General features: G+C 41.6%; 9 protein-coding genes across 12 annotated transcripts; 3 read left to right on the top strand and 6 right to left on the bottom strand.

Annotated features, from left to right (window-relative positions):
• Window positions 1-35,594: 35,594 nt before the first annotated feature.
• Window positions 35,595-38,355, bottom strand: LOC121179386 (guanylyl cyclase-activating protein 1). Its single transcript, XM_041034207.1, has 4 exons — window positions 38,059-38,355; window positions 36,719-36,868; window positions 36,320-36,410; window positions 35,595-36,011 (listed from the first exon to the last, which is right to left on the bottom strand). Exons 1-4 carry the CDS (start codon window positions 38,254-38,256, stop codon window positions 35,881-35,883), a joined length of 570 nt encoding a protein of 189 aa, XP_040890141.1. The 5' UTR covers window positions 38,257-38,355; the 3' UTR covers window positions 35,595-35,880.
• Window positions 38,356-42,421: 4,066 nt separating this feature from the next.
• Window positions 42,422-51,176, top strand: LOC121179115 (proline-rich extensin-like protein EPR1). Its single transcript, XM_041033758.1, has 5 exons — window positions 42,422-42,671; window positions 44,719-44,807; window positions 47,453-47,540; window positions 48,096-50,097; window positions 50,205-51,176. The coding sequence occupies exons 1-5, from the start codon at window positions 42,593-42,595 to the stop codon at window positions 50,296-50,298; spliced, it is 2,352 nt and encodes a 783-aa protein (XP_040889692.1). The 5' UTR covers window positions 42,422-42,592; the 3' UTR covers window positions 50,299-51,176.
• A 57-nt stretch (window positions 51,177-51,233) lies between these two features.
• On the bottom strand, window positions 51,234-55,231 carry wdr77 (WD repeat domain 77). Its single transcript, XM_041033759.1, has 10 exons — window positions 54,840-55,231; window positions 54,460-54,645; window positions 54,230-54,371; window positions 54,031-54,080; window positions 53,685-53,755; window positions 53,401-53,458; window positions 53,042-53,113; window positions 52,849-52,957; window positions 52,699-52,767; window positions 51,234-52,610 (listed from the first exon to the last, which is right to left on the bottom strand). The coding sequence occupies exons 1-10, from the start codon at window positions 54,946-54,948 to the stop codon at window positions 52,463-52,465; spliced, it is 1,014 nt and encodes a 337-aa protein (XP_040889693.1). The 5' UTR covers window positions 54,949-55,231; the 3' UTR covers window positions 51,234-52,462.
• Window positions 55,232-56,901: 1,670 nt separating this feature from the next.
• pbrm1 (polybromo 1) lies at window positions 56,902-68,918 on the top strand. 2 transcript variants are annotated; one of them, XM_041033738.1, is made up of 30 exons: window positions 56,902-56,993; window positions 58,241-58,290; window positions 58,521-58,618; window positions 58,728-58,875; window positions 58,969-59,118; window positions 59,697-59,813; window positions 59,900-59,968; window positions 60,070-60,168; window positions 60,247-60,332; window positions 60,428-60,513; window positions 60,630-60,846; window positions 61,626-61,767; window positions 61,946-62,040; window positions 62,143-62,422; window positions 62,585-62,690; window positions 62,769-63,408; window positions 63,535-63,746; window positions 63,868-64,053; window positions 64,165-64,322; window positions 64,421-64,672; window positions 64,763-64,908; window positions 65,089-65,246; window positions 65,375-65,558; window positions 65,876-66,077; window positions 66,180-66,381; window positions 66,496-66,564; window positions 67,196-67,354; window positions 67,742-67,794; window positions 68,057-68,270; window positions 68,511-68,918. In XM_041033738.1, exons 2-30 carry the CDS (start codon window positions 58,249-58,251, stop codon window positions 68,672-68,674), a joined length of 4,734 nt encoding a protein of 1,577 aa, XP_040889672.1. In that variant the 5' UTR covers window positions 56,902-56,993; window positions 58,241-58,248; the 3' UTR covers window positions 68,675-68,918. The 2 variants fall into 2 exon arrangements, with proteins under 2 accessions (XP_040889672.1, XP_040889673.1); XM_041033739.1 differs by lacking the exons at window positions 56,902-56,993; window positions 67,196-67,354 and having other exon boundaries at window positions 58,249-58,389.
• A 392-nt stretch (window positions 68,919-69,310) lies between these two features.
• cse1l (CSE1 chromosome segregation 1-like (yeast)) lies at window positions 69,311-78,664 on the top strand. The gene is made up of 25 exons (XM_041034950.1): window positions 69,311-69,398; window positions 70,213-70,305; window positions 70,462-70,604; window positions 70,913-71,014; window positions 71,113-71,258; window positions 71,372-71,462; window positions 71,621-71,728; window positions 72,293-72,385; window positions 72,490-72,657; window positions 72,751-72,880; window positions 73,027-73,092; window positions 73,250-73,452; window positions 73,555-73,639; window positions 74,037-74,098; window positions 74,204-74,340; window positions 74,626-74,729; window positions 74,863-74,960; window positions 75,064-75,214; window positions 75,313-75,521; window positions 75,696-75,793; window positions 75,903-75,988; window positions 76,173-76,254; window positions 76,976-77,122; window positions 77,573-77,804; window positions 77,968-78,664. The coding sequence occupies exons 2-25, from the start codon at window positions 70,221-70,223 to the stop codon at window positions 78,055-78,057; spliced, it is 2,916 nt and encodes a 971-aa protein (XP_040890884.1). The 5' UTR covers window positions 69,311-69,398; window positions 70,213-70,220; the 3' UTR covers window positions 78,058-78,664.
• Window positions 78,665-79,025: 361 nt separating this feature from the next.
• On the bottom strand, window positions 79,026-81,250 carry LOC121179427 (retinol dehydrogenase 10-B-like). The gene is made up of 5 exons (XM_041034273.1): window positions 80,801-81,250; window positions 79,747-79,845; window positions 79,466-79,611; window positions 79,246-79,377; window positions 79,026-79,146 (listed from the first exon to the last, which is right to left on the bottom strand). Exons 1-5 carry the CDS (start codon window positions 81,248-81,250, stop codon window positions 79,026-79,028), a joined length of 948 nt encoding a protein of 315 aa, XP_040890207.1.
• A 6,613-nt stretch (window positions 81,251-87,863) lies between these two features.
• On the bottom strand, window positions 87,864-119,212 carry LOC121179313 (potassium voltage-gated channel subfamily B member 1-like). Its single transcript, XM_041034093.1, has 2 exons — window positions 118,658-119,212; window positions 87,864-89,717 (listed from the first exon to the last, which is right to left on the bottom strand). The coding sequence occupies exons 1-2, from the start codon at window positions 119,210-119,212 to the stop codon at window positions 87,864-87,866; spliced, it is 2,409 nt and encodes an 802-aa protein (XP_040890027.1).
• Window positions 119,213-121,632: 2,420 nt separating this feature from the next.
• Window positions 121,633-128,598, bottom strand: LOC121179755 (prostacyclin synthase-like). Its single transcript, XM_041034775.1, has 10 exons — window positions 128,442-128,598; window positions 127,507-127,630; window positions 127,025-127,200; window positions 126,270-126,413; window positions 125,591-125,718; window positions 124,749-124,930; window positions 123,237-123,390; window positions 122,653-122,834; window positions 122,075-122,226; window positions 121,633-121,933 (listed from the first exon to the last, which is right to left on the bottom strand). The coding sequence occupies exons 1-10, from the start codon at window positions 128,507-128,509 to the stop codon at window positions 121,789-121,791; spliced, it is 1,455 nt and encodes a 484-aa protein (XP_040890709.1). The 5' UTR covers window positions 128,510-128,598; the 3' UTR covers window positions 121,633-121,788.
• A 1,048-nt stretch (window positions 128,599-129,646) lies between these two features.
• thumpd3 (THUMP domain containing 3) lies at window positions 129,647-137,649 on the bottom strand. Of its 3 annotated transcripts, none has more exons than XM_041034956.1 (10): window positions 137,616-137,649; window positions 136,865-137,202; window positions 136,664-136,741; window positions 135,625-136,053; window positions 135,084-135,214; window positions 133,254-133,323; window positions 132,473-132,588; window positions 132,258-132,362; window positions 131,852-131,975; window positions 129,647-130,196 (listed from the first exon to the last, which is right to left on the bottom strand). In XM_041034956.1, exons 2-10 carry the CDS (start codon window positions 137,102-137,104, stop codon window positions 130,005-130,007), a joined length of 1,485 nt encoding a protein of 494 aa, XP_040890890.1. In that variant the 5' UTR covers window positions 137,105-137,202; window positions 137,616-137,649; the 3' UTR covers window positions 129,647-130,004. The 3 variants fall into 3 exon arrangements, with proteins under 3 accessions (XP_040890890.1, XP_040890889.1, XP_040890888.1); XM_041034955.1 differs by having other exon boundaries at window positions 137,573-137,634; XM_041034954.1 differs by having other exon boundaries at window positions 137,592-137,634.
• Between the last annotated feature and the right edge of the window lie 4,423 nt (window positions 137,650-142,072).

Below are 142,072 nucleotides of genomic sequence, written 5' to 3'. Positions count from 1 at the left end.
TTTGCTAGTTCCATCCTCATGCCGTTTGTTATTTTCAATCTCATCCTCATGCCTTGTTATTTTCATCCTCATCCTTGTGCCGTTTATTTTCATTCTTATCCTCATGTCATGTTTATTATTCTCATCCTCATGCCCTCTTTATTAGTTCCATCCTCTTTCCCCGTTTGTTATTTTAATCCTCATCCTCATGCCCCTTTGCTAGTTCCATCCTCATGCCCCGTTTGCTACTTCCATCCACATTTTCATGCCCCGTTTGTTATTTTCATCCTCATCTTCTCTTTCTTAGTTCTATCCTCTAGCCCCGTTTATTATTTTCATTCTCATGCCCTATTTGCTAGTTCCATCCTCATCGTTTGTTATTTTCATCCTCATCCTCATGCCCTCTTTGTTATTTTGATCCTCATGACCCCTTAGTTATTTCCATTCTCATGCCCTCTTTACTAATTCCATCCTCATGCCATGTTTTTTTATTTTCATTCTCATGCCCTATTTGCTAGTTCCATCCTCATCGTTTGTTATTTTCATCCTCATCCTCATGCCCTCTTTGTTATTTTGATCCTCATGACCCCTTAGTTATTTCCATTCTCATGCCCTCTTTACTAATTCCATCCTCATGCCATGTTTTTTATTTTCATTCTCATGCCCTCTTTGCTAGTTCCATCCTCATGCCGTTTGTTATTTTCAACCTCATCTTCATGCCCTGTTTGTTATTTTCATCCTCATCCTTGTGCCGTTTGTTATTTTCATTCTTATCCTCATGTCATGTTTATTATTCTCATCCTCATGCCCTCTTTGTTAGTTCCATCCTCTTTCCCCGTTTGTTATTTTCATCCTCATCCTCATGCCCCGTTTGCTACTTCCATCCACATTCTCATGCCCCGTTTGTTATTTTCATCCTCATCCTCTTTCTTAGTTCTATCCTCTAGCCCCGTTTATTATTTTCATTCTCATGCCCTATTTACTAGTTCCATCCTCATCGTTTGTTATTTTCATCCTCATCCTCATGCCCTGTTTGTTATTTTCATCCTCATCTTCATGCCCCGTTTGTTATTTTCATCCTCATCTTCATGCCCCGTTTGTTATTTTCATCCTCATCTTCATACCCTGTTTATTTTCATCCCCATGCCCTCTTTGCTAGTTCCATCCTCATACACTGTTTGTTATTTTCATCTCCATGACCTATTTGCTAGTTCCATCCTCATGCCCCGTTTGTTATTTTCATCATCATGCCCCCATCTTTCTTAATGCTGTGCTATGCCATGACAGGTTTTCCTCTGGTTGTTGAACACGTCTAACATGACCACTTATTAGGCGTATCTACAAACACATCTATATATCTATAGCTATTTAAAACGGGGCTTTGTCTTTGCCTCTTGTAGCTGGTCTGTCTCTGTGTCTCTATGTGGGTCTGTCTGTCTTTTTGTGTCTGTCTCTATGTGAGTCTGTTTCTGTGTGCGTCTTTGACGTGTGAAGAAGACGAAGGCCGAGCTGGACTACAGTCACCTGAGTTCCCAGTGAGACAGGTGAGAATGGTATAGTCTGGTTCTGAGCTATAAATTAAAAACTAAACATGGTCCAAGCTTCAGTACCTCGGTCCTTCAGAGGACTCTCCAGCTCAGTAGCCGGGCCTTCGTCATAATGAGGAATTAGTCATTTAAAAAAAAAAAACACCTTGAAATACACAGTACAAGTTAGCTTGGTGATGCACACCTGTTAAAGGTGGACCTGCCATAACCCTGAGATCCCAGGCTTAAACCTGAAGTTAGCCGACTAATCACAGGTCCTGCCTTATGGTCCAGGCCTCAGGTCTGGATTCAGACTAATTGACTTTTCTCTTTGATTTAACAGAGAAACGGCTCCTCTGGTGAAGAAGGCAGGAGAAGGACAGAGACGCCGACTTGACCTCGTCCAGATTCACGTGGAACTTAAACTAATCCAGAGAGGTCAGTGACACCTGTCGGTCTGCTGAAGTAGCTACTAGTTAGCTTCAAAATGAGAGCTTTCAGGTAGAGTTGGGCGGTATCCAAGCTTTCACACCGTCAAACCTCCTCCACATTTTACCCCGGTATACATTATTACTGCGACCTGGGTGTCCGTTAAACTCTGCTGGTATTTTCTAACCCCGCCGGTCAGAATGTCAGGTGAAAATATTCCTTACAAATATACTTTGAATTTTTAGTCAAAGATATTACAAGTGTGGACGAGTCGGTTGCATTAAATAAATGATGTTTAATATTTAAGCCTTATCTCATATATAAGTGATTGCTTTTTTTTTTTTTTTTTAAACTGACTAACGTGGTGGAGTAGGTGCTCAGTAAAGAGAGAGTGTGTGAGTGAGAGAGTGAGATAAAATACCACACACACCCCCCATCATGAACTTCAGTCAGGACAAGACCAAACCTGAAAACACTGGGGGTTCCAGACTCGACTCACACTAACTCTGTTTTCTTCTTCTTTTTTTTCAGGTAGATCTACGAACTGTAAGTCTGCTTTTTCTTTAATATGTGGTTTGGATCTTCGCCGAACCGTCCCTGCTGTCAGCCACCGTGCCTCTGCCTCTTGTATTTTTTAATTTTGATCCTCATGCCCTCTCTGTTATTTCCATCCTCATGCCCCATTTCTTATTTTTATTCTCATGCCCTGTTTGTTATTTTCATCCTCATCCTCTCTTTTTTAGTTCTATCCTCTAGCCCCGTTTATTATTTTCATTCTCATGCCCTATTTGCTAGTTACATCCTCATGCCCCATTTCTTATTTTCATCCTCATCCTCATCCTTATGCCCCGTTTCTTATTTTCATCCTCATCTCTTTATTTCCATCCTCTTTCCCCGTTTGTTATTTTCATCCTCAACCTCATGCCCCGTTTGTTATTTTAATCCTCATCATCACTTTATTTCTATCCTCTTGCCCTGTTTGTTATTTTCATCCTCATGCCCTCTTTGCTAGTTCCATCCTCATGCACTGTTTGCTAATTCCATCCTCATTCCCCGTTAGCTAGTTCTATCCTCATGCCCCGTTTGTTATTTTCATCCTAATGCCCTGTTTGTTATTTTCATCCTCATCTCTTTATTTCCATCCTCTTGCCCCGTTTGTTATTTTCATCCTCAACCTCATGCCCTCTTTGTTATTTTAATCCTCATCATCTCTTTATTTCTATCCTCTTGCCCTGTTTGTTATTTTCATCCTCATGCCCTCTTTGCTAGTTCCATCCTCATGCACCGTTTGCTAATTCCATCCTCATTCCCCGTTAGCTAGTTCTATCCTCATGCCCAGTTTGTTATTTTCATCCTAATGCCCTGTTTGTTATTTTCATCCTCATCTCTTTATTTCCATCCTCTTGCCCCGTTTGTTATTTTCATCCTCAACCTCATGCCCTCTTTGTTATTTTAATCCTCATCATCTCTTTATTTCTATCCTCTTGCCCTGTTTATTATTTTCATCCTCATGCCCTCTTTGCTAGTTCTATCCTCATGCACCGTTTGCTAATTCTATCCTCATGCACCGTTTGCTAATTCTATCCTCATTCCCCGTTAGCTAGTTCTATCCTCACGCCCCGTTTGTTATTTTCATCCTAATGCCCTATTTGTTATTTTCATCCTCATCTCTTTATTTCCATCCTCTTGCCCCGTTTGTTATTTTCATCCTCAACCTCATGCCCTGTTTGTTATTTTAATCCTCATCATCTCTTTATTTCTATCCTCTTGTCCTGTTTGTTATTTTCATCCTCATGCCCTCTTTGCTAGTTCCATCCTCATGCACCGTTTGCTAATTCCATCCTCATTCCCCGTTAGCTAGTTCTATCCTCATGCCCCGTTTGTTATTTTCATCATCATGCCCCCATCTTTCTTAATGCTGTGCTATGCCATGACAGGTTTTCCTCTGATTGTTGAACATGTCCAACATGACCACTCATTATTCAGGCATATCTACAAACACATCTATATATCTATAGCTATTTAAAACAGGACTTTGTCTTTGCCTCTTGTAGTTTTTTTTTAATTTAACTGCTGTAATTTGTTGGTTGTTTCCAACCATCGCCCTGCATATTTCTCCATTTAACATGTCAGCCCGTTAGATCCGTCCGTTGTCCATTTTGATGATTTTCCCGCCAATTTAAATGCGATGTAGTCATTTTAATTTCTCCGTCCAAGACGTCGCCACCTGTCCGCTCGTCGTCATTTTATTTGTTATTCGTCCATTTTGATAATTTTCCCGCCAATTTACATCTGATGAAGACATTTTAATTTCTCCGTCCAAGACATCTCCACCTGTCCGCTCGTCGTCATTTTATTTATTGTTCGTCCATTTTGATGAATTTCCCGCCAATTTACATCTGATGAAGACATTTCTCCGTCCAAGATATCTCCACCTTTACATCTGATGAAGACATTTCTCCGACCAAGATGTCTCCACCTTTACATTTGATGAAGACATTTCTCTGTCCAAGATGTCTCCACCTGTCTGCTTGTCGTCCAGTTTGATGATTTTCCTGCTAATCTACAAAGTTATGTGCTGTCGCTGTTGGTGATGGGTTTTCTGTGGCCACTGTGTCATGAATATATTTCAGTTTCTCCAACATGGCCACCTCCGCATCACTGTGTATTGCGTTGGATGTCTCTTGTAGCTGGTCTGTCTCTATGTCTCTATGTGGGTCTGTCTTTTGTGTCTGTCTTTATGTGAGTCTGTCTGTGTGTGTGGGTCTTTAACGCATGAAGAAGACGAAGGCCGAGTCCTCCCTGATGAAGGCGACGCCACCCCCACCTCTGGACCATGTGATTGATCTCTGCGGATACTGACCAGTGTGTTTTGTCAGATACATCATCCACTTCAGCCAAATCTTTCTGTGCTCTGTTTTTATGCTAATTGATTTTCTTGTTTTGCAGACCCCCCAACACCAGACACGACAGTCAGAGACTCTAAGACCAGGTCGAAGGTTGTGAAGGGCAGAGACTTTTGTTGTCTAACTAATGACATCATACTCAGGTGATCCTTAGCTTTGATTGTCTTGGTGTAGTTTTCAGCCAGTCTCTGATGGACAGGGGTGGCGTGTCATGTATGGGCGTTGTGGCCCATTGTGGAATATATCTTATTGTGCTTTGTGGATGTGTAATTACAGGATGCACGAGCCAGATGGTGACAAAGGCTGCCGTAGGTTCTGAGGTTTCCTGTGCCACTGTAGAATTCAGCGTGGGGCGCTGTGACCCAGAGGAGCTGAGTCCCACTAACTACAGTCACCTGAGTTCCCAGTGAGACAGGTGAGAATGGTGTAGTCTGGTTCTGAGCTGTAAATTAAAAACTAAATATGGTCCAGGCTTCAGTGCCTCGGTCCAGCTCAGGAGCCGGGCCTCAGTCATAATGAGGATCACTCATTTAAAAAAAAACAACAAAAAAACAACAAACAACAACACACCTTGAAATACACAGTACAAGTTAGCTTGGTGATGCACACCTGTTAAAGGTGGACCGCCACCATAACCCTGAAAGCCCAGGCTTAAACCTGAAGTTAGCCGGCTAACCACAGATCCTGCCTTGTGGTCCAGGCCTCAGGTCAGTATTCAGACTAACTAACTTTTCTCTTTGATTTAACAGAGAAACAGCTCCTCTGGTGAAGAAGGCAGGAGAAGGACAGAGCTGCCGACTCGACCTCGTCCATATTCACGTGGAACTTAAACTAATCCAGAGAGGTCAGTGACACCTGTCGGTCTGCTGAAGTAGCTACTAGTTAGCATCAAAATGAGAGCTGTCAGGTAGAGTTGGGCAATATCCAAACTTTCACACTGTCAAACCTCCTCCACATTTTACCCCGGTATACATTATTACTGCGACCTGGGTTTCCGTTAAAATCTGTCATTATTTTCCAACCCCACCGGTCAGAATTTCAGGTGAAAGTATTCTTTACAAATACAGTAAAATACCCCCCCTATCATGAACTTCAGTCAGGACAAGACCAAACCTGAAGGCTCCAGACTCGACTCACACTAACTCTGTTTTCTTCTTTTTTTTTCAGGTAGATCTACGAACTGTAAGTCTGCTTTTTCTTTAATATGTGGTTTGGATGTTTGCCGAACCATCACTGCTGTCAGCCACCGTGCCTCTGCCTCTTGTATTTTTTATTTTTCTACTGTGCTTTGTTATTTTGATCCTCATGCCCTCTTTGTTATTTTGGTCCTCATGACCCCTTAGTTATTTCTATTCTCATGCCCTCTTTACTAGTTCCATCCTCATGCCGTTTGTTATTTTCATCCTCATGCTGTTTGTTATTTTCAACCTCATCCTCATGCCCTCTTTGTTAGTTCCATCCTCTTTCCCCGTTTGTTATTTTCATCCTCATCCTCATGCCCCCTTTGGTAGTTCCATCCTCATGCCCCGTTTGCTACTTCCATCCACATTCTCATGCCCCGTTTGTTATTTTCATCCTCATCCTCTCTTTCTTAGTTCTATCCTCTAGCCCCGTTTATTATTTTCATTCTCATGCCCTATTTGCTACTTCCATCCTCATGCCCCGTTTGTTATTTTCATCCTCATTCTCATGCCCTGTTTGTTATTTTCATCCTCATCTTCATGCCCCGTTTGTTATTTTCATCCTCATCTTCATGCCCTGTTTGTTATTTTCGTCCCCATGCCCTCTTTGCTAGTTCCATCCTTATACCCTGTTTGTTATTTTCATCCCCATGACCTGTTTGCTAGTTCCATCCTCATGCCCCGTTTGTTATTTTCATCATCATGCCCCCATCTTTCTTAATGCTGTGCTATGCCATGACAGGTTTTCCTCTGGTTGTTGAACACGTCTAACATGACCACTTATTATTCAGGCGTATCTACAAACACATCTATATATCTATAGCTATTTAAAACGGGGCTTTGTCTTTGCCTCTTGTAGTTGGTCTGTCTCTGTGTCTCTATGTGGGTCTGTCTGTCTTTTTGTGTCTGTCTCTATGTGAGTCTGTTTCTGTGTGCGTCTTTGACGTGTGAAGAAGACGAAGGCCGAGCTGGACCGAGTCCTCCCTGATGAAGGCGATGCCTCCCCCACCTCTGCACCATGTGATTGATCTCTGCGGATACTGACCAGTGTGTTCTGTCAGATACATCATCCACTTCAGCTAAATCTGTCTGTGCTCTGTATTTATGCTAATTGATTTTCTTGTTTTGCAGACCTCCCCAACATCAGACACAACAGTCAGAGACTGTAAGACCAGGTCGAAGGTTGTGAAGGGCAGAGACTTTTGTTGTCTAACTAATGACATCGTACTCAGGTGATCCTTAGCTTTGATTGTCTTGGTGTAGTTTTCAGCCAGTCTCCGATGGACAGGGGTGGCGTGTCATGTATGGACGTTGTGGCCCGTTGTGGAATATATCTTATTATGCTTTGTGGATGTATAATTACAGGATGTACGAGCCAGATGGTGCCAGGTGGTGACGAAGGCTGCCGTAGGTTCCGAGGTTTCCTGTGCCATTGTAGAATTCAGCGTGGGACGCTGTGACCCAGAGGAGCTGAGTCCCACTGACTACAGTCACCTGAGTTCCCAGTGAGACAGGTGAGAATGGTATAGTCTGGTTCTGAGCTATAAATTAAAAACTAAACATGGTCCAAGCTTCAGTGCCTCGGTCCTTCAGAGGACTCTCCAGCTCAGTAGCTGGGCCTTCGTCATAATGAGGAATCAGTCATTTAAAAAAAAACAAAAAAAAAACAACAACAACAACAACAACACACACACCTTGAAATACACAGTACAAGTTAGCTTGGTGATGCACACCTGTTAAAGGTGGACCGCTGCCATAACCCTGAGAGCCCAGGCTTAAACCTGAAGTTAGCCGACTAATCACAGGTCCTGCCTTATGGTCCAGGCCTCAGGTCTACATTCAGACTAATTGACTTTTCTCTTTGATTTAACAGAGAAACGGCTCCTCTGGTGAAGATGGCAGGAGAAGGACAGAGACGCCGACTTGACCTCGTCCAGATTCACGTGGAACTTAAACTAATCCAGAGAGGTCAGTGACACCTGTCGGTCTCCTGAAGTAGCTACTAGTTAGCTTCAAAATGAGAGCTTTCAGGTAGAGTTGGGCGGTATCCAAACTTTCACACCGTCAAACCTCCTCCACATTTTACCCCGGTATACATTATTACTGTGACCTGGGTGTCCGTTAAACTCTGCCGGTATTTTCTAACCCCGCCGGTCAGAATGTCAGGTGAAAATATTCCTTACAAATACAGTTTGAATTTTTAGTCAAAGATATTACAAGTGTGGACGAGTCGGTTGCATTAAATAAATGATGTTTAATATTTAAGCCTTATCTCCTATATAAGTGATTGCTTTTTTTTTTTTTTTTTTTTTTTTAAACTGACTAACATGGTGGAGTAGGTGCTCAGTAAAATGAGAGTGTGTGAGTGAGAGAGTGAGATAAAATACCACACACACCCCCCATCATGAACTTCAGTCAGGACAAGACCAAACCTGAACACTGGGGGTTCCAGACTCGACTCACACTAACTCTGTTTTCTTCTTCTTTTTTTTCAGGTAGATCTACGAACTGTAAGTCTGCTTTTTCTTTAATATGTGGTTTGGATCTTCGCCGAACCGTCCCTGCTGTCAGCCACCGTGCCTCTGCCTCTTGTATTTTTTTATTTTGATCCTCATGCCCTCTCTGTTATTTTGAACCTCATGCCCTCTCTGTTATTTCCATCCTCATGCCCCATTTCTTATTTTCATTCTCATGCCCCGTTTGTTATTTTCATTCTCATGTCCTGTTTGTTATTTTCATCCTCATTCTCATGCCCCGTTTGTTATTTTCATTCTCATCCTCTCTTTCTTAGTTCTATCCTCTAGCCCCGTTTATTATTTTCATTCTCATGCCCTATTTGCTAGTTCCATCCTCATGCCCCGTTTCCTAGTTCCATTCTCATGCCCCGTTTCTTATTTTCATCCTCATACCGTTTGTTATTTTCATCCTAATGCCCTGTTTGTTATTTTCATCCTCATCTCTTTATTTCCATCCTCTTGCCCCGTTTGTTATTTTCATCCTCAACTACATGCCCTGTTATTTTAATCATCATCATCTCTTTATTTCTATCCTCATACCCTGTTTGTTATTTTCATCCTCATGCCCTCTTTGCTAGTTCCATCCTCATGCACCGTTTGCTAATTCCATCCTCAATCCCCGTTAGCTAGTTCTATCCTCATGACCCGTTTGCTAGTTCCATCCTCATGCCCTGTTTGTTATTTTCATCCTCATCTCTTTATTTCCACCCTCTTGCCCCGTTTGTTATTTTCATCCTCAACCTCATGCCCTGTTTGTTATTTTAATCCTCATCATCTCTTTATTTCTATCCTCTTACCCTGTTTGTTATTTTCATCCTCATGCCCTCTTTGCTAGTTCCATCCTCATGCACCGTTTGCTAATTCCATCCTCATGCCCCGTTAGCTAGTTCTATCCTCATGCCCCGTTTGTTATTTTCATCCTCATGTCCTCTTTGCTAGTTCTATCCTTATGCCCTCTTTGCTAGTGCCATCCTCATGCCCCTTTTGCTAGTGCCATCTTCATGCCCTGTTTGTTATTTTCATCATCATGCCCCCATCTTTCTTAAAGCTGTGCTGTCCCAAGACAGGTTTTCCTCTGATTGTTGAACACGTCCAACATGACCATTCATTATTCAGGCATATCTACAAACACATCTATATATCTATAGCTATTTAAAACAGGGCTTTGTCTTTGCCTCTTGTAGTTTTTTTTAAATTTAACTGCTGTAATTTGTTGGTTGTTTCCAACCATCACCCTACATATTTCTCCATTTAACATGTCAGCCCGTTAGATCCGTCCGTTGTCCATTTTGATGATTTTCCTGCCAATTTAAATGCGATGTAGTCATTTTAATTTCTCCGTCCAAGACGTCGCCACCTGTCTGCTTGTCATCATTTCATTTATTGTTTGTCCATTTTGATGATTTTCCCGCCAATTTACATCTGATGAAGACATTTTAATTTCTCCGTCCAAGACATCTCCACCTGTCCGCTCGTCGTCATTTTATTTATTGTTCGTCCATTTTGATGAATTTCCAACCAATTTACATCTGATGAAGACATTTTAATTTCTCCGTCCAAGACATCTCCACCTTTCCGCTTGTCATTTTATTTATTGTTCATCCATTTTGATGAATTTCCCGCCAATTTACATCTGATGAAGACATTTCTCCGTCTAAGATATCTCCACCTTTACATCTGATGAAGACATTTCTCCGCCCAAGATGTCTCCACCTTTACATCTGATGAAGACATTTCTCCGTCCAAGATGTCTCCACCTGTCTGCTTGTCGTCCAGTTTGATGATTTTCCTGCCAATCTACAAAGTTATGTGCTGTCGCTGTTGGTGATGGGTTTTCTGTGGCCACTGTGTCATTAATGTATTTCAGTTTCTCCAACATGGTCACCTCCGCATCACTGTGTATTGCCTTGGATGTCTCTTGTAGCTGGTCTGTCTCTATGTCTCTATGTGGGTCTGTCTTTTGTGTCTGTCTCTATGTGAGTCTGTCTGTCTGCGTGTGTGGGTCTTTAACGTGTGAAGAAGACGAAGGCCGAGCTGGACCGAGTCCTCCCTGATGAAGGCGACGCCACCCCCACCTCTGCACCATGTGATTGATCTCTGCGGATACTGACCAGTGTGTTTTGTCAGATACATCATCCACTTCAGCCAAATCTGTCTGTGCTCTGTATTTATGCTAATTGATTTTCTTGTTTTGCAGACCCCCCAACACCAGACATGACAGTCAGAGACTCTAAGACCAGGTCGAAGGTTGTGAAGGGCAGAGACTTTTGTTGTCTAACTAATGACATCATACTCAGGTGATCCTTAGCTTTGATTGTCTTGGTGTAGTTTTCAGCCAGTCTCTGATGGACAGGGGTGGCGTGTCATGTATGGGCGTTGTGGCCCATTGTGGAATATTTCTTATTGTGATTTGTGGATGTGTAATTACAGGATGCACGAGCCAGATGGTGACGAAGGCTGCCGTAGGTTCTGAGGTTTCCTGTGCCACTGTAGAATTCAGCGTGGGACGCTGTGACCCAGAGGAGCTGAGTCCCACTGACTACAGTCACCTGAGTTCCCAGTGAGACAGGTGAGAATGGTGTAGTCTGGTTCTGAGCTGTAAATTAAAAACTAAATATGGTCCAGGCTTCAGTGCCTCGGTCCAGCTCAGGAGCCGGGCCTCAGTCATAATGAGGATCAGTCATAAAAAAAAAACAACAAAAAAAACAAACAAAACACACCTTGAAATACACAGTACAAGTTAGCTTGGTGATGCACACCTGTTAAAGGTGGACCGCCGCCATAACCCTGAGAGCCCAGGCTTAAACCTGAAGTTAGCTGGCTAACCACAGATCCTGCCTTGTGTTCCAGGCCTCAGGTCAGTATTCAGACTAACTGACTTTTCTCTTTGATTTAACAGAGAAACAGCTCCTCTGGTGAAGAAGGCAGGAGAAGGACAGAGATGCCGACTCGACCTCGTCCATATTCACGTGGAACTTAAACTAATCCAGAGAGGTCAGTGACACCTGTCGGTCTGCTGAAGTAGCTACTAGTTAGCATCAAAATGAGAGCTGTCAGGTAGAGTTGGGCAATATCCAAACTTTCACACTGTCAAACCTCCTCCACATTTTACCCCGGTATACATTATTACTGCGACCTGGGTTTCCGTTAAAATCTGTTGTTATTTTCCAACCCCACTGGTCAGAATGTCAGGTGAAAGTATTCTTTACAAATACAGTAAAATACCCCCCCCATCATGAACTTCAGTCAGGACAAGACCAAACCTGAAAACATCAGAGGCTCCAGACTCGACTCACACTAACTCTGTTTTCTTCTTCTTTTTTTTCAGGTAGATCTACGAACTGTAAGTCTGCTTTTTCTTTAATATGTGGTTTGGATGTTTGCCGAACCGTCACTGCTGTCAGCCACCTTTCCTCTGCCTCTTGTATTTTTTGTTTTGCTGCTGTGCTTTGTTATTTTGATCCTTATGCCCTCTTTGTTATTTTGATCCTCATGACCCCTTAGTTATTTCCATTCTCATGCCCTCTTTACTAGTTCCATCCTCATGCCATGTTTGTTATTTTCATCCTCATGCCCTCTTTGCTAGTTCCATCCTCATGCCGTTTATTATTTTCATTCTCATGCCCTATTTGCTAGTTCTATCCTCATGCCCCGTTTGTTATTTTCATCCACATTCTCATGCCCCGTTTGTTATTTTCATCCTCATCCTCTCTTTCTTAGTTCTATCCTCTAGCCCCGTTTATTATTTTCATTCTCATGCCCTATTTGCTAGTTCCATCTTCATGCCCCGTTTGTTATTTTCATCCTCATACTCATGCCCTGTTTGTTATTTTCATCCTCATCTTCATGCCCCGTTTGTTATTTTCATCCTCATCTTCATGCCCCGTTTGTTATTTTCATCCTCATCTTCATGCCCCGTTTGTTATTTTCATCCTCATCTTCATGCCCTCTTTGCTAGTTCCATCCTCATACCCTGTTTGTTATTTTCATCCCCATGACCTGTTTGCTAGTTCCATCCTCATGCCCCGTTTGTTATTTTCATCATCATGCCCCCATCTTTCTTAATGCTGTGCTATGCCATGACAGGTTTTCCTCTGGTTGTTGACCACGTCTAACATGACCACTTATTATTCAGGCGTATCTACAAACACATCTATATATCTATAGCTATTTAAAACGGGGCTTTGTCTTTGCCTCTTGTAGTTGGTCTGTCTCTGTGTCTCTATGTGGGTCTGTCTGTCTTTTTGTGTCTGTCTCTATGTGAGTCTTTCTGTGTGCGTCTTTGACGTGTGAAGAAGACGAAGGCCGAGCTGGACCGAGTCCTCCCTGATGAAGGCGATGCCTCCCCCACCTCTGCACCATGTGAATGATCTCTGCGGATACTGACCAGTGTGTTCTGTCAGATACATCATCCACTTCAGCTAAATCTGTCTGTTCTCTGTATTTATGCTAATTGATTTTCTTGTTTTGCAGACCTCCCCAACACCAGACACAACAGTCAGAGACTGTAAGACCAGGTCGAAGGTTGTGAAGGGCAGAGACTTTTGTTGTCTAACTAATGACATCGTACTCAGGTGATCCTTAGCTTTGATTGTCTTGGTATAGTTTTCAGCCAGTCTCCGATGGACAGGGGTGGCGTGTCATGTATGGGCGTTGTGGCCCGTTGTGTAATATATCTTATCGTGCTTTGTGGATGTATAATTACAGGATGTACGAGCCAGATTGTGCCAGGCGGTGACGAAGGCTGCCGTAGGTTCCGAGGTTTCCTGTGCCACTGTAGAATTCAGCGTGGGACGCTGTGACCCAGAGGAGCTGAGTCCCACTGACTACAGTCACCTGAGTTCCCAGTGAGACAGGTGAGAATGGTGTAGTCTGGTTCTGAGCTATAAATTAAAAACTAAACATGGTCCAAGCTTCAGTGCCTCGGTCCTTCAGAGGACTCTCCAGCTCAGTAGCCGGGCCTTCGTCATAATGAGGAATCAGTCATTTAAAAAAAAACAAACAAAAAAAAAAAAACACACACACCTTGAAATACACAGTACAAGTTAGCTTGGTGATGCACACCTGTTAAAGGTGGACCGCTGCCATAACCCTGAGAGCCCAGGCTTAAACCTGAAGTTAGCCGACTAATCACAGGTCCTGCCTTATGGTCCAGGCCTCAGGTCTACATTCAGACTAATTGACTTTTCTCTTTGATTTAACAGAGAAACGGCTCCTCTGGTGAAGAAGGCAGGAGAAGGACAGAGACGCCGACTTGACCTCGTCCAGATTCACGTGGAACTTAAACTAATCCAGAGAGGTCAGTGACACCTGTCGGTCTCCTGAAGTAGCTACTAGTTAGCTTCAAAATGAGAGCTTTCAGGTAGAGTTGGGCGGTATCCAAACTTTCACACCGTCAAACCTCCTCCACATTTTACCCCGGTATACATTATTACTGTGACCTGGGTGTCCGTTAAACTCTGCCGGTATTTTCTAACCCCGCCGGTCAGAATGTCAGGTGAAAATATTCCTTACAAATACAGTTTGAATTTTTAGTCAAAGATATTACAAGTGTGGACGAGTCGGTTGCATTAAATAAATGATGTTTAATATTTAAGCCTTATCTCCTATATAAGTGATTGCTTTTTTTTTTTTTTTTTTTTTTTTTTTAAACTGACTAACATGGTGGAGTAGGTGCTCAGTAAAATGAGAGTGTGTGAGTGAGAGAGTGAGATAAAATACCACACACACCCCCCATCATGAACTTCAGTCAGGACAAGACCAAACCTGAACACTGGGGGTTCCAGACTCGACTCACACTAACTCTGTTTTCTTCTTCTTTTTTTTCAGGTAGATCTACGAACTGTAAGTCTGCTTTTTCTTTAATATGTGGTTTGGATCTTCGCCGAACCGTCCCTGCTGTCAGCCACCGTGCCTCTGCCTCTTGTATTTTTTTATTTTGATCCTCATGCCCTCTCTGTTATTTTGAACCTCATGCCCTCTCTGTTATTTCCATCCTCATGCCCCATTTCTTATTTTCATTCTCATGCCCCGTTTGTTATTTTCATTCTCATGTCCTGTTTGTTATTTTCATCCTCATTCTCATGCCCCGTTTGTTATTTTCATTCTCATGCCCTATTTGCTAGTTCCATCCTCATGCCCCGTTTCCTAGTTCCATTCTCATGCCCCGTTTCTTATTTTCATCCTCATACCGTTTGTTATTTTCATCCTAATGCCCTGTTTGTTATTTTCATCCTCATCTCTTTATTTCCATCCTCTTGCCCCGTTTGTTATTTTCATCCTCAACTACATGCCCTGTTATTTTAATCATCATCATCTCTTTATTTCTATCCTCATACCCTGTTTGTTATTTTCATCCTCATGCCCTCTTTGCTAGTTCCATCCTCATGCACCGTTTGCTAATTCCATCCTCAATCCCCGTTAGCTAGTTCTATCCTCATGACCCGTTTGCTAGTTCCATCCTCATGCCCTGTTTGTTATTTTCATCCTCATCTCTTTATTTCCACCCTCTTGCCCCGTTTGTTATTTTCATCCTCAACCTCATGCCCTGTTTGTTATTTTAATCCTCATCATCTCTTTATTTCTATCCTCTTACCCTGTTTGTTATTTTCATCCTCATGCCCTCTTTGCTAGTTCCATCCTCATGCACCGTTTGCTAATTCCATCCTCATGCCCCGTTAGCTAGTTCTATCCTCATGCCCCGTTTGTTATTTTAATCCTCATGTCCTCTTTGCTAGTTCTATCCTTATGCCCTCTTTGCTAGTGCCATCCTCATGCCCCTTTTGCTAGTGCCATCTTCATGCCCTGTTTGTTATTTTCATCATCATGCCCCCATCTTTCTTAAAGCTGTGCTGTCCCAAGACAGGTTTTCCTCTGATTGTTGAACACGTCCAACATGACCATTCATTATTCAGGCATATCTACAAACACATCTATATATCTATAGCTATTTAAAACAGGGCTTTGTCTTTGCCTCTTGTAGTTTTTTTTAAAATTTAACTGCTGTAATTTGTTGGTTGTTTCCAACCATCACCCTACATATTTCTCCATTTAACATGTCAGCCCGTTAGATCCGTCCGTTGTCCATTTTGATGATTTTCCTGCCAATTTAAATGCGATGTAGTCATTTTAATTTCTCCGTCCAAGACGTCGCCACCTGTCTGCTTGTCATCATTTCATTTATTGTTTGTCCATTTTGATGATTTTCCCGCCAATTTACATCTGATGAAGACATTTTAATTTCTCCGTCCAAGACATCTCCACCTGTCCGCTCGTCGTCATTTTATTTATTGTTCGTCCATTTTGATGAATTTCCAACCAATTTACATCTGATGAAGACATTTTAATTTCTCCGTCCAAGACATCTCCACCTTTCCGCTTGTCATTTTATTTATTGTTCATCCATTTTGATGAATTTCCCGCCAATTTACATCTGATGAAGACATTTCTCCGTCTAAGATATCTCCACCTTTACATCTGATGAAGACATTTCTCCGCCCAAGATGTCTCCACCTTTACATCTGATGAAGACATTTCTCCGTCCAAGATGTCTCCACCTGTCTGCTTGTCGTCCAGTTTGATGATTTTCCTGCCAATCTACAAAGTTATGTGCTGTCGCTGTTGGTGATGGGTTTTCTGTGGCCACTGTGTCATTAATGTATTTCAGTTTCTCCAACATGGTCACCTCCGCATCACTGTGTATTGCCTTGGATGTCTCTTGTAGCTGGTCTGTCTCTATGTCTCTATGTGGGTCTGTCTTTTGTGTCTGTCTCTATGTGAGTCTGTCTGTCTGCGTGTGTGGGTCTTTAACGTGTGAAGAAGACGAAGGCCGAGCTGGACCGAGTCCTCCCTGATGAAGGCGACGCCACCCCCACCTCTGCACCATGTGATTGATCTCTGCGGATACTGACCAGTGTGTTTTGTCAGATACATCATCCACTTCAGCCAAATCTGTCTGTGCTCTGTATTTATGCTAATTGATTTTCTTGTTTTGCAGACCCCCCAACACCAGACATGACAGTCAGAGACTCTAAGACCAGGTCGAAGGTTGTGAAGGGCAGAGACTTTTGTTGTCTAACTAATGACATCATACTCAGGTGATCCTTAGCTTTGATTGTCTTGGTGTAGTTTTCAGCCAGTCTCTGATGGACAGGGGTGGCGTGTCATGTATGGGCGTTGTGGCCCATTGTGGAATATTTCTTATTGTGATTTGTGGATGTGTAATTACAGGATGCACGAGCCAGATGGTGACGAAGGCTGCCGTAGGTTCTGAGGTTTCCTGTGCCACTGTAGAATTCAGCGTGGGACGCTGTGACCCAGAGGAGCTGAGTCCCACTGACTACAGTCACCTGAGTTCCCAGTGAGACAGGTGAGAATGGTGTAGTCTGGTTCTGAGCTGTAAATTAAAAACTAAATATGGTCCAGGCTTCAGTGCCTCGGTCCAGCTCAGGAGCCGGGCCTCAGTCATAATGAGGATCAGTCATAAAAAAAAAACCAACAAAAAACAAACAAAACACACCTTGAAATACACAGTACAAGTTAGCTTGGTGATGCACACCTGTTAAAGGTGGACCGCCGCCATAACCCTGAGAGCCCAGGCTTAAACCTGAAGTTAGCTGGCTAACCACAGATCCTGCCTTGTGTTCCAGGCCTCAGGTCAGTATTCAGACTAACTGACTTTTCTCTTTGATTTAACAGAGAAACAGCTCCTCTGGTGAAGAAGGCAGGAGAAGAACAGAGATGCCGACTCGACCTCGTCCATATTCACGTGGAACTTAAACTAATCCAGAGAGGTCAGTGACACCTGTCGGTCTGCTGAAGTAGCTACTAGTTAGCATCAAAATGAGAGCTGTCAGGTAGAGTTGGGCAATATCCAAACTTTCACACTGTCAAACCTCCTCCACATTTTACCCCGGTATACATTATTACTGCGACCTGGGTTTCCGTTAAAATCTGTTGTTATTTTCCAACCCCACTGGTCAGAATGTCAGGTGAAAGTATTCTTTACAAATACAGTAAAATACCCCCCCCCATCATGAACTTCAGTCAGGACAAGACCAAACCTGAAAACATCAGAGGCTCCAGACTCGACTCACACTAACTCTGTTTTCTTCTTCTTTTTTTTCAGGTAGATCTACGAACTGTAAGTCTGCTTTTTCTTTAATATGTGGTTTGGATGTTTGCCGAACCGTCACTGCTGTCAGCCACCTTTCCTCTGCCTCTTGTATTTTTTGTTTTGCTGCTGTGCTTTGTTATTTTGATCCTTATGCCCTCTTTGTTATTTTGATCCTCATGACCCCTTAGTTATTTCCATTCTCATGCCCTCTTTACTAGTTCCATCCTCATGCCATGTTTGTTATTTTCATCCTCATGCCCTCTTTGCTAGTTCCATCCTCATGCCCTATTTGCTAGTTCTATCCTCATGCCCCGTTTGTTATTTTCATCCACATTCTCATGCCCCGTTTGTTATTTTCATCCTCATCCTCTCTTTCTTAGTTCTATCCTCTAGCCCCGTTTATTATTTTCATTCTCATGCCCTATTTGCTAGTTCCATCTTCATGCCCCGTTTGTTATTTTCATCCTCATACTCATGCCCTGTTTGTTATTTTCATCCTCATCTTCATGCCCCGTTTGTTATTTTCATCCTCATCTTCATGCCCCGTTTGTTATTTTCATCCTCATCTTCATGCCCCGTTTGTTATTTTCATCCTCATCTTCATGCCCTCTTTGCTAGTTCCATCCTCATACCCTGTTTGTTATTTTCATCCCCATGACCTGTTTGCTAGTTCCATCCTCATGCCCCGTTTGTTATTTTCATCATCATGCCCCCATCTTTCTTAATGCTGTGCTATGCCATGACAGGTTTTCCTCTGGTTGTTGACCACGTCTAACATGACCACTTATTATTCAGGCGTATCTACAAACACATCTATATATCTATAGCTATTTAAAACGGGGCTTTGTCTTTGCCTCTTGTAGTTGGTCTGTCTCTGTGTCTCTATGTGGGTCTGTCTGTCTTTTTGTGTCTGTCTCTATGTGAGTCTTTCTGTGTGCGTCTTTGACGTGTGAAGAAGACGAAGGCCGAGCTGGACCGAGTCCTCCCTGATGAAGGCGATGCCTCCCCCACCTCTGCACCATGTGAATGATCTCTGCGGATACTGACCAGTGTGTTCTGTCAGATACATCATCCACTTCAGATAAATCTGTTTGTTCTCTGTATTTATGCTAATTGATTTTCTTGTTTTGCAGACCTCCCCAACACCAGACACAACAGTCAGAGACTGTAAGACCAGGTCGAAGGTTGTGAAGGGCAGAGACTTTTGTTGTCTAACTAATGACATCGTACTCAGGTGATCCTTAGCTTTGATTGTCTTGGTATAGTTTTCAGCCAGTCTCCGATGGACAGGGGTGGCGTGTCATGTATGGGCGTTGTGGCCCGTTGTGTAATATATCTTATCGTGCTTTGTGGATGTATAATTACAGGATGTACGAGCCAGATTGTGCCAGGCGGTGACGAAGGCTGCCGTAGGTTCCGAGGTTTCCTGTGCCACTGTAGAATTCAGCGTGGGACGCTGTGACCCAGAGGAGCTGAGTCCCACTGACTACAGTCACCTGAGTTCCCAGTGAGACAGGTGAGAATGGTGTAGTCTGGTTCTGAGCTATAAATTAAAAACTAAACATGGTCCAAGCTTCAGTGCCTCGGTCCTTCAGAGGACTCTCCAGCTCAGTAGCCGGGCCTTCGTCATAATGAGGAATTAGTCATTAAAAAAACAAACAAACAAAAAAAAAAAACACCACCACCTTGAAATACACAGTACAAGTTAGCTTGGTGATGCACACCTGTTAAAGGTGGACCGCTGCCATAACCCTGAGAGCCCAGGCTTAAACCTGAAGTTAGCCGACTAATCACAGGTCCTGCCTTATGGTCCAGGCCTCAGGTCTACATTCAGACTAATTGACTTTTCTCTTTGATTTAACAGAGAAATGGCTCCTCTGGTGAAGAAGGCAGGAGAAGGACAGAGACGCCGACTCGACCTCGTCCAGATTCACGTGGAACTTAAACTAATCCAGAGAGGTCAGTGACACCTGTTGGTCTGCTGAAGTAGCTACTAGTTAGCTTCAAAATGAGAGCTTTCAGGTAGAGTTGGGGGGTATCCAAACTTTCACACCGTCGAACCTCCTCCACATTTTACCCCGGTATACATTATTACTGTGACCTGGGTGTCCGTTAAACTCTGCCAGTATTTTCTAACCCCACCGGTCAGAATGTCAGGTGAAAATATTCCTTACAAATACAGTTTGAATTTTTAGTCAAAGATATTACAAGTGTGGATGAGTCGGTTGCATTAAATAAATGATGTTTAATATTTAAGCCTTATCTCCTATATAAGTGATTGCTTTTTTTTTTTTTTTTTTTTTTAAACTGACTAACGTGGTGGAGTAGGTACTCAGTAAAGAGAGAGTGTGTGAGTGAGAGAGTGAGATAAAATACCATACACACCCCCCATCATGAACTTCAGTCAGGACAAGACCAAACCTGAAAACACTGGGGGTTCCAGACTCGACTCACACTAACTCTGTTTTCTTCTTCTTTTTTTTCAGGTAGATCTACGAACTGTAAGTCTGCTTTTTCTTTAATATGTGGTTTGGATCTTCGCCGAACCGTCCCTGCTGTCAGCCACCGTGCCTCTGCCTCTTGTATTTTTTTATTTTGATCCTCATGCCCTCTCTGTTATTTCCATCCTCATGCCCCATTTCTTATTTTCATTCTCATGCCCTGTTTGTTATTTTCATCCTCATTCTCATGCCCCGTTTGTTATTTTCATCCTCATCCTCTCTTTCTTAGTTCTATCCTCTAGCTCCGTTTATTATTTTTATTCTCATGCCCTATTTGCTAGTTCCATCCTCATGACCCGTTTCATATTTTCATCCTCATCCTCATGCCCCGTTTGCTAGTTCCATTCTCATGCCCCGTTTCTTATTTTCATCCTCATACCCTGTTTGTTGTTTTCATCCTGCCGTTTGTTATTTTCATCCTCATCATCTTTTTATTTCCATCCTCTTGCCCCGTTTGTTATTTTCATCCTCAACCTCATGCCCTGTTTGTTATTTTAATCCTCATCATCTCTTTATTTCTATCCTCTTGCCCTGTTTGTTATTTTCATCCTCATGCCCTCTTTGCTAGTTCCATCCTCATGCACCGTTTGCTAATTCCATCCTCATTCCCCGTTAGCTAGTTCTATCCTCATGCCCCGTTTGCTAGTTCCATCCTCATGCCCTGTTTGTTATTTTCATCCTCATGTCCTCTTTGCTAGTTCTATCCTCATGCCCTGTTTGTTATTTTCATCCTTATGCCCTCTTTGCTAGTTCCATCCTCATGCCCCTTTTGCTAGTGCCATCTTCATGCCCTGTTTGTTATTTTCATCATCATGCCCCCATCTTTCTTAAAGCTGTGCTGTCCCAAGACAGGTTTTCCTCTGATTGTTGAACACGTCCAACATGACCATTCATTATTCAGGCATATCTACAAACACATCTATATATCTATAGTTATTTAAAACGGGGCTTTGTCTTTGCCTCTTGTAGTTTTTTTAAATTTAACTGCTGTAATTTGTTGGTTGTTTCCAACCATCGCTCTACATATTTCTCCATTTAACATGTCAGCCCGTTAGATCCGTCCGTTGTCCATTTTGATGATTTTCCTGCCAATTTAAATGCGATGTAGTCATTTTAATTTCTCCGTCCAAGACGTCGCCACCTGTCTGCTCGTCATTTCATTTATTGTTCGTCCATTTTGATGATTTTCCCGTCAATTTACATCTGATGAAGACATTTTAATTTCTCCGTCCAAGACATCTCCACCTGTCCGCTCGTCGTCATTTTATTTATTGTTCGTCCATTTTGATGAATTTCCCGCCAATTTACATCTGATGAAGACATTTTAATTTCTCCGTCCAAGACATCTTCACCTGTCCGCTCGTCGTCATTTTATTTATTGTTCGTCCATTTTGATGAATTTCCTTCCAATTTACATCTGATGAAGACATTTCTCCATCCAAGATGTCTCCACCTTTACATCTGATGAAGACATTTCTCCGCCCAAGATGTCTCCACCTTTACATCTGATGAAGACATTTCTCCGCCCAAGATGTCTCCACCTTTACATCTGATGAAGACATTTCTTCGTCCAAGATGTCTCCATCTGTCTGCTCGTCATCCAGTTTGTTGATTTTCCTGCCAGTCTACAAAGTTATGTGCTGTCGCTGTTGGTGATGGGTTTTCTGTTGCCACCGTGTCATGACGATATTTCAGTTTCTCCAACATGGCCACCTCCGCATCACTGTGTATTGTGTTGGATGTCTCAGCTGGTCTGTCTCTATGTTTCTATGTGGGTCTGTCTTTTGTGTCTGTCTCTATGTGAGTCTGTCTGTCACTGTGTGGGTCTTAAACGTGTGAAGAAGACGAAGGCCGAGCTGGACCGAAGTCCTCCCTGATGAAGGCGACGCCACCCCCACCTCTGCACCATGTGATTGATCTCTGCGGATACTGACCAGTGTGTTCTGTCAGATGCATCATCCACTCCAGCCAAATCTGTCTGTGCTCTGTATTTGTGCTAATTGATTTTATTGTTTTGCAGACCCCCCAACACCAGACACGACAGTCAGAGACTCTAAGACCAGGTCGAAGTTTGTGAAGGGCAGAGACTTTTGTTGTCTAACTAATGACATCGTACTCAGGTGATCCTTAGCTTTGATTGTCTTGGTGTAGTTTTCAGCCAGTCTCCGATGGACGGGGGTGGCGTGTCATGTATGGGCGCTGTGGCCCGTTGTGAAATATATCCTATTGTGCTTTGTGGATGTATAATTGCAGGATGCACGAGCCAGATGGTACCAGGCGTTGACGAAGGCTGCCGTAGGTTCCGAGGTTTCCTGTGCCACTGTAGAATTCAGCGTGGGACGCTGTGACCCAGAGGAGCTGAGTCTCAGAGATGTGTAAAGAAGACGAAGGCTGAGCTGGACCGAGTCCTCCCTGATGAAGGCGACACCACCCTCACCTCTGCACCATGTGATCGATCTCTGCGGATACTGACCAGTGTGTTCTGTCAGATACATCATCCTCTTCAGCTAAATCTGTCTGTGATCTGTATTTATGCTAATTTAATCTCTTTTTCTGAGACAGATGTCCAACCTTAAGGAAGACTGGAACTTGGCCTCTGACCTGACCTGAGCTCACCAAACCCTGCACACTGCTCTGACGTCCAGACCTCACCTTTGAAAGTTCTGCTCTGCACATTAGTCAGAGTTTCTCAACAAGTCTGTATGCAGGGTTCTAGCTCAGGGTCTTCCTAGACTGGGAAGTATCAGCTGGTCTGTGTCTGTGTGGAGGACTAGTTGTCTGAGAGACCGTGACCTTGCCTGTAGTCTGTGAACAGTTTGAAGTGATATAAGAGACGATGCCAGAGATGTTGATGTGTCATGACAGAATCAGCAGCATTTGAAAATATCTCCCCAGAATCATTTTCAGGTTTCAATGAGCTCGGATTTCTGCAGACAACAGAGAATGAGGCCACACGAGTCGACTCACTTCATAAGAAGGCAAGGCTTTTATCCTTCCCCTTCTTCTCTGTGTGTGACGAAGTCTGTGCTGTAATCAGTCATCGTTAGTTCTGCTGCTGGCTCTGTCTTAATCAGGGACTTTTACAGGACCAGAGGCTGGGAGTGTTTCCAGGCAGTGGAACAGGTTCCTAGACAAGTAAGGAGAAACTTAGCAGTGTGAGTTTATTCTGCAGAGCTTGTGTGCCTCAGTCATGCAGTTTCCAAAACCAGACAAGGATCCCTCTGGCTTTGTGAATCAGCTGATTGTGGTGTGCTGCTGTCAGGATCCTACTCTGAGTTCATGTTTCTAGGATAGATTTAGTGTTGTAGAGCAAACTACAGGTGTTCCAGGTCTTTCTGATGCACAGATGCCTGCAGAAGATGAAGATAAAACACATTTGAGTAACGTTACCACTTTCATACTTGTGATCATGAGTCTTGATGCATTTCAGGGGCAGATCAGGCTTCAAGCTGTTTGCTTTGTTGATTGTTGAATTTGGATGCAGCTCCCTTTGCAGATGAGACAACAGCTGACGATGAAGGGTGATTGTTTTATTTTGTTAAGAGCAGCAGGTTCAAGCAGAGAGTGAAATGTAGGGGAGGCTCCAGAATCAGGGGCAGAGGAGGAACTGTGAGTCAGCAGCCATGTGATCTCTGGGCCAGTCACAGCAGGAAGTGGGTCTCAATGTCAGATCATCAAGGTTGGAAAGTTTCAGATAGTGGCAGACACAAACACCTGTTAGCTGATGTTGAGAGGTGTGTGTCTGTATGTGTGTGTGGTGTTGATGTTGTCCCACCATTCAACATGCAGTTCAGATGGACCATGAATCCACTTTGAATCTTGACAGAAGTTTGAGTTTTACAGGTTTACAGTTAAAACAACCTCCCTCTTTAACCGTGTCATTTACTGTGTAATGGACACACTGGACCATCAGTCCATCAGCAGCTGATGAGCCTGTCAGTCCCCCAGCTCCTTAGATCACTTATTCATCCAACTTAATCCTGTTTTTCAGCAGGATACTAAAATTGTTTTGTAGACCCCCCAACACCAGACACGACACTCAGGGACTCTAAGACCAGGTCAAAGTTTGTGAAGGGCAGAGACTTTTGGTGTCTAACTAATGACATCATACTCAGGTGATCTTGAGCTTAGATTGTCTTGGTGTAGTTTTCAGCCAGTCTCTGATGGATGGGGGTGGGGTGTCATGTATGGGCGTAGTGGCCCGTTGTGGACTACATCTCATTGTGCTTTGTGGATGAATAGTTGCAGGGTGCACGAGCCAGATGGTGCCAGGCATTGACGAAGGCTGCCGTAGGTTCCGAGGTTTCCTGTGCCACCGGCAAATTTAGCGTGGGACGCTGTGACCCAGAGGAGCTGAGTCCCAGAGACGTGTGAAGAAGACGAAGACTGAGCTGGACCGAGTCCTCCCTGATGAAGGCAACACCACCCCCACCTCTGCACCATGTGATTGATCTCTGCGGATACTGACCAGTGTGTTTTGTCAGATGCATCATCCACTTCAGCCAAATCTGTCTGTGCTCTGTATTTATGCTAATTGATTTTCTTGTTTTGCAGACCCCCCAACACCAGACACGACACTCAGGGACTCTAAGACCAGGTCAAAGTTTGTGAAGGGCAGAGACTTTTATTGTCTAACTAATGACATCGTACTCAGGTGATCCTTAGCTTTGATTGTCTTGGTGTAGTTTTCAGCCAGTCTCCGATGGACGGGGGTGGCGTGTCATGTATGGGCGTTGTGGCCCGTTGTGGAATATATCTTATTGTGCTTTGTGGATGTATAATTGCAGGATGCACGAGCCAGATGGTACCAGGCGTTGACGAAGGCTGCCGTAGGTTCCGAGGTTTCCTGTGCCACTGTAGAATTCAGCGTGGGACGCTGTGACCCAGAGGAGCTGAGTCTCAGAGATGTGTGAAGAAGACGAAGGCTGAGCTGGACCTAGTCCTCCCTGATGAAGGCGACACCACCCTCACCTCTGCACCATGTGATCGATCTCTGCGGATACTGGTGTGTTCTGTCAGATACATCATCCTCTTCAGCTAAATCTGTCTGTGATCTGTATTTATGCTAATTTAATCTCTTTTTCTGAGACAGATGTCCAACCTTAAGGAAGACTGGAACTTGGCCTCTGACTTGACCTGAGCTCACCAAACCCTGCACACTGCTCTGACGTCCAGACCTCACCTTTGAAAGTTCTGCTCTGCACATTAGTCAGAGTTTCTCAACACGTCTGTATGCAGGGTTCTAGCTCAGGGTCTTCCTAGACTGGGAAGTATCAGCTGGTCTGTGTCTGTGTGGAGGACTAGTTGTCTGAGAGACCGTGACCTTGCCTGTAGTCTGTGAACAGTTTGAAGTGATATAAGAGACGATGCCAGAGATGTTGATGTGTCATGATAGAATCAGCAGCATTTGAAAATGTCTCCCCAGAATCATTTTCAGGTTTCAATGAGCTCGGATTTCTGCAGACAACAGAGAATGAGGCCACACGAGTCGACTCACTTCATAAGAAGGCAAGGCTTTTCTCCTTCCCCTTCTTCTCTGTGTGTGACGAAGTCTGTGCTGTAATCAGTCATCGTTAGTTCTGCTGCTGGCTCTGTCTTAATCAGGGACTTTTACAGGACCAGAGGCTGAGAGTGTTTCCAGGCAGTGGAACAGGTTCCTAGACAAGTAAGGAGAAACTTAGCCCTGTGAGTTTATTCTGCAGAGCTTGTGTGCCTCAGTCATGCAGTTTCCAAAACCAGACAAGGATCCCTCTGGCTTTGTGAATCAGCTGATTGTGGTGTGCTGCTGTCAACATGCAGTTCAGATGGACCATGAATCCACTTTGAATCTTGACAGAAGTTCGAGTTTTACAGGTTTACAGTTAAAACAACCTCCCTCTTTAACCGTGTCATTTACTGTGTAATGGACACACTGGACCATCAGTCCATCAGCAGCTGATGAGCCTGTCAGTCCTCCAGCTCCTTAGATCACTTATTCATCCAACTTAATCCTGTTTTTCAGCAGGATACCAAAATTGTTTTGTAGACCCCCCAACACCAGACACGACACTCAGGGACTCTAAGACCAGGTCAAAGTTTGTGAAGGGCAGAGACTTTTGGTGTCTACTAATGACATCATACTCAGGTGATCTTGAGCTTAGATTGTCTCGGTGTAGTTTTCAGCCAGTCTCTGATGGATGGGGGTGGGGTGTCATGTATGGGCGTAGTGGCCCGTTGTGGACTACATCTCATTGTGCTTTGTGGATGAATAGTTGCAGGGTGCACGAGCCAGATGGTGCCAGGCGTTGACGAAGGCTGCCGTAGGTTCCGAGGTTTCCTGTGCCACCGGCAAATTTAGCGTGGGACGCTGTGACCCAGAGGAGCTGAGTCCCAGAGACGTGTGAAGAAGACGAAGACTGAGCTGGACCGAGTCCTCCCTGATGAAGGCGACACCACCCCCACCTCTGCACCATGTGATTGATCTCTGCGGATACTGGTGTGTTCTTTCTGATACATCATCCACTTCAGCTAAATCTGTCTGTGATCTGTATTTATGCTAATTGATTTTCTTTTTCTGAGATAGATGTCCAACCTTAAGGAAGACTGGAACTTGGCCTGTGATCTGACCTGAGCTCACCAAACCCTGCACACTGCTCTGACGTCCAGACCTCACCTTTGAAAGTTCTGCTCTGCACATTAGTCTGAGTTTCTCAACAAGTCTGTATGCAGGGCTCCAGCTGAGGGTCTTCCTGGACTGGGACGTCTCAGCTGGTCTGTCTGTGTGTGTGTGTGGGTGGGTGTGTGTGGGTGTGTGTGGGTGTGGGGCGGAGGGGAGATCTACAAACGGTGAGTAACTTTTAATTTTTTTTTACTTTTCAACCCCCCCCCTTTCCTCCTTACTTCCTTCTGTCTTTCCATGATCCATCCTTTCATGACATCACTGTCCATCTGAGACTGGTTTCAGACTGCTGTGGTTTTCAGCCCATGGGTAGTAGATTATGAATCTATGTAAAATCAGTTTTGGCTTCTGAGTATTTCCACATTTCTTTTGTTGAATGAAACCTTTTGGCTCCATGAGTCGATTGTTGATCTTTCATCTGATCTTCTGTCATCAGATGGAGGCATGTGGGCAGGTCTGATCCAGACTGATTGGGGATCCTCCAAACTGAGATCTGTGCTGCTGTTGAGATCATCACCATTGAAATTTTAAATAGACTTCCTGTTTACTGGGCTTCCTGTTTAATTTATCAGGATGTTGAGCTCTAGCTTGTCTCTCTGCCAAGTTTCATTCCAAGGGGCGAATCGAGTACAGCCTTTGAGCTGAAGTCGGTCCAGCAACGTCCAGTTTTGCGTGTCATATTTCTTCTTCCTCGTGTGTGTAGGGAGGCCTCCCAGCAGGGGACTTTTTCCCGCCCCTGCAAAGCGCTACGTCTCTAGGGTACGGTACCGTCAACCACTTCTGACACTCGCCGTGCTATCAACCGACACAGGAATTCTTACTGGGTGGTGGGGGGGGTTGTCCTCAGACCTGTTTAATCGTCGGTAGACCGTTCTGCGTTTTGGTTTTATGGATGGAGGAAGCCTGGCAGAAAGAGACAACTCAGATACCACAGATGAAGCTTGTGGAGACCCGTGTTGGGTGACTTTGATTAATTTGTCCTTATTGGTGATGAGAGCGGCAGCAGCGAGTCCATTGTACCAGATTGACACCATATTTTCCAGTTTTATTCTGAGGGATCAGTTACCAGCTGTTGCTGCATTTGAAATACAAACTGTGGGCTGAATCCCAGAGAAGGTCTTCAGGTTGAAGTAGAGACAAAGGACAGACTTAGAGCTCTTGATGCACTGACAGTACCTGTATTAGACATATTGATATTAATAATCAGTGACCAAAACTGGTTCTGTGCTTTTATAACATTCCATGAGATTTATTTCTTTGCAGAGTTGCTGTTTATCGTGTTTAATCTGATCACATGTTCTAAACAGTGTTTTCTAAACTGTCAAGTGGTCAGTGTCTGTTTCAGAGGCAGGAGGCAGCTGTACTGTTAAACCAGTGAAGGCTGGCATATATATATATATGGGTTTTTTTTTAAAGAAACATCATGTGTTAATCTGAGCTGTTACAACAATTTCAACAAGTCAAACCTAGAAACCGTGTGTAAGACAAAAGGAAAAACTTGTTCAGTCCTTGGACATAGTCTCTAAGACGGGGGGTGAGGGGGAGTAGTGTTAAGGGCTGAAGGAACAGACTGAGGAGGATGTTTCCGTGTACACAGTTGGCTTTATTAGCATTAAATTAGCTGCAGGGGCTAATGTGACCACAGAAGGGACAGAAGACATGAACATGTGACCTCTCCACCTCATGAGACATGTTCTTCCTTCTCATTGCTGCTCCCTAGTGCTCCGGTGAAGGAACAGCATCAGAGAGATGGATCAGGGTAACGAAAAACAGAAGAGGCCCTCTGCATCATCAGGGTTTCACTTTCCTGAACCTGATGAGTTCAGTACTGAAGTCCAGTCCTGAAGTCCAGTCCAGGACCCACAGACCACTTCTAGTGTTTGGTCCTTTTTAATTAAACCTTAAATTTTCATTTCATCATCTGTATCTAGGCCTAAGACACAAAACCTGCTGAGGTGAGTGTGATTTATGGTGAGTCTGAACTTCATTTTGGATGGTCAGATCACAAACACACACACACACACACACACACACACACACACACTGCTGGCAGATAGGAGGAGCCTGTGTCGTCTTTCTGAAATGATCTGATTCAGCTGTTTTGACATTGGCCAGGTGTGTGGAGGTGAGACAGGTGAGAGGTGTTTGGCCCAATGCAGCACCATTAGTGACTCCCCTTGTAGTGTTATTTTATGTTTTTAACCCCTCCCCCTCTCCCCTTTCCCTCCCCCTCTCTGTGGCAGCTGGATTTTCCAGCGTGGTCACTGTGAACACTTGTTTACTCAGTTGGTTTCTGATGTTGTTGGATAGCACGTCTCCAGGACTAGTTGTCTGAGAGACCGTGACCTTGCCTGTCGTCTGTGAACAGTTTGAAGTGATGTAGGAGACGATGCCAGAGATGTTGACATGTCCTGACAGAATCAGCAGCATTTGAAAATGTCTCCCCAGGATTATTTTCAGCTTTCAATGAGCTCGGACTTCTGAAGACAACAGAGAATGAGGCCACACGAGTCGACTCACTTCATAAGAAGGCAAGGCTTTTCTCCTTCCCCTTCTTCTCTGTGTGTGACGAAGTCTGTGCTGTAATCAGTCATCGTTAGTTCTGCTGCTGGCTCTGTCTTAATCAGGGACTTTTACAGGACCAGAGGCTGGGAGTGTTTCCAGGCAGTGGAACAGGTTCCTAGACAAGTAAGGAGAAACTTAGCCCTGTGAGTTTATTCTGCAGAGCTTGTGTGCCTCAGTCATGCAGTTTCCAAAACCAGACAAGGATCCCTCTGGCTTTGTGAATCAGCTGATTGTGGTGTGCTGCTGTCAGGATCCTACTCTGAGTTCATGTTTCTAGGATAGATTTAGTGTTGTAGAGCAAACTACAGATGTTCCAGGTCTTTCTGATGCACAGATGCCTGCAGAAGATGAAGGTAAAACACATTTGAGTAACGTTACCACTTTCAGACTTGTGATCATGAGTCTTGATGCATTTCAGGTGCAGATCAGGCTTCAAGCTATTTGCTTTGTTGTTTGTCGAATTTGGAAGCAGCTCCCTTTGCAGATGAGACAACAGCTGACGATGAAGGGTGATTGTTTTATTTTGTTAAGAGCAGCAGGTTCAAGCAGAGAGTGAAATGTAGGGGAGGCTCCAGAATCCAGGGGCAGAGGAGGAACGGTGAGTCAGCAGCCATGTGATCTCTGGGCCAGTCACAGCAGGAAGTGGGTCTCAATGTCAGATCATCAAGGTTGGAAAGTTTCAGAAAGTGGCAGACACAAACACCTGTTAGCTGATGTTGAGAGGTGTGTGTCTGTATGTGTGTGTGGTGTTGATGTTGTCCCACCATTCAACATGCAGTTCAGATGGACCATGAATCCACTTTGAATCTTGACATAAGTTTGAGTTTTACAGGTTTACAGTTAAAACAACCTCCCTCTTTAACCGTGTCATTTACTGTGTAATGGACACATTGGACCATCAGTCCATCAGCAGCTGATGAGTCTGTCAGTCCTCCAGCTCCTTAGATCACTTATTCATCCAACTTAATCCTGTTTTTCAGCAGGATACTAAAATTGTTTTGTAGACCCCCCAACACCAGACACGACACTCAGGGACTCTAAGACCAGGTCAAAGTTTGTGAAGGGCAGAGACTTTTGTTGTCTAACTAATGACATCATACTCAGGTGATCTTGAGCTTAGATTGTCTTGGTGTAGTTTTCAGCCAGTCTCTGATGGACAGGGGTGGGGTGTCATGTATGGGCATAGTGGCCCGTTGTGGACTACATCTCATTATGCTTTGTGGATGAATAGTTGCAGGGTGCACGAGCCAGATGGTGCCAGGCGTTGACGAAGGCTGCCGTAGGTTCCGAGGTTTCCTGTGCCACCGGAGAATTCAGCGTGGGACGCTGTGACCCAGAGGAGCTGAGTCCCAGAGACGTGTGAAGAAGACGAAGGCCGAGCTGGACCGAGTCCTCCCTGATGAAGGCGACGCCACCCCCACCTCTGCACCGCGTGATCGATCTCTGCGGATACTGGTGTGTTCTGTCAAATACATCATCCACTTCAGCTAAATCTGTCTGTGCTCTGTATTTATGCTAACTGTTTTTCTTTTTCTGAGACAGATGTCCAACCTTAAGGGAGACTGGAAAGTGGCCTGTGACCTGACCTGAGCTCACCAAACCCTGCACACTGCTCTGACATCCAGACCTCACCTTTGAAAGGACTTTTGAAATATGCACCACTGGAACAGGACATCTGTCTGAGGACAGCACAAACAAACTGGGACAATAGGATTTTAGATGTATTGCAGATTGTATATATTGTAACTGTATGTGATGCTGTGGGTATGCAGGCCACAGATTGTGTTAGGATTTTTTTTTTATTACTGAGAAATGTCAAGAAGTTGTGAATCTGTACTTTAAAAAAAATACACTTTTTCTGAAATAATAAATTGTTTCTGTTTTAAGATTTTGAGTTTTGATCTTTGGGTCTTGGACACAAATATGTCACCATGGAGTCAGAAAGTGGGAGGGATGTTTTCTAAACTGAACAAAGAACTGACCAAACCAGAAAACAGGCTAAGGAATTATTTTACAGGAATATTAAAAACAGGTATAACAGGTATTTTTCGTGATAGTCATCGTAGATTAAAACCCTTTAATCAAATGTGTATTAGTGTTAAGACGGCAGTGCTTTGCTGTCTAACCTGATTATTTCCTATACAAACTGTTTAGACTTTAAAGTGAAGGAAAGGCAGTTTCCAGGCTACTCAGCTGTTAAACTAAGGAGCCATCCACATGGAGACGAATATCTGCAAATGTTTTTTTATCATATGGACATTTCATCTGCACTGAACTGGCTTTTTGGGAGCCTGAAAACAAAACATTGAACGTTGAATTACAGGCCTGGCATATATACTGCAACGTTTTCAGTGGTGTCGTGTGGACACACATTTCTTGAGACGATGCTATGTTTACAGAAAACTTTTTTTTAAAAGAAATATGAATAGGTCGTTTTCGGTGTGGACAAGGCCTAAAAAAATGAACTGAACAAAACTCGTCAAAGCCACAACTTGAAAACTGGCTGTGATGAAGCAAGAAGTTGTCTTTATTTATTAAAAACATTAAATACAGAGTTTAAAAAAGTGAGTAAAACCTTTACACAAAAAACAAGAATTATAATACAATTCTTATAATTATTTTAATATTATTAAAATAATGCACTGCACACTCAAAGAACTAGTCCAGCACCAGAGAAGAACACTGAACATGGACTGATGGAGACCAGCAGGTGCTCCACAGATGAAAACCATGAGAAAGCAGCTGCCTGAGTACGGAAACGTCTCAGTGGACGAACTGGAGACGATGTTCAGCTTAAAAATGGAGCTCGGTGGTGACGCCAGCAGTAACGTCATCTTACTCCCCTTCTACTCCTTCATCATCCACGCTGGCTGGGGGCATCGTCATGGAAACAGGTAGGGTCCTTTCTGCAGGGTTAAGTAATAATTTCATGAATTATCAGAGAAATCCAGTCAGGTTTCCACTCCAGCCACAGTACAGAAACAGCTCTGGTCAGGGTCACAAATGACCTTCTGATGGCGGATTCTGGCTCTCCCTCCCTACTCATACTCCTCGACCGAACTGCGGCTTTTGACACAGTGGATCACTGCATTCTTCTTAACAGGCTCCACTGCATTGGACTATGTGGCACTGCCTTAGATTGGTTCAGATCTTATATTTCTGGGAGGACAGAATATGTCAGCCTGGGTGGTGCTAAGTCTCGGTCGCTTCCTGTTACCTGTGAAGTCCCTCAGGGGTCCGTCCTTGGGCCGATTCTATTTGTTTTATACATGCTTCCCCTCGGTCGTGTCATCAGCCGGCATGGAATCTCTTTCCATTGCTATGCTGATGACACACAGCTCTATATCAAGACTGACTCAACCCCTTCTGCTTCCCTACCATCTTCATCACTGCCATCACCACTGTCCACCCTTACCACCTGCCTGGAGGAGATAAAGGCATGGATGAGCCAAAATTTCCTCCAATTAAACAGCTCCAAAACTGAAGCCATACTTGTTGGCACCCCACATCAGGTCCAGTCATCCTCCATAAATACCATCACTTTTTCTGGACAGGACATTCCCCTCTCATCTGTAGTTACCAACCTTGGTGTAAGTCTGGACCCTCACTTAACATTTAATAATCACATTAAACATCTGTCTAAATCATCCTTCTTTCACCTTAAAAACATTGCTAAACTCTGCTCGTCTCTCACCCTTTCGGATACAGAAAAGCTTGTCCATTCCTTTGTCTCCTCCAGGCTTGACTACTTGCAGATAAAATCTGTCCTCTAAGCAGTTTCAGTTTTGTCCGTTGCCTCAGATTTGTTGAGTAAAGTTTAGTGACTTTGAATCTTTACCCCTCACCAGCAGCCAGCTGCTCAGAGACTCTCCAAGGCCTGCACATCTGTAGACACTTTGATTAGACTTGGAAAAATTGTGAATGGTCATGTGACCTGTTCCCTCAGACCCAATTAAGATGTGTTGTCTTTGTAGAAATCAGCTGTGAGGTAGGAGGCGGAGTTTGATGTTTTACAGCGCAGAGTGACGTTGTCTCGCTCTGTCACAGGGAGGACGGGACTCTCCAGGATCACTGGTTCAACTGAGGACAGATGGAAAAAAGGTTTTACATCGTTGTTTAGTCAGTTAATTCAACCTTGTACAACACTGAGAGTCTGAGGGACGGCCTCAGTAATAATATTTTATGGACTGAGTTCATCTCCAGTCCACTGAGAACAGCTGAAACAAACTATGAGAACCTGCCGGCTCTGAGGTGGAGAGCGCAGGTAGCTGTGCTAACGCTAATGCTAATATTCCTGGTGTACAGAGAGGTTCAGAGTGAGAACATACTGTTACCATGTTAAATGTACAAACCAAACACAGCAGAAGCCTCAAAATGATCAAGAGACATAAAAAGTAAAAATGTCTTTTTTTATTTGTTTTGTTTGCAGCAGTGTGAAAAACAGAACAGTCCATAAATGTGTGTGTGTGTCCTTTTTAACCAGGTTCCTGTCTGAAAGCACAACAGCATCTGCAGCTGACATGTCTGAGGTACTACCCGTCACTGAGGGGCGTCGCAGCGGTGATAGTGATGTTGACGACGTCGCTGCTGCGTCTGTGTTTAGATTCACACCAGTACACTCCACTGCTGGGCTTCTTGACCGTCTCCATGACACAGGAAGAGGAAGTCTGGTTGCCCCACCCTGACCCACACTGGGACAGCTCCAAACTGGGGACACATCACCTCGGTTTGTCATCGTTTACACATGTGGAAGGACATCTCTGTTACTGCTGCACTTTCTAAATTTCACTGTGATGTTTGGTTCTTTCAGTGGATTTTGGTGAAACCGTCACGTTAAAACACAGTTCAGGTTTCAACAGCACGGGGACGCACAAACATCAATCATGATGCAGCATCATTAAACTGGTTCTGGTTCTGTTCAGACTCACATGCTGCAGCCCAGCGTCTTGGCAAAGAATGAATAAAGTAGAAAACCTATATGCCAATCAAACCTAAATCACTGTCAGTAACACTGATCTGTACCAAGATCATGTTCAATCACAGATGTAGCATCAACAGAAAAACATGCACTGAGAACCCTTTACAGAGCAAACAGAGACTGACTACACTGACACATCTAATGTTTCCTCCTTTACTTTAGACTCTAAATCAAAGTTTGTGAAGTTTAGTTTTGACTAAAATCAGGAAAAAAGTCAAACTGATCTGATGTGTTTCTCTGTGAGTCCCATTGTACTATAATCTGTGCAGACATTACAACTAACATTCAGTATCTTCATCCACAGAAACTCCTCCACTGGCTCACAGAAGAGACAGAGACAAAAAGGTGAAGCTCCCATTTACCTGAACACTGAGACACTGATTCAGTTCCTCTCCTCAGAGCTGCTGAACTGTGCATGGTGTTTAAATCAACTGTCAAACAGCTTTATTTAGCAGACAAATCAGAGCCATAGTGGAGCCGCCTGTAGCAGTTAGTCTGAGGAGTCCTACAGCTCAGCAGCCTGAGGAACTCAGAGGGAAGAAAGAGAGGCAGGACTGCTGAGGAGAAAGAAGAGGAGGAGTTCAGCTGTTTACTGAAGATGCTTTGACCCCATTAGTAGTTTATAATGGGGTCAAAGGTCATTCTGGAGGGCAGTGACCCTTCAATATGAGAGACTCAAAAAAACCATTACAGACCTGGAGAAAGACGCTCACTAGAGAGATTATTATTTTAGCTGAGAGGGGAGAGAGAGTGAGATAGAGAGAGAGAGAGAGCACATTATGTTTACTCTAAGAGTTTCATTATATACGTGAATGTTGAGACTGTTATCATTAGTAGTAGTAACAGTAATAGTAGTATTACCTGCATTATATGCATCACATGTTCAGACTGTGATAGTTTGTAAAATCATCAGACAGATGAAAAAAGGCTCCAGCTTTGCTGCTATAAGGTGTTCAAATGCTTCAAGGTAACTCAGCCTTCCCATAAAATTGTTTTCACTTTGCAGAGAGATTCTTATTAAACCAATGTTTAGAAAAACCAACACACAATTTAACAAAGCAGCCCTTTGATAAAAAGTTATGTCCAATGGAGCCTCCACATTCAATCTATTCTTCTCCAGAAAGAAAATAATTCTTCATTATTCTTCAATAAAAACACTGTGGAGCTGAAGTATGAATTTGATCTTTTTGTCCCAACAACATAGATGCAAAGTAGATGTAATTTGTAGCACAGGCTTTGTTTTTCATTGCAAAACAAGCTCTCTGACTCTTAAAGGAATTAATGTAGACAAAGATCACTCCCATTGATACATTTTAGGGGCAACTATGATGAACAAATGTGGAAATAATCAGAGGAGGAAGGAAAAACCAAAACAATTCTGCTGGTGCTGTGCTTTGACATTGATCCAGTGGTCCATTTGTCCTAATGATGATTTGTGGATTATCCTGAACCCACATCTTCAGTCATTCAGTTGTTGCACAGTCACTTAAAAATGTGTATTTCCGAGTCTGTTTAAGTTGGAAATACTACATGTTGGCCCTCATCTCTCCTTGAATTTTCTGGACAATGTGCGTGAGGTCCAAACTCTCTGTTAGCATTTTCAGGAGCATTTCGTCATTCTGGACCCCCTCCATGAACTCTTCGTAGGACAGCTCACCTGGAAAACGGACAAATATACACACTGAACTCAAATCCTTCAGTGCTGCTTGTGGTAGAAATGCATATTTTGGTGAATGATTTTCTGCTGTACGTGATTTTCAACACATACAGCTATAGGCCTGTTATGCTGCAACAACAGAACAGATCTATGGCTTTACATGTTGAAGATGTGAGACAACTCTGGAATGAAATGTGCTCAGTTTTGAAAATCACATGTAAAGATAATGTTTCTGCTGTCTACATGTTAATATCACTGTGATTCTGTCACAGTGACAGTGATATTTTGACAGCGTTCAGAGGTCTTACCATCTCCATTGATGTCAATCTTGTCAAACACCATGTTGGCAAAGTCCTCTGCTGACATCTCATGAGGAATTCCATTGATTGCACGAATGGACTAAACACGACACAAAGAGAGAGCGGATCCTGTTAAGAACTTACAGGTGCACTGCACTCATAGTTACACTTTTCAACCAGCAGATGTCAGCTAAATCTCAGACATTTGTCTCTGCTTCTCCCAACACCACAGCTTGTCCCACACTCCTCTAAGCCTGAGATTTCCGCTGTGTTGTTTCTGTGCCTTGTATCACATTCAGACCCGAGTGGTCTTTGCAGGTTATCTCAGGACTACACGTGGGATTTTCTTAGGTCTGTCCCTAAGCTATACGTCAAAGCTTTACCAGTGACATGAGGGATCATGCGTACCTTAATAATCAGAAGCAGCTCCTCGCGGTCAATGCAGCCACTTCCATCCATGTCATACAGTTTGAAGTACCAACGGAGCTTCTGCTGCACTCCTCCTTTTAGTACCAGACTCAGAGCGGCCACATACTCCATGAAATCAATGAAACCATCCTAAAAAAAAAAAAAAAAAAAGTACTCGGTGAACATTGTCATCAGCAAATCAGCACAGGATTCAAAGTACATCACTGCCACACACAGTATAAGGCTTTTAATACCTGTTGTCCACACGTTTTAAAATTTCTTTAAATGTAATTTTTTTTACTATGTTGATATATAACTAAAAAAAAGATCCAATGGCACAGTTACAGACACTGAAATAAATACATAAATGTTTGAAACTCCATGTGATAGAGGAGGGAAATTCATCTCCAGTAACTGAGCACATGTATTCTACTAATTAGTTCACATGTATTCATAAAGAGCTTGCGCCTGGTTTGTTTAAGGTTGTAGGTTAGGTGGGTAAGTGGCGTCAGTGGGATAAACCGCCCTCTGTAATAGGCTAAGTTCCTCTCACATAGATTATTACTGGCAGAAACAACCCAAGCAGTTTTCTTCAAAACACAAGCAGACACTGATTCAACAGTACAAAGAGTTTTTAAAAGCTGAGCGAAACACGAACAAGTTTCTTTGCTCTCACAGTTCTGCTCATATAAGTTTGACTTAGTAAACAGACATGAAAGAACCAATTAGTGGTGGAAACCTAAAGTTGAAACAAACAAATAAACATACATACTTTTTGTTTTCAATTGCGGTTTTCTGATGAGAATGATTCATGTTTTTGGTAATAGCATTTTCAGTGTTATTGGTATATTGTGAGTATGATTTAGATTATTCATGTTAGAAGCATTTTCATAGGCAGTCTACTTGCAAATAAATCCGTTTCCTTTGAACTAAACCTTTTTGTCTTTTTCTGCGTGTGTGCCGTTCAGCATCAGTGAAAAGCAACTAATGATGAGCACACTTCAGATTCATCTTTACTGGTATAGTGGTATAGAAACATTAGAATAAATATATTGCCCGGGGTTTTCTCCAGGTATTCCGCTTTCCTCCCACAATCGCAAAAACATTTGCATTAGGTTAACTGGCTACTCTAAAGTGCCCCTAGATGTGAGTGTGTGTGTGAGTGGTTGTCCTGTCTTTGTGTGTCAGCCCTGCGATTGACTGGCAACCAGTCCAGGGTGTACCCAGCCTCTTGCCGATAGTCAGCTGGGATAGGCTCCAGCTCCCTGAGACCCTGACGGATCAAGCAGTATGGAAGAGGAATGAATACTGCCCTGTTAAAAGACTGCAAATCATCTTACGTCGTTCATATCAAACGTTGTAAACATAGTCTCGATGTAGGCGTTTGATGCCTCCGACAGATTCCTCAGGCCAAAGAATTTCTTGAACTCGTAGAAGGTGAGAAGTCCAGATGGGCACTCCGTCATGAATTTTCTGTACCACTGATGACTCTCACAAGCTTGTAGTTCCTCCACAGTCGAGTTGTTGCAGTTTCCCATGTCTGTTTTTCAAAATGTGAAAAAAACATAGCCAGAATGTACAGCATCCACCAAGCACTCGGGCATGGCAAGTATGCAGACTAAAAAGTGTTTTCAGCCAGCAGGATTCAGTGTGTGTGTGTGTGTGTGTGTGTGTGTGTGTGTGTGTGTGTGTGTGTGTGTGTGTGTGTGTGTGCGTGTGTGTGTGTGTGCGTGTGTGTGTGTAGCCAATCATCTCTCAGAGGTTGTAATCCACTTTGCTTGTCAGCGAAGACTGAACTAATTAAAGAGACCTAAGAGAGAGAGAGCAGAAATAAATCCTGGTTTACAGGATGACACCAGCAGACCAAAAACAACTGACTTTTATGAATCAAATATGAATTAATACTGAACATTTATCCAGTTTCTATGAAGGAATTAATGTGCTTCAAGTCTGCAACACAAAAGGCTTCATGTAATCATTTAATGTATTCACTAAATTTATCTACCTACTTTATCTGTATCTTTCTTTCTTTTGAGAAATTGTTGAATGTATTTCAAGGAACCCTTTAGATAAGATTGTGAAAGAATTATCTCTCCTCAGCACTTGTTTTGGCTGGGAGTGACCTGAAATAATCTTTATAGGAGGAGACTGAGCTTATGCAGCTCACTAAGGAAGTGTTTCTAAAAGTGAATGTATTTCAGTATTCCTCCCCCACGCCTCTGTTTTTTATGCTTTAGTTAAGTTGTATATGTGTAATCATAAACTGCCATTTTCAAAATGTATTTTAAAGTGCTTTATGTAACATTAAAAAAAAAAAAAAAAGTGCTGTCACTGTCTCGCAGATGACACGCGGGCCACCGCTGAAGTTTACAGCAATTCAGACAGCCCCAGAGTCTGGAAGTTCTTTAAACATTACTTACAACATTCAGTGAAACTGTAGTTGCTGTGTTACTGCATACATTAACATGAACTCAACTTCAACAGCAAGGGGTGGGTAGGTGGGTGGGTAGGTGGGTGGGTGAGGGGGGTCAGTGACATCTAGGGGAAAAACAGAGGTAAACAGAGGTACGTACATGTACTGTACTGCAGTTCTTTGAGCTTTAAAACATCTGACCATATTCATAAATCTTCTTTCCTTAGGCCTATGTGATTTCTCAGCTTACCCTAGTTTCACTGGAGGAATGGCAGTCACTGGGACTACTTTAGACCCTCTTAAAGCCCCTCCATCTGCTCTCAGACACACTGCAATGGGCTGCTAGTTTGCTGAAGTGGACAGGAACAGCAATGAACCTCCAGTGTGAATGTCCCCTGCTACTGAAAGAATTTGAGTTCATGGTCCTAAGAAAAATTTGATGTAAAAGTGACAGCGAAGGGTTGTTTCACCCCAAATTATTGAAACAGTTTATAAGTGTACAGATAAATATTGATGTTGGTAAAAATATAAAATAAATTATGTAACATGATCTTGCACTGATTGATTCATGCCCCCCCCCCCCCACACACACACACACACACACAACACAACACATACATAAACAAATGTAAATGACTCTAGCACAATGGAAGAAGGGAGACATTCCAGCAGGAACAGGACAGACCTCAGTGAGAACAGTTTCCACTGGAAATACCTTCTTCTGGCGAAAATGAAACTGCCTTCAGCTGCAGGTCTATACTGCAACAGCTGCTGTCTTAGTAACTGTACGCATTCCTCCACACAATAATTTTGGTTCAGATATCATCTCTAGTTTCATTTCCAATCACAACAAACTCATACCTCATCAGAATAGAGTGCAAAATATTTATGGTCTTTCGATCTCCATTTCCTTGTACGTCTGTAGATCTCAGGTGTGTTTGTGCTCATTTACAAGTTTTCTAATGCACAGCTATTTGCAGCTAAAATTACATGGGATCAAAGAGGAGGGAAGCAGAAGTTGATCAGAGAAAATGTTGTCTACTGGTGCCTGTGTTGACACAATCTGCCAATAAAAGACAATAGTGTTTGTCAGTGTTTATCTTCTGTGTAAAATGGCTTTATTTGTTTAAGTGCAACTAAAAGCCAGAAGAGAAGCATTTTCTTTTCCACTCGAAAACTGTCGTCAGTGTGCTTCTCCTCTCCAAATTTGCATATCTTATAATAAGTAACTAAATATTTTATCAAACATTAAAATGAATGAATGAGCCTAATGTGTGTTTCCTGAGAAGTAGACCTGAGCTGTATGTTCAGCATTGTAAGGCAGGCGAAGCACTGAAAAACTCTTGCCAGTACATTCTTCACATTTCAGCCAGCATCAGTTGGTATGATGAATTCCCACCAACAACAGAGGAACTGGATGGACCAGTCTGGTCTGTCTCCAGGACGACTGAGGTTTAGGTGCGACAGACTGACTTGACAGAAACACAGTGATTGTAGCCAACAGGGGAAAAAAAACAGACTGGCTTTCTGGACAGAGTTAATATTTAAAAAATGCTATTATGCAATTGAAAGCATGAGGACAAAACTGCTCCCACACAGATTCACTTCTTAATTACAAGCTACTTTTGAAAAAGAGAATATTAGAATATTCATAGAATGAATATTTGTCATCCTTCATTTAAAGAATCGAGGAACTAGATCAGTTGTCTTTATTAGATTATTACTGTATTTAGAGAGATTCATTGATCTGTACAAACCAGTGGTGGAGACTTCTGGTATTGGTATTAACTTTGTCTTGTAAAACACTGGGTGTCAGCAACAAACACCCACACTGCTAACCTCCAAAGCTCCGAGGCCACAAAGAACCAAATATCTTTGTTTAGCTCAGATCTGCAGTGGGTGAATGGTATTGGAGGGCCAGAGTCAGGGGTCAGCTCACCCAGTGCTTTAGAGGATTCTTGATCCTCTTTAGCCAAGGCTCTTCAACATCATCTTTAACAATTATCCTCCTGACATGGGTCACATGCTTCACCATCCTTAGGTAAATGTTACCATGGAATACCTAAGCCATGACACAGATTTCTAATAATGATTAAAAACTGGTTTCATAATTTTTTTTTTTTTTTTGTTTTAACCTTAATTAATATCTAACTGAGCAAATACCCAGAGGAATAAATAGCATAGCATGTTGAGGATTCAGACAAACACAAAAAGCAGAGAAGATATGTTTCCAGACCTCGCTGGATTACAGAGGCTCTTACTCATATTAGATTTTTGTTTTAAGATTATTTTGATTACTTTTAGATCCCTCTGTGGTTTGGCTCCATCATATGTATATATGTGTATTAGTGTATTTATAAAGCTCCACAGTCCAGTCTTAGGACAAAGACGGGTCATGCTTTTACTCTTGTACGTCCAACACTGTACGACACCACCCCTCACTGTCAGGTCAGCTGAGTCTGTTTGACCACTGAATATTTTTTTTACAGTATTTCACAATATTTTATGGGTACCCGTAAATCACCCATTGATGGAAGTTGTATTCAGATAATTTCAGTAAAGTAAAAGCAGCAAAACAACACTATAAAAATACTCAGTTACATGTAAAAGCCCTCAACTGAAGTTTTACTTAAACAAAGGTACATACAGTCTGTATTATCAGTAAAATATACTTAAAGTATCAAAGGTAAAATGCTTATGATGTTGTGGTTGGCTGAGGTGGAGTTTATTTTAACTGCTTTACATACATTTGCCTCTGAAATTTGGGGGAGTGCCTTTACTTATTTATGAACAGAATGACTGCTTTATTACACATTTATAACCATATAACCAAACTGGCCAGCTCATTTCCTTTCAACATCTTTCTTTCTTTTTTTAATTATCGATGTGCTGTTAAGTTAAACTGTGGGACCTGAATACGTTCATGGTGAGCATTAATCAAAATGGCCTGATGATCCCTCCGGGTGAAACTACTGTTACAGTCATACCTGCCAAGTCCGTAGACCACAGTGCTTTGAAGTGCAGCTGATGATGACAGACTCATCTCAGGGCGATCAAAGCTGAGCAGTGAAAGCAAACTGAGCAGCCAATGTCATTAAAGCGTGCAAATTAAAGACAAGAACAGCCCATTCAGGGCGCAGGTACACGCAGAGGATACTTGTCCTGGAATGTCACTGAAAAAGGAGAGCCGAGGCCTCACCTGTTGGGACTGGGAGTGTGTTTAAAAAAAAAAAAAACAGGGAGGCACAGTGAAAGGGTAGTAGGCGTGGTTAGCTCCATTTTCTCTGTCTATCCCAGCACCAAATCACAGGAATCAGGTTCACCTGGATCCCCGGCGGTGCACCTGTCGCGAAAGTAGTTCACCTGCGCTTTACCTCGGATTTTACTTGCTGATCAAAATGTCTCAATAGTCCCCGCTGATCCGTACAGTCTTATCTACACATCTAAACTAATCAATAGCCATGAAGAGGGGAACGATGTATTTTCTGGGTCGGAAGAACCAGTCTCTTTTCGACACCAATATCAAAATCAAGGACATGGGTGAGTACACTGCTTCCAGGGGCCCACACTGGACCCTATAATGGACAATAAGTATTTACACGAACCATTTGCTGAGGACTAACACGACCTTTGTACTCGGTGTTGACATTGACAAAAGTGTTAAAGCCCGTTTCCACGAAGCTGACATATGTAGACTTTTATACCTGATCACGTACGTGGTTCATAAAGGAAATCTAGGAAACGTTTCGTACTTTAAATGACACGTTCTTGTGAACAGGTATCAACGGGTGTCACCAAGGGAATATGATTCATCCATGTAAATCTGTTCTTTCTTTTCTTTCTTTTTTTCTTTCTTTTCGTTTTTCTTTTTTTAATTTTAACGTTCTGCTTAAATCTGGATGACCTTGCTTATCTGGCTTCATATTACTGACCTGTCTCTGTCTTCTGTAAACTGCTTTCACTTAATGTGGTTTTCTGTTATTTTCTTTAATTTAACAATGTTTTTAGTAAATAAGCGATTTAGGTTCAACAGGTAAGCCCCTCTTGAAACTCCAACCAAGAGGAAAAAGGGTGTAACTAAATATCTCTGAAGATCTAAGGACATTAGTTATTGGGAAACATCTGATTCCAGTTTATTTGTTTGATTGATTGTTAAAGTCCTGACCTGTTTACAGACATTTTGAGAAGCACTTTGAGAAGAACTCACTAGTAATGCGAACGAGGCCCATGAATTTACTCAACATTAACACTGAAGGATAACTTAAATGTAAAAGCCTTCAAGACCAGGAAAGGACAGCTGAACAGATATATTACACTATTGGTACCTCAGATCTACTCTCACATGTTGATATCAGTTTCCTGGTAAACTGCCCAACTCTACATGACATTTGTTCCATTTGAATGGCAAGAACAGGAAACAAGGGCAATTGCTATGCAAAGCCGCAACATGAGAGAGAACATTTGTCTATTTAAATCAGACGGATGCACAATAGGGAAACTAATAATTTGGTTAGACAGGTTTAATACCACGGCCAATTCTTTCTGTAGTCGTTCATACTGAGTGTTTGTCTTGGGATATCACACCATCATCATAAATTTAGTCTAAAGTGTGTGAACATCACAGGTACAACATGACTGTTATACTAACTGACTAAAAAACACTGTGAGGAAAAACACTTTGCTTTCCTTCCTTATTTACAGTGCCCTTTAGTTGCTCTTTCTTCAGCCCTGATGAAAAGTTTTGCCATAGAGGGCTGACAGAACGTGCAGACTAAGAGCCTCTCAGTGACAAATGTCTTTCATCAGTCACTTATTGAACAAACAACATGAGTGACACTGGAATGACCAGCAAAGGAATTTGTTTTCCGCAGCCAACCTCAGTCACCTCTGATATTATCAGTTACCGTGTAGTTGAGCAGAATGGTTTTTCAGATTGTTTATACTTTTGCATCTAATGTTGGATGGGGAGAAGTTTAAGTTACAATGCATAAATATGTGAACAACTTTAAATGCATTAAATTAATATATAGCTGTCATGTGATGCCATTTCTTTTAAACAGAATGAAAATTCCTGAAGTCATTTACGAATTTGCAAAGCTTCTTAACAAGCAGTTTATTTCTTTCTGGACATTATTGTGTCTCATGCTACAAAATGGGCTGCTCTAATCAACTTCAGCTGCCACTTTCTCAGAGTTTCAATTTCAACACAATGGCGAAATGTAAATAAAGATTACAGTCATCTGTTCAGCCCATAACTATTTAGTTGTCAACAACAAAACTATTAACAGCGCATGGTATCACACAGTAGATTATCGGCTTGACTGACAACTACTAAGAGGCCATTTTGGTGCGTTCAGTGTCTCATTAACTGCACAATGACCTGAATGAGCTAATCCAAGAGGAACAATAGACAGTTGGACACCAGAGCAGTTTCGGAGGGTTGCAGTGTCATACACCAACCCCATCATTTGTCCCCCCTGGCCAAATTATTCATGCAGCTTTGAGCAGAAATTGAATGGCGTCAAACATTGCCTTGCTATCAGAGGTCTGCCAGATGATAATGATTCTCTGCTTTTTATTTCCTCAGACAATGTGGAGTTGGTGCTGAATTCACCATCGATCCTTGAATCAGGGACTGCCAGTGTGCGGGCCAGACCCACCGTCAAGCATCACGCTGTGAGTATTTTAGTAAAGCTATGAGCTACACATACTATAGATATTCACATTCACCTTCTTTTTCTAATGGTGAAGGAACCTGAGATACGTGTCTGAACAGTCTCCACCCTGTCGTTTATCATCAGTGTAGGGATCACTTATCTTAACTCCATATCTGCAGAACTGCACAGATGCAAATTAACTGATAATAGACAGTTTATTGTTTGGCAGAGGGAGTGTGGATCTGCATCAGCTTCAGCAAGCACTGGGGGATAATACATGAATCTCAAAAACATGTTTAAGTGGAGCCAAATATACTTACTTGAATTAACTTTGGCTGAATCACTTTCTCTTCTAGTACCTATAATATACTCTCATGTGGGAGTGATAAAACCAGTATGTTTCTTGGAATCTAATGCAGTATGGTGGTCAATGGTGTAACTCACAAAGATATCATCATGTGGTCCACAGTGAAGATGGTGTCACCATACAGGCTGTTCGGCAGTGTATACTGTAGCATACTGCAAGACTAGAACAAGAACAGTGAAATAATTCTTCAAAAAGCAAGAATATATTATAACAGAGTATAGTATCTTATTATAGTATAAGGTTCAATGCTTCATTCAGTGAAGTGGAAATTTTAAATAAAGAAAATTAAAATAGCAAATTACAATGTCCACTCACTCATTCTGTAGTCAGGTACATTTCTGAGTTACCTGTAGTTTACTTGTTTCCTTTTGATGCTACTCGTACTTCTACTGCTTTACATTTCAGAGAGAAATATTGTACTTTTTTACTCCATTATATTTAACTGACCATTACAACTATTACTTACTTTTCAGATTAAGATTTTACATACAAAGCAGGCCATGAGTTCGTAAACCAAAACACACTGATAAAGATTAAACCACTGATTCCCAAGCTTTTGACTGCTTTTGATTTTTTGTATTGCAGTATTGGTACTTAAGTTAAGTAAAATAGCCCAGTATTTCTTCCACCATTGTGTTTTGTATATTGCAAGAGTATTGCTGCATTGTCCGCCTGGCCACACTCAAGTTTTAATTTTTAAGTGGTTTGGAAAGATTTACCTTTACTCATAGCACTACATTAGCAGTCCGTATGACTGTCAGCAATTCCATTATATCATCACGGTGCAGGTATAAACAAAGATCTCATCTTTGCTCTGGTTCACACACCTCAGTGTTTGGGAGTGTTCTGTGAATGCGTCTGTGGCATGTTTTGGATGTGGCACACCCAGCAGCACATGGGCAGGACAGCTCAGACTGCTGCGACAGATGAAAGTGAGTCACCTCGCAGGGAACAAACAGATGAAATCAAAATGGATCATACGCCACCTTTTAATGACACGCCCTCAGCCTGTGGTGCAGTTTTCACACTCTTCCAAGAAGCTACAAAATTGTCCTGTGATTACATGCGGAGGGAGAGCAGAGTCATTCTAGGTGTGATGTCAGGCAGATGTACAAGTGATTCTCATTCTCTGATATTTTTCCCCTTAAGATTGCAGCTTTTTGAAACTGAGATCTTTTTGGCTTTTTTGGAATATGTGCTGTCGGCTGAATTTGCATCAGAACAGTTTTTTTCTTTTCTTATAACAGCTTTATCTGTCTAGAATTTGGGTTTAGTTTTATTACATGTATATAAACAAGCATTTTAAACAGTATCTTAGCATCTTTTAGATCATAATTCATCAACAGACTATTTAATTTAAAAAATTTTTGAAGTGAAACTGGTGTGAGCTTGCTGCTTTATTGCATTAGCAGATTAGTCGAAGGGCCTGCAGCAGATTTACTTCAGGAGCTCCAGCAGTAAAAAAAAAAATTATAAATATGTTGCTGGAATGAGTTTTGGCCTTTTGAAGGGCATATACCATGTTAATCTCATGGACTTGTATTGTGTCAACACAGTCTGTGTTTATCTTTGATGGCCGTGAAGAGAACAGCAAATCTCCTCGTCTTTTTTGCCTCTCTCACACTCATACTCACTCACTCACACACACACACACACACACAGGTATCTAAGTGACACTAGACAATGTGATGAATAATAGGTGTATCCTCTGATTCACCAAGTAGTCCTCATGAGTGAAGTATGTGAAAGTGTGGTGCACAAAAAATTATTGCTTAGCAACATGTCTCCTCCAGTTTCATTGTGACAAACCTTAAAGATTAGCCTTAAAATATGCACTATTTGGAAACAGACAACACAAATTCCCACATTTTACTGCAGTGTAATAGGTTATACTTGAACACTGAGTCAATCTCTGTCAGACTACTTTGTATTATATTTACTGCAGTGCTTTTTAACAGGTTTAAATCAAACGTATTTGCAAATAAGGCATCTGTGAACTGCCATGCACAAGGTTCCTCATAATACCAGGACCTTAGAGCAATTACAGTGATTTGGAAAAATGTTTTGTTCTATTGATACTAATGACGTAACAAGTATTGGACGGGCTAACTTGTCTTCAAGTAACAGTGAGTGCTGCAATAGCTGAAAACTGGTTTGTTCACTCCAGGAGTAAACAGTTGCCACTAGAAAGGGATGTAGAGTTTAATTTAATCTTCACCACTGTTCTTGGACTAGGCTTTGTTTCTTGTGTTTCAGAAATGTCAACAGTCTGATGGTGTTTTCTTTTTTCCTCACAGTCATCTGATAGTTTTCAAGGGTTTGCTGTCCCGACACCCAAAGTCCCCCTCCTTCCACCTGTTAATGGTCCAAAGGCCAACGGTTCAGGTGAGCGTGCAACTACCTCAGAAATGTGCTTTAACTTTAACTTGGCAAAGACTGGAAATCTATTATTTACACTCAGAGGGACCCAGATCATTTGTGGTGCCTTTACCCAGGCTCAGTTGATAGATCACAGCGAATGACTCCATAAAGGGTTGAAAATGTAGAGCAGGTAAATGTTTGCCCAGGCAATTGCTCAATAAACCTCCTGAATGTGTCCAAACAGCCATACCAGCTGGCAAGCATGTTTACAGAAGGCGAGTGTTTTCAGTGATACGCACTTCAAGAAGTGGATATCAGTCATTTAATTTTAGCTGTTAGCAATTTTGAATGTAAGTAAGATCCTCATCTTACTTTTGGATCTGACTTCAAACTCATTCAAACTGTTTTTACACTCTTATTGACATGCTAAACATTTCTTGCACAGTTTTGAATCCTGTTGTATGTAAATACTTCAAACACGGGGCAGCACCACCTCTTAATCACTGGAAGTGCTCCCCCTCCACAGTGCACAACAGTACTGAACATTTCTCATTTATTCTCTCTTCTCTTCTTTCACAGTCAGTGGAAATCAGTTGTGCAATGGATCAGTTATATCAGTGCGTGACCTTGAGGAAGGGGAAATATTTGTTCCTCCCCCTCCCTCTATGGCACCTCCACCCCCTCCAGGAACTTTTGTCCCTCCTCCACCAGACTTCATGGGTGACCTAAACACTCTAGGCCTGGCAACCGTTCAGTCTCCTTCCACGCCTGCTCCAAAACCCACTTCACTGGCGTTGTCCATGGAGGAGGAGGATCTAGCCTCCTTAAAACCGCCACCAATGGCTCCACCAAAGCCTCCATCTACTTGCTCTACCAGCTCTGCATCATCCATACCCATTTCTAGTCCACCACCAACCAAATCTCCTGAGCATCCAAAATTTGCCCCTCCACCGCCCCCTACTGAAAAGCAACACAAGAGTCATAAAACACCACCTCCAAAGCCCATTAGACTGTCCTCTATCTCCAACATTGACTCCCCACCACAGACTCCTGCCCCACCTCCCCCTGTGCAGACACCCACACTCTCCACCTTTAATCCCCAAAACACAGCAAAGCTTTACAATGTTCCTAAAACCTCAGTGCTCAGTGGGTATGAGAATTGTGACAGAAGATCCAAGCAGATGTTACTCTTGGAAGATTCAGGTTCCATTAATTCTGCCCCAGTGCTTGTCAAGGTGGATGGGACAACCCCTAAAGTGCCTAGACTATCGTCTAAACTTCTACCCGAAGACTTACTGGAGCTGAAAGAGAACCAACAACCAATAAGCCAGCCCTCTCAACCACCACCACCTGAGCTAAACAATGAGGTTAAAACAGAGACAGTTTCAGCACAGCCAGAAATAACCAAACTGCTCCAAACTCCACCTCAGAAGTCACCACAGCTTCAGAAAGCGAACAGTTCTCAGATGAATTCAGGGCCCAGCAAGGACAAACCCGAAGTATCTCTAAGTCAAAGTCCTAAATACAGTCCATTAATAGATCGTAAACTACGCAACCTGAAGAGTACTGAAACCAGCGGGGCACGAGAGGGACCTGCAGCTTCTCCACTGGCTCTATTGATGGCAGCTAAGGAACGAGAGAAACACAGATCAGTTCACTCCCTGTCGCGGCAAAACAGCACCACGAAGAACGAGCAGCCGAGTGCAACCATTTACCCGAGTGACCGGAGTCCCAATTCCTTTGTTGTCATCCCAAGATCAAGCTCATCCTCTTCTCTTACATCTCAAGAAAGAATTCAGGAGAGTCCAAACTCTGTCAGTCCTGTGGAACATACTCAAACAATTCGGACTCCAGAAAAGTCCAGCAGTCCTGCACTGGTCAGGCATCTGATGCCATCTGTCACTCCAGCTCTCAGTGGGATCACAGCAGCTGCATCCTCAAGTGCTACCAACCCGGTGGAGCAGAAGCAAAATGCAGAGCAAAGCCCTCCAAAGACTCCATCTGCACAGCCTGAAGATAATAAGGAGGACTTAAGTATGCCATTACTCCCTCCTCCTCCAGAGTTTGATGATTTAGAAGAGATTATGGAGCACCCTCCCGCCATCCCTCCACCTGACCCTCCTGTGAAAAAGGCACCAACACCAACTGTGAGCCTTCCTCCTCCGGCTCCATCCCCTCCTCCGGCTCCATCCCCTCCTCCTAAACCTCCAGCAGCTCCAAAACTCCCTCCTCCTGATGCTGATGTCAAACCAAAGCCTCAAGTCCAGGCAAAACCCCAGGTGGCCCCTACTAAGCCACAGTCCGCTCTTTCACCAAGTCAGGCAACACTCCTGAGCATCCTACAAAAGAAGATGTTGGAAATGGACCACAAAATAGCTCCAGCGAAGGAGGCAGAGTCCAGTTCTGATGACTGGGGTGCCCCCTTGTCTGATGAGGACAATAAGGTCCCTGTTGTCCCCAGAGCCACACCACAGAGCAAGAATTACCCTGTGGTCAACAAAGCAGCAACCCTGGACATGAAGGAATTGGAGGATAAAGTGGCCAAAAAATATCAGGAGACATCCTCGAAAGTTCCCACCAGGTAAAATGTCCAGTGCTCAAACATGGCACATTCACTTTTGAAATTAATAACCCAAGTGTTGGGATGAAGTACCCACTCATAATCTTGAATGTCTTCTTCTTTTTCAGAAATGGACCGTCAAAACATCCGTATGGTATGACCTTTACAGTTCGGCCTGGAACCAAACAGCCCATTACACTTGTTAGTAAGGGGGAATCTTAAAAATGTGTTGAAATTAGATACATCTGTACACCACGCATTACATGTGATTGTACAATGTGATTTTGCATTAGCAGGAATTTGTACAATGGGGAAAAAGCACTTTGAACAAATATGTTACGAATGTCTCATAACAATGGTCTGCTCAGTTATGAATGATGTAGTCTGAATGTATTGCTCAATCTCCAGAGGACACACAGTCACTGTAAAATAATCAGTCTCCATGCCACATGGGTAATATCCATAGTATACGCAAAATCAATTAATAAAATGCTTTATGCTTAAGTTATTCATAGCTGTCAATTGTAAGCTGAGTGAAAATGTATCTACATTATACAGTTATTTGTAGAACATGAAAAGTCTTTCATAGATTTATGTGTAATCTCTAAAACTGTAAAATACAATAATAATGTACAATGTAATTTTGTGGCCTATGCTGTAATTACATGTCCCATAACCGTAATGTTCTTTCACTGTTACATGTAAATTATGTGGCTCCACTGAATCAAAGTCAAAATTTAATTCAGACAAGCGTCAGAGCATGTTGATCCCTCATTAGGATTGTTTCTCATATTTATTGCTCTAGGAAATGTATTTCCGTTTAACAGTTATTTGCTGCAGTTAAATTTGTGTCAGTGTAGCTATACTCATGTTGTTCTTGATGTACATATAAGTTTGTATAAGATTAAAGTAGGAATTAGATATTGAAACATGTTGTTTGTACATGTTAAGGTTATGTAATCAAAATATTTAAAACATATTGGTCATAAATTAATCAGAGTTGTTCATCCACACAAAATGTTGTCAAGCAACTCCCTAACCGGGAAATTAATTCAAGCAGTAATTGCATGTTTTAATAAATGTCCTTACGTTTCTTTGTGCAGAGTATAAAGCTTTTGTGTTTGTGTCAAGACACCTTAGTCAAGAAAATGTGGCAGAATGCTTTATTGTTGATGTGTTTTTGTCCTTACCAGAGTAATTCATGAGTTGCCTAGAGACAAACCCTAAATCAGAAATTGACAGGTGACACAAGGACAAAAGCCTCATGTAAAAACGAGAGGATAAAAAGTAAAGCCAACATTGTACATTTGGGTGTGCATTTGAGACAGGACTTTTTTAACAAATGGCACAATAGTTGTGCTGTATTATATCAGGTGACAAATAAATTGCCTCCAAAAATTTTAATCATGAGCTAAAAGGCAATTTTTACTGTTAAAACATATGCAACTTGGGAAATGCAATACTGTGGAATAACAATCTTCCACTATGGTGGGCCTCACTGTTAAATGTTTTAGTTATTTCAGTGCTGTTTGAATCACTATACATCCACAGAGATTATTATGGTAACATTTACATCAATAGCCACATAACACTCTGTGCTAGTGCCATGTGAAAATGATTATGACGCTTAAGTCCAGCCTTCAATGTCAGACCAGCAGTGACGCCTTACCTGCCACTGACTGTGCAAATCACAAGAGTAATCTTGTTAACTTCTGAACCTACCGCCCACTCTTGTCACACATGAACATGTAACACACTGCCCTCTTTTGACCCAGTAGTGAGTAAATGGAATCTGCCTCCTTGACAATGAGACAATGTAAAGTACATGGCAGTGGTTTATATGGTTTATATGGCCTCAGTATTAACCCTTGTAAACACAATCTACAATACTTCTCATGCCCAAAACTTTCAAACTCCATTTTTTTCCCATTTGGTCTTGCAGTTGTCAATATATAGTAGATTCAAGGAAACACAAAGAAATGTCAAAAGGTTCTTGCTATCACAACCTTAATTTACCTTTAATGTAAAATTATGCAATACAAATGGGTTGCCTCAAATGTAATTACATATGAATGGAAATGCTATACAGTATGAAAGAAGTGGAGAGAGAGAGAGAGAGAGAGAGAGAGAGAGAGAGAGAGAGAGAGAGAGAGAGAGAGAGAGACCATATCGTAGAGTAGAGCAGTGATGCACCAAGGCCAGGACAGGAGGAGAGCAAAAGTCCAAATATAGTGCATATATCTGGAGTAGTGAACGACCGTGGAACACTTAAATCCATTAGTCCTCACCAACATATTAGGTTTTTAGACTCGCCCCTCAAAAATAGGGGGCAAGTTTACTAAGTTTTAAATCATGCTCTTCCAAGGTGTGTGAACATCTGTTGGGTCTAAGAGGAGGAGTTGGGAGCTCCAGCAGCTGAGCCAACTGTGTGGTGAAGCACAAGATGATCCCAGCCTGCAGTCGTGAGGGTGTTAGAGCCTCCATGGAGCCAGCACACACCTTTGACGAAGTCCTGGTGTCGCCGATCTCTCAGTCTACGGCAGAAGAATATACGATTAGTAATTTTTGAAAATGGCACAGTAGACCGACTAGATGTTTTAGTATGAAGAGCAAAAGACTTACATTTCACGCAGTTCGGAGTTCATAACAGCAAGGGAGCAGTCATCACTAATGCTGGCTAGCAAGGGGGAACTAGAATGGAGAGAAAAAGTGAGAATTTTGTAAAGGAGTGCTTTAAGAGGACAGTGAGATTGTAAAAGAATTTAGACTTACCTATGTGTGGAGAAGGCGAGCCCATTAACTCTGCGGCTGTGAACATTCTTCACCTGCGCTGGCTCTGTTCCGAGGAAATCCTTCACAGTCACTCTCCCCAGCTCATCACCTGAAATACAATAAACATGATTAAAAACAAAGGAACTACCACTTTAATGTCTCTGTCAATCAATAATCTGCTGCTGGGCCTTACCAAAAGCAACCGTGCTTCTGTGGTGGGGGTGCCAAGCTACAGTGGTAGGTGGGCAGATGGGGGCCTCTATATCTAACACAGAATAAACAAAGAGCAATGGAAGATGCATAATCAGAATAATTATATCTTGACAGAATGTAACACCATGATGTTACAGAGAAAGACTATTTAGACTCTGGAATCAACGGTCACAAGGCTCAGGGCCTGTTAAATTAGCCAGATAAAGCACCAAAGTAGCTGGTTAGATGCTTATCTGTCAGTGATACTAATTTCCGTTGGAGGAAAATGAATTCCAGCCCTGTCAACAGCCTGGCAAAAATTTCCAAGCCTGGCTGCTTAAGCTGGGACAAGCTGCTCACCTATTCTTGATGCTGGTTTGTTTGGCTTCCTCCTGTCCCACATCAGCACACGACCATCCTGAAGAATGGAGGATAACAACAGACTTAGCTTGAATTAAGATGAGTATTATCTTACACTTCTCTCTCTGCTCTTTTTACAGTTCAACCAACTTTAATACTGCTGGACTGTCTGCTGATGTACCGCATTTACTGTAGCTTTCTTGCATTACAACACAAGAAGAAAATCAGTTACTCCTTATTACTTTGCACATAAATGCACCAAAATCAATACAACAATATCTTACTTCGCCACAGGAGATGAAGAGAGACTCATCTGTGGGACTGCAGGCGACACACCTGATCGGCTGTGTGTGAACTGGAGGGAGAAAAAAAAAAAAGCTATTATACGATGTGTAAAATGTCAAAAAGGGCCATGTGACAATTTTAGAAAATCATTTTAAAACTTCAGAATTGTACCAAAAAAGAATCTAAAAATGTTACTGTTAAATTAATGTTTTACTTAATTTTAGTGGAATAATTTCTACATAGTGTTATATGTGAAATCCATTAAACTTTAACTGAATATAACTTCACTGATAAACAAAATTCAGCTTCTCTTATTCTGAAAGGGGTTTTGAGATATTCTCTTACCGCTGTAGGTAGTGACAACTGTCTCCTGACTGAGATCCCAGACTTTAATTCTGCAGTGAAGAAAAGGAAAAACACACACTGTGATGAGAATGGGATGAAACAAGTAACTAATAACATAACACCAGAGATGAAAACAGTCAATCAACACAGAGTTTCTTTCATGCAGCTGCTTATGTATCAGTGTAAAATCCCATCTAACCTGCAGTCCATGCTGCCAGTGATGGCACTGCTCGCTCCAGGTATGGGGCTCACTGTAGTGACAATGTGATCATGCTCATGTTTAGTGAAGCGATTCACAAGCAGGCGTTCATCCTCCGCCAGTTCCCAGAGCTCCAAGGCACCTGCACAGTCAAACAAATTCAGTTTGCCATTTAAGTCTCAAGCCCACAGCTTGATACGTACAGCAATAACTGTGAGAGCGCTTCTTACCTGAGTCTGATGCAACAACAACACCTTTATCCGACACCCATTTGACATCTGTGACACCAGCCTCAGTCTGCACACCAGCTTTGCAGAATCCCTCATTGGGGGCCTGCTCAGGGTCACTGTAGAGCCACACTGATCCCTGCCAGCTCCTGCCAGTGAGGCTGGAGGCACCAAGTAGCAGGGTGCCATCTGAGGAAGAGAGAAAATCAGGACGAATTTTATAAACAAAAATGTCAATTATTTAATATTTTGTTCGGTTATATATAGCTCAATTTTAGCAGAAGACACTTGCACCTCAGTAAGGCGGTAAACAAACTTAGAACCAACTAGCGCAACACGTGTTTACCTATGTAACCTTCAGCTAGCCTGCCTTGTTTACCCACCTGCTCTGTACTGCGCTGAGCACAGATGCTTCTCCATGCATGCTGGAGCATTGGGGGGTATGTTCCACCGGTTTTCCTTGATCATGCTAGTATCCACAGCACTTTTCATCCAGAGATCGCCCTTGACTTACTGTGATTTTGCAAACAACTTCAGCGCGGTTTCCACGTCAGCTAGCTAGCGTTACTCTTTGCTTACACAGACGACACCACCTTCGTCTTCGTTGTATTTGGGAGAGATTGTAATTTGTCGTATCCTAAAAATCGATTCCCGTGTGTGCAGTAGAAAGACCACGATGTGTATTGTTGCTGAAGAATGAATGAGAAAGTGAACAGCAACACATGGGACGGACGAACATACACTTCCTGCTCCGGGTCTCTTCTTCTTCGTTGATGTACCCTCTGCTTCGCGGCTTCTTCTTCTTCTGCCTCTCTGTGGTTTACGGAAGGTGGTGTTTACTGCCATCTTCATTTGATTTGACTTATTTTCGTTCTGTCATACAGAACGAAAATACACACACACACACCAAAACATAGAACACAGAGGATATACGAGGACAAACATAAATTAAACTACAAATATATTGTGACACAAGGCATTGTGCATGAAACTGAAGCACAACACGGCATAAAACGCTAAAACGTAATTTAACTGATTTTCATATTGGTTCCTGCTGCCTCAAATAATGATGTCAATAAAGACTGCGTTTACTTTGTGGTCCCAATTTTTTCTTTTCCGCATGTATACATTGACTTACTTAGTTACAATCAACTTTGTTTCAAACACCTGTCAAAGCACAGTTTACCATTTGATTTTGTCCAGTGGCACATCAGTTTCTCAATGAAGTATTTTACACTGCTTTCTGTCAAACTGATGACCCTATTCATTGTTCTTTACTTGGAATACAATCCATTTAGGCAACATCATCACTAGTCTTGACTTTCCTGATGGTAAATGGCACTACACTTCCTCTGCTGCCTGTTTGTTGTGATGTTGTGACACTTGTTCATAAACTACATTCTAGGCTATATTTTTTATTTTCATTGATACAATTGGTCATATCTCAGAAATGTAGTATAACTTGCCAAAGGCTGTAGGTGTGGCAACTAGGAGTTCTCTTTAAGGGTTCACAAAGGAATGATAGGAATTTTGCTTTCATTTTTGTGAACAATTTGGGGGGGATGAGTCCTGCAGTGTGTGGTGCCTATCTGCCGCTTCCTTAAAGAAATCAGTTTACCATCTTCTGTCTTACCCGCTGCTAACTGATATAACCCTGTTAACCCCCTAAAGCAAACCATCTTCTGCTTGTCCACAGAACCCGTGATATAAATGGGATGCTCTCCTATTAATGTAAGCTATAGTGTTCCCTCTTTTTTCTTCTTTGTCCTCATACTGGTAGACAGGAAAAACTATATAATACTTGCATGTGTCCCTCTGGAGCTCCACTGCTTACAATGCTCCTGTTTGCAGGAGACAAATGTGGCTCTAAGAAAGAAAAGACATGATTTGATGTGTAATTCTCAAACAGTAACAATAACATATCAGGAAAGGGATTTGAAATAAATGTTCTATGTGCAAAAACTCACGTCATTCATGGAGGCAGCTATGAGTTATCTTGATGGTGAGGCTGGCAAAATGAGCCAGGGCACAGTATGATAGGATGTAAAACAGGATTCATGTCTGTGAAAATTACTATTTGTCGTAGGTGATGGCATGTTTTTTATGCAAGTTAGAAAGCTGAATAGCTTTAGTTCAACTGGAAAAGAGATTTAAAGGCGAGAGTAATATGTGTAAAATGCAATTCAACTAACAGGAACTGCATTGCACTCATTGTGTTATCATCGACGTCAAAGCTTTATTTTGTACTTGTGCCATGGATAAGGTTTCTGAACACCAATATGGTCACCGTTATGCGACCTGCTCAACAAACAAATCCCATATTAAAGCGAGAACGGGGAGAAGAACCATTACAGGAATATAAAATACACTAATAACTACGCTCAAACAATTTACGCTTTTAATCTGAAGGTGCATAGACGGAAGTTGCGGTTAAATTATCGCCAACTTCACACTTGTGTCCCTCTGCCTAAAATCGATAAGTGATTGGTTTTCTTGATGTTAAAGATTTTGTGGGTCAAGTAAGGTGTTGACAGAAGGTAAGCACACAACTGTGTGAAGGGGTTAAACCGAAATGTTTTCCACCGAGTGTCGTCGATGCACTGAACGGTAGCTTTGTAACGTTAGTTGTTGTCACAGTGATGCCTTTGTCTCGGTTGTAACGTTAACTGATGCTGAAGGCTAACCGTTAACCGTAGCTAGCGTTAGCTGTGCCGCGGTGCGATACCTGTCCACTCTGAGTGACAGTCAGGGAGGTGGACAGCTGCGGCTCTGTACGCTAGCCTTCCTGCTGGTGCGTACACACTGGACTGGAGGCTTTGAGCAGCTAGGTGACATTTGAGACAGCTGTTCACGTTTTTTGGTGAGCCAGACCCCCAGACATGCCAGCACTGTTGGTCGTCTGTGGATAAAAATGTCATTCCAGGTGATAACGGTCAGCTGGTGGGGTTGTCACCGTTACAGCCTGAAAATAAGGTACACAAAATCTGCAAGGAGGGCAGAAGGTCTGTTGGGGGGAATAACAGCCTTGAGCTGTCCAGTTCTGTTGCCATATGAGAACTGTTTTACAGTTTTTTCTAAAATAAAAAATTTAAATATATGGCCAGTGGTCTTAAAGTAAATCATTTAATTAGTTCCAAGTTCGTATGGGGTGACATATTTCTTCTCTGTGTCCCCTCCTTTTGGCCCTGCTTCCAATGGACATAATGGGGATATTAAAAATGGCACTGTTTTTTTTAAATTCAGAATTACAATTTCTCCATGTTAAAGTGAATTCTCTAGCTCCCATGCCCCTGTTTGTTCACAATGATGAGTTGTATTTTTTGCTGAATTGTGTTTTTATCCTTATAGGGAGAGAAAGAAACACCCTGCACTTTGCCTTTTATTCATATTCCTACCTTTTCACGCCAAGATTATCCAGCTTCCCCTACACTGCAGTAGTTTGTTACATATGACGTGAGGTTGTGTGTCAAGACGAAGGGGACGAAACCATCTGGTCAATATATACTGTATATACTGAAATCACAGTATTAAAAGATCCCACTCCATTACCCGTTGTCAACTAATAATTAATAAACTGTCAAATACTGTGACGATATACCTGTATCTAATGTACCTAACGTATGACTTGTAGCAAACATGACTGATTGACTATTCATTCAGCCTCTATAATTTATACACTCTTTAAATACCATTGGAAAAATTACAAAGTGTAACATGCTGTGATCTGAACCATTTTCCATATAGTGACACTTGTTACTTTGTTGGAATTTGTTTTTACCTCAAGGGTTCGTCATGGCCTTGAAAAGGAGACGGGCGACATCCCCTTCTAGCAGTGTGAGTGGAGGAGATTTTGACGATAGCCAAACTTCATCGTTAGTGTCTTCAATTGGGAGAAAGAGGAGAAGGACCTCAAACATGCCAACTGTGGATCCTGTAATTTTACAGATTTCAGTTACTGTCTTTTAAACCATACTGTCAGAATGATACTACCACACAGACTGATTAAGTAGCTGACATAGGAAAGGCTGTGGATATTTTTCAGTTGTTTATTCCTTGCCTTGCAGATTGCTGTATGTCATGAACTGTACAATACAATAAGAGATTACAAGGATGACCAGGGCAGGATGTTGTGTGAGCTGTTCATCAGAGCCCCTAAACGAAGGTGAGGAGAGGAGTGATTGATCATTAGATATCTGCATATTATCACCTCCTGGTCAAGTAATTCAACACAACCATTGGACAGAAAATTTACAAGTGCCCATTTCTTTCAGAAATCAACCAGACTACTACCATGTGGTCTCTCAGCCTATTGACATGATGAAAATCCAGCAGAAATTAAAGATGGAGGAGTATGATGACGTTGAACAACTCACCAGTGACTTTCAGCTGTTATTTAACAATGCAAAAACATATTACAAGGTAAAAAAAAATGTCTGAGGGAAGAAAATAAAATTAGATCTGTGTATGGCTCAGGCTGTGTACCTAAAATGAATGTGTATTGCTTATGTGTAGTCTGACAGTCCTGAGTACAGGGCAGCCTGTAGACTGTGGGACCTTTACCTGCGGACCAAGAATGAATTTGTTCAGCGAGGGGAATATGAGGAGGACGATGACGATGGGTTTGATGCACAAGACAACCCTGGAGGGTCTACTGAAGATGAGGTAACCCTCGTTTATTACGATTTATTATGACGCTTCATTCAGCATGTACTGCAAATAAGATCCATCTTTAGCCTAGAATCAGTGATACTAATTTGTTGAGTCAGCTCACAGTATCTTATGGTGTTCAGCCAAACTCAAACTGTGGTTGTGGCATCTGCTTGTGTTCTTTTGAACACCATCATGAATTTGCTACAGTTATTTACATAGTAATGGATAAAATGGTTGTGTGATCAGAGCTTAACATGTGTTTAACATACTTTAACCTACACTCTGATTTTAAAGGGACATTGTGCAACTCAAGTGCCTCTTACTTCAAAATGCTGTCATTTGTTTCAAGGATGTTATTAAAACGTAAAACCACACTAAAAGCAAATTTTCTCACGCTCCTGACAGATTTAGATTTTCTGTTGCTTTAAGGTAAACAGTATATTAACTCCCAGTAGTGATGGTTATAATTAAACACCTGTTAGAATGGTTTTTTGAGTGTTTTTTTTTGGTTACTGTACACTGTACAGTATGTGACTGAGGATGAATCTGTTCTTCCTTGTCTAACCTGTGTGACTACTTGGCCATGACAGAGTGCACCTACCTGCTTGAAAGATGTCCTTGAGCAGCTCCTTGATGCTGTGGTGTCTTACACTGAGCCTACTGGCCGTCTAGTCAGCGAGCTGTTCCAGAAGCTTCCCTCCAAAATGGTACGAGCACCTTCAGTATGACATAAGACTTCAGCAGTAAAGTGAGTAGCTTGGCCTTGATGTGTCATTTGCCTTTTTTCATTTAGCAATACCCAGATTATTATGCCATCATTAAGGAACCAATTGATCTGAAAATCATTGCTCAAAAGATTCAGGTAGGCTGTTACACTTCCAACATTAAATATGCATTATTTATCATTTTCATTATTTACAACATTTTGTTGACAAACTGTCCAATAAATGTATTTGCTTTTAGTTGGGCCACTACAAGAGTGTCAGTGCCATGGCTAAAGATATAGATTTGCTGGTCAAGAACGCCAAAACTTATAACGAACCTGGATCACAGGTGTTTAAGGTGAGTGTAATTGAAAATATTATACAGTGCATAGCGTACGTTTGACATGCATACCTATGACGTACTCGTGTGTTCCAGGATGCGAACACCATTAAAAAGATTTTTGCACAAAAGAGGTCTGAGATGGAACATGGAGAACCAATCAAGTCCAGCATTCGTATCAGGTAAATAGGAAACAACACAGGGACTGATGTGGGAGGAAATTAGGTTCTGTTTTTAACAATGTTGCTCCTCCTCTTGGTCTTTTGGTTTTGGCCAGGAATAGAAGGTCTGCCCAGGGAGACCGCCTCTCAGCTATCACCATGGCTCTTCAGTATGAAAGTGATGAGGAAGGCATACTCTCTGGTACACCTTCGCCTCAGTATCATACAGACATGTGCTTCCACTGGGCAATGATTAAGATTCTCTGTGCAATGAATTGTTGCAGACATTGCTACTTCCTTCCTTCCTGTATTTCTCAGGGTCTGTTCACTATGATGAGGGGGAATCTGAGGCAGAAAGTATGACCTCTAACATGGACATGAGTAACCCGATCTTCCAGCTGTATGAAGCTGTGCGAGGTGCCAGGAACAGCCAGGGCCAGCTGATCTCTGAGCCTTTCCTGCAGCTGCCTTCCAGGAAGGACTACCCTGACTACTACCACCAGATTAGCCAGCCCATCTGCCTGCATCAGATCAAGTATGACATAAAAATAGATTTGTGTTGTCTTGTTATGTGGTTTCATTAACAACAGCATCAACAACGCAGATTTAATATGTTTTCATCTTCCTTTTTTTACACCAAATGTACATCAAATATGTTTTTTTTTTTGTTTAAATTCTTTTAAAAGTTCATTAAAAGTGGAAAGCCCATAGGTAAAAGTTAATGAGTTTAGTATTGTATTAGTTTAATACTTAGATTAGTTTAATATACAATTTAGATATTTCTATATTAGAAAAAACAACAACTCCAAAAGCATATTGTATATTGTGAAGATAGTACAAATCACTATGTGATTTTCTTTGTATAGCTATCCTGGAAATATATCTTTTTCTAAAGTGAATTCTAGGTTACCTATCATATTTTTTTGTTCTCAAAAATAAAATGCAAATGCAGTTTTTTATCTTAGATCAGCTCTTTACCAGCTGGGTTGAAGTGTGTCAGCCGATGCAGTGAATGACACATGACACATCCACCAGTAACATCAAACATGTCTTACATCAAGTAGTTTGTTGTGCATCACTACAATACGTTAGTATTGTGGTGCAAAGGTTTTTTTGGCAGTCATTTAGAAATGTGGCTTTCTAAGCAGAAATTAGAAGAATTTGTTCATGTTTTCATAATTGATTTGTTTCATTTTCTTTCACCGACATTCTTTCTTTTTACTTTCTACCCCTACGGCATCACACACTTTCACTGTACAGTACAGTATTTCTGTGCCCTCCTTCCCAAATGTGAGAGCCCGTAATTCCCCACAGGAACAAGATGAAGAACAATGAATATGAGAGTGTTGAGCATATTGACTCTGATTTGACGCTGATGTTTGAGAATGCCAAACGCTACAATGTTCCTCACTCCTCCATCTACAAACGTGCGCTCAAGCTCCAGCACATTCAGCAGGTCAGTCCTGACGTCCACTTGCCATCGTTAAGCACCTGTGTTAGATTTGTTTGTACGTTTGCTGAGTTCTTTTTGTTTTGTGATGTGAATTAACGAAGTTTTTCGTTTTGCCAGACTGATGGTATTTGTAAGAAGCAATATAACCATTTGAGTTATGTATCACCTGTCATTTGTCTAGATGAAGAAAAAGGAGCTTTTACAGAGAGATGATGATGATGGAGACAGCATGCTCTCCTCTGCCACATCTGACACCAGTAGTACAAAAAGAAAAAGGTGCACTTTGTCACTTTTTTATTTTGTAAATTCTCCCTTTTTTTTCTTTTTTTGTTGTGTGTCTGGACGGAAAGTGACAGTTGACTTGTATTTTGTTTCTAGTCACAAGAAGAATACAAAGAAAAACCGAATGAAAGTCCTTTTAGCTGCTGTGACAGAGGCACGAGAAGCTGGCACTGGTAGGAGACTGTGTGACCTCTTCATGGTCAAGCCCTCGAAGAAGGACTACCCCAACTACTACAAGGTGATCCTGGAACCAATGGATCTCAGGACCATTGAGCACAACATCCGCTCAGACAAGTACATGACTGAAGATGCAATGGTGGAAGATATGAAGCTGATGTTCCGCAATGCACGGCACTACAATGAGGAAGGCTCCCAGGTAAGGTTGAATTTCTCATTCCTTAATGTTCCTGAGTGGATTAAATTAGGCTGAGGATGGAAATCTATATGTTGAAAAAGGTTATAAATGATTGTGAGCAAAATATAGCCTGAGTTTTTACAAACCAGGATCTCCTTATGATGAACCTCTATGTTTTTTAAGGTCTATAATGATGCTGACATCCTAGAGAAGATTATGAAAGACAGACGCAGGGATCTTGGGCCAGCGACTGATGATGATGACATGATGTCCCCAAAGCTGAAAATAAGTAAGTGTGGGTTTGTTACCTATAAATAAACCAAAGGATTTGTTACTAATAACACATATACACTTCATTTAATTCCAGGAAAGAACAGTATCACTCTGAAGAAGTCCAAGTATCTGACACCTTTACAGCAAAAGCTGAATGAGCTTTATGAGGCTGTCAAGAATTACACAGATAAGCGGGGACGTCGTCTCAGCACAATCTTCCTGCGGCTGCCGTCTCGTGCCGAGCTACCTGATTACTACATCGCCATCAAGAAACCTGTGGACATGGAGAAGATCAAGAGCCACATGCTGGCTAATAAGTACCAAGATGTGGACGCTCTTGTGGAAGACTTGGTGCTCATGTTCAACAATGCCTGTACTTACAACGAACCCGAGTCTCTGATTTACCGCGACGCTCTGGTGCTGCACAGGGTGCTGTTAGAGACAAGACGCGACTTGGAGGGAGGAGAGGATGCCCATGTGCCTGATGTGCCCCGCCTCATCCAAGAACTTATCCGCAGCCTCTTTGTTTCTGTGCTGAGTCACCAAGACGACGAGGGCCGGTGCTACAGTGATTCACTTGCTGAGATTCCCGCCCTAGATCCTGCAAATCCTGAGAAGCCCCCGCTCAATTTTGAGATCATCAGGACTAATGTAGACCGAGGGTGTTATAAGAGGTTGGATGTATTTCAGGATCACATGTTTGAAGTGCTGGAAAAGGCCAGACGATTGAATAGGTGACGTACTGTTAACCCTCATGTACAAAACCAAATCAATCTTTGAATCATCTTGGAGCATTGAAATTGCAGAATTACTGTATTAAAAGAAAGGTAAAGTTAGTGTTACACCTTTTTTCATTACAGAACTGACTCTGAGATCTTTGAGGATGCTGTTGAACTTCAGCAGTTCTTTATACGCATCAGAGATGAGCTGTGCAAGAATGGAGAGATCTTGATGTCTCCTGCTCTCAGCTATACCTCCAAACACTTGCATAGTGACGTGGAAAAGGAGAAGAAGGAGAAGCTACCCAAGGAATTTGAGGAGGACAAAATCAAGAGGGAAGAGGAGAAAAGGGGTATGCTGTTAAATATTTGTTAAAATTCACAGTACATAGAAATTCGATCCCATCATGCACTGTCTTAGCATATACTCTGGCCTTGTTTTTCGTTTTACTTGAGCACATTGTGAATTCCCAGAAGCTGAGAAGAGGGAGGACACTGTTGGAGGATCATGGCAGTCTAACCTGCAGCGCACATACAGCCAGGACTGCAGTTTCAAGGACAGTATGTACCATGTGGGAGATTACGTGTATGTGGAGCCTGCAGAGCCCAACCTCCAGCCCCATATCATTTACATCGAACGCCTTTGGCAAGATGACACTGGTCAGTTCCTTATCATTAATCGTAAAATAATCACTTTTTTATAAGAAAAGCGGTATTTGTATTTTCTGCAAGGGTTTTTTTTATGTACAGTATCTTCTCTAATAAATACAGGTGAGAAGTGGCTGTATGGCTGCTGGTTCTACAGGCCAAATGAAACATTTCATCTCGCTACAAGGAAGTTCTTGGAGAAAGAAGTTTTTAAGAGTGACTATTACAACAAAGCTCCTGTCAGCAAGATTCTGGGAAAATGTGTGGTCATGTTTGTGAAGGTAAATGCTTGATGGTTTTCCATCTGTGTTGTTGAACTGTAGCAGTTTGGAGTGTGGAGTGAGTGCTGACCAAATATTTATGGTGTGTGGCATTTAAGGAGTACTTCAAACTTCACCCAGAAGGCTTCAGAGCAGAGGATGTGTATGTCTGTGAGTCACGCTACTCTGCCAAATCCAAGTCCTTTAAGAAGATCAAGATGTGGACCATGCCCCTGAGCTCTGTTCGGTTTGTTCCAAGAGAGGTACCCCTACCTGTAGTCCGTGTGGCATCCATGTTTGCCCCCAAACAAGAGGAGAAACCACCAGAGATGACTGATGAAAGCAAAATTACTGATGCGGTTATAGACAAGGTAAATGCCAGTTGGTTGTTTCTGTAAAAATGGATTGAATGCACATATAAAATTGGATACAACTGCTAGGAAACCAATTTGTGTCTGCAGGAGAGGGAGGATGTTCAAATGGATATGACCAATGGGGAGCCAGGGTGTCAGTACTATGAGCAGCTGTGCTACAACAACCTCTGGCTCAAAGTGGGAGACTGTGTCTACATTGGTTCTCATGGGCTAGTGCGCCACCGAGTGGGCAGGTAGAGTTATTGCTTTTATATATACTTTACAGTACATACTTTCAGTGGATTAGAGTGGTGGTGTTTCCTATGTAGGGGATTTAGTTTAGGGAATTTAATGGAAAACGCCTCAAATGTTGTATGGTTGTAAATGATATCTCCCTGTCTCTAATGCAGCTTTTTTAAAAATATATCACACAGAATTGAGAAAATGTGGATGCGAGATGGAGCAGGCTACTTCTTTGGTCCGATTTTCATCCATCCAGAGGAAACAGAGCATGAGCCCACTAAGATGTTCTACAAGAAGGAAGTGTTCCTTAGCAACCTGGAGGAGACTTGTCCCATGACCTGCATCATAGGTATCCTTCTCACAGTACATCAGGTTGAACTGAATACCAGAAACTGATATTTACAAAATACCATTTCAGGTTTGAACTTCATTGAAATCTTTAACTGCAGTCACTGAATCAGTATTTTTGTTTCACAGGAAAGTGTGTAGTGTCGTCCTTCAAAGACTACCTGTCATGCCGACCAACTGAGGTACCTGAAGAGAATGTTCTGCTCTGCGAGAGCCGCTACATTGAGAGTGAGAAGCAGATGAAGAAGTTCAAGGGGTTGAAGCGTTTTTCACTCTCTGGGAAGGTGGTGGAGGATGAAATCTACTATTTTAGGTGAACAACTAGTACGCTAAATGTGTATGTCACTGTTGGCAGGTGGAAAGGACTGTTAAGTAATCATGTACACTTCTGATAGACTATAGTACAATCTGATGCACTATTTCACTGTTTGATTCAGTGAAAACACTGACACATTTGTCCTCCCAGTTTGGATTGGTATAAATCCTGGTTGTTCCTTCCTGTTATTTGATTACCTAAGCATTTTCCAGTTTAATAAGAACTTAAAATATGGCAGCCAGATCCTCCAAAATGATTTATTTGGAAAAACTGGGTAAATTGCACAGGTATATTTTTCTGATTGTATTACCCAGAAAGCTCATAGTGCCCCAGAAGGAGCCATCACCTCTTCTGGACAGGAAAATTGAGGAACTGGAGGCTAAGTTTGCTGACATGACAGACGAGGAGCTAGAGGATCTTGGGGATGATGATGGCGAGCTAGGGGACCAGTCTCTTCCTCAGATGCAGTCCTCCATGTCTAGTGACATGGATATCATGCCTTACACTCCTCCACAGGTATGGTTGGAATTATTTCATTAAAAATGTTAAATTCAGCTTTAAACTAACAAGCCTGTATGTATCTGAAAACATTTTCTAAATGGCTTTGTTTGTTTGCAGTCCACACCGAAATCCATAAAAGGTCTTTCAAAGAAGGAAGGGTCAAAGCGGAAGATCAACATGAGTGGCTACATTCTGTTCAGCAGTGAGATGCGAGCCGTCATCAAAGCCCAGCACCCAGACTTCTCCTTCGGGGAACTGAGCCGCCTCGTTGGCACAGAGTGGAGGAACCTGGAGAGTTCTAGGAAAGCAGAGTATGAAGGTGAGAAGGACCTTCATTAATTTTTAAACAGACAGATAGATCAGTTCTATTTATGACCCAGTCGGTTGTAAATAGTACAATTTTAAACACTGTACTGTCTTTATTGTGTTGCAGAGCGAGCAGCTAAAGTTGCCGAGCAGCAGGAGCGTGAGAGGGCCCAGCATCAGACGTCCCCTAGAGCAGGTACCCCAGTAGGGGCACTGATGGGGGTGGTGCCTCCCCCAACCCCCATGGGGATGCTAAATCCCAGCATGACACCAGTGTCAGGTAACCCCTCATAGATGCAGATGGATCCCCAGTATACACTAGAAGGCTGGAATAAGAAGCTGAACTGCTAGATTTGTTCACCCTTTTAAGTTTCCTAATCACACCCATGTCAGCATGTTCGTCCTGTTGCAGCATTGTGATTTAATTTTATGTTGTCTCTAACATCATTTCACTTAATTTATAAGCCCAAACCTTGATTGCTGTACATTAGTGTTTATTCTACAACCTTCAAATCATAATAGATTCCACATGTCAATGTCTGAATACAGAACATAAAGTGGAAAGGTTGCTGTACACCATTTTAGGGTTGAGACTAAAAAAATAATTAGTGCTTGATAGTAGTGCATGTTCACCAAATTGTTTTATTGTGCATTTTTCATCTGTGTGGCCTTTATTCCCATTCATTTCCATCATAATTATGTGGTGATTAATTGCAAGCGTAAACAGTATATTAACATATTAATGCATGCTTGGTAGTGAAGTAGTTGATGCATGTTTGACTGATGCATGTTGCTGTTTTGTGTTACTACTGTCCCTTCCTAAGAAGGTATGATGGGTGCATATAGGTCAGCTATGATGCCCCTGCAGGGCCATGTTGAAGGCATGGTTAGTATGACTGGCATACCACCACATCACATAGGGGTGCCTGTCTTTCCCCAACATCTCCTGCCCGTTATGCCTGGGTTCCCTGGAATGCCATACTTTGGTAAGAGTGCTGTCATAGCCACCCCACCTGCCACGCAGTTGCTTCCTGTCTACCAATCTCACTTGCTGGAGGGGATACCTGTACCAATAGGCTGAGGTCCTTAAGTTGATGACTAGTCAGTTGAGAGCATATAGCCTCAACTGGGTCATTACCGGTAGGCCTGTTGGTAATGTGTCATAGAGAGAAATTCATTGTCTCCAATGACCAAAAAAGTAAAGCCATTATTTGATGTAATGTATTCATAATTGGCATTCCTAACTCTTCTAATGTAGATTAATGACACTGGTTCATTTTAGTATTGAACTTTGAATCTAGTTGTAATATAAACCAGTATCAAATGGCCTGCTGCACTTTTCGACCGTGTCTTGATGTTAAATATCACCACAGGTGTCAGTGGCATGGGAGGTGGACCTGGAACAGGAAATATTCACGGATCCCAGGTAATCTGTTCAAAGTCATCATTTCAGATCATATGTTAGTAGTAATATAGTTTTGATACAAGTTGCTGCCTTCATCACTGTGTTCATCAAAAGAGATGAGACTCCTGGATAACATCAAGAAATTGATTAGAACTTAACTGATGTTCACATCAAGTTGAAGATTGGGGCTTTAAATAAATCAAGATATTAATGAAGAGAAAATGCACAGGAAATTCCAGTCTGAATCAGCAAAATAATAGAGTTTTTATAATCTTGTTATTAGATGGGTTTGATGGGCTCAGGGCAACAAGCTCCACCACCATATCCAGGACAAAGCCAGATGGGACAGCCTGCGCTCCAGCAACCAACCACCCCAGTGTTTGTGTCTCCACCAGCCAAGTCTCAGCGGCTGCTCCACTCTGAGGCTTACCTCAGATACATCGAGGGCCTTACTGCAGAGTCCTCTACCGTTAGCAAGTGGGACCAAGCCCTCTCAGGTGAATTTTATACTTTGATGGCCAGTGACAAAATCTATATAAAGCAGGGATGACAGGAGCTAATGTAGCTGTAGATATACATTTTTCCATGTCATGCTTGTCTATCTTTTATCAGTAACATATGATTTCACCTCCAGTTTTAGCATCAGTTTGTATGTTTTCAGTTCAAAAACATTCACTAGATTCAAAGTTTCTAGATAAAGCTTGATTTTAATATAAGTCTTATTTGTGTACTTTCAGTTCAAAAACAAGATGTGCGCCTCACAAAAGAGCAAGAGAGCAGATTACCATCCCACTGGCTGAAGAGTAAGGGGGCCCACAAGACGATGGCAGATGCACTTTGGCGACTCCGTGACCTAATGCTGCGAGACACCCTAAACATCCGTCAGATGCACAACCTGTAGCATGCCCATATTCTGAGCCTCTGTTCCCAAACCTGTGAGACAGAAAGAGGGACAGGCTCACTAAAAGTGTCCACTTTGTGTTGTGATTTAAAAAAAATGTGTTTGTACTCATACAAGCTTCTTTCTGTGTTGAAGCTGTTTTTTTGTTTTACATTTCAGATATACTGTTCTAAGTACATTATTGTTACGACTGTCATTCTGTGATGAATGCCTTCATGCTTTCACGATTAAAAGGTGAACAGTTCAGTTTGGCTGCATTCACTTACTTAGTAGAATCTACTATGATTATGTTGATGTTTGCGATGCATCACTTGGACTCTAAAATACTGTAATAGCTGTCACTTGTTAAGGACGATCATGTCTATGTTTTAATTTAAGGATCTTCTAAAGCTCATAAGTGAAAGTATAAAAGACATTTCTTCTGCTTAAATTTCTATATAAATCTATATAAATTTCATATAGTGAAATGATCAATAACCTTTAATTGCAAGAAGGAATTGTTGTTTAATGTAAACAGTAAATGCATGCCTAGTTAGTGCTGCTGCAATTGACTGAGATCAAGCAAGGGGTGTGTCTTACAGTATTCGCCTGACATCTGCGCTTGCGCAGTAAACTGACCGCGCAGTTCCTCTTTGCTCCAGACGTTTGAAAGCTGGCACGGCGAGCACGACTGTTCGTTCTGTAGTGCCTCCCCATCCCATCCTGACTGAAATACACTGTAACGGTAAGATGTGCCGTTACTTTAAGAGACAACATATTCAGTAATGCGAGAGTCAGACCCTTAATTTGGATCATAGTCTAGTATCTTGCGAACAAGCAAGCGGTGTTCGGGAATCGGCTAACTTTATGGTTAGCTCAGAACACATTAGCAAGCTAGCGCTAACATTAGCGGGCTGACTTGGAGGAGACCGGCTACTGGATCAGACTATTCACTGGAACTGGGTTATTGCTTTCCGTGCCGCTTTATATAGTATTGTGTGTTGAGTTGTTAGCCCAGGACAAAGGAGGAATAGATACATTCCGTTAATTATAACTTTAACTTTAAATACGATTCAGTTAATGCGACACCCCGACCACCATGTGCTAATATCTGAACTTGCAGAAGACTAGAAAACCCTTAGCCTGTTAGCTTAGACATTAGACTGCGTAAACCGATCTGAAGTCAGCGGGGCCAACAGAGCTGATGGCCAGATTGTAGCCAGTGCTGCTGTGTTAGCTGCTAGCAAGCTAACGTGAACGGCGGACTGAATGCATGGATGACTGAAACTAGCAGAGAACTTAGAATCGAGAGCAGGTTTGACTTTTTAGATAAAGCAGTCATACCCATTTAAATCACAACACGGAATCTGTCAGTGATTAAACGTGGCACACATTGATAACTTTTAAGCAGTGTCATCTTGCAGGAACGTTTTAATAACGCATTGCTAAAATTTGTGTGTAGAGTTACTCAGCATTTAGACAAACTCAGAGGAGTCAGTTAGCCTCTTGAGCAAATTGCAGCCAGACACCCGTTCACTCTCTGCTTTTCTCGCCCCCAGTTACGAGCATGGAACTGAATGATGCTAACCTACAAACCCTCACCGAGTTCCTCAGGAAGACACTGGACCCAGACCCAACAGTCAGACGCCCAGGTAATACATTTTAAAACCATAGCATAAACGCACTTATCTTACTGTAGTTCATAAGGACTGTTGTTCTCATTGACCTGTTTATGCTAAGCATTCACTAGACTGTGTAATGTCTGCTCTTCAACATCTGTTTTTCATTCATCTGTTCCTTTAAATCAGCTGAAAAGTTTCTTGAATCTGTGGAGGGAAACCAGAACTACCCCTTATTACTACTCACTTTGCTGGAGAAGTCCCAAGACAACGTGATCCGCGTCTGTTCTGCTGTTACATTCAAGAACTACATCAAAAGAAACTGGCGCATTGTGAGTCTCAATAACTAACATATAGTTTACATGTTAATGACTCTGCTCATACTGCTCTGATCTTGCTTGAAGATAAAGTGTGTCCAGGTCCATCTGAAATTAAGTATAAGTCATATGTATGTCAAATCTTACATCTTACATACAGTCTAGTGTACTGGACAATTTGTCCCGCCCACCATATGTTACATGGGACAAATGTTAAATAACATAACATTTTGCATTTTGTACAACAGAACTATTGCTGTGCTAGCCTTATTGACCTGCACACTGAATTGAGTATCCTACTTTTGTGATTTGTTTTCCCAAAGGTTGAAGATGAACCAAACAAAATCTCTGATCCAGACCGAACAGCTATCAAAGCAAACATTGTAAATTTGATGCTAAGCAGCCCGGAGCAGATTCAGAAGCAGGTATGTTTTCATATGTGATGATGCCTTAAACTGTCTGATTTGAAGTTGCGATGGAAGATGCTCAACCAAGCCCCCATTTATGTTATTTATCTCCACAGTTGAGTGATGCTATCAGTATCATAGGCAGGGAAGATTTCCCTCAGAAATGGCCTGACTTGCTAACTGAAATGGTGACCCGCTTCAGAAGTGGAGACTTCCACGTCATCAATGGAGTGCTTCGCACTGCACATTCCCTCTTCAAGAGGTAGAGCTCACCACTTCAGTGTTTAAAAATGTTTTTTTGAATTAACTTTATATTGAAAGTTTTAAACTTGTTTTGTTTGTTTTTTTTTTTGTTTGTTTGTTTTGCTTTTCAAGGTACCGCCATGAGTTCAAATCAAATGAGCTTTGGTCGGAGATAAAACTAGTACTGGACACATTTGCCCTGCCTCTGACAGAGCTGTTCAAGGTTTGCAATATTTTGTTGAGTGCATTTATCACAACACAATAAACTACTTGTTACAGCAATATATTTGTTTGAATTAACAAATGTTGAAATGTTTTACATAGTCATCATAATGTTTTCACATGAAGAAGTATTTATAGTTCATTCTCTCTCTACTGTAGGCCACTATTGAGTTGTGCCAGACTCACGCCACGGATGTCAATGCCTTGAAGGTCCTTTTCTCCTCCCTCACGCTCATCTCCAAGCTTTTCTACAGTCTTAACTTCCAGGTCAGTTCAATTTGGTTTGTACCTCCCGAATTTGCTGTGTTGGGCACTTTTTCTCTTTCATACCTATTTGACCAGTTTTACCCAGTGGATATGACAGTATGATTTCCTTAGCTTCTGCTGTGATGTAAAAGTCAACACCAACAATTGCAGTCTGGCACATGCAATGGGATGAAAATAGTTTCCACTTAATCTTTCAACATTGGAATTTTTCCATTCACAAGACTGATTGAAACTCTTAATAGCCAGTCATTGTTTCTTGGCCTCAAACAAATCATTAAAAATCAGTAGTGACAAATCCCCTGTGGAGACCCAAAGTTTGCTTTGATCTGTTATTTTTAATTGGAAATTAATGTGGTCACAAGATAATTATTAATAAGTTCTAATAAATCGGAAACTGGTGCAGGGCAACCATGCACTAGTATTTTCAGTATAGTGTCATGTTGAATTTGCTCCATGTTGAGGTTAAGTCAGCTTCTGTTTCTGTAGTAACTTATTTAATTCATATTCACTGTAATCATGGATGTTAAACATTTATCTGTGACTGTACTTTGTATTATCACACAGGACCTTCCAGAGTTTTTTGAGGACAACATGGAAACCTGGATGACCAATTTCCATGGCCTGCTGACTTTGGATAATAAACTTTTACAAACAGATGTGAGTTGTATTTCTTATCTACTCATGTAATTCATTTTTAACACAGCTGTACTTTAAAATGATTCGTAACATTCATTTGTGCCCCTGTTGTGATGACTCTCCAGGATGAAGAGGAAGCAGGTCTCCTGGAGCTGCTGAAGTCTCAGATCTGCGACAATGCTGCTCTTTACGCTCAGAAGTACGATGAAGAATTCCAGCCGTATCTGCCCCGCTTCGTCACTGCTATCTGGAACCTTTTAGTGTCTACTGGACAGGAAGTCAAATATGACCTGGTGAGAGCACTGATCCCTGACTTTGTGTGTCCCTGTGTTCTGTTTGGAAGTTCACTTTCCCTGTGCTAACAATATACCTTGTATTTGTTGCAGCTTGTAAGCAATGCTATCCAGTTCTTGGCTTCAGTCTGTGAAAGGCCACACTACAAGCATCTATTTGAGGACCAGAATACTCTCACTAGCATTTGTGAGAAGGTCATTGTGCCCAACATGGAGTTCAGAAGTAAGTAAATGCTTTGTTCTCAGAGTCAACAGATTGCACCTGGAAATGCTATCAGTAGCAGACTGAACCAGGGCTGTGCTTGTCTGGACACAAACATGTGCTTATGTACTGTGTCATACTGACCATTGCCTGTAATGCCCAATCAGGTGCAGATGAGGAGGCCTTTGAAGATAACTCTGAGGAGTACATCCGGAGGGACCTTGAAGGATCTGGTAAAGATTTAGATTAATGCAAATCATTCTTGTGATAACACAACAGACTATTATGGACACATGTTATTCCTCCTCAAATAGTGCGTTTGACTGTGAATACCAGCAAGGTGTCTCTCAAAACCATGCCAATGATAAAACTCACCTCTTCCCTCCTCAGACATCGACACTCGTCGCAGGGCGGCATGTGACTTGGTGAGAGGCCTTTGTAAGTTTTTCGAGGGCCCAGTCACAGCGATCTTCTCTGGCTATGTGAACTCAATGCTGGCAGAGTACGCAAAGAACCCCGGGGAGAACTGGAAACACAAAGATGCAGCCATCTATTTGGTCACGTCACTGGCGTCTAAAGCCCAAACACAGAAGGTATGGTTGAGATAAATATTTAGAGGGTCATTTTAACTGGCAGTGCAGTGTTCATTCATGAACTGTGTTTGATTTACAAGTTTTGTCTCCCCCCCCCCCCAGCATGGAATAACACAAGCCAATGAGTTGGTGAATCTGAATGAATTCTTCGTGAATCACATTCTCCCAGACTTAAAATCCCACAATGGTAAGAATATTCTTTAAGGCCTCAGTATGTTGTACAGTTGTTAAATGTCTCTTGTGTTACAACAGCTGGCTAACTTTATTATTATCTAATTTACACGTTTTTTGTTACCTGCACGTACACTTGTTGTTTCTGCACTTTATCCTGTTTTCTTGTGATCTGCCCAACAAGTAAATTTCCCTGCTGTGGGATCAATAAAGATCTTATCTTATTTGATGCTGTATTTTTTGATAATTAATGTAGCAGTTGATACAAATACTGGCAATTTAAGGCTTACAACATGACGTTTCAATGTGATTTGCGGTGGTGCCATTGTTTGGCAACTGTGGTGAAATTTGAATGTCCAAACCTTTTGTGAATACACACATACTAACATCAAGTACTTATATTGTCACTGTAGTTAATGAATTTCCGGTGCTGAAGGCAGATGCCATCAAGTACGTCATGATCTTCAGAAGCCAGGTATGGATTTTTGCTTCCTCCGCAACTTGTTTAATATAAAAAAAAAAAAAGAAAAACAAACAAACAAATGAACTGCTTACAGACGGCTCCTTCTCTGTCCTTCAGCTTCCGAAAGAGCAGCTGCTGCAGGCAGTTCCTCTGCTGATAACCCACCTGCAGGCAGAGAGCACAGTGGAGCACACCTATGCTGCCCATGCTTTGGAGAGGCTGTTCACCATGAGAGGCCCCAACAACACCACACTGTGAGTATCAAGAAATATACTGACACACATTTTATATCATGTATCTATGAATTAACCAAAATGATTGCTGAGCTCAAGTACTGCTCACTCACCTCTTTATAAGACATGAAGTGAGCAGTAACCGCGGTGCATCATTAGAATATTCAAGTAAGTTGGGATTTATTCTTTTTTTTTGGTCCCCACGTTAGTGATGGCAGGGTAGGAAAGTCAAGTGCTCAAACTTTTGAATCCGACTTTATTGCAACCAACACATTATTTTAACCAGCAATTCTCTCTGTTTTTCAGTATCAGTCCTGCAGAGATGGCACCTTTTACTGAACAGCTGCTCAACAACTTGTTCAAGGCACTGGCTCTTCCTGGGTCTGCAGAAAACGAATACATCATGAAAGGTAAAGCTGCCTTTCCTCTGTCATCTAAATGCTCCCCACTGATGGTCCTCAGTCAGTTGTCAGACCAGCTCCCAAGTTATTTTACGACGTCTCATCATGTCGTCTTCTTTCTTTCTTTTTTTCATTTTTAAAGCCATCATGCGCAGCTTCTCCCTGCTGCAGGAGGCCATTGTTCCCTACATTCCCACTCTGATTGGTCAGCTCACTCATAAGCTCCTATTAGTCAGCAAGGTAATCAACATGTTGTTATTACTGATGGATACAGGTAGATTTTTTACCATAATGCTTGTTTAGAGGATATGTGTGTCAAATGATAACTGTCATCTATTTTCAGAATCCCAGCAAGCCTCACTTTAACCACTACCTGTTTGAGTCCCTGTGCCTGTCTGTCCGCATCACCTGCAAGGCCAACCCCACTACTGTCAGCAGCTTCGAGGAGGCTCTCTTCCCAGTCTTCACTGAAATCCTGCAGAATGATGTCCAGGGTGTGTGATTTATCTTGGTGCAGGTGGCGTTTGGATAAACACAACCGGTGGCTGATCAGAGGCAACTCAACTCATCCTCCTTGTGTCCTCTGTTACAGAGTTTCTTCCGTACGTGTTCCAGGTGATGTCTCTTCTCTTAGAGATCCACTCCAACTCTATTCCCTCGTCCTACATGGCTTTGTTTCCTCACCTGCTGCAGCCAGTGCTTTGGGAACGGACAGGAAACATCCCACCTCTGGTGCGCCTGCTTCAGGCTTACCTGGAGAAGGGAGGTGCCACTATTGCAAGCAGTGCCGCAGATAAAATAGTAAGTGACAGCAGTGTTGTGTATAGCAGTGAATATTGCAGTGTTTTACTTTTTTTTTTTCTCAGATGATGACACTGTATCGTTGCTTCTTTTGTTGTTAGCATAAATGGATAATCTGTTTTCTTCTTCTGTAACAATTGTATTTATATTGTGATCTCGGTCTTTCCTCCTCAGCCTGGCTTGCTTGGAGTTTTCCAAAAGCTTATTGCCTCTAAGGCCAATGACCACCAAGGTTTTTACCTCCTCAACAGCATCATAGAGCACATGCCCCCGTGAGTCCATAGCAGTTGTTTGATCAGTAATGAAATGCAGTAGCTGTGAAATTGATTGGGTCATGCCATGACATGTTTTGTTGACTTGTTTTACTCTTTCTTTTTCCAGAGAATCACTCACTCAGTACAGGAAACAGATCTTCATTTTGCTCTTCCAGAGACTACAAAGCTCCAAGACCACCAAGTTCATCAAGAGTTAGTACCATCATCTCGCTGTTCTGTTTAGATCTGTTAATCTGTTGAACGTTGTCAGATCCTGAGCACATCCTTTTTAAGTTGTAAGAACTGACAGCAAAGGTGTGATACCAGCCTGTATATTATCAATTATCACCGGTCCAGTTAGCTAATAAGTTTTCACTGGGTTTCCTCTTTCTCACAGGTTTCTTGGTGTTTGTCAATTTGTATTGTGTCAAATACGGAGCTATTGCACTTCAGGAGATTTTTGACAGCATCCAGCCAAAGTAAGTGCATTTTCTGTACAAACCGCAAGATGTTGACGGAAAGCACACTGATGTGTGACTGCGGTTATTTAGTGGGTTCATCCATCAGCGCAGAGTTCAGGCAGGGGCACCGTGACAAGTTATATTGGCCTTAATGCTCGGATGATTCAGACGCTGGCTGTCCCTTTGAATTTGATGGCCCTGCGTTGAGCTGTTTAAACCTGCCTTGCTCTCCGCAAACAGGCATCATTTTCCCAGGAACAGGATTCATTTTCACGGAATCTTCCAGCCAAAACTTTTATTATCTGATTACCAGGTTATCAAACGCTCAGCCTGTTTAAACTTGAACGGTGGCTTATTGTAAGGGATGGAAGCTGTTGTCAGCTTGGATTCACAGCAGTTACAATGGATTTCACGGGTGACTCAGTTAAATGCTGAAAAAGGTGTTTTCAACCTGCATCTTTTCACCCTGATTACCACCTACAGCCATACTTTACAGCCATTTATATGCATAATTATAGTGACTGATGCTACCTCTCATTTCTATATGAAATTTGCATCATGTGACAATGATTATGCTGACTCTGTGACCCTGTCTGCAGTATAGTAAATATGCCCCACTAGTTCCCAATAGGTCCCGATCCCAGTGCCTTTGCTGGTCTCAGGTGTGTTTTTATGCTTAATCTACATTTAGAGGACCAGTAGTACAATGTATAAATCCCGTTTCCTTTTTGTATTGCAGAATGTTTGGTATGGTGTTGGAGAAAATAGTTATTCCAGAGGTTCAGAAGGTGTCTGGAGCAGTGGAGAAGAAGATCTGTGCTGTTGGCATCACAAAAATCCTTACAGAGTGTCCTGCAATGATGGACACGGAGTACACTAAAATCTGGTAAGCAGGTGGCTTAATGAAAACACAACCACTGCGGTCCTCACACACCCACAGTGCCTGTGCATATCAGATCAATCATGTTTTATCTCAGACAGCACTGTTTTAAAATTGATGGATTTTAAATTTTAATAGAAAGCTGCTGTTATGGTTGGATTCATGAATGCCAGGGCAGGAAGCTTAGTTAATAAATGACTAACTTATATCACTATAATTTGTAATATTTATTTTCTCTAGTTTAGCAGACTTCAGTGTATATACTGTAGTGGAATGTTAACGTTAGGGTACCCCTGATTTAAAAGGGCTGATATTAGCACAGACTAGCCATAAAAATCTGTCTAATGGAGATCCCAAAATTTTACACACAAGTAAAGTTTTACATGTTAAGTTGCAGGTTGTTTTTTAATTTGTTGTCCTGAGTAAAATCATTGGGGTTTTTATGTGTCTGTTCAGGACCCCACTGCTCCAAGCCCTCATTGGTCTGTTTGAGCTACCAGAAGATGACAGCATCCCGGATGACGAGCACTTCATCGACATTGAAGACACACCGGGCTACCAGACGGCGTTCTCACAGCTGGCCTTTGCTGGGAGAAAGGAGCACGACCCGATCGGAGACGCTGTCGGCAATCCCAAGATCCTGCTGGCACAGTCACTCCACAAGCTTTCTACTGCCTGTCCAGGAAGGGTATGTTTAGACGTATAAAATGTTCTTCACAACTAATATTCTGACGATGAATTGATGGTGAGATGGCTTTTTTTTAAACTGTAATTCACAACGACCAGGTTAAGGTTTTTGTTTTGTTTTTTTTGGTGATTGTTTCTCCTTGTCTCCATTGATTCTGGTGCAGGTACCTTCAATGCTGAGCACCAGTCTGAATGCAGAAGCCCTCCAGTTCCTGCAGGGGTACTTGCAGGCAGCCACTGTGCAGTTGGTTTGAAACTGATGCAATGGTGTTCACATAATAAGGAGACCACAATACACTGCAGGAGTAGCCACAGAGGCCCCAGGTCACAGACCTGCTTCAGCTGAACTTGAGTCTTTACAGATTTTGGTTTGCATTGACAGTCATTTGATGGATTTGCCATAGAAATAACTATTTTGCCTGACTTTAGGGTGTGTTCTCTGATGGAAGTTTTTTAAGGGTTTTTAAAGACATGACCAAAAGTTGACATAACTGAATTGCTGTTTTGTGTTTGGGCCCTTTGTTTGCTGTGTATCAAAGGCTAAACAAGTTCTGGATATCAAGTTCTGATACATTTTTCAGTTTATTTCAAGAACAACAACCACATCAGCAGATCTAAATTTCAACAGTATTGAGGAATGCTGAACATCTGAATCATATGGGAGAGATTTCTTTAGCGCTTTCATTTTGTTTTGTTTTTTTGGTATGTTTGATTTCCTTTTTTACGGTTATGGAGACTGTAGTCTGTGGCTCAAACATAATGCTTAATATTTTTCCGTTGCATGTTTCCTGTAGATTTGTTTGTCTCGTCTTTGTTCCTGCACTGTTTGTTAATGTGAATAAAAAGAGGCACTTATATAGATCTGGTACCACTGAAGTCTCTTCAGTATTCCCGCAGTGTTTTGAATTTATCTTGGTTTGTGAATCTTACTGGCCTCCAGTGTAGAGCTTATAACTTCATTTTTATTTTAAAGGAATTTCCTTCCTTCTTTCCCAGTTACAGTCATTTATAGCTGGGAGTAAACCCATGATTTATGTAGACTCACTCAGTACAGTATTGCTGTGGATAAAGTTACCAGGCAGCCCTGTGCAAACACAGACCAGTGTAGATATTGGGCTCTCCCTTCAAATAACAAATCCATGTATTGAGAATATACTGTATGAGTCTTTGGTGTCTGCATTGGTCCATTATTTGACAAAGGTGTAAGACATTTAGAAAAGTGTTAGGAGGATTTGATGTGTCCGTTGGTGGTCTTCATTTCAATATTCTTGATGAAGGGTAGCATGCATTTGTCACCTCCCATGAAGCGATATGTCGCCACGTTTGCCTCCCAAGGTAGCAATCTAGAAGATTGACAGCAAAAGACCCACATTAATTTCCATCTCGGTCCTAGCAGTTTACACTGTACGTGTTGTTTCACAAATAACCCAGTGGATACTTACGCTCGTGTGAGGAAGGGAATGTACATAAGGCGAGGGATGCAGATCATTTGCTGTTCGGCTAAGATGGCTTTCATGGACTGCTGCACGGTGTAGAGGGGCTGCAGAGGTGGAATGAGACTCCTGAGTTCCTTCCTGGAAGATGTCAAACAAGAAGTGGAGAATGTAGCTTCCATTTGTTAGACAACCAGAAAAGTTGATATAATGAATGACAGTGTCTCACCTGATCTCACAGCCTGCAAACATCCCGGTGTCTACGATATAAGGGCAGACTAAAGTAGTTTTGATGCCATCCAGGTCTTCTGCTAGCAACTCGTGTGTCAGTGACTCGTGGAAACCAACAGCTCCAAATTTACTTGCACAGTAATCCTGGAGGTGAAAGTAGAAACCAGCAGAGCATGAATTGTTAAGTCAGTGAGCATCATGTCCCTTTTGAATAGATTTTCATAGGATGTGTCTGTTCAACTTGTGGTTGAGGAAGTCGTTAATCATCATGCACTTCACCTCTACACATGCAGTGCTGAATAATCCGAGAGCACTGGCAATGGTTACGATGTGACCGTGGTTCTTTGCTTTCATCTGAGGCAGGAAAGCCTTTGTCATCTGTTGGGAAAGATGATATCAGTACATTTAATAGAAATAGAGATGATGGCCTGGTTAACCTGATTAAAATGGTAACTAAGGCCGCGGTCTCTCCTGAGTCAAACTCAAAACCAGTCTTGTCACGGGAGCTACTTTGTGCCCCCTTTTATAGGATGATAATCAGGTGAGCACAGACCCAAATGTTAACCTAGTGCTGTAGAAGCTAAATATATTGAAATACTGTATTATGTCTACTGGCTATCATAAGGTCTCAAACACACAAACATAATCCTATATTTGATAATACAAATAAACTCATCATCATCAACCTGCAGTCTCTTAGGGCAAGGCCTCAGGCCCCATGGGCCCCCAGCTTTACTGTTTGGCCTCACAGTACACTGCTCATTTTTGCCCACATCATCACAGATTCTGGTGCAGCTGCCAACTTTTCCCAACTGGGAATCCTTTACCATCAAGGTGCACTAGAAGTTGGAAGGCGCATAGGCAAAAATAAATAAATAAAAATAAGGAGAAATCACCCGCCCACTGTATGTCTGTTCCTGATATCCTTTACATTTGGTTCTAATGAGCTTACTCTTTTATTGTATGAGCATGAGACTCAGGATTTAAGAGGATCAAGTGCAGAGTCACATGCTTTCTTTACTGGTGGGTTCCCATTAGACTATTGTGTGGACGAGTGGATATAAGCGCGCCCCCCCCCCCCCCCCCCCGCCTTGCAAGGGCATCCCTACTGTGCCCTTATGATGCACCAGCTCTGTTGTGGCACAGCCTGCTCTGGTCCCTTCACACATCAATGCACAAACACTGACCCGAGCCAGCGGGGAGCACCGTAATGAATAGATGTTATGTAATTCACGTCAGCCTGGAAGATCACTGTAATTGTGTGTGTGTACGGTGGAGTTGCGCGGCTTGCACAGGTGTTTGTGCGTAAAAGTGCTTGTGCGTCAGGTCTCACCCAAAAGAGCGCGTGGCAGTTCACCAGCAGAGTCCTCTCCAAAAGCTCGTCGGGACAATCGAGCAGCCTCCGCCCGGCCACCACGCCAGCGTTATTGACCAGTATGGAGACATCCCCAACCTCCGCTCTCACCCTGTCCGCCGTCTCGTAGATGCTCTGACGCTTGGACAGGTCCACTGTGTACGTGTGCACCTGAACTCCCATCTCCCGCGTCAGCTTGGCGGTCTGCTCGTTGGAAGCGGCGTTGCAGTCCCACAGCACCAGGTGCGCTCCCTCTTTGGCAAACTCCAGGGCGAACAGGCGACCCAGCGCGCCCCCGGCTCCCGTTATCAGACAGAGCTCCCCATCAATGCACTTGAGCCTCGGCCGGAGGAAAGTCTGGATGACGGCGGTCAGGATGGAGTAGGTTAGGTCGATGAGCATCAGCAGCAGGTCCACTATAACAATCATGATGCCACAGTCCAGTCCTATCCCTCTGCGCCCACACAAGCAGACCGCCAAGCTTCGGAGTGTTAGTTGTTTCTCTGCGTGACGTGGGATTGGATGTCCATTTTATATAACTTGTGTGTGCCGGATTAGGAGGCAGTGATGGTGGCCACCAATAGAAGGGCTTTTTGTCTAATGACCGAGGAGCTGACCGCATAACCCGTGCACATGCATAACTCTTTCATAAACGGTGGCTGAGTAAAACTGAGGCAAGGATTAAGATAACACTCAGGTCCAGAGCCAAAAGCAGCATATTATAACACTGTTTTACATCAAGTCAAGAGAGGCATGTATATATGCCAGCACAGAATAATGTCTTGATTTTAAGGTGTCATTTTTAGGCTCTTGCATCCTTGAGCAGGCCACATCACAACTCTACATATTTTTTATATAACCAATAACTTGTTATTGATGAGTCATTTCAGATATATGCTGCAGCTGTCTCCCCTCCAGAAGACCCACCACCTATTTCTGGACAGCCATGTGTTTTTGATGATTTAGCTTCACACATAAAAACCACAGTGACCACAAATCCCAGGTTACTTGAGTTGTCAGACTGCAGAATGTGTTTTTTTTTTTAAAACAGAAGAAGCTTGTGGATTTAGTGAACCTGTCCTTTAAAAGGTAAAGAACTATGGCCTTGAGCACTGTAGTCAGAAGTATGCAGTAACTCTTGTGTTTTCTGTTTCTCAGGATTTTTCTGTGACTCCTCTCACACTGAAATATTCTGAAACAGTGTGTAGTGGACTCTGACTCAGACTAGCCTTTAATTATTTTGTGTCCACAGACTAAGGTGTGGTGTTTAGTGTTAAAAAGGCCAAAGGGGCTTTAGTTTAACAGGTTTCTCCACAAAATCTTAAGTGTCATTTAAAGGTGGATGTGAGTGAATATAAGTAGTACCAGTTTTTACTGTCTATACCCTGAAATGTGAAGGTGCCACTCATATTTAAATTAATGCTTTAAAATCTTTTCTCAGACTTGCTTTACTTGTCTTTTCTTTCTGTTCTACCTGTAACCATTTGACTCAAAGAGCATGTTTATTAATTGTTTGTTTGTTTTAGCTTCTACACTCACATGTATTAAATGTTTTGTGAGTATTTCTGGATAAATATTATTGTGCTATATTTTGATTTAGACAATGTATTTACAGCTTTTGATCAATCAACTGAGAAGAGAAGGAACTTCTCTTTAAGTTGTTTCCTCTTAAAAGAAAATTTTCAACTCTGTCTCTTTGTCTTCTTGGAGTTGCCTTGAAATGAACAATATTCTCTTATGTAAAGATTAACTTTTACACTGAGCTTTATTTAACTTTTATGTTAGGGGTTTACCCCTGCCACAGCTGACCACAGTAAATAATTACTTTTACACACGTATTTTTAGTATTTTAATCATGACTGGTCATCTATCACGTAGACATTCCTTTCATCTGTTATAGAAAGTTATTCCTGATCCATGATGTGAGCTGGATTATACAACTCTGAGTAAAAATGTTAAGGTGATAAACTGCCTAGCACGTGTGCAGAAATCCCTGATATTTAGCATTCTTCATGAAGTCACATTTATGGATAATTACTCTTTTTCTTCTGGAACATTTTACGTCTCGTTTTGTTGTTGTAAAGCATGTTACTGTGCTTGTGACCCAGGCTTTAGTGGTTTTGTTGAAGTTAAGACGGTTTGTGTCGTGGGAAAAGCCTGAAGTTGTGACTGGTATTGACTGTGATGTAATCCTCTTCAAAACAGTAGTCATGACGTAACCATGACGTCATGTAACATAACAAATGGGAATCTGTCGATTCCCTCGGAAGAGAACTGGGCTGATGTATCATTACAGCCCTTTTCATACCAGGGAACCAAAATAGTTGTCATCATAGTTTCTTAGTCAGTAAGAACACAACACTGGAGGGTGCTGTTGCCTAAGGTATGCGGTCTCCATCCATAAATCACAAGCTCAGCCATTGCACAATCTCAACTTCCTCTCCTGTATTACATGCCCTGTTGTTATGTATCCAATGGTTTTATAAAAACACATCTCAGTCGATGAAGTGAAGCTCGTGGGGTTGCAACGTTGGATTATTGTCTTTTATTAAGCATCAGTCAGTAAAATTGCTTCAAAATTGCTCATCATAGACATTTTTTTTCCTACAGCTTCTTAGATGATATTTACAAGTTCGGTGTGTCAAAGTTTTTAATAGCGCTACATGCATTGAACAACAGGAAACCACAAAGATAATATTCTACAAAGTCAACTGGTACAAAGTATGAAACTTTACAAAACAAACATTTCCCCAGACACGGTAAGGGCAGCATACAAACCTGTGTGAGCTGAACAGAGGTGATTTATTCCCTGAAGAAGGGGCAAGATTCTGAAAATTAAATTATGTGTCTGTATTTGGCTTAAACCTCTTGTGTGGCGTATTGCGCTCAAACAAAATTGCTAAATAACATCATAACTTGTGCTTTTTGGAAAATGTGTTCGAACCAATAAGTGTACTTCTGTGTGCTGACTTTTTTATTTGCATGGTTGCTAGACAGCAGAGGATTTAGTTCAGAAAAATAAATAAAGTGCAGTTCAGAAGACAAGAAAAAAAAAAGATATAAAAAGCAATAAGGACATTGTTAACATTCATCCAGCAGAGAAAATAGCTGTAACCATTTAAATAGACTATGGCTTGTCCACTATGATGAGAGGCGCAATTCCAAAGATTTCTCAGTGTTTACTGCATGTCTGACTGTTGTGTGATGAATATTAATGAATCTTCACTCTTCACTGTGTAACACATCCTCCTTTTTTTTTTTTTTTTAAATCTATCTAGCCTTTTCTTCAGTTTCTATCACCTTCAGCAGTGAAAGTCATGCAACCATTTGTCAGTTTGACATTTTTATCCCATTATCATGCAGCATTAAGGGCTGGGCTGCAACAAAAATCCCACACACACCAGTGACTGACTGTATGGTTTCCTGTAAGCCTCCGTAGCCCCACTTTTTCCAGACTCTTCTGTTACAAAGTTCTTTCCTCGGGACTCCGTAACACTGTCTGTAAAGACATAGCTGTAACTGAGCCTTTCCTGTTGGCCCAGACTCTCCCTCTGCATGCCCAAGATGATATTTATAGAATCACAGAAATGAACACATCCTCAAAAGGATGCCTCCACCCAACTGCCACTTTTGCATTGTCATTCTGCACGAAAGACTCAAGCGCAGGGACACTCCTTGTAATGGAAAAACACACACCAGTGCTGTGTGCCTAATCTGGCTGGGCAACTTAGTTTCTCAATGACAGAATATGATGGCAGCCTTCTTGCCTGAGGAATGTTTTACCCTCTCAAAAGAGCAAAGAAGAGCTCTCAAACAATGTTTTTAATGGTCCTCTTGTCTGTATTAAAGGGTTATTTGGGCTGAAGTTGGACATACGGTGAAGGAGCTGAGAGCTGCAGCCATTATTGGGAATGCCAGTTGTTGTCAGGCTGACATCTCTGCTGCACTTGTCTCTCCGTCACACTCCACTTCTTCCTATTCCATTCACATTTCACACTCTCTCTCTCTCCATGGGTGTAAACAGCTGAAGTGAACATACATGTCATAACAGCAGCACCTTTGTTTCAGGCGTTACTTGCAGTGATCAGGCTCTTCTCTGTTTTGTTTTTGTGATTTGCTGCAATGTGTGGACCTTTCCCCAAAAAACAAAAGAAAGGGTGAAATAAAAGAATGGTGACTGAAAGGCCTCAAACCTAGATTTGTGTTTACATCATGTTTTTAATCATTCAGACTTCAGCAGACTGAAGCCACAGGTGAGGAGGGACTGAATCTGTGAAGAGAATGTAAACCCTGTGAGTATTTGCAATATGTTATTTGAGTCTTTAAGGACTCCATCTCCACAAATTAGGCTACTTGCTTGTATTGAATGTGAGCCATCCAGTCATCTCAACCATCACCATGGAAACAGTGGTCGTTCACTCTACTGAGTGAGTGACTGCACCTGTTTGTTTTTATGGATTGGGCCTTTTTCATGTAAATGTTTGGTGCATTTAGGTGTAAGTGCACAGGAAAGACATTAGAGGAAGGGCTGGGAATGTCTAACATATGACTAACAGCATGATGACCCAGTTCTCTTTGTGTTTCTTTTTTTTGTACAATTTGTTTAATTGTCATTTGTGCTCCAATAGACAGGACACAGCGACATATTCATTGTGCGGGGCAGGCGTTTGTTAAAAGCAAAGGCACAGAAATATCTAACTCATGTCTAATGATTGCAAACAACCATACAGAGTAAATACTTCTATTTCTTTAAGCGTAAAGATTCACTACTAAAAATAGATGCTTTGTTGCATGCTTGCATGATATGCTGTAAAGTTAATAATGTTATACAACCATGCTTGCATGGGTAATGTAACAAAGAACATGAGGGCAGCAGGTGATCAGCACCCAGGTTGGTCATATGTTTGGAGTCAGGTGCATACAGAAAAGCAGGATGCAGGATATGTGGTTGAACTAAAGTGGCCTACAGACACATGATGTACCTCCATGCTGTTTGTGTGCCTGAGTGGCGAGCTGTACGTAGCTGCGAGGTGGCTTTATGTTCGTAAGAGATGTCATGTGAACTCATACGAGCATAATGTTTTGGATTTCTGGAGGCGAACCACTTGCCAAAATCCACAGTGTGTAAATAATCAAATTAGCTTTTGAAATTGAAGTAAAATAAAGTGCTGTGCTCCCTCTTCATTTTCCTTCTTCTGTTTTTGATCCTCCGTCAACATTTTCCTCCTTCAGGTGCCAGTCCTGTCATCTGTGCATTCTCCAGCTTACATGTTTGTACTGAATGAGCAAGTATGGCTCCCTGAAGTATGTCAGATTCTGCTGTTTAGAAAAGGAATGCTTAAATTTCTAACATTTTGAGATAAAACAGTAAAATTTACTATCATTTGTTTGACTTATCAGAAAGAACAATTCTTTGGTTCTTCACGTTGCACAAAGGACAGAGGGACAGACATTTACAGGGAGACAGTAGCAAACAATACAAATTTATCTACTATATATTGTCTAATAACTCCATCAAAATAATGCAGTACATAATAGAAATGCAAAACTATGAGATTAACACAATAAATCATCTAAGAGTCCATTCTTTTAGAAAATATCTTAAAAATATAAATTATTTTGATTCTTCACCTTGTACAATAAATGTGTATCTTCGTAATATTCTACTTGTATAGTTTTACATGTACAATATTCACACTCCTACAAAACTGGAAGTTCAACACTGAAAATCTGTGATTTTCAATGCTGCCTCTCCAGCCATAGTGATACTCATTAGCTCTGTCATTCTAGATGAAGTTAAGTTTATCAGCTACAATAGGAATGACTATTCCGAAACTCCTCCGAAACACCTTTGAGAAAGTTTTGAAATAACGAGAGACTTTCTGATTTTCTCCAGATTTAAAAATGAACTCTGACTACACCAATCTGAGGGACACACACAGACATTTAGAAACAAACAAAATATGTAAACAAACAAAAATAAACAGTTTCTTTTTTCTTCTGTGTTCATAATAAAAATAATCATCATGTTAAGGTGCTCCCTCTCGTCAGCAGTCGGGGCACAGCGGGAACAAGAAGAAAATCGATGGAAGCAGCCTCACAGTGTCTCTCTGGGTTGTCTTAATGTTTTCTGTGCAGTAAAAAATGTCAACGAGCAAGACACTAAACTCCTGTTGAAAAGAAACAGACTGAAACACTTGATTCTCCTCAAGTTCACGCTTAAGACAAGAGACCAGTAAAGTTACACAACAATAAATATACTGAAGGTTAATCATTATTGCACACACTTATGTATGTATGTGCATGTGCTCTCTATCTGTGTGCCCCTGTCTGTGTTTCTCACTCATACAAACACAAATATAAAACATGGGAGACAACATGAACTAAGGCCAGTTTTGAGGAAGGACGTTAAAGGAAGCAAACTATACATTTTCCCAACATGTTTGTGGTACCATAATTATACACTGTATAATCATAACTGAAAGAAAAATGTATGATCCCCTTTACACTACAACATAGTTATTTTGAACTGTCTCAACTGAATATGTTTCCCAGTTTGCAGTGCCACGTTTCAATGACCTCTGTGGTTTGCTACTGATTGGACAGCCTTCGCTAGTGGCTTTATCCAGGGATGTCAGAAAAATAGGTTTTTGCTTATAAAAATGATATTCTGTAATCTTATAACTAGGTTGTAATTTTTAGATGACAATCTGGGCTAAAAGAAATGTATAAATAGTAAAAATGACCAGATGGGCATTTCTTGCCATTTTTAAAACCTCTTATATCAGAATCCTCTGAAAGTAAATTCTTTAAGGAGTCCTTGGTCAGAAAAAGTTTGAGAGCAGAACACAAAAATCTTTCCCTTCATCCACAATTATTTTATTTTCATGGGAAAAGTTTGTAATTCTTTAAATGTTCCTGCAAATGTTTTCAGTGCCTTTCATATTTTTGGGAGGTTCACTGTGCTTCTTATTTGCTCTCCAACACCTCTGCTTCCTCCCCCTCTGTCTGTTTCCTCAGGGGTCTCTCACTTATTGTAACTTTAAGCATTAGAGTGACTCTTCTCTCCCTGAAGTGGCTGTAGTTCCTGAGCCACATGGTTCTCCTGCCCCTCTAACGGCAGTGTGCTGTTTCCCAGCTTCCTCTGCAGGCCTTCCATGTGGTTGGACCCCTGCTGGAAGCTGGAGTGATGGCCAAACTTGGGGCTGGCTTTTTCCAGGAGTCTTTGGGATGGGTTGCTGCCTGAACCATCATGCAGGTGCTCCTCCTCATCTGTGTCAGCATCAATGAACTTATTGATGGATGCATCGTGGAATGTGAAGATGCTGGGCAGTAAATTCTCTGGGCTCTTGGTGGGTGTCCTGCTGCTGGCAGTTGTATAGACAGACACCTCCGGGCTCTGCACTGATGAGCTGTCTGAAAAGGCTCCTGTCCCTGTATCCTCACCATCTCTAAAGTTGACCTTGAGCGAACGGCTTTTAAGGGGGTTGTTGAAACGCGGGCCCCTGGGGCTGCCAGAATATGGGATGGGCCTGGTGCCTTGTCCTGTCAGGGGTGTAGTGGTTCCCTGGGATCCTTCATGCTCATTTTCCAATGTGGGCTCCAGGCTGGGGTTGGTGCTGACCTTCCCCGGCATGTTGCTGATGGGACTGTGAGAAAAGCGAGAGCTCTCAGGAAAGTCAGTGGCACAGCTGATGAAGCTGTCAATGCTGGACATACTCCTCATGTCTGTCACTGCCTCCCCTGTGCATGAGATGGCTTCAGCAGGGATGTTTCCCATCTCAAATTCCGCTCTCTGCTTAACTGCTTTGGACAGCGGCCCTTTTTCCTTGCTGTTGAGGTTGGGCTGTGACTGGGTCTTGGCCATCTTGTTATACATTTCCTCCAGTTTCTGTGCACTGAGATGCTGAGGGCTGCTCGAGGGCTTGGCCTGCTCTTGGTAGCTTGACTCAAGGGTCTTCGTGGGGCTGCTGTGGCTGGCCTGTGACTTGAGTTTGGGTGTCCCTTTCTGCTGACTAGGAGACACATGATTATCATGCACCTTCTCTTTCTTTTCATCAGCTTTTTCCACCATTACATCCATGAGCTCAACACTGCGGCCAAATGCGTCTTTAATGTTCATAGAAACAATGCTACCATTTCTCTTTGCCCGCTCCAGGGCCTCCCTTCTTTTAATGGCTTTCTCCTGTCTCTTTTGCTCTTTGTAGAACTCAGAGAAGTTATTTACAATGATGGGGATAGGCAGGGCTATCACCAGCACTCCAGCAATGCAACACAAACCCCCAACTATCTTTCCCAGTAAAGTTTTTGGGTAGATATCTCCATAGCCTACTGTTGTCATAGTAATGGTAGCCCACCAGAAGGACGCTGGGATGCTTTTGAACTTGGTGTCCTCTTCATCCTTTTCTGCAAAGAACACCAGACTTGAGAAGATCATGATGCCCATGGCCAAGAAAAGGATGAGCAGGCCCAGCTCATTATAGCTCCTCCTAAGAGTGAAGCCCAGAGACTGAAGACCTGTGGAATGACGGGCCAGCTTCAGAATACGCAAGATCCGCATGATCCGGAAAATCTGAACCACACGACGGACATTCTGAAACTGCAGCACACTCTTGTTCGATTCTGTTAGGAAGATGGTGACGTAGTATGGCAAGATGGCCAGCAGGTCAATAATATTCAGAGGACCTTTAAAGAACTTCCATTTGCTGGGTGAGGAGAGGAAACGGAGCAGGTACTCCATGGTAAACCAGGCAATACACACGGCTTCCACATGGGCCAGTTGTGGGTTGTCTGTGGCTTGACCAAACTCATCTGTGTCCTGCAGCTCTGGAAGGGTGTTCAGAGACAAGGCAATGGTGGACAACACAATGAAGAGGATGGAGATGATTGCCAGGATCTGGAAAACAGGGGAAAAAAAGTAAAAAATAATGAAGAATAAACAATAAAGTCTAAATCTCCAGACCCCAGTGCTGTATACTCATCTAGCGCCTTTTTCTAAGGATAGCAATGTTGGTCAGTTAGTGTCCCTCTTCGTCAAGACTGAAACATCTCAACAACTATGTTAGTATTGTTAGCATTTAGCTCAAATCACCACTATGCCTAAGTGCAGCCTCACAGAATTGCTAGCTTGACTGTAGACTTCTTGTTTGGTAATATTTAGTTTATGAAGTTCTCTTGAGTGTCACATTGAAAAACATTTTTAAAGTTTAGAGTGTGTTGGTAAGGTGACAAATCACATGCAAACAACTTATCAGGATATGCATACTAACAAAATAGGGATGGCTTCAGGCTAACTGCATGTTCAGTCCAGTCTTTTAATCTTTGTGAAATAAGCTGCAAACATTTGATCAACAGCACATCATTTCACTGATGATGGTCGCCTAAAGTGAAATGATTAAAAGACTTAAAGATTAAAAGACTGCACTGAATATGCAGTAACTCTGAAGCCATCTGTTTTGTGTTTGTGCGAAGGATCCTTCTCATTACATGGAACCTGTAGCTGGCAATACACTTTAAATTTTTATTTTGAAAAACTATGTCATTGATATTATTATCACAACAAAAATAAATGAAAATGTAGATCCATGCAGTACCTTGACATCATGCATCACAGATTATACATTTAATGGGGTAATTTTGTCTGTTTGCAATTTGCAGCATTGCAAAGTTGGGTAAAGGGGAATGTTACAGTGGATGACCTGTGTAGCTAAAGTTAGCAGTTGACTGCCCCTGAACTAAATGCTGAAAGTTAAAATAAAGTGAGATAGTGCTTTTAACAAGGTCAGAGGAAGAAGGTCAGTCCCATGAGAAACTCCATTTCAATGTGTCAGACTGGCGTGGTTCCATTTGTGACATTAAACTGCGTTTCATAACTGGCAAAAAAAAAAAAAAAAAAACACCCCAACTAGTAAAGACATTTTCTGATGATATTAGTTCACGGCCCATTTAACTTTTCTGGCTGCTTTCTTCATGAGCATTCATGAAATGCCATGTCAGCTTTTCAAAAGAAATAGGGTCAGAGATAATGTGATCTCTGGGGCAAAAGTTTTTTCTTTTTTGCTTCTCCCTTCAAGTGTTGATACATGTATTACAGAGAGAGACAGAGAAGGAGGGAGATGAGGGAGAGAAAGAGTTTGAGATTGTGTTGATATATATTTTTAAAACCCCTTGCCACACTTGCTCTTCACCATCTCCCTCTCCATTTCTGTTCAGTGTGGCTAAATCCTTAAGCGCCCGAGGCTACAAGAAAATCACAATGTATTACTAATGCTTACAAAGCACACCATACATGGTCAGTGAGCCTGACTGACAGACTACTGGAGACCTCTGAGGCACTGAGCCACCTACTAATGATATAATCTGCTGAGTACAATAGGGTCTGCTCATAGTGCTAGGGATTAAGAAGGGCTGCACAGTTGTGGATGTGTAAATGTGCCACACCTATTATTCCTATCTCAGAGTCAGTGTGAAATCCAACACAAGGTCATTGTGGAGGCTGTGTCCCAGGCCAGTGGCGAACAGGATTATTCCCTGGTACCAATCAGCAGCCATAAGCTTTAATTAATCTTGACAGGTGACTGCTTGTACACCTACCTTGGCCTTTGAGGACAGAGACTAAAAGCAGAGGAACCCTGCTGCGGAGGGTTAGACTAGAGTGAAGGCATTTCAAGCTTGGCGGCTAAATAGTTCAGCTGTGAGAGTGAATTAAAGGGTAGACAAAAAATGTAAACTCTATCAGGCCTTTCCCTGAAATAGCCTGCCTCCCAGTCTGGATCCCAAGAGTCACCAAGTGATGGATGAAAACTCTCAAATACGACCCATTAGAGATAGATTTCTTGCTGAATAATCCCACCCAAGAGAATAAAACAACTAATGTAAACGTGAAACATTAACATGGTCCCTGTAACAGTATCAGTTTTAAAGTCAGAGTTACTATTTTCAGTGTTTTTTGAGGATGTGGTCAGATAGGTTATCAGAAAGGAAACTGTACATTTTGAGCACTGATTTAGCAGCTGCATTTTAAACAAGAAACAAGCAGAGAGGCGTCGGCTTCTGAGCCTCAGTTTTAAAATGGGCTGTCCAGTGGAAACCGCACTCATCAGATCAAGGCTAATCTAGCCTGACGCACTGACCAGGCCTGAGCGTGGCTAGGGGATCATGCTGAATACAAAAGACATTGTTGAAACTTAAACTAGGAGTGTTGTGTGAAGAAACAGCTGAAGCACGACCAGCTCCACCTACAACCAAATTCTCTGTCTTATTCACCTTTCCCCCTCCCACTATGGGCGTGCGCCAACCTGAGGTCAGCCTGAGAAGAGATTACAGGGATGGATGTGATCTCACCACAGAGATAGACTGAGAGAAAGAAGTGTCGGACAAGGACACTCAGCACAGAGGAAATGAGGCAAACTCGGTCAGAAATTAGGGAAATTCCCTGGTTAGGCAATGTATTGTGGTGCGCATGCAAGTATGATTTGTGTATGGAGGGGTGATGCTGTTTCAGAAATGAGGAAATTGAATATGAACATCTTTATATAGCTGCCAGAGAGAGCAGACCAGGAGGAAGAACAGGCAGTTAGAGTGAAGTGAGAGTACTCACTTCACTTTAATAGTCTGTTCTTCACCTAAATGCCAAAATGCATTTGGGTGAATATATTTGACTATGCAGATGGGATATTGAGACACAGATGCACTGCTAAAGAGGGTTATGGTTCGTGTTGTGTTGAATCATTAGCTCATAATGACGAGCGCTGAGGTCATGGGGACAGTGCGCCTCACTTCCTGTTTGCATAAACTCAGAAAGTGAAGATGAATCTGATCAAGGCTGCTGCTACTTCTATAACAAACACAAACATAGATGCATAATGCACACACACACACACACACACACACACACACACACACACACACACACACACATACATGTATATATATTCACTCCAGGCTCAGTAATTAGCCCCAGGCCTCCCTTCCCCACAGACCAGGAGGCAGGAGACTAAATATTTAATATCCTCCTGAAGTGCAAGCTAGCCTGTCCTGGAAAAGGTGTGTGTGAGTGGGTGCTCACTAGGCCATGACGGACGGCAGAGCCAGAGAGGTAGCCTAGTTTTCACACTGCTTTCACCACACCAATGTTAGTTCTGCTTCATTCCTCATAAAAGGAGGGATGGACAGGGAAGGAGAGTTTCTATATGGCAGGAGGTTCCTCAGAGAGGGAGCAACACATCAAGGTTAGGAGTTCAAGAATCACTTGGTGTGTAACAAGGTTGCGCTCATTTCTCAGGAGTGAAAAAGGAAACATTTCATAAAAGAATTTCCCAACTATGTTTTATCAATGCACATGATGGACAATCTATCTTGTTTTCTTCTATCTAGGGTCTTTATTCCTCTTTTATTTAGTCTCATTCATTCCACTCACAATCAAAGGAGGGCAAAAATACTTGAAAGTTATATTTCACACAAAATATATCTTTTGATTATGAAACACTGCGCTTCAGCTGTGTATTTTGAATGACTGGTGGTGAAAATGATGTAAAATGTTTGTAGCTTCCTACTTTCTAGTTACTCACAGAAGTGGTATATTTCCATGGAAAAAAAAACATTCACAGAAACCTTCCTGCTGGCGGCACTAGAGGAGAAGTCAGGGGATCATGAAAGTCTGTAGGATTCATCTTCTGGGAACCATGAATGTACCAAAATTTCACAGCAGTCCACCCAATAGTTGTTCAGATATTTCAGTCTGAACAAAGTTGTGTTGGATGTTATCCAGCATTGCAAAAATCAATTTTTTTTCAAGATGCAGTAAAACCTTACACATGACCCTGTCAAGTTCAAACCAGGCATATGCATACAGCTCTAGCATTAGAGCACCATTAGTCTAAATCTAATTTAGCTCACTTATTGGCCTATTCTTCTTCTTCTTCTTTAGAGCTCAACTTATTGTTTGCATACATGTTCTTTACAGATTGATGTGGTTTATCTTGATTAATTTAAGTTTCTGTGGAAAAAATAAAGCCAGAGCATTGTCACCCCCACAGTTTTTACTGTTAACGTAGTTTAAAGTCAGGAGGTTCACACGGATCCTGACATGCAGTCCAGTATTGCAAAATTGAGATGACACATTTTGGGAGATTTTTTTTTTTCTTCAGAGGACTTAAATAGTTAGGTTGTCTAATTATTGGTGAATCATAGAGCTTTACATATTGAAATATTTTGAGACAGAGAAATCAGGAGAAGGCAGAAGGCAGAAGAGATAAGACAGAAGGGAGAGAGCAGCTGGGGCAAAGAGAAGAGAGTCAGATAAAGACTGGAAGCGTGTAAGGAATGAATGAAATGAGAAATACAAGACACGTAAGTGACATTTGGGTCTGAGAACAAATGGACGTGATGAACAAAGTGGCAGCGTGGTTGCCAGAAGAAATCTTTTTGTCCAGTATTTTGGGTTCTACCTTGTGTCACGCTGTGTGAAATGTTGATTCACTTGGGGTTGGTCTTCATCGTAAATGGATTTGCCCTTGTCACCACATGAGATGAATCAATGGAGAGATTATATTCCACAGTGACTCACTCACTTTATTTTTGTTGGGTGCAAGATGGCATCTCTAATCCTCTTATTGTACAACTTCTTCTGTGATTTGCCAATAAATGTTTCTTGGCCCTGTGCGCTGACAGCTGACCTTCCTCCTACAGAGTATGCTTTGGTTTTGCTTTAGTTCCCTCTGCGGGTGCAGTGAATGGGTTTTTGTTTTGTATTTTTTTTTAGAGTGGAAAAGATGGATTGAATTACACTGCCAGTAAACAAGTGGAGAACTGTTTCCTCACCAGACTAAATGGAGAGGCCTTTTGCAGCTACAAGCACTTCCTCCCCAGGGTTACAATCATCTTCTTGGAAACTTCCACGTAGAGACCGTGGTGCAGTAAAACTACTCTCACCTGTTGCCCTCACGCATAAATTAATTACAATTAACCCCTTAACACAGAGTTTCCCACTTTTGTTTCTGCTTAAGTAGTTTTGAGGTTGCTAAACTACAAGGCTGGTAGTATTTTATATTTTTGTTACTGTCAACAAACCTGAAACAACTGGGAACTATAGTTTTAAGCAAACTCATTCAAACAGGAGAAAATAAAGCATTTGTTAGGGACTATTTTCAGCAGTGGATTTGGTGCTCAAGTGAATATTTACTACAGCAAGATGTTTATGGGATTGACTTAAAATAAACTACAGTGCCCACGTTCATCATAATGAAGGAATATGTCACCCAGTGGTGCTCACTGATGTGTTTGTAATGCTTTTTGCACAACAATGGCTCCTCTGTGGCACAGTGGGAAAAGATATATCAGGCTTTGGCTACTAGATAAATATTGCTCACAGAATCAATTCATTGCTAGTTTTAGTCTTTATTATGGAATGTGTTGACCAGACTTATCCCCTAAAATCAGCCTATAAAATTTGCTCTGTCACTATCATGTGATCTGCATTGAGCTGTTCCAACTCTTTGTTGAAAAAAACCAAAAATCCATGCTGTCTTGTTATGGCTGCACTAATCCATGAAATACAAATATTCTAATTATAAATATTCTTGTGCATGTCAAGTAGTTTTATGCACATTTCCATCAGACGTTCAAATAAAGCTCAGTGGTTTTGAGCAAAGTTTGTCTGCATGGCATTGTTACCTGTCCTGCCGTTAATGTGTTCCACCTGTGTCTAATTGTCTTCCCGCCTCCTAATGTATTTAAGTCTTGTCCTCCCCTTTGTCCTGTGATCGTCTTTGTTCCTGGAGTGAAGCGTTCCAGCCTTTATTCCTAGTGTTGCTCCTTGTGTGTTTGCTGATTTAGCGTCATGTTTGTGATACCTTTGCCTGATTGTGAACTGTCTTCCCGTGTACTGTGCTGTCCCGCACAGGCATGTGTTTGCAGTGACCCTGGCTACTGCTTGTTTCTTAAATACTGTCACTTTTGTTTCAACTATCGTGTCAGTGTGGCTGATCGCTATAAAACTGTTTTTTTTTTTAGTGTAATTCAGTTTAAGATTTGTAAGGCATTATATTATTTTGTGTTTTTTTAATACACACTCACAGATGATGTGGCCCAAATAAAAAAGCCTTGAAATCAAAAGTCTCAATAAACTGACATGGAAAGAGGAACAGAAACAACAATTCTTTTAATTCTGAATTACTTAAAATTACAATCTTGATGAAAAGCAGTGAACAGTTTCTGATTACATAAGTGCCCCCAGACCAACTTTCCCATCTGTTACTGAACCAAATAGGCAATGACATTAAGCATCTCCCAAACTGACAAGAGCTCCTGTGTCCCACACAGATGTGCCCTCAGCCTCATCTGCCTCATTTCACCTTGCCTGGCAACATTTTCTGTCCCACCTTTAAGCCTATAGCAGGGAGCCTGTGCCTATATGAGGTGACAGGGAGATGGATTACTGAACTTGCGGCTATGCACAGGATGTGTCCTTCCAGAAGTGTGAAGGTGGTGCTAAAATGATGAGACACACAGACACAGGGCATTAAGAGTGTGTGAACATGTGTGATTTTTGTAGGTCTATCTATGTAGGTCTATCTAAGCCCTCCACAATGCACGGAAGTCAGTATTTGCAAAGAACATTTTATTTTATTTTAATGGTCAGGGATGACAATTAATTTTAGATGTATGATTTTAGTATTAAAGGTTATGGAAATTAATAATAATTCTACAAAAGCTCCTGCAAGTAACAACAAAAATGATAACTAAACAAAATAAAGAAATGTGTGTTTGTATGTACAACTGTTTGTGTTTAGCTTAATGTGACTTTTCACTGCACTCAAGTTCATTATTGGGAACTGGAAGGGGTTCATAGAGGCCAAGTGTCTGTGTTTATGGAGGAGATTAATGCGTTTTTGGCATGTGTGACAGAGAAAAGGTGAGAGGATGAGAAAAGGCACAGAGGTAACACTGTGAAAAATGAAGACAAAGTTAGAAAGTGACAGAGTGAGAAAGTGAGATGAGAGATGTCTCCCCTGTGGCTGATGTACAAACCAGTGCTGTCGCCCAGAGTGTCAGTCCCCTCTGATAAAACACCTGTGCTTTTGCCATCAGCCTTTCACCTGGGACAGAAAACCTTGGCTCTGAAACATCTGGGACGCTTGTGTGATCAGGTGTACACTGAATAATAAATGCCGCAAGATTAAAACAACAGCTTCTGCATGTGCTAATAATTAAAAGATGTTTTAGAGAATTTAAGAGCAAAACTATCTCATGTGCGTTATACTGAGCTACTGCAGAGATCTCTCTCCCTCCGCCTGAGTAATTTCATAAAGGATATAAATCAGTTTAAGCATGAAATGAAAGACTGACCCACGATTATTAAGTTATAAAATACCAGACAGGAGCTGATCTACAGCCAGTGGAAAAGGAGACTTATGGATCCACATCACCTTCATGATGTAACACTATTGATTTCAAACTATAAATTGGTCCCCAGTCCCCAGAAATCCCCCTGCATCCTGCTGCTGTTACCTTCTGTCCATGTGTTGAAAACTGTCTTTAATATGGGTGTTATAGTTCTTCTGCAGAGGAGATATGGTCCCTATCCAGTATAAACAACTAAAATATGTCCATGTATACATTTACCAGTTGTTTCTGGTTTTCTGTATATTTGAAAATGCATTCTAATTCATTTTCTTGACAAAATGTGGGTGCGTGGAGTGGAAATGTCATTTCAAGAAAATGGGTGACACACACTTGTAGTGGGTGTTTACTGGAAGTTTTTGTATGAGAGAGCAAATTTATTTGCATCCTGTCAAAAAGCTTGTTAACGTAGCTCCATATGAGGTGAAATAAGCTGAACCTTTAATGAACTGTGTGCTGCCCCTCTCTGCACACTCTGCTGAGCCTGAGAGACAGGCAGGTCTTCCTCACAGCATGTGCCTGTCTAAGCCTGCTGTGGGAACCCACAGTAGGCCGGGGAGGCTTTCCTCTAGCAGGCTGCAGAAAAAGCACGGGTGCCCGTGTTGGTTGAGCCCTAGTGATAGAAGTGTGGTATCTGTGATCCAGAGATGTACAATTCTGATAAACAGCAGGCTTTTTTTGTGTGGGCCTGAAATGCAGCACACTGCCAGTACTTGTCGGCTTACAGCACACTCACATCTCCACTCAGCGAAGACACATCACACCCAGCTGAAAATGACAAGTACTCAAAATCTGGCTTTGTTCTCGATACTTGTTTTTTTTTTTTTTTTTTTTTTTTTTTTTTCAGACTGGAGCTCCAGCTGTCTCTTGTTGCTATGGTCTTTGCTCACTGGCGGCGGAGTTTGCAGGCAAAAAAAGGACGGAATATATCCCGATGAATCACCACCCACTCTGAGAAAACGGACCATTTGGCAGCGTAGTGCATGAAAAAATTGTTGTTTCTTTTTCATCTTTTATTATGAGCTTTGTGGTGTGTTCATTACACAAGAGGATAAATACCAGCAGAAAAATCTGCCAAGCTTTGGTTGTGTAATTAATATGTCAATCAGTCAAGTCAAGTCAGGTTTAATTGCAAATCGAGCAAGTAATCAACATCAGGAGACAGGCGGCCTGTAGAGAAGCAGGAGCCACAAGACACTAGTAGCTTTAATGCAGATTACGACCAGAATGCAAACAGGGGTCAGGAGATTACATCACAAAAGGAAGTTCATGACCTCTGTCAGAGAAAGTGATTGCTGAGAATCAATGAATGAAAGCGGATGATTAAGTCACTTCCAGTGAAAGCTTTGTGACAGTAACATTAGACCAGTCATCGTTACACCATTATGATGAAGAGGAATATCTCTTTCCTGCTATTTACTCGCCCACCATCTCCATGGCTACAAAGTGCAAAGCCTCATCATATGGCTTCATCTTAGACCTGAAGTCTGATACAAGCCCGTGCCAAGCAGCGTATACCGAGGCCAACAAGATGCCTTTGCTGATCTGGTGTCTGCTGACAGTTAATTAATGTTCACTAATTTGCCCGTCTCCGGTGACCTGCCGCTGTGGCACAGAGACCCTGGTTGGTGTTTACCATAAGGGGTCCAGGTCACCAGGTTCCTGTGACATGATTGAGTGTCAGCACTGAGTGGGGAGAGTTACCCGGGCTGCTTACAGTGAACACCACATGAAACAGGAGAGGCCTGGTCGCTGCCTGTAATCCTACATGATGCCATATCAGTTCTGCACTACAGTTTCAGTGCTAGACATTCGGTGACATTCAAGACAGACAAGTCTGATGCTCACGTGTAATCAAATTAAAAGGTACTGTACCGTAGTTTAAAGGAACAGTCCAACATTTTATAAATAAATAAATACACTTATTTGCTTTCTTGTCAGGAGTTAGATGAGATGATCAATACTGTCGTGTCAGTCTGTTAAATATGAAGCAACAGCCAGGAGACAGCTTAATTTCGCTAAAACTAAATAAAAATCTGCCTGACAGCACCTCCAAAGCTCATTCATTAACACGTTATATCTTGTTTGTTGAATCTGCACAAAAAAATGAAGTGCAAAACCAACAATTCCTTGCCAGATTCAACAAAGGAAATGCAACATGTTAATTAATGAGGTTTAGAGGTGCTGGTAGGTGGATTTTGTTACCTGTGGACAGACCCGGGCTGGCTTCTCTAATGTTTATGGCTTAAAACTGGGACCTGAGTACCAATTTCGTACCATAACATGCAAATGTCCTGGTATGACAATAAAGTTCCTTGATCCTGATCCTGTTTCCCCCCTGTTTCTAGTCTGTTTGCTAAGCTAACATCACATCTCACCTCTCTGTATGTGCCCGTGAAACTGCTAATGCATCAAAACTAAAATTATCTTAACTGGTCCCAGTGTGCCAAGCCCCACTGCTCAGTGTAGCCATGACAACAAATTTACCAGGTTGCAATTATAGAAAGCGCTGTGCCACTGGATGTCTGGCAGAATCTATTTCCTTCTTCACCTTTTCCTTTTCCCTCATTGTGACTTTAAGTCTCTCTCAGTGCATGCGTCTGTCCTTTCCCCCTTTGTCGGAGTATGAAGATATTTCTGTTTTAAGAGATGGATAATTAGCAAATGGTTAGTTGTAACGCCAGATGGCACATGTACTGTGCTCCATTCGGCAACATAAGCTTCATATAAAAACTCTGTGATGAGGAAACAGAATGCACAGAGACAGAAATGGCCCACAGTCTTGTTTTAAAATCACTCATGCCTCAGCATCTCCCGTGGATTAATTAAGCATCCAGCTGACACAGCACTATATATCCAAACTCAGTGTAACTGCATGGCAGGTTCCACCTCTAGATTCTTCCAAGATTTTGTTGCTTTTTTTTTGTAAAATGAAATCAGTCACTTTTCTTCACCTTCAGTACGATTAGCTGACTTTACACATGACAAATCAAATCTAAGAATACGCCTCTTGCACGCAACACAGATGCTGTGTAACATAAAACCATCCATTTTTCATCCTGTAGAAGTGAAACACCTGCTGTGTACCAGAGTCTTCTCTTAAATGATTCAGTAGGAGTGGAAGGACAGACCAAAGAACTTCCTACCTGACCATCAAAAACCACAGCTGCATGTATGTGTGTATGCATCTGTCTGTCCAGTATGTCTTCTGCAGCAGTGTCAGACCACTAAATGTCTCCCTGCCCTGCTCATATCTGTCCAACTATGCTGTACTCTGGAGGCCACAGCACTCTGACACACCCACCCCTTCATCCTCAGTGGTAAAGTGAGGCCAGAGATACATAATGTAGAAAGAGAGCAGCAGAAAAAGATGTTTGAAGTGCTGGGTATAGTGTATAATGTATGCAGCTGAGATGCACAGGCACTAAAGCGCCCTAAGGCAACAGGCAGAAAAGAAACTTTAGAAGTGACCCATTTTTTTAACACCTCAGTGAAATGCTAAACGAAGTTGTGTAATAATGATCGACTATCAACACTGAGAAATGAAGCATATTGAGTTTTCTGTCCTTCAACTGTATGAAGAAAGAAAGAAAGAAAAAAGAGAATGAAAGAAAAGGAACCGAGAGTCTGGCATTTACAAGAAGAACAGTTTAGAGGGATCTAACCTTTAAAAGATGAACATTCATTCTGAGCTCAGAGGCCTGGGATACAAACATACATTCATTACAGCTGACTTTGTGATGGAGCTTTTCAATTCAGGCTAAGAAGAACATGGCGGCAGAACTGGAGTGTACAAAACCTACAGTAAACTATCCATCGCACTGTGTGTTCACAGTGAAATTTGAGAATGGGGCATTTTCAGTGTACGTCAGGGCCATGTGGCCTTTCACTCATGCCGTAATAAGAGTGGACAGAGATTGTAATGAGACAGAAAAGCGTGCCCGGCTGTCTGTCACAACATATGGCGAATTTCAACAATGGCAGGCAGCTGTGTGCGATGTGTGTGACTGACTGAAGAAGGATTTGCACACTGATGATCTAAAAAAGAGTGAGGTCCATCAATACGGTATGCAGAGGGATTAATTGTCATGGTATTATGACAGTGGAGGAAAGAAAACACCCTGTCTCCCTTTCTCATCCTATTTCTCCCCTTTTTCTCCTACATGCGTCAACACTTATGTGCCCATGCAAATACACAGACAAACACATGAACTGGCAGACAGCGGCACAAAGTGTACGCAGATCTCCTCTTGGGGAGACTGCAGTACCTTGGTGTACAGCTCAGCTGATAGTTTCCATGGTGACATGAGGCTTTTTAGCATTTGCATAACAGATGCATCAAGGCATTCACAAAAACAGGACACAGAAAACAGAGACCAAGGGACATGTGATCATACTGAACGCCACTCAAAGTTTTTTTTGTCAGGCTGTTTCCTGCTTCTTCTCTGAAACATTCACACAGTAACACAGAAAAAACGTATCTTGGATTTATCTTGAAAAATAATCGATCGATGGTTTCAGTCATTTTGTAAGCACATGCGCGCACTCACAGCAAAATTTGTACAAAGGGAAATGCAGTGTTTTTCTGGCTGTCAGCAAAAACAATCCTACTACAATTCTTCAGTGTATACTACAATTACAACTATTGCTACTCGGCAAGGTCAAGTACTCAAAGTTTACAGTATTTGTACAGCTCTGAATAATAGTAACAGTGACAAAGGGGCTTATGGTGCCTGTGTTATATAAACAATAAATCAACACTCACATCAAGCTCAGACCCATACTAACAAAACCAAAACAAAAATCTCTATAGTACAGGAAAAAAAAAAACAAAACAAAACCTTGAGCACAGTTTCACAGAGAATTGAGCTCCCAGGATGCACCACTCTTCATACAATTTCGATGTGTTTCAAAGATGATCAGACAATAGTGATCCAGACCCTGTTTTAAGGTGATTGGCTGAGAATGTAAAGATGTAGTATATATGGGCTATGTATTACAAACAGGTTAGTGGCTGTAATTGTGTAATTTGCTCTCTGTGTCATGTCTAAATCTTGCCATCATAAGACTGCAGGAATGATAAATGGCTGCAGATCATTAGGAGTTGGCACAGATCTGCTATTGACCATAGCAAAAGGCTGATTTCCAGTCTGGAAGGGGCTGAGTTTTCCAGTTGTATAAAGTCTGTGTGCGTGTGTGAAATGGGGGGAGGCAGTGACGATGATTTACAAGTGGAACAAAGCTTTAAATTATAGCAGGATGTGTTTAATGCTGCTGCCATCCTCAAGATCCTGCAGCTGAGACACTAGGCAGAGAGAAAGACACTAGTATCTGTAGTATCTGGTCAGATTTGAGTAGATGCAATCCATTTGTGCCAGACAAAATCATCATTTTAAAATACAGAACACTATAGTCTCATAATTCTATGGCCTCACTTTAGTTTCCAAGACATGAGGCTCAAGTGGAGAGCCACACTCACTGAAAAAAAAAAAAGGTTGAAAAAACACGTCAGACTGGTGGGTGATGCTCCACACGCTGCCTATATCCATCCAGCCTATTGTAAACTGGCCGACAGTCAAGCATGCTGGCCCAGCCAATCGCTGCCATACATGGAGATTCTGACCCCAGATTAAAACACACTTAACCGGCCTCCCTCTGCTTCTCCTGACCCTTGCTGTTTTCTCTGTTTACCCAATCTGACCTCACCTCCAGTTTCTCACCACACACAGTCCCCATTTCCAATCAACCCTTACTTTAGGTTGAGTAAACAGCACTTTATTGCCTGTCCAATGGGCAGCCACATCGCCTCCCTTTGTGAAAGAAATCAATCAGGGAGCTGTTTTAATTTGCAGCTGTTAGCCTTCCCACTACTAATCTGTCTCTTCTGCTGCTAGTGCAGCTGGTGCCCTGCCCACCAGCTACTGTATTGGCTGATGTATTAAAGAGCGGCTGCAGGGTGTCCTGTCGGTTACAGAGACTAACTTCCCCTGCTTTCAACGCTGCAGACATTTTGACAAGCTTCCACTCTGCTAAAGTGTCTGCTGTACCGTCACTGTGACCCCCACACTTTGATATGACTGAAGGCTGCAAGTGAAAAAGACAATTCTGCCGGGATCAATAAAGTGACATATCCACATTTCGGATCCTCTTGGGACATTAATTTGTAGTGAAGTCAGATGTCTTCTTTAAGGCAGCCCTCCCATCAACCAAACCCTGTGTGTGTGTAGTGAAAGCCGTCAGACCCATAAGTGATGAAGCTGTAGCTGATGTTCAGCTAATATTCACAACAATATTCCTATCACATAACTGTATTTCTTAATGGCCATTTAAATAACCACAAAACCGCTCTCTTCCTGTTATTCCCAAATCTGTCCATGCATCTCTTCCACTTCAGTGCAATTACATCTTGTTAATTCAAGTAATGTTTATTTTCCGTTCTTCCCAAGGTCCCAAAACAGTCATAACCATGTGCGCTCATGTTTCTCTTTCAGTGCTCTTTGTCCTCACCACAATCACACACTAATCACCTACACCATCTTTCAGTTACTTATCTTACGTTACATTGGGGTTTAGGCCAAACTATCTCATGTTGCAAGTAACCTTATTATTTGATCCTTATTGTGAGGTTGATTTGTGAACCTTTAACCAGCTTGATTTTTTTTTTTATCCTTCTCCCTCCTTGAATGATCCTCATCATATAAACACAAATTCTTTTTTTCCATTTGCAGACTATTTCATACTTTGTAATACATTCATGCACAAGACAAAAAGGTGCTGAAATCACATATCTGTTAGAAATGCAATACAGCAATTTACCAGAGGTCTTTCTCTTTGAGAATACTCTTTGTTCACAGTGAGTATGTTTCACAACAAGAATTGCAAGCTTTTCTGTAATCACTTTTTGGCATTAGACTCTGAGAGTGTGAGATCACACTAAGATTAGAAAGCAAATCCTTAGCGATTTGGCAACGCTGTTGTTGGCATTATCCACAGAGCCAAGGTTTCCATGGGACAGCCCCTGGGATTTCTGTCTAATACTGATTTTGATCTGGGCAGAGGGCTGATGATGAGGCTCTAATAAGCAGCCTTCCCGTCTCATTTTCTCAAAGCTCTGCCACTGCTAGAAACCCACTGGGCTGACCAACTGTATTACATAAAGGCATAATAAGATTAAAAAAAAAAAAATACTTGGACATGCTGTCTTCATCACCACTTTGTGTTAGATTGTAAAGACAGAGGATGATATCTGCCCATGTTAATTACAATTCCTGTAATTTACGTAACATACACCACATGGTGACTTCTATTATATTTATTAAGGTATTTGAGTTATTTTTATTGCACTAGGCTAGTATAAGGCCTATATTACCCCATTTCAATGATTTCATAATCCAAAAAAGAAGTAGCGTGCTCCTCCTCAAACCATGATATTCCATGGTTTTCTATTAATCCATCAATCAATTAGGGCTGGACCTAACACTGATTTATCATTTAAGCCATGGAATGTCAAACAAAAGTAAAAAATATCCATGACAATTTCCGAAGGATGTCTTTGAATATCTTCTTTTGTCAAACAAAATCACAAAATCTAAAGATATTCGGATTACAACGGAACATGACAGAGAAAATCATCTAGTTTGTGAAGCTGGAACCAGAGATTTATTTTTCATTCTTTTGCTTGTAAAATGACTGAAATGATTGATTGATTCTCAAGATAGTTGTTATTATTATTTACTCAACTAATCGATTCGTTTCAGCTCTACAATTAATCAATAAATTAATTCATCCATCAGCCAGCAAGCATAACAAGTCTTTGTCCCCCTCTCCTCTCGTTCAACTCAAGGGACATTCACACAGACTTCCCAAACTGTCCCAGTTGGGTCTGTGTTTCTATCTTCAGAGAGCTGCATCTGGAACCACAAACGTCTTAATGTAACGACGAGGGAGTCGAGTTTCCCACAGATCACTAACCCTTTCAATTTACATCATGCTGCTCAGTTTACACAGGACCCATTGACTCTCAGCCTCTGGCCACTTGGGAGATGGAGCTGCCTGAGGTAGTTTGAGAGATCGACGTCACTCCCAGAATGAAGCAACCAGACGATGAATTTCCAGTAATTACGAGCTTAAACCGGCAGCTTTAGGTGCACGCCGCGTGACTGTGACTCATGCCAGTAGTGTTCGTAATAGAGAGAACAGACAGAAGCGAGTAGGCCTCTCAACAGACTGGAAGAAAGAACATGAAGACAAAGTAGTGGTGTACATGTTGCTGACAATATTAATAGCACTACTAAAGAGTAAGACACCATGGACAATATGTCACTGTGCACCTCTGGTCTCTCTTCCGATTCGCCTTCCACAATTTCGTCACCTTCAACTTGTGACCTATATTTCCTCCTCTCCTCTCCTCTCCTCTCCTGGTTGGCCCACTTAAAACCAACATGCCTATATGTTCGTGGCCTATATCTCGCACCAGACAGAGGTAAGGTGATGTGCTCATGGCTGGTGTCTGGTAGGCGGAGGAAGAAGCGAGAGAAATGAGAGCAGTGAGTAGGCTGAGGCTCTGGCAGTAAACTGGGGAGAACAGGGACTCCTGGGACTGCTGCCTGGAGATTAGTGGGATAGTGACTGAAACTCACACAATCCACCCACTCTGCACTGCCAGACTATCAGCTACACTGGTTCTTAGTGTAACGCAGTGCGGTATGCTAAGGACAGCATTTAAATTCAGATAAATGCGTAGGATCTTTTTCGGGATCCTTTTAATGAGAAACACCTGCACATGTCAGCCATGCGATGTGCTGAGTGGCCACAGGGTTTCAGGTGAGCTACCTGAGGAGGTGTACTGCTTTCAGCTGCTCCCCAGGGACTTCCTCTGTGGTGTCATCCTGGCAAACAGAGTCATGTACCACTAAGGTGATCTCCTGAGTCTCGTATAGCTCGTCTACCGTACTCTGCTACCCAAAGCACTTCTGAGTTTAATTACAACAAACGAACATTAGTTCCTCCTCAGTCAGCACAGGAGCTTCACAAAATTACCATCAATATTAGCATACAGATACAGCAAAGATGTGGCCTTTCATCCTCTCTCACATCACCATATGTTCACTTAAAAGTCTCTGCACCACCGCATTGCATCTGTTGTCTCATTTGCATCCCTGGATGACAACTTAAACTTTGCAACCTGAAGGATAAAATACACAGCTGACTGGCAGCAGAACCCAGACTTGCTTTACTAACACTTCTACAGCAGAAACATTTTGAAACAAAAAGGAAAGTATGCCCTTATATTCAGTTTTAAATAGATGCTGCAATTCTTTGCTGTGTTGACCCAGAAAAAGCTTCTCTTTTCCACATTATGTCTCTGTCTCTCTCTTACTTGGACTCACTCAGAGAAGCATGATAAATACACACACCTACATACTGTATATGTAACTGTAAATATAGTACACACAAACACTTCTGTGGTGCAGCATATCGTGCAGACAAGTGTTGAAATCCGCCTGTGTAATTTTATTTTAAGTATGGAATCTTAAGCCATTAATGATGTTGAAAAGTATTTCTATACATGAATGCACACAAGCATTTTGCTCTTATATGATACCTGTTGTAGACACTGAGTGCACAGCCGCTATGCTTCTTTTGGTCCTATAACCTCCTTTCACCGTCTGCTCATTGGTACTTGAGCAGGTTTATTGTGGAAAATCTTTTCCGGGTCTCTGAGATTCTTCAGAGGTCTCTTTGTTCTGTGCCATCAAGTGCAAATGAAGTACCCATAAGGTACTAATTACAGCAGCCATTAGGTACCAAGTACGAACAAGCCTTGTGCTTTTGTGCACACAGGATAGCCTACCACTGGCTAATCCTTATTTAAAGAGTAAATTCAACTTTTAGGAGTCACTGTGAACTTGCCAGGAAGCCAGTGGACACTTGATGAAGATACTGCACCCAGCCAAGAAATTATACCCCACATAACCCCCCGGTAAAACTGCAACCTGCCTCTGTTACACCTGTTTCTGTTTGGATTAAACAAACAAGATGTAACATGTTAGTTAGCAAGCTTTGGAAATGTGGCCAGGTGGATTTGTTAACTTTGGGCAAAGCCAGGCTACCTGTCTTATGCTAACCTACGCTAACTGGAATCTGACTGCAGCCTTCACATATGAGCGTGGTATCAGTCTTCTTGTCTTGGCAAGAATGCAAATAGGTGTTTTTTCCAAACTTCATCGGAAAATGAAAAACAAAGAGAAATTTAACTGCATTTCTGTGCTGGACAAATAAATTATGTGACAGCACTGAGGGAAAGCACAACCTTCTGACCACTCTCTGCCACCTCAGATCCTCTGCTATCACACCAATCAGTTAAGTGCCAGTCTATCTTATGCTAAACCTCTCACTCTCTTCCTCACACTCCCTCTTTCTCCCTCCCTCTGTATGAAAGGACACCTTTGCTGTACCTTCTGCTGGTTTAGAAAAGAAACATACTTGTGAATGTGACAGTCTGTTGGTGGGGAACTTAGATGACTGCCAAACAGTTTGATGTAGTCCAAAGAAAAGGTTCCAGCACATCACAAAAAATCAACTAAATTACAACATCAGTGTGTCTATTTAAGGATATGTGTAAGTGTGTGTGTGTGTGTGTGTGTGTGCTTCATGGGGGGAATGAGTGGGAAAATAACAGGCTAAAAAAGAAAACGTGTTTGAAAGAAAGCCAGAGACTGGATGGGAAAATGTGTAAGTTAGTGCATGCATGTGTGTTTGTGTGTGTGTGTATACGTGTGTGGCTGTATTTATTTATAGAAGCCCCTCGGGAGAGGAATGCCATTACAGCGCTAAGGTAGACAATCTGGTGGGACTGTGCTGGATGTCACACTAAGGTGGCCTCATCACTCCTTGCCGGTTGTGCCTCATTAGGATGAGCAGCACCCTGTATAATATTAACAACCACACCACTTCTGCATTGTCCTTCTAAATCTCTGTGTTCAAACACCATTAAAAAAAAAACAACACAACTCCTCTGGGGATGGTCATTGTTGAAAATACGTCAATGTCACTGTTTCCTCTGTTTTCATATAAAATTCATGAAATAGTCAAGACATGATAAAAAAAAAACTCTTCAGGTTTTTCCATGCTCTCTGTTTGTATTGATTGTCTTGGTTGGAATGAGTTCTTCTCTTTCATAAGAATTAAAGAGAGTAGGCGGATACATCGATCCAGAAATTAAACTGAACTCCCCATGATTGTTTCTCTCTTGGTAGACACACACACACACACACTACCGTAGCACACAGATTGATCCCTGATGTAACAACTGCTCTTTTTGGGTCCACAAAGATCAGCAGAGAGGTGAGAAGAGTTCAACAAAGCTCAGCAAGATCTTATCCCCCTATGCTGGACTAATCTGTGACAATCATTAGAGGTGGTGACACTGGGAAAACCTCTCACCTCACTCCCACTCAAACCAACCTCACCTCAAGAGCTGCATTATCTCTGTAAACCACACCGGGACTCGCTTCAGAAACAAAGCATTACAGTGTAATGTGTGGGGGCCTTAATGAACTCAACTTCCTCATGCCACACAGGATCATTTGTGTGGTATATTTTCAAGTGTGCACCAATCACACAACTGGATCTACGGCTTTCTCCTCCATACGTGAATGCACACATCTCACTCTGAATGCGAGTTGTAAAATGAGAGGTGCCGATGACGGTTTTCAAACATAGCTCTCGTGTTTGCTTGATGTTCTCACTCTGTTTGCTAAAGAGCAGAAGCCATTGAATTAGATGTGTCTGGAGAACGATGCATATCTCTTTCACCCATCTGCCTCTGTTCCTGCTGACATTTCAGTCACGTAACGTGTGCAGCCACAGCTTCACTCTTTTCATGTATATCGCTTCATTTAGAAGCTGCGTTTGTGTCAGGTAGATAAACTCACTGGAAAATAAAAAAGACTGCTTTCCTTGCTATATTGGCTTATCTAACTGAGAGTCACCAGCATCTATCAAAACAATGTAAGGTGATATCACCACAGTTGTAACCTGAAGCGTTGTTTAATTCAGCCTGTCTACCATGGCAGACGTGATGCCCCACAGTGACAGACTGGAGGTGATCTAGTGTTAATTGAACCCTGTTGCTGACTGTTTGTCCATGGAGCTTTCAGGTGCTGTGTTCAGTATCAAGTTCAGGTAATTACTGTTCCTGAGTCTGGCAGCCGCTGCGTGAGCAGCAGTGCACACGTGGCTTTGCTCCTGCCTTCATAGAGACGAGGGACTTCAAAAACCAAGATGCATTTTTAATGCAAGAAAATGTTGAGCAGTTGTGTTTGTTGTGGTTTGAATCTCACACTACTTGGTGTGTAGTTCTAGAAACACTTTTGGTGCAGTCTGTATTGTCGTATAAACATCCATGCATCTTAGATACCACCATCATTTCATTTCTGGAACACTATCTATTTCACTTTCTTACAACAGAGCACCTCTTGGCCTGATAGAGACACACAACAATAAGCTAATGGACCTAGAAGGAAGCGACAGGCTGATTTGAATTTGTGCACTGAACCTTATCTACCCCCGAGTATCACGTGACCAGACTCATCTCAAATAGGAAGCCAACAGTAGGCAGCCATTAGTCAGCACATGCACTCTGCTCATTATTAAACCATTAAGGGTGGGATAGTAATTACAAAATATTTTGTTGCATTTTCTTTTTCCTAAAATGAGCCATGCTTAGTCATTCAGAAACAGCTTTCTGCAGAACTTTTGTAGAAGAGATCACAGCATTGTTTTTGAGGGGAAATTGCTTCAGAAATGTTTGCATAACAAATTATAGTATCGCAATAACTTCTCCCAAGCAAAATTACCCATAAATGCAACTCGTACTTTCCCCTTCAAACATCTTAATTGACCAGGGCATATCATGGTTAAGGAGCACAGACTAGGAGTGGATGTAAGTATAATGTCTAGTGAAATCAGCTGAGCCTTTGCACTCTAGCCAAACAAAAGACCAAAGCTCTGAACTTCCTATACAGAGCCATTGCATTGTGCTTCTTTACTATTTGCTTGACAGCTAAGTGCCCCTGGATGAGGTGTGTTTGACGAAGGCAGCTGGTTAAAAATTCACAAGCCGTCTTTTTGTTGCGCTGTCACCAATTGATGACAAGTAGGGTAAAGCACGTGTAGCACTTGAGTTTGGGCAAGAAGTCAAAAGAGCAACAGCGGAGATCAGTGCCATGTAATGAAGAGTCTGTGAAAGCTCAGAGATAGATTACGTAGAAAACATATGTGCTGTCAGACAATGCATTGAACTGACTACAGAATTTCATTGCATTATTCAGTCAAGCCTGTCATTCCGGTACGGGTGGCTGGAAAGTGACCTTTTCAGTCTCAGCCTGCAGAGTGAGTGACGAAAACCTTGGTGTGGTGTGCAACTGTGGCTTAAGAAGTAGCTTTAGCACGCAATAGCTTCGGGTCCTAATGTCTAAATCTCTGGAAACTTCTGTTTTACTCTGTGGGTGACCGCTCGGCCCCACACCACTCTACATCTTCTTGTGAGTGATGTTCTCTCCTCTCTCTGACAGGCCTGTCTGAATAATGAATGAAGTTCTGCAGCAAAGAAGTCATGTCTCTGTCCCCTCATGATTGACCTTTGACCTTTTTAAATGTCACCATCAGTGAAGACTTCTACGGCCACGAACCCGGTTCCACAAATGTGTGAGGAATATAAGGAAAGTCAGATAAGGCATTGTACTAAAAATAAAGCATGGGTTTTGTAGGTCTGTCAAACAGAGATACTATGCAGTGGGAATCTGTGTGTGTCTGTGTGCGCATGTGTAACATGTCGTATTGCCCCAGCTGGCTGGTGTGATAAGCTAATGTAGCGTACTAGATCACCTCTCTCCATAGAAACTGCAGGGCAATGGAGGGTTCAGAAGTTGGCTACAGTTGCCTCCTTCTTCCTAAAACCATATGCTCCAAACTGCAACTAGCAGATAGGAGCCATCTTTACTCTGGTAAAATGCATTGATTATTGATTATTTGTCACTTGTTATTGCTGCCTGCTTAAATCACGGCGCCAGTATTTGGCAGTCAGATTGTGTTATCTCGGATACTGTGCAAAGTGCTCTGTGGATCACATTCTGAAACCAAATCCATTAATCAGAAATCCCTGAGTTTTGCTTACATCGTGAATGTTTTTCCACATATTTAGCATTTGTTTGGAGTCGTGTTTCTGCCCATCTGATGAACCAAAGTAAATATTCACTCTCCTTTTAGCTCTGTTTATGCTCGCCACCAACTCCTGTGGGAAAATATCTGGCTTTTTAGTGGGTAAATGCCGCACTTTATCTGCCATGTGGTGCTGAGCAGGTAGTGCAAAGTAGGTTTATCAGAGCTTTGTTATTGCTTGAGCAGTGAGGGCTGACAAAAAAGAGGCTATAAGGTTCTGTACAGCTGAGAGGAACTGCAGAGCTGAGTGATAATTTTCTGTGGGTTCATCATTACAAGCAACGCTTTTCACATATGTATAGAAAATAGATCAGTAACTGGCAGTAGCTGGTAACACAGCACCTCCATCAATGAGGGAAGTCATTTTTAGAGCACAGGAACTAAATGCTACTCTCCGAAGTCTTTATTAGTGGTTTCTGAGGAAATGTAAGAGACGTGCCTGGGTATAACTTCACTTCCTATCCATCAGTACATTTCTTCACAATCTCAATACACTGGAGAGAAGTAACATAGTTTTCAGTCAGAACTTAATGAAAAAGCATGAAGGTCCAGTTCAAATGTATAAGAAACTGTGTCTCCAGTGAAATGTGGAAGCTCTAAATGCAACATGAGTCTCTGAAGTCTCAGAGAAATCATTTAGGCTTAGCCCGAGAGAGATGCACATGGAACACACCCTGACCACTACACAAACAATTTAATCCTCATGTCTGCAGTTCACAGATGGGCAGATTTTCTCCATCGATTAGTATCCACTCTGATGGGACGTGCCACTTCCTAAGGTGAATTTCCATTCACGTGTTTCTGCACGCACTGATCAAAGAGCATCAAAGGCATGTTCAAATCAATAATGCTAATGTCTCTCCCAGTTTAGAGGAGCGTTTCATTAGAATCTCAGTGGTTGCCTTTGCACAATGGCAAAATTTCTTTCAACTGCAGCAGAAAAACGGTTGAAGCTAAAGATAGACATAGTGAAATACATCTAAGAAAACAAAAGAGGAAAGCTTGCTTGCACCTTGCTGTTCCAGCCAAAAGCCTTTCAGTGTGCCAGTACTTATATCTGTGGTTGTAACTGGGGTGTCTACAGACAGCAAAGTCAAAAAATAAAAGAATATGTATTGTATGCATGGAAGAATATTGGTGATTTTTGTGTAGTTAGAAAAGCTATAAATTGTCCAGCTACTGCTGAAACTTGAATATTACTTTTGGGTCCTCTTAGCAGTATGAGTGTGGGCAATCAGAGAGCTGACTATAAAAAAAAACTATAAAAGGAATTTGGAATCAAGGGGTGTAATCCTATATGAAGATAGCTTATTATCTCTATGTATTTAGGTGAATCCAACAAATATATTTATAGAATTCTTTCCATCTTTAATTAGAATTTGTAAAATAATGAGCGCTTACATGCTGATTAGGTTACAGAAGGCAAACAGAGGCAAATGAGATGATAAAAGAACAAAGATGAGAAAGAGAGAGACTTTGGCTCCCTCCGTCGATCTGCCAAACAGTCCTTGTGACTCTGTGTAAGCTCACTTGGCGTTGCCATTGATTTATGGCTATTCAAAGCTCACCTAAGCACAATGGACGAGTTGCTGTCACCCAGCAACAACCCTTGAAAACAACTCATAAAACACACTGTTGGATAGTCCCAGGCGTTGTTATGAGCATACATACACACACACACACACAAAGACAGTAAGCGAAAGGTAGGGAGGGGAAGGGAGGCAGAGACAGAGGAAACTCTCCGCTGTATTACTTCCAGCCACTGCTGAAAATAACAGCAGAGACCATGAAATCATAGTGACTGTACTGCCACATCTCCTCTGGTCCCACTGCACTCACTGTGACACACTACTGGAGGTTAGCATGAGTGACTGCACTCCCTCATGCAGAGCTATCAGCAGGCAGTGGTCCGTGGGAAGTCACACGTCCTAGTCCTTCTCTTATGGCTGGTCAGGGTGTGTCCTCACACAACCCGGCTTGCCTTACATCTTAATGTCTTTGCCATCGATTTCCTCCCGTTCTTACAAAAAGTTGTCTCCCAGGCCGTATGGGGTGAACGTGCAGCAGGTAACAGAACACAGTGATTGCTCCACACAGAGCCATAGCCGGGGCACACAGAGTGATCTCAGACTTCACAAACAACAAAGCAAAGTGCTTACAGTGAAGTCAATTGGGCATATCTGATGTGCGGTAGGAAGTGCAGTTAACTGCCTCTAGTCATGGCTGTCTCGGGCTCTCTGAGAGGAGAAGTTTCCATGCAATTAGTTCAAACAGCCTCTGCCGAGGCAAAAGAACTAAGTGTCAGTTTTTATAGCTCACTATTCTGTTCTGGACCAAAGCGCTCGAAGGTCTTTCAAGAGACAGAATTTCAAATTCCCAGAGTGTAGAAGTGTCCAAAAAGTCTGTTAAGTGAAAGCTCTATGAGTCAACATTATTTTTTATACGCAGTGAAAGTTAACAGGAACATAACAATCAGAACTTGCTCACATTCTGTTTGTACGTTATCATTTTGATCCATCCACTTATTATTGAGTCATATGGTAAAATATTATGTCTACTGTATATTCATGAGCTCTGTAGCTGATTTTGCAATATGTTTTGTACCTGACCCGATTTTGTTTGTTGGTGTGTGTGTGTGTGTGTGAGCAGTTGTCTATGTTGTGACACGCTGAGTCTCTTTGTTGTATTGTGTGTTATACTAAATGCATAATTCATTACTTTAAGTCTATTTTCTCATCATTCTAAAGTCTGAGATGCTGCTTACACAATGTTGAAACAAAACCTTATATGTGAGATATTTACCAATGTGTAAGGTAAACTACAAGGTATATTTCTTAGCAATAATTTATTCTAACTTTATAATTCAACTCTTTAAACAAGATCTGATCTACACATGTTCAAAACACCGGGAATCAAGGACTAAAATAGTACATATCTATCTGTAACCTTAAATGTTCATGAGTAACAATTAAGTTAAAGTTCAAAATCTTTGAATCTTTTTTATGATTTTGTAAGAAGAAAGTGACCTCACCCTTTTCCAGCTAAGTCACAATTTTTTCCAAGCCAAACAGGCCGAGGTCTCTACTGTGGAAAAATCAAAACTGTTCAAACTGGTAGAGATGTATGTGTGATAGTTATTCATAGTTAACTGGTCATGAAAACTATTTTTCAGATGAAGGCACTTTCAAAGTTTACAGCAATGATCTTGGCAATGCCACACCTCTGGGAGTGTGATTTATAGGGAAACCAAAATCCCTCTGAAACTGAGCTGCACCTTGGGGAGATTTGAGCAACAGAAACATGCTGAGACATGTTGTATTACTTAGGGTGGTTTCATTCACAATCCACTTACCCTTTCCTCCCACTGGGCCATGCTACTGTTGAAATGATGACATGACGGCATTCAGCACATACTGTTATGTATCAACAAGAACTGATCTTTTATTGATGAAATGATTACTAAGTTTTTTATCCCTGTATTTCCAGGAGTCTGTATTGTTATGCTAAATAATTTAGTGGGCAGGCCCATGAAATGCAGACTCAAGTGGGTCTAAAACTATTCAGAACCAACTCAACGATCCCAAGCAGAAAAACAGAATATCAAGTGCTGCACACATTGGTGTCCTTCACTGCTGCTTTGACATGAAAAATGGCTTGTCCGAGGGAGAGCGCTGGTGCTTATGTGTATTTTTGGGGAGGTCATAACTCCTAAAGGTCCAGGATGAGGTGACGTCTGGAGCTATAGATATTCTGGATCACACCTTCTCTCTCCGGCATTAAGTCAAGAGTTATTAATGTGCAATTAAAATTTCATCAGCACTGAAAAATAAATGAGGCAGAATATGTGTTTGGGAACAAGCCATCTCACAGATGCAACTCTTCAATTAAGCTTCAGAAACAAGACTGCATTTAACGGCTGCCATTTAACCTCAGTTTGACGTTTTTACTTTTCTCTGTCTCATATGAAAAAGTAAACCATGAGGAAATGGCCCTGTTTGTCAAACAATACCCGATTCCCTCCCCTCTCTTTCATTCCAAAGTTTCTGGGCCCCTTAATTGTACACAGTGTGCAGCTTGTTACAGCTCTTGTGTATTAAGCAAGGACAAGAGCTTGCATGCTAGAATGACCATGGGAGAAGATCATAAATCGTGCTCCTATTCCGCTGTTGGACTGTGTGAAAAAATGTCATCATTCAATTTAAATGGCACAACCGCAGTGGAGGAAAGACAAGAGCCAATGCTAAAGTGCACGATAATGAATGTAAAGAACCTCAAGGCATTTCACAAACAGGAAATTGTGCTTGTTAAGATGCTTTTGAAACTGACCTGTAATGAATTTACAAAATATTACATACATGCAAAATAAAGATTATTCATTACCGGTTGTGCCATGGACCATGTCATGAGCTCATTATGAATTTGCAATGTAAATATTGTTACATAAGGAAGCTTTTCATATTTGGTCATGCCTTTGGTCTTGACCTTTATTTAATAATTCATGGTCCTGTGAGCTCAGTCAATAGCAGCAGAGCTGAGTAAATATTCAGATTCAAACATATATTTGCTCAGGTAGCAGGTAGTCTCACCAGAAGCTATTCTGTTTTTTTTTTTTTTCAAAGAAACCTGATATTGAAAGATGAGTGATTAATCATTAAATACTGTAAGTCAGTAAAAATGTAATTAAAAATTTTGTATTGTTTAATAATCTTCTTTCAAAACTGATAGAATGATAAAAATGTACTTTACTGTTCCTGATTAACAGATCAAACTTAATCATTGTTATGTTTCTCACATTAATGAATCAGTCAAATTAAAATTTAAAACAGAGTTTTGTGAGAAGTGAATGAAGAATATCAAGAGCGCATTTTTGTTCCTTCATTTGTGTAGTACACAAGACGCTGTCATCTGCATAAAAATTTGTCTGTAATGGAAAATTGTTATTGATATACACTGGCAGCAGCAGAACACCCAAAATAGACCCATGAGGAATGCCTTTATCAGTTTTAATGGACGTTGATTTAATACCAGTGGGAGCTTATTAAATAAAAAACTAAATCTCCAATACTAAAAACCTTTAGCAAATCAGGGTGTGGTTTGCAGTTGTTTTGTCTACAAAGTTGTTGTTTTCTTTTTCTTTTCTTTCTTTAAAAAAAAACTATCATTATTTTAAAAGGGGATTGGCTGATGTTATGTTCTGACTTGCATAAAGTCACCACAAATTTCAGCTTCCAAAATGGCCAGGGAGTTGAATCAATAACTCTCTACATAGCTTTAACAAAACATTTAAGTTTTTGTGAAGATAGTAATGATAGTATTGTATTTTATCTAGACATACCTAAAGTCAGGCAGGACTTTTATAGCGAGCGTGAATGCTCAAAACAAAAGGATCAAGGAAAGCTTTTAGAAGATTTTGACTGTATCACAATCTTAAATATGTTGCCAAACATACATAAAATGATGATTGACAGCTTCAGCTACAAGAATTTTCTTGGCTGTAAGAGTGGAGTAGATCCATAGATGATCTGTGGAAGCATCTTTATACAGTCTGACATTAAGAATGTGTAAATGCCAGATTTTTCTGTCGTGTTAATCTAACATGCTGGTTCCTCTGCTGCCAGAACATCTGCCAGTCAGCATGAATACCAGAGGTTCTGGCATTAGATGATGCTTTGTCTGTGGTTAATGGTTTCAAAAAGCACAATAGAAAACTAAGGGGTACTGAGTGTCTTAAATGAAGCACATATTTAAGCCAATGTGATTGAATATTTAAGACAAATAATTAAGCTTCAGAATTTACAAGGTCAGGGATGGAGCAGGTTCTCTGATGAGATGAGCTGAATAAATTATGAAGGAATTCGTGTTCAAGGATGTGTTTGAAATTTGAGTAATGAATTGACCTTGGTATCTTTTGTTTCTGGAATAATTTTTTAATTAATACTATTCTTTAAAGAAGGTCTCACGTCTTCCTAACATATATCTGTTCACACAAATCTTCAGACATTTTCAACTGGTGCTGAAAATATAACTATAAGGTACAAAAAATCTGAGCTTGACATAATTTGTTGAACTTTTCTTTTTCACTCTCCCTGGTAAATGTAGAGTGACTAAAGAGGGCAATATCTTTTAATGTGCATACTCCCAAAACAGATGTTGTATTGGTAACATGCAGTTAGGTAGTTATTTAACATTTTAATTGAATATTGACCCAGTCACATCTTTTGCAATGTTAGTGCACTCAAGAACGCTGTCAACGTGACTATATCCATTGATCCAGTGAAGTACCCTTGTTCCTGGAGTGTGAGCTATAAGCCTGTTAATGAGCTGGATGATTGAATACTGCACTGGAAATGAGGCAGGGGTGGCGTTATTAGACGGTCTAAAAATATAGATATTGTGCTGGAAGGTTTCTTCCAATCCTGACATGGATTAAAACTCTAACAATGAGTGTCTCTCTCTTTTCACTCTCTCTGGTGTTGCCAATGAAAAACAAACATTCAATAATTACCCCAGGAGACTTGCATGCAGACAACGCTGGCTTGGGAACAAGTATCTGACTGAAACCAATAAAGGGAGACAATGAAGGCTGTCATGTCCATTCATCTTAAAAAAAAAAAAGTAACAGCAAAAACGGTTTTAATCGACTCCCCAGAAACATAGCACCTGAGTCTTTTCTCCTTAGGCAGGTATGTCTAGTTAAGATTTCTGACTTCAGTGGAAAAACAAAGTTTGTTTCCAACGTCATACTTTCCAGCACACACTGCTGAAAAAGCAAAAGTTTGCAGGAATCCTTGACAGTCTCCTCTGGGTACAACAACAACATCTCTCGATCTCTCTCTCACTCCCTCTCCCCTCCCTGCGCTCCAGCTGCTGAAAGTGACAGATTAAAAGCACTGGTTCAGGTGGAAACAGTCAGACATCAGATCAAGCCAGTCTCAGAGAAAGATTTATGCTAGCCTCTGGATGTTAAACTGAACCTCTCATGCTCTCTCACTATTTCTCTTCTTATTGTTTTCATCTCAAATTATTTTCTGCATTTAAGCCACATTAATTAGAATCCCACATTCAGCAACCTGCTTTCGAATCCTTGATAGAGAAATCTTTATTTAAAACTATTGTAAGACTATTGAAAGCCTCTCTCAGGTTACCTACTACTTTCATTTGATCTGCCCAGCAGGCAGTGTGCCAACAGTGCAATGCCGAGTTTGACTCTACCTTAGCAGCAAAGGATGAGCTTGGCTTCTCCAAGAGGTCCCAGAGCTTCTTTCTCTTTTCGGAACAACATGTGGTGGTAAACTCCTCTCCTTCCCTCTCCCTCATGTTCTCGGCCTCTCTTTTGAGCTCTTCGTTCATCTGCTCCTTTTTCTGGTGATACCTGGCCTGGCAGCAGGACTCCAGGTAGATCTCATCGATGCCCCAGAAGTCCAGCTCTTGGCTGAAAGACAGGGCGCACATTTCCTCCATCATGTGCAACTTCCCAGTGCGGTAAAAGTTGAGGATGGAGGTAAAGGCGCCGGGGTGTCTGTCGAAAAAGTACTCGTTGTTATCCAAGCTGTAGTCGTCGCATATCTCCATGATAGAGTCGTGGGTGTTGCAGTCTCTCAGCTTGCCCAGTCTTGTGCGGGGCAGCCTGTCCAGCGTCCTCCACAGGACTTCGTGGAGAAGGCCCCCGACGTTGAGTCTCACTCGGCGGGAGTGGTTCTTGCTCCGGATGATGTCCATCGTATCCGGCGGCAAGGTGCTGGTCAACCGAGACCCCGTTTTGATCATCTTCACTCAAGTCACTCGGTCTCTTGGAAAGACTGGAAGATACAGTCCGGCAGATTAAGAAGACACGGTCCTGTAGATGACCGCATCAGGGTCCCTCCTCCTTTCCTGTGACCGTAATAAAAGAAAAGAGAAATTATTTAGACGCTGTTGTAGCCTAACAGCCACGGCCGGTGTCCTACAGTAGCAATGTCAGGTGGTTTATCCACTCATCAGAGAACCAAATAGATATTTTAATCAGCTTTAACAGGCACAGCCGCTTTTCTTGCTGACAAGGGTGAGAGCCGGGCCAATGATAAACTGGACTCCACTCGCGAGCGCTGTCCGCTGCTGAAACGCCTGTCACTCCACGGACCCGGGGTCTGTCGCTGTCCACGCACTCTGGTGCTGAAACGTCTCAGCTCCTGTGGCACAGCGATCAATCCCGGTTGAAAGGCAGCCGCGGTTGTGGGTTGACACAGGCGAATGTGTCGCGGAACTCTTCTTTAGAAGGGATATTAAGCTGGACTAATACTAACACCGATTATCAACTTTGATTAAGAGCCCACAACACATTATATCACCCCCTGAGATCAGTCTGTAGACTTGCCGTACAAGTTCACGATGGTGTTATTTGCCCTTGTTTACATAATCATAATTTAATTTCAAAAGAGGGACAATCGCAGTGATATATATAAAGTTTGATATGTAAATTTTAGCTGAGGAAAACAGCTTAATAACCACATTATTTTTGCGCATAAGTGAGTCTCGCAACGCAGAAGTGCATTTTGCGGATACACATTTAAATATACCTAGATTCGCTGACAGTAGTAAATAGTGTAATGATGTCCAGATGTGCAAAAACAGAGACGGGGCAAGTGAAACCAAGTGGGCTTCAGAGCAATTAAGCTTATAAAAATGAAACCTGAAGCTAAAAATAGATTCAAACACAATAAAGAAATATGATACGTACTCATCTCCCGTATATCCCGATTCACCTCATGGACGGACAGCGGCAGCATTTCAAATGTAAAAGCGTTAAAACTTGGTATGTCCCTCCAGGTCTCCGGCGCTCTGCTTGGAGCTGATGAAGGCATCATGAGCAACCTACCGACATGTTGAAAAATATAACTGTTTTACACAGATGTCACCAGTCTGATCTGTCCACCCCTCCTGGGGAGAGTCAACAAGTAGACTCTTGAGAGTGGACGGGGATACTCAGTGTCCCTCTGCTCTACCTCTGTGTGGGTGCTTGCTGGCCGGCGCCTGTGACTGTGAACGGGATCCTGCAGGGGCTGATTTCACCGAGGCTCCTCCAGCGGCGCAGCCTGTGTGAGTTTAACCCTCACAGAGCCAGCAAGCCACCGCTAAGTGCATCAAGTGTAATTCTGCGTTGTGCAGCAGTGTTTATAGGCCAGCACGCAATTTCTGAGGGATTCACATCCTTGCCCAAAACTGGATTAAAATCCTACAATCATGTTTACATAGTTCGGCTACTATAGGCTTACATATGTCATGGCTGAACTGTGCATCAATTTTAGGAGTATTATTACTGATTAAATTTGAAGTAAGGCCACTAAACACATCATATGTCCTTAAAGGAGTAGAGGATGAAAGAAAATATGAAGATGCACAACACACTGTCAACTCACTACGAGTGGCAGACATGCTGTCATGTCCTCCTAGGAATATTCCAGTGATCTCTGGATGACAGGATGTGAACGAGTACTAAACTGGGAAGTGGTGAAAAATACAATACCTGATGTAAAGGAAATCTGTGTAAGAGTGGGCTTATAATTCAGTCTTAACTTTGTTTCCATGACACACTCAGGTTCAGTGGGAAAATGCTCATTAATCAGGACATATATTTAAACGAAGACCAATTTTATTGGGGCCTAAAAGCCCTGCCTTTGTCCACGATCACACTATAACTCTGATATGTGTCTTTTAAACATATCGTCATGGTTTAAACATGATGTGAACCAACAGAAATGATAAAACATGAATAAAAACCAGAAGAAGTTTGCTGTCCCATCAAAAACCTACACAGTACCTTACAATGTGTGGTCAAAGGTGAATCGGCTGCTGCTTGTAAGTGATCAGTCGCTTTCACGCCATATAAATCTAAACTTTCCATTCAGCTTCACTCTGCAAACAGCAGCCGTGTGTCAGTGTGACAGATGTGTGGCCGACTCTGTTTACAGTACAGGCAGTGCCCCGTGTTGCACTCATGGTCTGTATTTAACATAGAGTACCATGCTCTAATGTTTAACTTATTACACCAAAAACATCCAAAAATAAAACAAAACAAAAAAAAAAAAAAATTGTGAGCACTAGTCAAATTTCAGTGTCTTATTGTTTCTGTTTTATTTGACAAATAATAACGTGGTCATAATGGAACTGAATCAATTGACCCAAAAAAACTCAAGAGACTCAAGATTATACACAATGTACTATTTAGATTTATTGATAAATAACAAAATAATTACTCACAGTATAATATAAATACAGAATATAAAAGTACAAATGGAATATTAACAACAGTGTGCATATGTTGAAATGTACATAAAAGATACGTGTTTTGCTTGTTTTTAATAGTCCTAGTTCCTCAGTTTATATCGGAAAAGCAAGTCCCCCTCTGGTTGTAGCATCCCAAAGCCATAACGACTGGCGTTTACCTCTGGCATCTGACCATTTGGGTCACACAGCTCCAAATCGTAGTTAGTCAACACCATGTAAACAAACCTGAAGAGTAAACACAGATGAAACACAGGATTAAAACCTTCAACCAGAAATAAAAAAAGTAACAAACTCCTCCACTGTGGAGCATTCTGAGGTCTTAACCAATCATAAACTTATATGGTGCACTAATTCCAGGACACTCACTGCCTGATGGTATTGATGGCAAACTGCTTTCCCACACAACCATTGGTCCCTGCGCCCCATGGCATGGTGTAATACTTCAGCTTCTTCCCTCCTTTATAAAAATCCGTCTTCACCGATCCATCTTCATTCAGGAAGCGATTATACTTGTACTTCTGGAAAGGAAACACATTTTTTGGTGGCAGACATTAGATGCAAGCAATAAGAAGGGACAGATTTAAGAAAAAAATGCTTTCATCATATCGTTTGTTTGTCTAATTTCTGGTGGACAGATTTTATTTAAAGCAGGCTTGCCATGTCCTTCCCACGCCTATTAGCTGTGTTTCTGTTCCCGTGCTTGGCTAATCCCTCAATGGTCCAGAGCTCTGGCTTTGACCTCTCACTGGGTAATACGAGGTCAGCTTTGTGTAGGCGCAGATTCCACCTTATATAAACTACAGATGCTAATTACACTTAAATCTGCCTCCAGCTAGTCACTAAGACAATTATTACTATTCCTGTTGGCAGCACAGTAATGTTTTGATGGAGTGGACAGGTTGGAAGCACAAAAGCTATTACTTTAACAAGACAGCACAACAAACCTGAGGCTCGTGGTAAATCTCAGGGTCCATTTGAGGGCTGTTGAAGGGGAACAAACACACCCTGTCTCCTTTTCTAAGCACGTACTCTTGGCCATCAGCCATGTGAAGCGTCTTTTCCTGTACCACCTCTCTGGTGATGAAGGGGGCAGCAGTGAGTCTCAGTGTCTCTTCCAAAGCACTGTCTGAGAAAGGGAAAAAATGTTGTTAATAACTGCAAAAGAGCAGCAGCACTTTCCGTCCCAAATGTTTCTGCAGTATTTTCTTATCTTTTTATGGATTTTTGAAGATTTTTGATTGGTTGTTTTGTATTTTCATGTGCTTTTGAGTGTGCTAGCTACTTTCCTCTCACTCTACGTTTTTTTTTTTTGTCCTTTTGTGCTTATTTGTGATTTAGAGCACTATATATTTATATACTGAATAACAATACTAATTCTGTCTATTATTTCATGTTTCATGCATTTTTCAAACAAAAAAAAAATCCTGTGAATCCAGACTTCTGTTAGTAGGTTATTTTGCTGACAGTACAAACAACCTACTACCAATAAATGTTCCTCTGTTTACACAAGCTGGGATCAAACCCTCACCAAACACGGGGGTGTTCATAGGTCTGTCCATGAGAGGAGTCTCCGAGGTCTCCATCTGTGAGATCTGGCTGAACTCCCTCTTCACTGCCGTCAGAGCCTCAGGATTTGTCAACAAGTAGCTCAACAACCAAAATGCAGCGGGACCAACATTACCCTGGAAACAAACAAAGACTCACATGAGCGCGATCATAAGGTTGGCTCTCACACTCTGGTGTTGCATAGTGACAGCGCAGGTGGTTATTTGGTAACAGCAAATAAAGACATCACATGACACCCATAGTATTCATGTCTAGCTTTTGTTTGAGTTGCAATGAAGCACAAATTTCATTTAAAGTTTAGTTCACCAAAAAGCTTCAAACCAAAAAGCTTCATTAAACTTTAGAGCCGACAACATAAAAAAGAACGGCTTCCTTTTCATGTGTTTTGGATGAGAAGAGCCTTGCTCTGGATAGTCTCACTACTGGCAAAGCACAGCACGGTAATGGTTTACTTAAAAAGGAAAGCCACTGGAAACCTGAGGTCCCCTGCCATCTGCCTGCATCCAAGGGCAGGACATTGAGGCTATTTAGTTTTATGGCAAACCACAGTGCTGTCTGCCAGGAGTAGAAACATAAAATAATGAACACTATGGAAATATAACATTGTGAATAAATTACTTTGAAATTGCCTCTTAAATCACAGCAAAATACACTACAAAGTGTAATCAATGTTTACTGCACTGAACATAAGCATTGCTGATGATAGAACTTGTGTATCCATTAAATGATGCCTCACAAGGAAATGACATTAACCAGACTTTTGCCAGATGCATCACAGACCTCATATCAACACAGACCAATACTGTGGTTACTATATTGCATGCAAATTGGTAAATGTAAATTTTCTAAGTAAAGTTCTTTTGTTTTAAGGAAATTGACAATGTGACGCCAATGAGACAACTAAAATTTATGACTCAAAATTTGTCATCAAATGGAAATAAACCATGGTGACAAGTGCAAAAAAAAGGATGAGGAAACAGTCTGCAGGGGCAGGCAAATGTTGAAGTAGATTTCTGATTAACACATTAAATGAAAGGGTGTATGAGTCAGTACTGAGTCCAGTTAAATATGAGTAAGACTCAAGACCAAGTCAACACCAGGTTGAATCACATTCAAGACCCAAAGCTAATGGAGCCAGTAACCTGATTTTTGTCTTGTTGTAAATGTCTGTCTGTAAATGTAAAAATAACAGCTGATTTCTCTGAGATGGATACACACTGCTGCATAACCAGACTGCTTAGGTGAACAGCACACCCATGTGCCAAACAAGAGTACTGCACTGCTGATGTGCATCGCTGTCTTGGTCTCTTTGAATTCAAGTCTCCTTGGAGACATGTGGGACAGAAACAACGTCATAAAAACAATGTGGCACTGGGTTCATCTGACTGAGGGAACTCGCCTAATCTCTAGATGTAATCACCAAAACCTCTTTCTTTACACAGACAGAATACCTTTCTTCTGACGTGTAACTCACCTGCGTGGCCCAGAGTTGCATCAGTACAGCCTTCCTCTGTGTGTCCTCATCAGTCCCCTCCTCCTGCAGGAGCCGCCTGTAGCCACGAAGCCAAGGGCTTGACCCTGAGTCCTCAGTCAGACCTGCTGGGGCCAAAAGCTCCCACAATCTTTGTCGAACACTCTGGGCTGTCCTCTTCTCCGCTGTGACACACAGATAAACATCACTAATTGAGCGAGTGAGTCACAGACAAAACATAAACAGTTAAGCTCAATGTGAATGAATGAAATGCCAGATATGTAAACAGATAATATTGTGTGCGCCAGATGAGAGAGGAACAATATTTCAGGTATGAAAGACAAAACTGAAAGAGATGTGCAATGATACTGTAATTGGCAAGCTCTCCTGTGTAGGATGGTTAGAACAACTGCAATCGCAAACAATGATGCACAACTAGGGGAAAGCCTGAGGGAAACAAGGTGTATGTTGTGACAGTGACGTGAACCACAAGCATAAGTGAGATCACAGTCTGTGAAGGGCCGCGATGATGAACTGAACTGTGAATCGTAAAAGTTCTCAAAAAAAAAAAAAAAAACACAAACACGTCTAGACAGTATGCAAGTATAATACTGTGAGTGAGTCGTGAAAGTCGCCATGACAACCACAATACAAATCTACAAGAAAATCCACAGGTGATGTGAGATCATATTAACTGAGGCACGGTGACAAAACATTGATAACAAATGTATGACTCATGGTTTGTCACACTGCTTAAGCTTCTGAACAACTGATGAGGGATTTCAGAAGTTACAGAAAGGTCCACAGATTGTGTACCAGCTGAGAGGTGTTTTCTGTGTCATTACCTGCTTTTAGAGTGCCCCTTGCCATTTTGGTTAGGAGACCATCAAACTTCTTGTACTCCTCATAGACACTTGCAGGATCAGAGCTGTTGTTGTTCTGTTCTCCTCCAAACAGGGTCAGGTACCCCGCCCTGTAGAGAAAGAAAAGATACAGAGATTGGGAATGTGCGGGACTCCACGGTTGATGGATGGCAACCCTCTCTATCTTGATGGAAAGATAACCTGCCCACGCAGTTTTCCATTTGAAAGCATACATCACACACAAGCAATCTCCTTTCAACTAGTATTTTTTTGCTGTTCCACACAACGAGCAGCATCTCCTCATGGTGGATGTCACCGCGTCACAGTAAACACTACAGTCACACACTTTTACATTCCAGATAACTTCTCTGCTTTGTTTATCAATGATAAAACTCTTATCCTGAGAGAGTGAGACATTTTGATTCACATCCGGTCTGCCAAAATGAGTTGTATGCTTAACCGGAAAAGTGACCTTGAACGTTTGTGTGCTCTGAGCGAGTCAACCTACATTTTTCTTGCTGTGTTTACAAACAGAGGATCTCAGGATTGGCTGGTGTGTAAATTGTTTAGCTGAGGACTTTTGACATCAACACATGCCATGCTTTTGACAAAGCTGCGAGTGTGTGTGTGGGGGGGTGGTGGTGTTTGGACTCTTTCATACTTAAAGAGTAAGCCGTAAGAGAAGTCGAACAGTCCCTCCTCTTTCCAGTCTTTCTGGTTCTGAGGCATCTCAGCTTTCAGTAAAGCCTGCAGGTGTCTGCTCATGGTGCTGTTTAGAGCGACCAAATTCATTCCCATGAAGTGCCTGGCGACACAAAAGGTTAGAGAGGGCAAAGGGAGAAAAGGTTAAGTGCTGTGCCTTAGAAGGGAACCCTGTAAATAATGTCACAGTGATTGTTGGTGTTGTGAAAACAGTGTAATTATTCAGTGACACATTATCATTTAAAGCTAACCAATTGACTTAGTTATCACGGTTATTGTTCCTGAGAAATGTAACTTAGGTGCTATATTTAGCTATTTCTAGGTAAGTGATGACATGAGCTGCACATTCCTAATTCTGGTGCAACCTGAAGAAAGCAGCGTGTCCAGACATCGATCTTTCAAAACTCAAAATAAAAAGATTGTATGAGCTTGTAGCTTTTCCCTCCTCTCTGATGTCTTATCTACAAGCCAGTATCTCACTATGATGGCATTTGTTTTCTTTCAGTTCTACAAAATAAATTATGTGGTGGTAACAACTGAGCAATAACAGAACAAGAAGTACTAAGAATTGATTTCCAAAAACGGGAAAGGTGTTCTATAAAAATAACCACAGTTGGTTAGATGATATTCATGAGACCTGTGGGCGTATTTTCGCAAGCAAATTCTGTTCGCATGTTTACATGAACTGAAAATGAAAATGTAATAAGGTCATACTTTTTCATCATGGCTTTAGCTTTATTCGGCTGGTGATGTGGGAGCCGCAGGTTGAAGATCCTCTCCATGAGCACCTGTGCGTAGCGTGTAAAGTCCAGGGAATCAGAGTCATTGATGACTTCGTCGTATGAGTGTGGATCCAGCAGCACCGTCACATAATGTCCAGCAGCACGCACCTGTAGATCATCAGTTCAGAGGTATAACTGTACGAGATACAATGCACTAAAATGCAGGTGCTGAATAAATTCTTTCTGCGTGCATTTACGAACTGCAGCAAACACAGTAATAACGTCTAAACACTGTTCTGGAGCTTTTGATAGAAATCACATTATCTTCTTCAGCTGGGGGGGTTTGCTCAGTTTTTATGGAACTGTAAATGTATACGGACTTTGAATCTGAACTTTTTAGCTAATATGGAATGTACTACTTAAGGTGCTTAGAAAAATGAATATATACATCATTGTTAGATTTCTTCTACTCACTGTGAAAAGGTTGCCATGTTTCAGCTTCATTCGATTCAAGAACTTGGAAGCATCTTTTCCAAATTCAAGTGCGTGGCCTAACCACGGGATAACTCCTTTGTCTAGAGGTGGATCGCTCTTGGATCTAAGGAGAGGAAAAAAAGACAAATAAAAAGAGAAACGAATGAGATGTTTTTATGCATTATCACACATTTAAAATGGCATGTTACTACTTGAGAGAGGCTGATCTGTTTGTTTGGCACTTTTTCCTCCTGATGTGCCAGTATTAAGGGTGGGGACACTACTTAACATTCAGTCCTGGGCAGTTGACAATGGAGTGATTCACATGAATATTTTGTTGTTGTCTGCCACAGTAAAACAATGTTAGTATTTAGTCTTCCAGCTATCAGTGTACACACAGTGCAGTCTGTTTGTATGACTAGCTCTTTATCATGTCATTACACCCCTAAGGGTGTAGGTAAACTTAATAACAGGGATTAATTGAAACAAGAATCATTACATCACAGATTTTTTTGGTTATGTAATTTTAATAGCAAACAAAACAAAAGAAAAAAGTTTCAATACAGGGAGGTGATTTCAACACTGTGGTTTAAACACAGTCTTTGTTAAGCAACAACACAGAAAACTAACAAAAGAAATGAGTGTCCCCGGGTCCGGATATAAGAGTCCTTTCATTATAACCACTATGCTGTTGTTATTGTTGTCACAGATAATCACTGTAGACGTGGCGTCCAATGGATTTTAAATCAGCCATGAATTAGAAGCGCCATCGTGAAAAAAGAAATACACAGACGGCAAAAGACTAATAAGGATTTTTAAATAGTAAGTAAAAGACAAGAACGAACCACCTTCTGTATTAAAAAATAAAAATAAAATATTTTACAGCACTGACAAGGTGTATGGACGACACACGGGTGAATAAAATGACAACTTACCTTCGCCTTTGTGTGAAAATGAAATAAAGCAGGACAGCTTGGACAAGCAGAAAAATGGTCCAGATCATCGTGTGTGTTTAAGTTCCCGCTCCGCGGAGACACTGGAGTGTCCTCACAACTCACATGGCTTTTTATTGTTGGGTGTCCTCACCCTTCAACACCCCCTACCCCACACGCACACGCACGCACGCACACACACACCCAGTGACGTCACCATGCGTCCCCACCCCCGATCCTCCAGACTACGCACCGCTCTTTACATCTGCAGACTGCTCAGTCATAAAAGTGTCGTTTTGATGCTGTGCCCAGTCACGTCCTTCATAAGATGAGTATTTACTCGCGTTATGAGGCACGTGATTCTTAATCTTTGACGGAAACAAGGAAATAAAACCATATCAATTCCCCTTAACACACGTTTTACAGGATTTTCACCGTCAATTATTCCAGTGAATTTACACCAAACAATAGATCTGTATGTAGGCAGGGAAAAAAAAAATCAGAGTCAGATGTCAGAAAAATACCCGACTTTGGAAATTATTAAAAATATTACTCTGAATCCTCTGTATACGCTACAGCACTTTAGAAAGAGCACTATCTCCAGTTTATTACCTGGAGTTTATACATACTATCAAGATCCAAATTAAATCTACATCAAGTCCAACACCGCAAAAACTACTTTTTCTTTTTAACTATCGACTTCTGGTCATTATTTGCGGCAAGGTCTGGTGAACACATGTACAATTTTCCTGTTTGTGTTTTGGTGATTTGGCGGGTTGAGCCTTATTAAAAAGGCAAGAGGAAGCATCCTCGCGCCTGCAAGTGTTCACGTAAACCGAGCGCTATTGCTGTCACTCATTCTGAGTCACTAATAAACTAAAATATTTCCTATTTGACTTAATATCAGCTGATAATAGCTTCTAGAGGCTCCACCTGTTGTGTGCTCAGGCCAGCACGTCAAAAATGAAGAAGCGCAAGATGAAGCAATGCTTATTCTAGAGGGGTGCTGGTTTACAGGTAGGAAGAAACAGAAAGTGCACACTCACACTGTGGCTTTCCCCTGCTTTCTTTACCAGCAACTCAATTATAAAGTATTCCTCTAAGTATATGAAAACATATTTTAAGTACCACTTCCTGTTCTGTTCAGGGTTAGCCACAATCAGCGTGAGCAACCATTTGAATATGATGAATATTTACATCAACTGACATTTAGTTTGAACCTTTATTAACCAGAACAAATGGCAATGTGCAGTTAGGGGTGCAGTGAGACCTTCAGCAGGTTTCTGTACAGCAATGTGACAAATGAGCTACCTCGGTTAAACACAGCGTGAGAATCATTAAACTGCTGCTGAACATGAAAATAGCTTTTTCTTTCCAGTTAACCATTTATCACATTAAACCAAATGAGAAATACAAAAAAAAAAAAAATTATACACTAAAACTGCTTGGCACGGTTGAGTAGAGAACCTGACTTAAGAAGAAAGTTAAATCTTCAAAAACAAAATAAATAATGATAATCCTCCTCAGCCTCAGATATAAATTCAGAATATAAACGTGGGAGGTGAATTAAGACAGCTCCTTGTGATCCTTCTCATCCCCTTGTGCATTAGCTCTTCCTCGTGATTCATGGACATCCTCAGGAGTTTGGCCAAACACGGCCCCCGTCCGCTTGAGGAGGTAGACTCCAGCATGTAAACCGCCGACGTTGACCCAAACAGTGTGCAGCTTCCGCCACAGTCCTCCCATCCTCGAGATGGCCTGGAGACGACATAAATCTTGTGAGGGCAAACTAACAAATCAGGCATTTGTTTTGTGTAAAGCAAGGTCTCAGCTTAGACAAATACAGCTGGTAAAAGTCTTTTTCCAGCAATTGAGCTGAGTTAAACTTGCATAACTCAAGCGGTTGAGGGATTATTTAGAGATGAATTCAAGATAAATTGATTCTGCATGCGGGCTTTTAAGCAGAAGGACCACATAAGGTTGTTTAAACTTGATGGAGAGCTGCATAAACATGAAATACACTGACACTTACAAATGATGGCGGCTGAAGGATTGTAGTGGTAAATAAAGCCAACAACACTGGCTTTTCCCATTTCATAATACAACATAACTTTACTAAATAATACTAATCATTTGAGACTGAACAAATTTGGAAAAGCCCATACACCACAAAGGTCAATAGTAAGCCATATCACTGACTGAGTCAGAGTTAAACTGTTGACCCATGACCCCATTCTGAAGTAAAATATTTTCCATTTTCTTCAGGTCAGTGTGAAGGCATACTTTCCTAAAGCATGAGGGGTATTTTAAAAAGTATGCAGCGGCCACAGTGTAAATGAATGGAGTTTTTGTACAAAATAACAATAATTATTAGCTCGGCACTTTGAGGCGGATCGCTGAGTTTTCAGCGGGCTCAGGCTCACCAAAACTAGACTAGTTGAAGACTGGGAAAACATAGCCTGGTCTGACGAATCATCAGACCAATCACTGCTGGCTAGGAACTTCAAAACAGAAAAATCTTAATTTGAAAGCAACATTTTTAGTATTATTTCCATGGCAACAAGTTGTATATTTGCACAAACTGGGCACTGTTTAGTTTAATCTCGACACACCACCATCTCAAGCTCGCCGAGGTGTGGAAAAAGCAGAACCATTGATTATGAAAGGGTGGAGACAAAATTGTTCTTGGACGCAACATGGCACTTATACTGATTATTGCCCTAGTGTTCTAGGAAGAAGCAGCTGCTCCATGCCAACGTCAGAGCAAGAGAGGGTGAGCAGGGTACAGCTCCACCCAGGTCCAGATCAGCAGATAATGATAATAACAGCAGTCATATGCTGAACAGGTGTGACTACCTGTTCCGCCCCAGTGTAAATTAATACAATTTTTGTTTCTCAAAACCTATTATTATTACCTTGGCATAGGTAAGAAGACTGCATCTACTTTAACTTTTTTCTGCACTGATTCAAAGCAGAACCTGTCGGGTATGCTAGGTGACAAATTGAAAAAAGGTGCACATTACCAAAACTGTCAGGCTCCATGGAGACAGCATTTGTCCAAACTCAAGAAATGGAATTCTTTTTTGTTGTCATCGTGTTGCCTGTAAGTTTATTGCTGCACCCACTCACCCATCTCTGTGTTGTCTAACAGGGCTTTAAGAGTTTGTCGTTGGTCATTTCCCATTTGTTTACTGGTGCAACTTTTCAGATGTTCTGAGGGTGACTGAATAGTTTTATCCCTAATAGGTAGTCTGTTATCTGTTAAAGGCTTCCAACAAGTTTATGTCTGGATAAACATTTGGAACAAGAAAACAACAACTAGCATGAATCATTATCAGCAAGAGGCTAGCGGGACGGGAAATCTGTGCTATCTTTGCTGGAACTCCTGTTATCTACAAGACCAATATGGTTACCTTGGCAAAGCATTTCTTGTCCTGCGTCAACAGCACAGCCTTTCCTGTCCCTGGTCTGCACACGCGGGCCATTTCTCTCAGACAGGAGGGATAAAGATCCCAGTTTTTCTTCTTGGAGCCCATTCTGTAAGAAAACAAAGGTTATGTTATTCTGCAGTCTTAATCAATACTTACCTCTATCTCAATATCGACTTGTCAATCTAATTGCTGAATGAAAGTCGGGTCTACCGGTAACTACCTTCCGTTTCAAAATACAATTTTCAGCCAACAGCTAAAGCGCTGTGGTTATGGTAGAGTCATCTTAGAGCCTGGCTGGGACATTGAAGTACTTCAAATATTGACCAATTCTGTGCAATTTCTACATACTAATTAATCAACTATGTACTGTAAACCACTGTTATGGTACCTCTTCCCAAAGGGCATGTCAGTGATGATAATGTCAACAGAGCTGGTCCTTATGGGTAAACTGCACAGATCCCACCGCACTGTGTCGATGGGCAATCCAGATACGCTGTTTGAAAGGATCCAAAAAAGATCATAAAACATTATGGTGATCATCAGCTGCACAAAGCTGTATATGTACACTACCTCCTTATGAAATGTTAAGCCGTTCATTCTCACCTGCCCTTGTCTGCTCTCCTTTTCTGGATGTGACATATATTATTGACTGTGCGGTTAACTGCCATGTCATTGTTGTCACCGGCGATGTAGAACGAACTATTAAATTCAATGGCCCCCTGGTGAAGAAGAGCATGACACAATTAGCAGCCTGTGGTTTGTTATTATTTAAAGCCCTTCTCCGGCAAGCTCAAGACCATCGCTGAACAACTTTGCTTCCTCAAGGAGCTCAGCAAGTCGCATCTGATGATGTCCACTAATTGGACCATTTAGTTAAGGCACTCATTGCAGCAATCAGGGCAACGGAGGAGATGGATGAGAATGGATGAGAATGCATCAGGGTTTGGCAAAAGTTTGGCTGGTTCAAACAGTCTGTTGAGTCAGAAAATGGTTTTATTTTCTGGTAATGTTAAGAAATGCCCAGATGTACCTAATCGTTTGATCCAAATTAAACATTCTCAATTACACATCAAAGACATGAGTAAGCATACATTTTCTTGTTCTTGTCCTTTTTTGGGGGGAAAATTACCTAAATGAGCTTAGCTTACTGTAAACTCACTGCAATGAAAAACCATTACACTACAAAAATCATTAGTACAAGATAATTATTTGACATTAAACTCTGCATCGATTGTGAACAAATCATGAGGTCATGAAAGAGGGCTTTCATATATACAGTGTACACTATTTATTCTTCACACTGAAAGTTTTCTCTTTCTCAGAAGTCCTTGATTCAGTCAGGGTTAGCACCTAAAGTTCTATAACTGCATGAAAAGTGTCTCACCTCCAGTGGTATAGCTCCAGTCCCACACATTGGGTCAAGTATTATATCGGATGCCTGAGGTTTACACAGCCTGTCAACAAAAAAACAGAGTGTGAACATAGCACCAGTGTATATTAAGTATAGTAACTAATTTTATACCTTCTTCTCCTCACAGTAAGACATGTCCATTAACAGAACTCCTAACCTACAGCCCTTAGCACCAGCAGAAACAGGTTTGGAAATTATAACTGTAGCAATTCCTGACAACAGACTTTTGTGGTTCACCACAACGGAAATGACGTTCCCACCATGGGACAAGTAATACTGCGATTGCACAAACTTTGTCTAAATGGACAATTAAAGCAATGACAAATAAGGTTAACAGTCTTCGTTGTACAAACCATAAACCACTGTCTTCCCTCGATGATGCATGAAATTACCGACAGCTTTAAAACTGGTCAATGATTTCTGCCCACAGCTGTCTCCATATTCCTCCTCAGTGCTCGTTATACTTGTAATGTGGACTTAAATGCACCACAACCCACAAGTTCTGGCGCCATTGCTAAATCTCTGTGAGGCATGCTCTGTCACTAATACGCTGAGGACACCCAAAACAAAATTTCCAAGCAGGCATCCAAATACCAGACAAACCAGAACAAGCAACGGAACTGAATTTTGTTCACAGGCAAAACTTGTTTTCAGTTGTCAAAGTTCCTATAATTTTCAGACCCTACTTAACAGAAAAATACAAAGAGACAAGGTACACAGAGCATCACCTCTGTGTCAGAGGATTACTACATCGTTTATGGAGGGTGGAGCTTAAAACACTTGTCACATACTCTTAATTTATGTGCTTATCTTCATGGAAAAAAATAGTTAGTTAGCACACCGCCTGTCTCTTTTGTTACGCCTTAAAATAAACACTAAGGTGTGACAAAGAATTGTTGTTCTTGGCAAGTGTGGTCATACTGGATTAAGTCAGGGCAAGCCTGCCTACATCACTGTCAACTTGGTCACATCTGCGTTCTCAATTCTTGTCCAGGGAGCACCAAAGTCATAGAAAATATTTATTTGCAAAGGATCAGTAAAGTTGTACTGATCTATTTATTCAGTCTGTAATTTGGCCAACTTTGTGCTACTACCAAGAAAGACAAAGTGCTCTCATGGATTATGATTCACTTGTGGAGCATAGTTCAGGCTCCTGCTAATAAGAATTCAGTGGGCGTATGTCCCCTTTTCCCATCTGTCTGCACCTTTTTCTTCAGGTGTGTCTATCTGTGTGGGTGAGAGCTGACAAACAATTAATCTACTGTAAGGTCTCCAGGTGCAGCTCTGCAGTATTTTTATCCCCAACTCTTCCTCCTCCTTTTGTAGACTGATGGTAATCACACCAAGAGTCATTATCAGCGTGACATTATGAAAGTGAAAATGTTTTGTTATGATTGAAACCAAACACAAATACCCTCACTTTCTGAATCAAGATCAGCCATTTAGAATTTTAAGATTGTTAATAAGACAAATGCAGGAGCTCAACTATGTTCTTATAAAATCCCTGATACGTTCGAACACAGAGGCAGAATGTGGCGAAAACTGTGGACATTGCACACAGTTCTGTTGTTTACAGAACATATGTGGACACGTTCCTTTCATGTACGGCTGGTGGGTACGGGCCACGTTCATGAGTTTCAAAAGCTGCACAGACATCTGCTCTGACCTTTGCAGACAAGAGCAGATAACAAAATTAACATCACATGGATCTTTGCGGCTACACAGATGGGGGGGGGGATATAATCTGAGCTCAACAGTGAAAGGTCGTCAGGATCACATGGTGTACACGGTGAAAAGGGTTACCTGAGCATGCCATAGCATAAGGTAGATCGCAGCGTAGTGGGTCCAAAGTGACTGATGTTTCTCCTGTGAAGACTCTCTTCTGTGAGTGCAATGCCAATCACCACTTCTTCATTGTGTATGTTTAGCAAAACCTGTGGTACAAGAACAGGCAGTACGTGAATCACAAATCAAGTATCAATGTAACCTTGAATGCATTTATACATTTTATATATACCTGGCAACTGCTACCTAGCAATGAAATACCAAGAGAGATTTTTTACAAAATGTAGAAGATCACTGGTCATCATCATCATCATCTGTGTGAAATCCTTTTGAAAAAACATACGCACCCTCTCCAACCTTTAATACAATGCTTAAATATTTTTACATTACACATTATATAATGAGAACAGCTTTTGTTCATGTTGTTTGTTTTTTTTTTCTCCACTCCTGAAACTAAACATTAGGTTATGCCTTGCACATTTATCAGAACATGCAGAGTTTTTCTTGGCTAGTGCAATGGTATTCACTTTATAAGTCCAGTCTGAACAAGCACGCCTACCTCTATGTCAAACTTTGTCATGTCTGCTTTCCACTGAAAGAATTCCTGTACGGCTCCACCAAAGTCTCTGGCTGCTTCGTTAGACGAGAAGCTGTGCTTGTCACCAGCCCTGTTGCACGTCACACGGAACTTGATGAGTTTAGCTCCGGGTGCTGCTTCTTCTGAGTCCTGGGTGCAGGTCTCCATGTCGGGTGTGCACTCCACCTTTGTCTGACCTTCAGCAGCTGACACTGCCTGAGGTAGCTCCTGGTGCTCAGTGTCAGCCACAATTGCATCACTGGCTTCACTGTTGGGTTTTACTTTAGCGCCATTGCCCCCCTTCCGGTGGCCTTTCTTCTTTTTTAGTGTGCTATTTAGTTTCCAGACCTCTAGGGCATTAGCCCAGGGAAGTTTTGAGGCAAGCTGCTGCAACTCCATCAGTGTCTCCTCCTGTAAAAAAAAAAACAAAAAAAAACAGTGTTTGTTATAATAATACATGTACACCACAGGCCAAAAGTTTGGAAGCAAGATCAACTTTGTCCAAAAAAATATCATAGTTTCATTGGTATACTTTGCAACAAAATAAACATGATCATTATATAAAGAGTTACTTATCAGAATACATTTTTACTATAATTATCAGGTATTTGGGGTTTTCTTGCCTAGACTTTGCTTTCTTCAAAGTTACCTCCTCTGGCTTTAACAACAGCATGGCATATACGAGGAATTCATTCCACAAGTTTTTTAAGGTATGTGCCAGGAATTGCATTCCAGGCTTCCAAGTTCATCAATGAAAGACTGCTGATTCGTGGGACACACTTTTCTGACTGATCAATCCAATTTGTCCCACACAAGTTCAGTTGGAGAGAGGTCTGGAGACTCGGGGGGCCGAACCATCTTTCGAAGGACACCTTCCTCTTCTTTTTTTGCCTAGGTAACTCCGACAGAGCTTGGAAGAATGCTTAGGGTCAAAGGCATTGTGAACAGAAACTTGAAATTGCTTCCAAACTTTTGGCCTGTAGTGTAACAGCAAAATAGATTAAAGCTGACTGCAAGTTACCTTTGATTCCTTGAACTGGTAATGATCATATTCTTCAACCACAACAAAAAGGTTGTCCACAGACCTCAGAAGATGAACCTACAGCGGGGGAATAAATGAACAGACAGAGAGACAGATTTAGGATGCAGATTTTCAAAACAAAAGGGGGCGGGGTGTCAGTACATCTCCATTCAGGTCCACCGACTTTGAGTCTTATCTTACCTGGAAAAGCTTGTCAGTAGTTACTGGAAAGTATATACGACCACGATCTTTGCTAATTCGTGCGTCAACCCCGATTTTCTCCTTGATCTCCTCTGCAGCAGTGTGTTCGAACCCTGTGGGCACGGTGGCTCCAATGGTGACAGTGATGATGTCCCCGCTGGTGGCATCAGTCTCAGAGGAGGAAGAAGGTCCCACTGTTTCAGGGCCTGGTTCTGCAGCTCCGTCTCCCTGGGAGGACATGCTGTGTCTGTGGACTGCCCCGCACTAGACACAGGTATAACTGAGTAATATATGTGTCACAGCTGTTACCAGGCTGAGTGTCTCACGTGCAACAGCACCTGGAAAGAGAGAGGCATTCAAACTGTCAGTACTGCAAATTTGTATATTATTCAGACATAGTAAGTAATTTGCAAAGGAAGAGAAACACTACTGAGTACTATCATGCTGTTCTAAGTGAGCATGAACACTGTGGATAAACACATATTATATTATATAATGTTATATAATATTATATCTGCATAAATAACAGTATCTGGTAAGTTAGCTGGTTAACGTTAGCTTCAAGGAGCTAAAAAGTTGCTTACTGATAAAAAATCAAGGTAACGTCAACCACTGATACGGTATTTATATGAAACCACTGCCACATAATGATGTGTGCTCGTGTTATGAGCCCACTGGTTGAAATGTAGACGCATTTAATAATCTTACAAGAGTTTATTGAGCTCACGTTGCTAACTGAAGTCAGACCAACCTGTCAAACACGAGGCGACAGCACGTTGTTTCCGCCCGGCAGCAACAACATCGAGACTTCCGGTCGACATCCTTCAGAATAAAAGCATCAATTTTGCACACAGTGGAGGTTCTACATTGAATTACTCCCTGGGCGACTCCCCCTCCAAGCGCCCCCCCAGATATCAGAAATTAAATAAATATACTCTATATACATAAAACTGGCAAAAATATACACAATCACACATAACAACAGAAGAGAATAACAATAATATAAAATAAAAATAATTACATATAATAAAATTACTTTTATTACTTTAGAATAATAAAGTAATAATAAATATTCTGAATAGCAAAAATCCTTCATCACACAAATGAAAACACACTAAAGGAAATCTAATTATAACACTATTAAAAAACAAACAAACAAACAAACAAACAAACAAACAAACAAACAAACAAACAAACAAACAAACAAAAAACACTTTAGACACACAGCTCAGAATACCCACAATGCCCACCGCCCGTCCCATGCCGCCCCGGGCGGCTGTCCGGGGTGGTTAATGCAACCAAGGTTTTATGTCCTGGCCATGGGCTTATTCTAAATCTTCACCCCGACATACTTACACTGTGTTGACTTGAGAATAAAAAACAGTCCCTTAAAGTCAACAGTGTGCTGTATAAATAGTGACATTTTGAAAATAATGAGGCCTCTGTAGAATTACTGTTCAATTTCAATGTACAAGCTATGAGTCAGAAATACTCAATATCCATTCATATATCAACACAAACAATCCTGCCTGGCTCACACTTAACAGCAGATGAACTTGGTTTGTTACTCCCACTCACACAACTAAATTAGTGCAAATAGCAGAGGGAATTGTGCCATGACAGAACTTTGTTTTTCTTTCTATATAAAGTTTACTTACTAAAGTTTACTTACTTCTTTCTACTTATGAATCCAAATGACAGAGCGAATAAAAGAATCAGTGAGTTTTTAAAGGAATGTAGATTCATAGAGACCTTCTTCCATTGTAAGTATATGAATGAATTTTGATGTTTTGTTTATCTTTTTTTTTTGTGATGATAAAAAAAAGAGTTTGACAAAGACAAATTATATCAAGTTTAATTTCGCTATGCTACAAGCTGTGTGTCTTCATCAAATGAAGATGAAGTTTAAAGATCAAATCACGACTAAAATAATTTCACATTTAAAAAACTTTGTCTTTATTCTGAAAGGCAGAGGCTGTTGCCAGCTGGGATCATCTCGATCGTGAATGTGCGGCATTTTCATTCATCTTCACTTGCTGCTACTTCCGGGAACATCTTTACCATTAGTGATCGGCAGAGGGCGCTGTAATACAATTATTTATTATTATTATTATTATTTTTAATCTGAATGGGACAACGCTGATCAAAACCATCCAAAATGTCAACAACAAACAACAGAGAGGGAGAAAAAGAGAGAAGATTGTTATTGTCGCAATAAAAGGGTAAATAGATAAAGAAAGACAATGCACTTTCTCTCCCATTCAGTCCCACATGCAGTATATCCCATGCTGTTTGTATTTTTATGGATTTGTGCGAATGACTATGAGTTCTTATTTATATTCCCTGTAATTCATTGGACACTGGGCTGACAGATGTACTGTGGTCAGCATCCTGCTGCTTCTGTCTGAATCTGAGAAGATTCTGAATATGTTTGACTTTTGATATTTATCAAGCATTAATCTACAACAGCATAAATAAAAATTCAAAAAATCAATTCAGTAAAAGTTATATCGCACTATATAATCACACATAGCCAGTTTTAGGCTTTTTAGTGGCTTACATATTGTATAGCCTGATGCCCTGCCATAGACTTTTAAAATGCAAGAATATCAGATTCTCTCCCTCAGTTCCAACATTCTTGCATGAAACATTAAAAAATCCCTTGAAGTCAAACATAATCTCATTTCATCAGTTATCATTTGTGATTAATGATGTTCATGTAAAGAGTGGTGGTTAGAAATAACCGTCCTCTCCTCTGTGTCACATTTCCTTGTATGATAAATTGAACCTCTGGGCAGTGGAAGTAATAGCTTTAACTTCATGTGAACACTAAAGATGATTCTTTATCTTTTAGCAGACACCTGTGGATGAAAATAAAGAGCAGCTCTATTCATTCTCACCAATTTTAATACATATGTCAATTACTTACAATTACAAGAAAGCATTCATTTCATGAATTTGCCTCCTGGACTTCCTTTGACATAATAAACAACCATTTCACAGTTTTCACACCTCTCCATAGTGCATACAGTGTTTACTGAAATGTTTTGTTGTTTTTCAAGTCAACTTCAGTCTTTTTAGTCAGAAACTGATTAGTAAGTGTGAAGACTGAGAGACAAGGAGGTGTGTGTTCATGTCAGGGATAGAAAAGTCCTGCACAACAGATGGCCAGTGTTGGACTGCAGTCAGACGCTCCAAAAAACTTTCCCAAACTTAATGATCTTATAAACACTTTAGGCAACTGTTTGCATAACGCATGGTTTCATTCTCTCTGCAAAGAGAATAAGCAAAGAACAGCTGACAATGAAAAGAAAATCCTGCACCTCCTGATTCGCTGCTTTAACAGAAGATCAAACAGACACAAACACAGTGCTTTTGACCTGTGTGTAATTCAGAGGTTATCCATGCAACACAAGCAGACCTGGTGCTTCGATCCTCACGTGTAACTAGACCTCAGCTGCAATGGCGTGCAATGTGGAGAAAAGACAAGCATGCAAGCAAGCATAAGGGACTGTCCTCAAAGCAGTCAGGTATGATAAATCCTGTGGGATTTTTCACTGGGATTCTCTCCCAGTGTTGAGAAGATAATTCTCTGAATGTGGATTTGAAATAGAAATGACAGTCATCTTTTTCGCAGCACGAGTGCTTGATGACAGTGCAAATCTACATCAAAGAATCAGTATCAAAGACTACAGTGGAGATTGTCAGTGGTTTGCAAATGATTGTTTTACACCAGAATAGGTTCTAAGAACAAAGTAAGTCAGGATGTTGGTGGCCTTTATCTGGTTGGAAATAAAATAAAGCATGACTCATGACCCGAAACCAGCGTCAGAAAACCAGTGTCAGATGTCAACAGTTAAAAAGCATTTGAGGCCATTTTGTGTTGCTGAAAATACATGTAACAGTACAGGTGACAACAGCAAGACAAATGATTTAATAACACTGTACATTTTGCACCCAGAGCCCAAAGGTCAATCATTTCTTAAGTTTGACAAAATCATTGTCATTATTTTTTAATGATAATGAGAAAATGGAACTGGTTGCACTACCAAATTTTAAAAAAAGACAATTTTGAGTAATTATCTGAATCTAATCTACAACAGTCACAATAAATAATCTATCAAAGGTAAAAAAAAAAAAAAAAAGGATACATGCAAGTGTTACCGGTGCCAGACCTAGGGGAATCTGGACCGGCAGCAAAGATTACACAGACTGGGCAGCACTGTGCAATCTGTGGATCAAAGGAGGAGGACACAAGTTAGCGTATTCCGCTGGCGCTCATTTATTTCCAACTGCCGCACACATTTTGTGATCAAGCTTTTTTATAAAAAAATAAAATGACAACCAATTCACATTACTGATGATAAATAACATAAAACCTCACTCAGATAAAATAAAACAAATACATATGTATAGGTATATATATTTCTTACATAAAATGCGAGTAAATGTAAAAAAATAAATAAATTAATATGCATCCCTCAGCATCAGAGTACAAAATAATTGATCCAAGGTGAAACATAAAACTGACACAATCCCTATATTTCAAAATAAGAAAAATTAAAACACATTCTTACTACACACACACAAGACTACTATTACACAAACCCATTTACATGTTGTTAACTAGCACGCTCCCTGACACACATGCACGCGCACATATATGCTTGAGCAACGGTCACAAAATGACGTGGTGAACACCACAGTAACGGAAACCCAACGTCTCTTACCAAGTTTTTTTCTAACATCACTGACAACTGAAACTCTTAAAAACATTCAACTGAAACTCTTAAAAACATTCAAATAACCTTAATTCTACAAAATATTAACTACCGATACGCGAACAAAAATATGTTTACAGTAACGTTAAAGTTGCTAATTAGTGTAATTAAAGACCGGCAAAAACACTGGAACAAAGCCGAGACTCGTCACCTCATACACACATCTCCCAAACATCTCAAATCATTTTAAACATTTCGCTACACTTTATCTTTCATGTACATGCAATACTGAACAATAACAAAGTAACATTTGATATTACCTGTGGATCAAAGGAGGAGGACACAAGTTAGCGTATTCCGCTGGCGCTCATTTATTTCCAACTGCGCCTGCGCGGAGCTCCCTCCCCACTAGACCCACTACACCACACCGTCTCCTGGCAACCTAGTATCTCTACCTCAGACGTAAAGGCTGAAGAATATAAATCAA

The sequence above is a fragment of the Toxotes jaculatrix genome, chromosome 3, assembly GCF_017976425.1.
Source record: "Toxotes jaculatrix isolate fToxJac2 chromosome 3, fToxJac2.pri, whole genome shotgun sequence".
In the NCBI taxonomy this organism is placed as follows: Eukaryota; Metazoa; Chordata; class Actinopteri; family Toxotidae; genus Toxotes; species Toxotes jaculatrix.
This window is presented reverse-complemented; position numbering and strand designations above follow the sequence as displayed.

Bases quoted from the DNA above. Each gene is read 5' to 3' on its own strand.
- LOC121179755 (XM_041034775.1), bottom strand. From the start codon at position 128,509: ATGATCTGGACCATTTTTCTGCTTGTCCAAGCTGTCCTGCTTTATTTC. The intron at 127,201-127,506 runs GTGAGTAGAAGA...GATGATCTACAG, and splicing joins AACATGGCAACCTTTTCACA to GTGCGTGCTGCTGGACATTA. The intron at 123,391-124,748 runs GTGAGTTACACG...GTTTGTTTCCAG, and splicing joins TGCAACTCTGGGCCACGCAG to GGTAATGTTGGTCCCGCTGC.
- cse1l (XM_041034950.1), top strand. From the start codon at position 70,221: ATGGAACTGAATGATGCTAACCTACAAACCCTCACCGAGTTCCTCAGG. The intron at 73,453-73,554 runs GTATGGTTGAGA...CCCCCCCCCCAG, and splicing joins CTAAAGCCCAAACACAGAAG to CATGGAATAACACAAGCCAA. The intron at 75,794-75,902 runs GTGAGTCCATAG...TTCTTTTTCCAG, and splicing joins ATCATAGAGCACATGCCCCC to AGAATCACTCACTCAGTACA.
- LOC121179115 (XM_041033758.1), top strand. From the start codon at position 42,593: ATGAAGAGGGGAACGATGTATTTTCTGGGTCGGAAGAACCAGTCTCTT. The intron at 42,672-44,718 runs GTGAGTACACTG...TTATTTCCTCAG, and splicing joins TATCAAAATCAAGGACATGG to ACAATGTGGAGTTGGTGCTG. The intron at 50,098-50,204 runs GTAAAATGTCCA...CTTCTTTTTCAG, and splicing joins TCCTCGAAAGTTCCCACCAG to AAATGGACCGTCAAAACATC.
- wdr77 (XM_041033759.1), bottom strand. From the start codon at position 54,948: ATGAAAAGTGCTGTGGATACTAGCATGATCAAGGAAAACCGGTGGAAC. The intron at 53,459-53,684 runs GTAAGATATTGT...TCCATTCTTCAG, and splicing joins TCTTCATCTCCTGTGGCGAA to GATGGTCGTGTGCTGATGTG. The intron at 52,611-52,698 runs GTAAGTCTTTTG...CTTCTGCCGTAG, and splicing joins AACTCCGAACTGCGTGAAAT to ACTGAGAGATCGGCGACACC.
- thumpd3 (XM_041034956.1), bottom strand. From the start codon at position 137,104: ATGTCCTCCCAGGGAGACGGAGCTGCAGAACCAGGCCCTGAAACAGTG. The intron at 136,054-136,663 runs GTAACTTGCAGT...TTTTTTTTACAG, and splicing joins ACCAGTTCAAGGAATCAAAG to GAGGAGACACTGATGGAGTT. The intron at 131,976-132,257 runs GTACCATAACAG...GTTTTCTTACAG, and splicing joins GACATGCCCTTTGGGAAGAG to AATGGGCTCCAAGAAGAAAA.
- LOC121179427 (XM_041034273.1), bottom strand. From the start codon at position 81,250: ATGATTGTTATAGTGGACCTGCTGCTGATGCTCATCGACCTAACCTAC. The intron at 79,846-80,800 runs GTGAGACCTGAC...CTTTCCCAACAG, and splicing joins ACTGCCACGCGCTCTTTTGG to ATGACAAAGGCTTTCCTGCC. The intron at 79,378-79,465 runs GTGAGACACTGT...GACATCTTCCAG, and splicing joins TTTGCAGGCTGTGAGATCAG to GAAGGAACTCAGGAGTCTCA.
- LOC121179386 (XM_041034207.1), bottom strand. From the start codon at position 38,256: ATGGGAAACTGCAACAACTCGACTGTGGAGGAACTACAAGCTTGTGAG. The intron at 36,411-36,718 runs GTACGCATGATC...TGTCGTGTTTAG, and splicing joins AGCTGCTTCTGATTATTAAG to TCCATTCGTGCAATCAATGG. The intron at 36,012-36,319 runs GTAAGACCTCTG...TCCGTTTTCCAG, and splicing joins GATTGACATCAATGGAGATG to GTGAGCTGTCCTACGAAGAG.
- LOC121179313 (XM_041034093.1), bottom strand. From the start codon at position 119,212: ATGATCAAAACGGGGTCTCGGTTGACCAGCACCTTGCCGCCGGATACG. The intron at 89,718-118,657 runs GTAGAGTCAAAC...CCTGTTTTCCAG, and splicing joins GCTCATCCTTTGCTGCTAAG to ATCCTGGCAATCATCTCCAT.
- pbrm1 (XM_041033738.1), top strand. From the start codon at position 58,249: ATGGCCTTGAAAAGGAGACGGGCGACATCCCCTTCTAGCAGT. The intron at 59,814-59,899 runs GTACGAGCACCT...TTTTTCATTTAG, and splicing joins AGAAGCTTCCCTCCAAAATG to CAATACCCAGATTATTATGC. The intron at 63,409-63,534 runs GTGACGTACTGT...TTTTCATTACAG, and splicing joins AAGGCCAGACGATTGAATAG to AACTGACTCTGAGATCTTTG.